The sequence below is a fragment of the Aplidium turbinatum genome, chromosome 6 (assembly GCF_918807975.1).
Source record: "Aplidium turbinatum chromosome 6, kaAplTurb1.1, whole genome shotgun sequence".
NCBI lineage: Eukaryota > Metazoa > Chordata > Ascidiacea > Aplousobranchia > Polyclinidae > Aplidium > Aplidium turbinatum.
The window spans coordinates 20,281,364-20,403,866 of NC_137477.1; the positions used below are offsets into that span (position 1 = coordinate 20,281,364).

The 122,503-nt window shown below is 38.3% G+C and overlaps 3 protein-coding genes across 3 annotated transcripts; 1 reads left to right on the top strand and 2 right to left on the bottom strand.

Annotated features, from left to right (window-relative positions):
* Nucleotides 1–34,845: 34,845 nt before the first annotated feature.
* On the bottom strand, nucleotides 34,846–45,043 carry LOC145772323 (uncharacterized). The gene is made up of 6 exons (XM_082584198.1): nucleotides 44,823–45,043; nucleotides 39,311–39,437; nucleotides 37,397–37,592; nucleotides 37,069–37,166; nucleotides 36,059–36,177; nucleotides 34,846–35,962 (listed from the first exon to the last, which is right to left on the bottom strand). Exons 1-6 carry the CDS (start codon nucleotides 45,033–45,035, stop codon nucleotides 35,531–35,533), a joined length of 1,185 nt encoding a protein of 394 aa, XP_082440324.1. The 5' UTR covers nucleotides 45,036–45,043; the 3' UTR covers nucleotides 34,846–35,530.
* An 11,789-nt stretch (nucleotides 45,044–56,832) lies between these two features.
* Nucleotides 56,833–72,709, top strand: LOC145771590 (flotillin-2-like). The gene is made up of 10 exons (XM_082583296.1): nucleotides 56,833–56,949; nucleotides 61,176–61,257; nucleotides 61,879–61,969; nucleotides 65,752–65,875; nucleotides 66,588–66,820; nucleotides 66,977–67,096; nucleotides 67,225–67,439; nucleotides 68,097–68,280; nucleotides 68,360–68,509; nucleotides 71,452–72,709. Exons 1-10 carry the CDS (start codon nucleotides 56,901–56,903, stop codon nucleotides 71,479–71,481), a joined length of 1,278 nt encoding a protein of 425 aa, XP_082439422.1. The 5' UTR covers nucleotides 56,833–56,900; the 3' UTR covers nucleotides 71,482–72,709.
* Nucleotides 72,709–121,660, bottom strand: LOC145771589 (sperm-associated antigen 17-like). The gene is made up of 42 exons (XM_082583295.1): nucleotides 121,571–121,660; nucleotides 121,130–121,270; nucleotides 116,314–116,542; nucleotides 114,918–115,046; nucleotides 114,131–114,313; nucleotides 113,074–113,261; nucleotides 112,517–112,685; nucleotides 111,959–112,128; nucleotides 108,676–108,816; nucleotides 108,189–108,382; nucleotides 107,446–107,666; nucleotides 106,957–107,037; nucleotides 106,142–106,278; nucleotides 104,692–104,846; nucleotides 104,133–104,314; nucleotides 103,619–103,855; nucleotides 103,147–103,276; nucleotides 102,773–102,876; nucleotides 102,048–102,224; nucleotides 101,046–101,201; nucleotides 100,514–100,746; nucleotides 100,184–100,328; nucleotides 98,999–99,180; nucleotides 98,473–98,629; nucleotides 97,915–98,029; nucleotides 96,305–96,446; nucleotides 95,539–95,656; nucleotides 88,952–89,079; nucleotides 88,371–88,586; nucleotides 87,702–87,817; nucleotides 87,180–87,319; nucleotides 86,666–86,786; nucleotides 86,450–86,589; nucleotides 85,880–86,040; nucleotides 85,308–85,528; nucleotides 80,259–80,497; nucleotides 78,469–78,630; nucleotides 77,809–78,002; nucleotides 77,213–77,329; nucleotides 76,125–76,265; nucleotides 74,077–74,221; nucleotides 72,709–73,298 (listed from the first exon to the last, which is right to left on the bottom strand). The coding sequence occupies exons 1-42, from the start codon at nucleotides 121,649–121,651 to the stop codon at nucleotides 73,138–73,140; spliced, it is 6,699 nt and encodes a 2,232-aa protein (XP_082439421.1). The 5' UTR covers nucleotides 121,652–121,660; the 3' UTR covers nucleotides 72,709–73,137.
* Between the last annotated feature and the right edge of the window lie 843 nt (nucleotides 121,661–122,503).

The window sequence follows — 122,503 nt, forward strand, 5'->3', positions numbered from 1 at the left end:
TACGGCAATGGACTGAAACTAAATTGCGTTTTTCTTTGTATTCGCCTTCTAAAACTGTTGTAATTTACTAGATGGATGATAAGGTTAATGTATTTCTTGAGTTTTGTACCAGTATATTGTTGGAAATCGTGGGAGAACACCAGTTAAGATTTAGGCTTGCAGGTTTTAATTTTAATATTATGTAACCATCTATTTAAAATATAATTTTTATGCGTGTTGATAACATCGGAGTTTGCTTTATTTGTTCATTTTACGTATTTTTCAAATTTTCTTTTTTACATGTGCTAGCTGAAGATGCTATTACTGTAGCGAAATCGATTCTTATTTAATAAATAACACTAAGAGGTTAGATTGTTGTGCAAATGCCAGCATTTGATGAATGCAAAATAGCAGTAGTAGCCTAATCTAGTCCATTATTTGTATGGGAATCACAGCACAAAAGTGTCTCAAATTCACATAAAATATACAAAAAGAGTAGGCTATATTTACCAACTAATACTCAACTATCAACTTGTAGAAAAAATTTTGGCTATCATCAGATCGGCCTCCAGTCAAATTTTAAGCTGCAAGTTAGCATGACCTTGCCAGATTCCAACTGTCACGATTTCTTTCTATCTCTTACCAGGAAAAAGACTTGGAAAGGTTCAATGACGTAGTTTAATGGGTCAAACAGAAAAGCAGTCAATTAAATGTCGAATAATTCTACTAGTGAAATGATAATCTGACTTCTTGAAGAACTTTAACGAACGGCTTCTCAAGTAACTCTAATTTCGAACACAATTTATATCAGCACCAATTCTCATCTACTTGTATTCAATTACTTCAAGTCTCAATCACCAATAATTTCTGCATCAACTACCAATCCACAACTCATAGCACAACTCTCATAATCAACTCATAATAATAATAATCATCATAATAATCCATTACGCAAATTACACCACTATTTATAAAAAGTTTGTTCGGTCTAGTAACTTCGAGAAGGTTACGTAGTGTTGCATCACACGAACTCATCGTCGGTCACGTACCATTGAGCGGCATAAACAAGCAAGTTTAAAGAAGTCTAAAGAATGTCACGTAGGAGTAGAGGACTGTTACATAATACAGATTTCGTAATCAGAGGTCCATTCGTAAACAACCTTGTGACATCATGACAAACGATATTGGCAATTGTGAAAACAACAGAACGTTCCAGGTACAGAATGATTTAGAATTACGTTGCAGAACAACGACTTCACAATTAGAGGTTACTACTGCTCATTGACCGATAATAACATACCGCTCAAGAATTTTATAATGAAAACAGCACATTCTGTCAAGACGCAAAGCAGCCCGACGCGAGGCCTTGCACATCGATTGTGACACCAACAAACATATTTTTTATTTTTTAGTTACACAATTTTTTTCAAAAGTGTTTTTTGCAAAGCATACTTTTGGGAAAAGCATACTTTTGCCAGATTCCAACAAACATATTTTTTTAATTTTTAGTTACACAATTTTTTTCAAAAGTGTTTTTTGCAAAGCATACTTTTAGGAAAAACTGACTTTCGGGTGGAATAAAACGGACCTTTCAAGCACCAGATGAAAACGGAATTATAAAGTCGGTTGATGTGGGCTGTGGCAGACGTTTCCACCTCGTCCAATAGCCCAACAAAGATTTCGATACCGCTCATAGCATACGTAATGATGCTACACGGAAAGCACTTCAACATGAGTATATCCAATTCAAACTCTAACGCTATTCATGACGTCATCAAGGTTGAGATTCCAGAAAGAACGAAGAAAAACGCAAATCGTAGCTAAATTAAGTCATCGGTTTGCCATTGGCTGACTTGGCGCAGAGGGTTTGGTTGGTCAATCTGCAGGGGTTGTTGGTTTTATTGTTGGTTTAAAGTTTATTCCCCTGATGACAGCAGAACCGCTGCTGGCGTAACAAAGCTTCAATGGCAACAGACGTAACGCAAATGAGTCTCAAGTACTTTTATTCGTGAGTTCGAATTGAATTTAGATTTGGAATTTGAAAAGTTATCTTATGAGTCTGAGTCTATTTTCAGTAATATTATGAGTCTGTTAAAATTGTTTTGTGCAGAGGTATATAAACCGCTTTCAGAAAAAGGAAAAAGTAAGCAGTTACGTAATTTAAAATTGGCAAATTTCAATAATGTTTACGAACTAGAGTGAACTCCTGGTGAGATTCCGTCGCAGAGGTGAACTGCAGATACAACGTTTTGTTAAAGCAGAAAAGATTGAAAGCGATGATTTGCCATTAAACAGAATCACTTGAGGAAAGCTGCCGGTGAAAGGTTATTTGAGTAAAAAATGATCCATCAAAATTATCCCGATGCACAACAAGTGAGTTTTCTTAAGAAACGCAACTATTTATTTCTTAAGAAACGCAACATTTGAATAGCATATCTTCTTCAATTCAATTCACAACAGAACATGAAAAAAACAACTCCATATCATTTTTAGACGTCTCAGTTATTCGTCACAATGCCACAAACACGTTGACCACTACAATTTTCAAAAAACCCACACACACTGACAGATATTTAAATTTTAATTCACACCATCCCAAACATCAAAAACTTATAGTCCGGGAGCGGGGATGGTTGACCCTGCATTGTTGTATTAAGTTTTTTTTACTGTTGATTTTGGTAGCCAAGGGTCTCTATTTTCAGAAACTGCTTGATGACATGTTGTCACCTTTGGGCAATTTGAGAAATTCAAGATGGCGTCCAAGATGGCCGCCATTACCTATAAATGACCATAACTCCCTATCCATTCACCTTAGGAAGGTGATTTTTGTCTCTATACCTAGGTTGTAGGGGTCAAGCTATCCATTAGAACTAAGTATTACGTTAATATCGTATTACATAATGGTAATTTCCAAGATGGCGTCCAAGATGGCCGCCATTACCTATAAATGACCATAACTTCCTATCCATTCACCTTAGGAAGGTGATTTTTGTCTCTATACCTAGGTTGTAGGGGTCAAGCTATGCATTAAAACTAATTATTATCTTAATATCGTATTACATAATGGTAATTTCCAAGATGGCCGCCATTACCTACAAATGGCCATAACTCCCTATCCATTCACCTTAGGAAGGTGATTTTTGTCTCTATACTTAAGTTGTAGGGCTAGGGGTCAAGCTATCCATAGAACTAAGTATTATCTTAATATCGTATTCCATAATGGTAATTTCCAAGATGGCCGCCATTACCTATAAATGACCATAATTCCCTATCCATTCACCTTAGGAAGGTGATTTTTGTCTCTATACCTAGGTTGTAGGGGTCAAGCTATCCATTAGAACTAAGAATTATCTTAATATCGTATTACATACATAATGGTAATTTCCAAATGGCGTCCAAGATGGCCGCCATTACCTATAAATGAGCATAGCATAACTCCTTGTAGCCTAAATCCCATGTAACTATCATATTGTAGTAGACGGGCACTAATAATTCACTATTGTCTTTTTAGGTGCTGCCCGTCAGGGCCCGAGTAACCATGAGGCACAGGCCTCAGGCCCCCTGGTTTTAGGGCCCCCCATTTTTTTTACATTAGTACCATATGCGTAGGTAGTGAAAGTTGTTGTGCCAGTGTGTCCACAGTTGTTATTTTTGAGTAACAATTTCAAATTGTGTAACGATTTTGCCGTAACAGTTGAGCACTCCTGCTCTGCATTGAAAGCGATTGCCAATAGGGGCCCCTAGACTTAGCTGTGCCTCGGGCCCCCATCAGCCTTAATCAAGCCCTGCTGCCCGTAGCCTATAATATAGTATGACGTTCACCAATAGTGAAACATGAATGGAAAACAGTGCTTTTTCGTGTCCAAATTTGGATGTGAGAATAAGGCTGAACCGTTGAAAGACACTGGTCCTGTCAGTATTCAAAACTTTATCAAGCATAGCAAAATCTATGGGGACAGGTATCATGAACTTCTTGAAGAAAAAGTTAGTGAAAATCCTGAATGCACAGTTAAATGTCACAGAAACTGTGCTTCAAAATACACTTCAAGCCTCCAGGTTCAAAGGCATAAAAGGAAGAATCCAGAAAGTTACTCGTTTTACATTCCGCCTAAGACCAGGAGACGGTCATCACTGCCAGGGTTTATCTTCAAAGTACATTGTTTGTTTTGTGGTGAAACTTGTGTGCTTGAAAAATATCCGAAACACCCTAAACGTTGGCGACCAGCATATTCATGTCGGGAAATAGGCAGCGCAGGTGGCAAGAAGTCACTCAAGCAAACTATACGTGAAGCCTGCGAACGGCATCAAGATGAGCTATCAGAAGTTGTGCGACAAAGGGTAGATAGGCCTATCACTGTAAGTGACCTTCACGCAGCTGATGCAAGGTATCATGTGGATTGCCGAAATAGCTTCTTGTCAGAAAAAATGTGGCTTCAGCTGCAACCAAGTCTGATAGCCAAACTAACATTGATTGTGCTTTTGAATGACTTGTTGTAATGATCAAAGACTCGTCCGGCTTCCTGAATTCAGTTGAGTTGCATGAAGCATAGGCTACAAAGAATTCGGGAGTGATAGTCTCACACGTCGTTTAATTGTCCCAAACCAGATTTACGCAAGGGTGATTTGCCTGCAGGTTATTGGGTGGGACAAGGTTGTGCTTGGTCATGAACTTGCGTCAGTTTCAACATCCATGTTTGATGATACTGGAGATATGAGGGTTGTGAAATCTAAATCTACCTTAAAGAAAATTCTCCAAGTTGAGGTGTCTGATAAAGTTGCTGGCAGCGCAGAAGGTTCTACTAACCTCTTCCAAAAACAAGAAGCAACTGATAGTTGATGATTTTGTCCAGGATGAGAAGTTTCATGAGGACAACACACAACATCATAAGTTAGTGGTAACAGGAGCAGATCCGGTGCCAATCAAAATCAGTGAAGGTGGAATTGTCATCTCACGGGCAGATCTGTTAACTTCACACGAAGAAGCAGATAACGTCATTGTTCAACAGGTCTTGAGTGGTGCCTCGCAAAATGCAGAAAGCAAAATCACTGTCGTTGCCGATGACACTGACATCTTTGTACTGTTGCTGCATTATCATCACATTGAAAAGCTCATCACATTGAATCACATTGAAAAACTTGAAAAGCTTGGACTTTGGTAAGTCTTTGTTAATTCTTATATTTAAAATAACATAAACTAAACACCAGCTATACTCATGGGCGACTCTAAGGCCAACGAGTTTAAATATCAAAGAACCTTGGTTGTGCAAGCATCCAGCCAGTCCTGGCTTGATGTAAGCACTTTCATCAGTTTCTTTATGCAAGATGGCTTCCTTGCAAAGTATGGAAAGGAGCTAAAAGCTGTGCGTGCCAAGAGCCTGCGGCAGCACATTTTCACCGTCACGTTCTCAGCTTCTGAGAACGAAACCAAATCCGTGCTGATGGAACAGCTGGCGCTAGACCATCAGTCACCCGTGACCTATTCACACAAGGAAGTAGGTTACGTGATCAAAGTATGGCGACCGATGCCACCATGCGACGTGATCACATTATATCCAGTGCCAGACGAGTGGCATCTGGATTTAATTAATGAGTTTGCTTGCCAAGCAAACTGGGGAAATGTTTACCAGATGGTTAAAGGTAAACACAAGCAGCACCCCACCATCTGCAACGAGTTTCTGCATGTGTACCTGCAGAACACTAAACTCGCTAACATCCCAGATAAGGTGCAGATGTTTGGTGAATGGATCTCCATCACCAAGCCTGGAGAGGGACATTTGCCACTCTGCCAAATATGCAAAGTCCGGGGCCACCTAACTTCCAAATGCCCCACGAAGCCGAAGAAGACCCAGGCCAACCCACCTCGAGACCGGGAGTCCAAGGCCGACCCACCCCGAGACCGGGCGCCTAGACAACCCAGGAAACAGGGACGCTCGAGAGAATCCATAAACAGAAGCAACGAACTCTTCTGCCAAAGATCAGAGGCCGCTTTCCTTGCAAGACAGGCCGAGAAGTCCAGACCGCGTTTTGCTGCATCCAGACCAAAAAAAACGTATGTGTCAGATTCGTCGCCAACCAGGCAGCAGCTCGCCTGTCATGTGTGCCGATCAACAGGCCGACACAAACCTGGTTGCAATGCAAGAGAAAAGTTCAGGGAAAAGAGTAGGAAGAGAAAGAACCCCCCCACGAGCGACGATGGCTTTATCACCGTGGGCAAAGGAGGGAAACACAACCCCAAAACCTCCATGCGCAGCATCTTCTCATCAGATACTGAGATAGCGGATAAGCCCATGTCCAACACAGAGTCCAAGACATCGACTCCAAAAGAACCCTTGCTAAAGCGGAGATCGATTGCCCAACCAGCATCTCCCAGGACGACGAATCCCAGAGACCACGACGCATCCCACGCCAGCTCCAAGGATGCGTCGGTCTCAGTTGACAATGACAACTCGTCAACTGACTCGGAGTCCGTTTCTTCGAGAGAGTCTACGCGGGCTGAACTGACCGGGACCTCTCCTCTCCATCGAAATGTCTTCAGTTCGGTGGATGAGCTCACGGACTCAGACGGCGTCCCATCCAACTACACGGTCTAGTCCAAAACTCTTAAACTTTAATCTGCTTTTTCTCTATCTATAATCATGTTCACAGATACGGAGAGTGACGATTCGGACGCCGGACTGGGCAACCTCAAGGTTGGCTCAATGAACATCAACGGAATATCCAAGAAATTGCGAGATGTCAAACAGTTTTTTACATCTCACAGACTCTCTGTACTGGCAATTCAGGAAACACACAGAATCCCCACCGATCAACTCGAGACGTGGGCTCAACATAACAATTACATAACATATACAAACATAGAACCTGATAGAACCCCCTTCTATGCAGGGACAATGTTCATCGTAAAGAAGGACATACACGATAGGTCCGAAATCACACATCACACAATAGTACAAAATCGAATACATCACCTCAACATCAAATGTGGTAAAAATAACATAAACATATTCAATGCATACCTTCCGCAGAGCAACGGAGAGAGAAAGTCATGCTTTGAACTGCTCTCCGAGGCTATGCTGGAATATGAACATCAACATGTGGTCTTACTTGGTGATTTTAACGTGATCCTTGATCCGTTGGACACTGCTAAGCCGCAATTTTTCTTCACTACACCGGATAAAACAGCACTTAGAACATTAATACATCATAACCAATTGACAGACATATTCAGACAAGAATATCCTTACAAAAGACTGTTCACGCGCCAAAACCACAACAGTAAGACCAGGATAGATAGAATATACATAAATGAACATGCACTTGAAAATTATCATAACATCAAACATGAATACTTCACATCATCAGACCACTGCACATTACCAATAATTCATCTAAAATATCAACAACACACCAAATGGGGTGAATATTCATACAAAATCAATAACAGCATATTAGAATATGCTCACGTCATAACAGAGCTCGAAACGGCTTGGGAAAATTGGACCATAAACGTACCACAAATAGAACCACCAGACATGCTTATAAGGTGGGATCATGGCAAGAAAATGTTGAAAAATCGACTGATTGAACTCTCGCAAGATGTCGCACTCAAGCGTAGAGAAGATTACAATCAAGCGAAAAATATGCTCCACACTCTGGACGCTCATCCAGACCACGTCCTGGAAGATCGTCGCCCGGAATTCTTGGAGAAAATCAACAACTTCTACGATTATAAAGCAGTCGGATCGCAAATCAGATCCAGAACTATCCCAACTAGCGATGAAGAACCATCTAAAAGCTTCTTCAAAGCAGAGGAACAAAATTGTAAAAGTACCTCTATCACTGAGATACACGACGCAAACAACACAACACTCACCAAGAAAGAAGACATTCTCAAAGAAGTACACAGCTTCTACCACTCCCTATGGGGTGTAAAAGACAACATAAACTCTCAAGAACAAAACAACTACTTAAACATTCTTGGAGAGGCCAAAATTGAGGAAGACGCAGCTGAACAAGCGGAACAGCTGATCAGTCTCAAAGAAGTAAAAACCGCCATCGATTCTCTTAATAAGGATTCTGCACCTGGATCAGATGGTCTCGGCTCATTATTCTACCAAAAATGCTGGCATTTCCTGAAACACGACATTCTAGAGATGCTTACAAATTGCTACTTGAGAAAAACAATGACTCCCTCAATGAGAGAAGCAAAAGTGAAGTTAATCTTTAAAAAAGGTGAAAAAGAAAAGCTCAAAAATTGGAGACCGATCTCTCTGCTCAACACAGACTACAAGATCTTGAGCAAAATCCTCTCCAACAGACTCACACCCATGATCACAAACCTGATTTGTCCGAATCAGAAATGTGGACTGCCAAACCGCAGAATAGAGCATGTTACAATGAATATACAAGCTGCCCTGGAAGCTTCTCAAACTCAACACAGGGACTTGTACGTCATGATAACTGACTTTGAAAAAGCTTTCGATAGAGTTAGTCACTCCTTCCTCTATGGAATCTTGAAGAAACTCGGAGTAAAACCAATAATGATGAATTACCTGTCATTAGTTTACCACAAAACAAAAAGCAAAATAGAAATCAATGGAGCTTTAACAAAACGAATAAACGTTAAAAGGGGCATACGACAGGGTTGTCCCCTCAGCATGCTCTATTTCATAATCTGTGCTGACGTTCTCACCCGACGCATAGAGAAAAATCATCTGATCAACGGTTTTCGCTTTTCCAGGCTGACAATCAAAATCCAGCAATATGCGGACGACACCACATTCATCACAAAAGACATTCCATCTCTCAAGGAAATCAACAAAGAACTAGCCATCTACCAGACGATGTCCGGCCAGAAAGTGAACCAGGGAAAGACCCAGATCCTGGCGTCCAAACCTGACCTGGCCCAAAGAGCTCAGCAACTCTTTCCAGAAGCTGCGATCTTGAACAACGTCAAGATCCTGGGCATCTGGCTAGGCACAAACAAAACACAACTTGACAAGATGAACTGGCAGACCGCCATCAAAAAAAACTCAAACGATCGCCAACATCCACAAACCACGAAGACTCTCCCTCTATGGAAAGATCTCGATCATCAACACTCTCTTGGTACCCGTCACTTTGCATCTCAGTAGAGTGCTGATGCCAACGAAACAACACATCAAAGAACTAAACAAAATCCTCTTCGACTTCCTCTGGTATCCTTCACCATTCGAACAGCTCCAGAGAAGCAAGACGTTTCCTCCTGTCAAAGATGGAGGCATCAACATGGTGGACATCCAATCAAAATTTCAAACAAGCCGCATCGACAGAATTCGCCACCTCTTCTCACTAGAAGACGCCACCGAAATCTGGCACGAATGGGCCATGTTCAATTTGAGTTACAGAATGAGACACATTAATCCTCATCTGTTCTCCAACAGCATTCCGCATGCCCCAATTCCAAACGAAATGTATGCGGACATCTTCAAGTCCTTTTGCAAACTCAAAGGCTTGAAACACGACTGGGAAAACACTTCCTACAAAAATATCTACATCAATCTGAAAACGCAAAATGAAAAGAAAATTGACAAGATTGATGAAAACGGAAAGAAGATTCCTTGGAATGAGATCCTCTTGAAAAACAAGGGAATCAAACTCTTCCTTCCACCTCACCTATCCTCCATGTCCTTTCGGATTGCACATGGAGGATACAAATGGGGAGATTTTAATAGATCAATACACTCCGACAGAAAAACAAACTGCAAATTCTGCAGAAAACCAGAAGACAACGTGGCCCACGTCCTCACCAAGTGCTCCTTTGCACAAGGAATATGGGAGCGCCTGAAACAACAATATCTTGGCCTAACCAAGGAAGACATAGAAATAACAAAGGACATGATCCTCCACAACCAAATCCCTGACGGACAGAAGAACAATCCGATTCTTTTGACCATGATGAATGTCGCCAAACACACCATCATCCAAAAGAAGATATCTCTGGACATAGGCGACACATATATACAGGACACAAAACGGTCCACCATTCAAGCCCTGTGGGTCATCATGACAAAAACGAAAAACATAACACAAAAGCATAACATTCCTTTGTCATCTGACATTTCTACTCCTTCTAAACCTCCTCCTACGGTCAGAAGAAAGAAGAACCAGTCGAGATCCACTCTTCAACCGCCCTCTCAGTCGTCCTTGGTGGTAGGGATGACTGATTGCAGCGGTGGATCTCACTAGAACAGTACGGTCGTAGATCATCTTTGAAGAAGATTAGACAGCCAAGGGCGTAACAACCCACCTTTAACCCGTCCCTCTCACTCATCTCCAACGGCCTGATGCCGGAAGAGTGATTGCAGCGGGAGATCTTTAACCGTCCCTCTCCGTCGTCCCACTCGCTCTGGGATGACAGGATTGCAGCGGCCAATTCCATGATGACTCTGGGGTCAGCGAAAGCTACCCTCCCTCTGGCCGCTCCTCTCTGGCATCTCCGCCAAATGAGGTGTCAGACTGCAGTGGCCCGTTTCCTCCAAACAGGTGCCCTTCTTCAAGCGGGCAACAAGAAGATACACACACATAAACAATTACAAATAAAATTAAAATTAACTCTTTGACAAAACGCGCTAGTTCTTGAGCTTGACCCGCCATCTCCTAGACTGCTCCAAGATCAGCAAGAGGAAAGTCGAGACAGGCAGATCAGCTTGAGGCAGCCACTAACCAAACATTTACATCCACAGATTACCATCTACCGCGGTGGGTCCCTTCGGTCGTAGTGAGTCCCTCGCCTCCCTGGTAGGTATCTTCCATGTAAGTATGGTGTGCCTGCTGAGTGTTTGGGTGTGTGGACGGCTCCCGGAGCGGACGCACTAATGATGAGACAGGAAACAAATCCATTCCATATGGACAATTTGTAAACCTGCAAGATGTAGTGGTATCCATCTTGAACTCTGAGCGTTGCGCGAAAGAAAGAAAAAAAAAAAAAAAAAAAAAAAAAAAAAAAAAAAAAAATCTTCTCCAGTGAGTATGTATTACAATCCCACCTATATTTTTTGTTTCTATTGATTAATCGAGCCTCTGCTCCCAGGGTTCGATCTTAGCGGTAGTCCGCTAGCCAATGGCTAGTGAAAATTTGCGCGGACTAGTAGAAATGTTGCAGTACTAGTCCGATTGGCTAGTGAAAATATTCGCCGGTGAAAAGTTTTGGTTTACAAAATGGCGATTGGCGACGTGACTCTCACTCTGAAATATTGCAGAAATTTGCTTGCCAGAGGCGAAATTGCATGAAAAGGGCTACAAAGTCGGTCAACTGAGCACGTGACTACTTTTTTCTCGCATTTTTGCTAGACACGACACGTGTGACGTAGTGAGCACGCCAGGTCGCCAGAGTTGCCAATTTTGTTTTTTTGAAGCCAGATTTTGAGAATCTGGCTGTTTTTAAACTCGCTTGGCTTTTTTTTTTTTAAATAAAAAAAGCCAGAAAAATTAGGTTTTTTTTCATGTTTCATCGATTTTTTGTCAAATTAATAAAAAGCCAACATAAGTTTGGCTTTTTTTGGCTTAATTTTATCTTTCGCGATTTTTTTGAGGAAAAAAATTCGGTCTGCGTCAATTCGAGCAGTAATTTCTACCTTATATTTGGTTGTAGTGTCCGACCGAATTTCGTTTTGAAGCCGAAACTGGAAAACTTTCTAGTTGCTTGTCTTTTTATTAACTATGTTTCTGCGTTGTCGCTGAAGTCAAAGTTCGGTGGGATAGTATTTGGTTGTGCACTTTTTATATGTGTAGCCTACGTTTATTGAATACTAATTGGCTTTTTCTTGGCTTTTTCAGCTGTTTCTTGCTGACTTTTTTTTAGGCTTTTTTTGTGACTAGATCTGGCTTTTTTTTGGTGAAGACATGTTGGCAACTCTGCAGGTCGCCAGCACGAAGCCAGCATCCCAGCAAGCAGCAGTTAGCGAAATTAACGTTTTTTTGTTGATATATCGTGATCAAATGCTGATTCAACGTTACTACAAAGTGTCCAACGCTGAGTGTTAGCTGGGTACTGGTCGGACTAGTAAAAAATCGTGCGGGCTAGTAAAAACGGGGAGCAACTAGTCCGGTGGGCTAGTGAAAAAAAAAGTTAAGATCGACCCCTGGCTCCACATTTTTATTTAAATTTTGTTTGCCACGAGAGCCAAATTATCCTTAAATAGTTGACTCTCTTCCTCGTGGTAGACCCCAATTTTATCCGCTCTGCCTACTGGCAGACCGGGTATAAGAGTCAAGTACCTGCGCCGAGGTCGCGTGAGGGAGACGTGGGCGCCGCCCGGCGGTGAATTGCTGCCGGTTCCAACGTCCACACGCAACGGGTCACCCGGCCCGTCGCAGGCCATCTTTCTGGGCAATGCAGAAAGAGCCTGTCTCCCTGGCCCGCTCCGCCATTCTAAATTTGCGGACGGGTCATGTAACGTTTTCGATCCACACTCTCCCTCCACAGGTACCTCGACTCCCCAGCCTGGCCCCCGCGACCTAAGCTGGTGGACTTACCCCTCCGGGTGCATCGTCACCCCCAAATCACGCCGCTCCCCGCCGCCGCGGGGTGTGGCAGGCCGGTTTTCTAAAGTCTTCGACCTGGCTATGTTTGTTTGTGCTCTCTCGCCGTGTCAATTATTTGTACCCGTGCGCTGTTGATGCAAATAAAACAGTTTAACACTAGTGGTGCGATACTGACGAACCCAGCCTCATGGGCGAAACACGGTGTCTATCGCTGTCGATTCTTGCTACAAATCGGCTGCCGAGAAACATATTGTTGATTGGATGGTCTGAATGGCTAGCGTGGAAGCTACACCGTTATGGTTAGCGAATCGCAACTGCTCGCTGTACTAGTGAGTGCTCAGCCTTGTGCTGATAGCCGGGAAGAACGCCCCTTTCTTCACAATATACTGTAAATATTGTACAAACTACCTACCATACTATAACAGTTAAGTTTGTTTTTATTTCTGACCTTGTCAACAAAAACAATATGGGGCCAAACAAAATACAAAAACAATGTGGGCCCAGGCAACCACAATATCACAGATTCATACTAAACAAACCATTTGCCAGTAAAAAAGGTAGGAAATGTCAGAGTGACCTATATATATAACCTACACAAGCTTTGCTAACTGGAGGCCAATGCAATTTCGATTTTGAGATCTAAACTTAATTAATTTCACGTCCCTTTGAATTGATTGCTAAATTTTGACTGTTGAATCTTAAAGATCACTGCAAAACTGCTTTTACTTTTAAAAAATGACAAATCTTTCTACCAGTGTTGAGCGGAGTGTGATTTTTGATCCTATTTCATGAAACTAGACTGCATTGCAATCCAACTCAAAAAAATTTCATTATTTTAAACTCCGAATCCACTCCTCTCCAAAATCAAATTATGAGTTATCATGATACTAGCCAATGCGTATAACACGTAATAAACCAGAAGACAGAAGTGCAAACATTTCTGTCAACTTTAGTAACACGAAAACATTTTCAGTAACACAACTAGGCATATAAGCTGTAGCTTACTGCTATTGCTGGGTCGAAACTTGTGGGGACATTTTTTTCTTCTTCAAGCAGAACTAGTGCGGGACTTATTTGAATTAACTAAAATGCAGCATGACTGAACCACACTCCGAATTCACTTCACTCCAGAACCTTTGTGAATAATGAAACTACAAATCCACACTTTTTTTAGAAAGTCATGCAAACTCCGGCTCCACTCTATCCTCACTACAGTAGCCTAGACAATTTACTGTGGTGACACTACTTACTATGTGTTTCTCGGCAGACGAGTGTAGCAAGGACTCAGCAATAGACACGTGTTTCGCCCATGAGGCTGGGCTCATCAGTACCGGACCACTAGTTCTCAATCGCTGCTTTGGCCAGTCAATTGAACTTTTACCTTTTTGGAAAGAAAACAACTAAACTAACTGTCGCCAGCCTCATAGGCGAAACACGTGTCTATTGCTGAGTTCTTGCTACACTCGACTGCCAAGAAGCACATGTTTTTGGGAAAAGTCTTAATGGCTACACCGGCATGGTTAGCAAACACACAATGCTCACTGTTCTATAGTAAGTACTGTAATCAGGTAGTGCTGACACCAGGACGATCGCTCTTAGACCAGTGCTTCCACTTCTGACAGTTGATAAATCCTCTTCAGTTTCCTTTTTTGTCCTGAAAAATCCCTTTTTTCTCAATCGGAAATCCTACAAAATTTCCTTAATGGAGGTTATTTTTGACGTTATTTAAGTTAAAAAAAAGGTGCCAATACAACTTTAAAGTTATTGTAATCTCAATTAAAGTTATTTTAATCTCGATTTTTTTCAGTAGCACCGGTATGTCAAAGCAACCAGCTAAAAAACTGCTTGTTAGATGGTCGGTTCTAGGACATTTACCGTACCACCTGAAATCCTGGACATTATTTACCAATTACCACTCTCATCTTTCCCACCCGGACTCCTAACCTATCCCTAACACCGAAAATGTGCATGTGGTAAATGTCCAGTAACAAATTATCCATCGATTAGCTAATTTATTTTTGTGTTTAGTTCGGTTTTCCTTGATGCGCTAACTTGTGCAACTCTATCTATATAGGCTAGGCTATCTTTTTTTTCTCCTTGTCAGTAACGTCTTCACAATCATTTGAGACTGATGAAAAACTTTAGGATAATAGGCTTATTTATGATACTGACTCACTCTGACTGTGCACGCTATACATGTTGTATTCATACTGAACAGCCTAGCTTGCTCTATTGATATTATGATGACACCATATCGTAAAAGGTTAGCATAGGCTGTAACTAACTTTTCTAAACCGGAAGGATACCATTAGCCTAGGCTTATCATGTACCTAACTGTACGTCGAAGCTCAGTGAACTTTGTCATTGCTACTCAAGTTCAACCATAAATCAACGGATTACCTAATTTTAACTAAAAAAATTGAGAACTAACTCACTCACTGCAGTCTGCACTCACGTCCAATTCCCACGCGAGAATGGGAGAGAGAGTAAGTGGGGGGTTCCGGATGGCGAGTGCTGGCGACGGAAACCAGCTGATCATTGTTATTCCAGTCGTTTTTAGAACTTTTCAAAGAGAATATTAATGAAATTCTCTTTAAAATTGCTAAAAACAACAATTCCCTTTTTAGACAAAATTTCCTTGTAAAATTGCTAAAAATCCCTAAAAAATCCTTCCGATCTTCATTTCCTTTTATTATCCTTCGAAGCGTTGAAAAATCCCGATTTCGGGATAAAATCCTTCAAAGTGGAAGCACTGTCTTAGACTAAAGCTACTTAGTGAGCAAATTACTACCTTACCAGTGTTGCCAGATGCTTTTTAGATTTCCTGCACAAGTGTAAACATCTAGTTCTAGTAATCTTCAGTTAGACTTCAATCTTCAATAGACAGTTAGACTTCAGGAAAAGCAGATTCCGGCATGAACAGACAAAACAAGACATTTGATATACCTAGAATCGCGAGTACCTGGAGTAAGAATTTTAAAGAATGCGTAAAATTGCAAACTTTGATGGTGTTTTTGGCAAGATGCATCACATGCCGAATACTTTTACCTTCAAATGACAGAAAAGGAATGGACTTCGATTTACTTTTGCAACAGCAAACTAGATCAGTACAAAATCAAATGTTATCTATGAAACAAACTGTCATTGAAACAAACAGATATTGGAAGACGCTATCAAAAGAACAAAAAAGGAATTTACTAAATTTTAAACAAGCTGAAAAATCGAGGCACATCGAAAGGTTTCACTGGCTTTGGAATAAGCAAAAAAAGAAACGAGAAGAATTTGGACATTTGATACATCAAAATTCCAATTCTAAAAACCAACGAGATAGAAAGAGGTACAAGATGAGAAAGATCTTCAAAAGAAAACAAGAAAGTCTTAAAAGAGCAGAAACAATGATTTTAAATAAATCAGATACCGGTATACAATTAGAAGAAACAGACAAACTCTTGCTGATGCATGGCTTAAATTTTGTCCCCACACCCAAATGGTCTCAAAAAACGGAAACTAATGAATGGTTAACTTTGCACTATTAGAAGAGTTGAGTGGTTTAACGTTTTAAAACATGGCGAACAAGAGGAGGAACAAAAAACAATCATACCGGTACCACCCAAATTAAAAGTAACAAAACACTCCCGACCGGACCCAGATCTCATTGACAAAAAAATTAAAGTTTACACTGACATGGCTACTTCAAAATTAAGAAATCTAGGAGATATGGTCACACATAATTTTATACACAAGAACAATTTGGACACAGGTCTAAAAAAAAGCTCACCAATCTGACACAAAACAATAAAATCGTCATTTGCATAGCGGACAAAGACGGGAAAATTTTGATACTAAATTACAAAGATTACCAACAAATCTTGGAACGAGAGTTGAATTCTTTTACAAAAATGGATATTACACAGAAAGGAATTGATGCACAACTGAACTTGATCCTGCAAACATGTGAAAAGGAAATAATATCACTTCACGAACTAAATGTTATTGACGACGATTTACTCTTCCATACAATTGGAAGAAAAAAATCTGCACAGGGGTCATAGCCTACACCAAAATTACAGGTAGTAAAGCAAAATATTTTTCGACCAAAGACCCGGCATTTGCCTACCCCCTGTTCAAAACACACAAACTCACACCGGACAATTTAAAAACTATTAATGTCACTGAAATTCCTGTACGATTGCTACACACAGGCATCTGGCCACATCACAACATCCCGAATCACCGCTTTAATTGAACATTTGCTTAAACCCGTCAGCATAACCTTTTGTCAAAGTGAAATAAATGAATTTTGTAAAGATAGCAAACACTACCGGTATCTAGAAACACTCATGCAACGGCAATCTGACAAACAAACCCAAATCACAGAAAAGCTCAAAAGCAATCAATTACATTTAGTCGCGGCTGATGTCAAGGCTTTATATCCTAACGTCAAAAGGTCATTAATTGAAAAGGCACTGAAATATGCTTTGGATCAACACACGACATATCCTCGAATTGCAATAGAAACACTCACAGATTTGACGTTGTATTGTCTTGACAATGTTATCACGCAAAACGGTGGAAGTTTCTATAAGCAACCAGAGGGTATAATAACAGGTGACAACCATTCTGTATCGATCGCCAACATTGCCATGCACTACGTCATCAAAACAGCTTCCAACACACTGAAACAAGCAGAAATATTCAAACGCTTTTTAGATGACATAATTTAGATATCATTTGGCCAAAAGACTACAGAATTGATAAAACATAGCTTGATTACAGCATTTCACGATCACGACTTGGAACTTACTTTCAGAGAAATCAACACCTCCCAAACCGATAAAAATGTTGAGTTTCTAGATGTTAACCACCGCATTTGCAAAACTTTGAACTTCAAATTTGTGACCACCAACTACACCAAAGAAACAGCTATAGACCGCTTGTACCTCAATGGTAAATCACATCACCCCACATCCACATTCAAGGCAATCATACATGGAGAAGCATTACGACTCAGGAGATTGAATGAAACACAACACGATTATACTGCAGCCAGGGGCGGATCCAGGCAGTAACGTTAGGGGGGGCGATGCCATTGACATTCAGGCAAGTGATCAGCCCCGCACAAACAATGACGGAGGGTCTCCCATAAAAAAATTAGGTTGAATTTGGTGCGTTCTGAGAGCATTTCGAACACAAATTATAAGAAGTTCTATAACTCAAACAATCCTCAACAATGCTGTCGTTTAACAAAGGGAGTGATGAGCTGATGTGCCCTTGCCATGTCAAGTTGAAGCCTGAACAACCTAGCCGCATTTATAGTTGAGACTGAAGGCTTCACTCTTGATTGTTTCACAGCAATTTAAAAATTGATCACTGAAAGATAATAACAGGTAATTCTGCCTTCGGAATGTCACAGCATAGGCCTAATATTGATACAGACATTGAGGTTGTTATAGATTGACTGTATAACTTCGAGGTTTTATTCCTCTGACAAGTTTTGAATTGTTATAAAGAGCTATGAGGAAAGGTTATGCATACATTCAACATAATAACCAACAAAACTGGGGGCCAGGTCAAAACACTGGGTCATGCTCCAGTCTCCGTGGAATCGTCACTATAGGCTAGGTATCGACTGTAAATTTTTATTTAGGGCCAGCGAAACACTACAATTTGTAAGTTAAAACTATAGAATGGTAGTTAAACATAGTGAAATGACGACCAAAGGATATAGTCTTCCTTAAAACGTGTCATGCACGGTCGCTGCACCAGACAAAGAAAGAAACCAACAACAACAGAAACAACTATTTCTGTGGACTTCACAAATAAAACAAAAATTGTAAGGCTACTTTGCCGGTACGGGTAATACTAACATGTGTCGACTACAACACAAGTCAAGTTTGCGGTTTCTACTGCTGGCAATCGATTTACCACGGAGTCTGTGTCAATTAAAATGTCTCGATGATGGTAGCCTACCGGTATGGTAAGGCCAATCCATTCAGTCTTTCCTCGCCGATGTTGTTCCTCAGCCAGGTTTTCAACGAATGAAGACATGAAAAACTTCTTTTGGCTGATGCTACGCTGACTGGCAAGGTTAATAGTATTTTTAGGAGAGAGTGTACGATTGTGTCCACATCTTCATCACACTGTTGTAAAGCTTCTTCCGCAGTTATCGGTAAGACTGCAGCAGTCGCCGGAACAGTTATATTTGCCCACTTCTCCTTTCATAGTTGGGTCTCTGAACATAGAGCAGTTTCCACGGATTCCACACTATATACAGTATATGACGTAACAAGTCGTTGTAGGCATTGCAAATGACTTTTGTCAATGCTATCGGGTCGATACTTGAGCAATTTCGTGGTAGCAATGATGTTAGGTGACAAAATGCTAAAGTCTCAGCTGAAAATCTTGTCACCAAGTCAAGTATGAAGGAATCCAACATTGGAATATAGATCGACCTTTTGTAGTATTGCTCTGGTGATGAAAATGGCATATTTGTCTTGTGAACTTGTGTAAGGTAACGGACTAACGGTAATGTACAAATTTGACAAAACTTGGGATGCTTTTTGGAATAAACTACAGAATTCATCATCACAATTTTTACGCCGGGTATTGAGAATGCTTTTTAAATCTCTGACAAGTGTTGTGGCTGCAGATAAATCCAGACTCTTCTGAAACAACCTGCAAAGTGGTAGACACAACCAGTGGCGTACGCAGGGGGGGGGGGGCATTGGGCCATGCCTCCCCCCCCCTTAAACATTTTTTGTAGTTAACGACGTAGATTAAGGGATTTAATATGTTTTGCATTGCTCTGTCAAAGCAATTACTGTAACAATGTTGTTTTATAGACTAAGCCAATACGAAGTACATGGGGGGAGGGGGGGTTACAACTCCACTTTGGCACGCGTGTGACGTTACGATATTGAGAATGATGCTTTCAGTCTCTTTATGCTTGGGAATGATGCTTTCAGTCTAAAAAAAACTTGCCTAATTTTAAACAAAACTGCATTAAAAGAGCGAGTTTTGCCAATATCAAACATCTCAGCCAGGAATTAACAACAAGAAAACATAGAGGCTTAGCTTTTATTTCTGAAAAATGCCAAAAAAAACATGATCTTATCCTTTTGCTATGCCACCTGACAGCGCCATTTTACAGGAATATTCATACCCACGTTTTTGTTGAAAATGCTCTCAGAATGCACCAAATTCAAAGTAATTTTTCAAAATTTTCTGGGGGAGGCCCCCCAGACCCCCCGCCGCTGGGTGTCGTCTTCAGCGAAAACGCCGTGGGGCTTCGCCCGCCGGTCGTCAAAACCCCCCCTTTCAAAATCACTGGCTACGCTACTCTCAATGGCCCCCCCCTTGAGAAAATCCTGCGTACGCCACTGGACACAACATAAACACAGATAGTTGACAAAAGAGCATGATGACGAACTCCATATTTCTTATGGATGAAATCATACTTTTAGCTTGAGAACGCACTTTTCGTTTCTAGGCTAAGAAATTTATCGCTATACTCTACAGTGCCGGCAAAAAGTTTAGAAACTTTTTAAATGTTAGTAATTTCGTTCTGTAATTAGACTCTGTGACGAAATAATAGCCTTATACTATGTTATTATTATAGCCTACCTTAGCCTAACCTAGCCTCGTCCTGTTGCAAGATAAGATAAGATAAGAGACAGTCAACCGCTTTAAGTGGACAGTTTGCTGGGTGGTTCACTAAAAGCAGAAAAGTTTTATTAGTTAATTAGCCTAACCTAATCCTTGAACATGGCGAAAGACTTATTCAGCATTGCTTTCGATATGTTGTTTTCCAAATCGTATACATATAAATGAAGAATAAAGCTACTTTCTTCGGTTTTAGGGGGGGGGCGATCGCCCCAATCGCCCCCCCCCCCTGGATCCGCCCCTGACTGCAGCACTGGAACAACTTAAAAACAAAGCTTTGAAATCAAACTTTCCCGAGAAAATTACCAAAGAAAAAATTCAACTTGCTGAAAAATGGACAGAACGACTACCTAAACCTAAACCCACAGAAAAAAATGCAACCAAAGCCAACGAGTAATCTGGCCTACATCATTTCCTAGTTTACTGAAGACCACCAACGCGGAGAAAAAACTACAACCCAATCAAATGATGACATATAAAAAGCCAAGCACGCTAGAAAATTTACTTACAAAATATAAAAAAATTACCCTGAATACAGAAACACCAACCAACGGCTTCTCCAAACCATGCGGCAAATGTGCACTGTGCGGTAACCATGGAGCGCATAACATAAGCCTATGGTAAAAGAATGCACCTCTATTAAATGTAAACTCAACAAAACTTACAGTCTCAAACAAAAATTAACTTGCCAAAATTACGGGATATACATTGCAACGTGCACCATATGTCACGAACACTATGTAGGACAAACCATGACAAAATTTTCCACACGTTGGGCCACACATAGATCTATTTGGAACAGTTTTAATCACTCTGATAAATCCGGTAACAAAGCAGCATTATTGAAACATTATGCGAAATTCCACAATATTGAACTCAAAAAGAAACCAGCTCTGGCAGACTGTTTTGTCGTTACTTTCGCCGAACAACCCAGCAAACATTGTTTAGACATCGCTGAAGATAAATGGTTACATACAATCAAAGCCACCATAAACATACAGAAATTGATTCGACCAACCACTTAAATCCCATGTCATCAGCAACCTTCGACCCCTGTGGTATAGATTCTTCAACTATGCCCATTCACACTTATTCTTTTTTGACGCTTTGTCTATGTAAGCTTATGGCAATGGACTTAAATTAAATTGCGGTTTTCTTTGTATTCGTCTTGTTGAGCTGTTGTAATTTACTAGATGGATGTCCATTCACACTTATTCTTTGTTGACGTTTTATTAATGTAAAATTACGGCAATGGACTGAAACTAAATTGCGTTTTTCTTTGTATTCGCCTTCTAAAACTGTTGTAATTTACTAGATGGATGATAAGGTTAATGTATTTCTTGAGTTTTGTACCAGTATATTGTTGGAAATCGTGGGAGAACACCAGTTAAGATTTAGGCTTGCAGGTTTTAATTTTAATATTATGTAACCATCTATTTAAAATATAATTTTTATGCGTGTTGATAACATCGGAGTTTGCTTTATTTGTTCATTTTACGTATTTTTCAAATTTTCTTTTTTACATGTGCTAGCTGAAGATGCTATTACTGTAGCGAAATCGATTCTTATTTAATAAATAACACTAAGAGGTTAGATTGTTGTGCAAATGCCAGCATTTGATGAATGCAAAATAGCAGTAGTAGCCTAATCTAGTCCATTATTTGTATGGGAATCACAGCACAAAAGTGTCTCAAATTCACATAAAATATACAAAAAGAGTAGGCTATATTTACCAACTAATACTCAACTATCAACTTGTAGAAAAAATTTTGGCTATCATCAGATCGGCCTCCAGTCAAATTTTAAGCTGCAAGTTAGCATGACCTTGCCAGATTCCAACTGTCACGATTTCTTTCTATCTCTTACCAGGAAAAAGACTTGGAAAGGTTCAATGACGTAGTTTAATGGGTCAAACAGAAAAGCAGTCAATTAAATGTCGAATAATTCTACTAGTGAAATGATAATCTGACTTCTTGAAGAACTTTAACGAACGGCTTCTCAAGTAACTCTAATTTCGAACACAATTTATATCAGCACCAATTCTCATCTACTTGTATTCAATTACTTCAAGTCTCAATCACCAATAATTTCTGCATCAACTACCAATCCACAACTCATAGCACAACTCTCATAATCAACTCATAATAATAATAATCATCATAATAATCCATTACGCAAATTACACCACTATTTATAAAAAGTTTGTTCGGTCTAGTAACTTCGAGAAGGTTACGTAGTGTTGCATCACACGAACTCATCGTCGGTCACGTACCATTGAGCGGCATAAACAAGCAAGTTTAAAGAAGTCTAAAGAATGTCACGTAGGAGTAGAGGACTGTTACATAATACAGATTTCGTAATCAGAGGTCCATTCGTAAACAACCTTGTGACATCATGACAAACGATATTGGCAATTGTGAAAACAACAGAACGTTCCAGGTACAGAATGATTTAGAATTACGTTGCAGAACAACGACTTCACAATTAGAGGTTACTACTGCTCATTGACCGATAATAACATACCGCTCAAGAATTTTATAATGAAAACAGCACATTCTGTCAAGACGCAAAGCAGCCCGACGCGAGGCCTTGCACATCGATTGTGACACCAACAAACATATTTTTTATTTTTTAGTTACACAATTTTTTTCAAAAGTGTTTTTTGCAAAGCATACTTTTGGGAAAAGCATACTTTTGCCAGATTCCAACAAACATATTTTTTTAATTTTTAGTTACACAATTTTTTTCAAAAGTGTTTTTTGCAAAGCATACTTTTAGGAAAAACTGACTTTCGGGTGGAATAAAACGGACCTTTCAAGCACCAGATGAAAACGGAATTATAAAGTCGGTTGATGTGGGCTGTGGCAGACGTTTCCACCTCGTCCAATAGCCCAACAAAGATTTCGATACCGCTCATAGCATACGTAATGATGCTACACGGAAAGCACTTCAACATGAGTATATCCAATTCAAACTCTAACGCTATTCATGACGTCATCAAGGTTGAGATTCCAGAAAGAACGAAGAAAAACGCAAATCGTAGCTAAATTAAGTCATCGGTTTGCCATTGGCTGACTTGGCGCAGAGGGTTTGGTTGGTCAATCTGCAGGGGTTGTTGGTTTTATTGTTGGTTTAAAGTTTATTCCCCTGATGACAGCAGAACCGCTGCTGGCGTAACAAAGCTTCAATGGCAACAGACGTAACGCAAATGAGTCTCAAGTACTTTTATTCGTGAGTTCGAATTGAATTTAGATTTGGAATTTGAAAAGTTATCTTATGAGTCTGAGTCTATTTTCAGTAATATTATGAGTCTGTTAAAATTGTTTTGTGCAGAGGTATATAAACCGCTTTCAGAAAAAGGAAAAAGTAAGCAGTTACGTAATTTAAAATTGGCAAATTTCAATAATGTTTACGAACTAGAGTGAACTCCTGGTGAGATTCCGTCGCAGAGGTGAACTGCAGATACAACGTTTTGTTAAAGCAGAAAAGATTGAAAGCGATGATTTGCCATTAAACAGAATCACTTGAGGAAAGCTGCCGGTGAAAGGTTATTTGAGTAAAAAATGATCCATCAAAATTATCCCGATGCACAACAAGTGAGTTTTCTTAAGAAACGCAACTATTTATTTCTTAAGAAACGCAACATTTGAATAGCATATCTTCTTCAATTCAATTCACAACAGAACATGAAAAAAACAACTCCATATCATTTTTAGACGTCTCAGTTATTCGTCACAATGCCACAAACACGTTGACCACTACAATTTTCAAAAAACCCACACACACTGACAGATATTTAAATTTTAATTCACACCATCCCAAACATCAAAAACTTATAGTCCGGGAGCGGGGATGGTTGACCCTGCATTGTTGTATTAAGTTTTTTTTACTGTTGATTTTGGTAGCCAAGGGTCTCTATTTTCAGAAACTGCTTGATGACATGTTGTCACCTTTGGGCAATTTGAGAAATTCAAGATGGCGTCCAAGATGGCCGCCATTACCTATAAATGACCATAACTCCCTATCCATTCACCTTAGGAAGGTGATTTTTGTCTCTATACCTAGGTTGTAGGGGTCAAGCTATCCATTAGAACTAAGTATTACGTTAATATCGTATTACATAATGGTAATTTCCAAGATGGCGTCCAAGATGGCCGCCATTACCTATAAATGACCATAACTTCCTATCCATTCACCTTAGGAAGGTGATTTTTGTCTCTATACCTAGGTTGTAGGGGTCAAGCTATGCATTAAAACTAATTATTATCTTAATATCGTATTACATAATGGTAATTTCCAAGATGGCCGCCATTACCTACAAATGGCCATAACTCCCTATCCATTCACCTTAGGAAGGTGATTTTTGTCTCTATACTTAAGTTGTAGGGCTAGGGGTCAAGCTATCCATAGAACTAAGTATTATCTTAATATCGTATTCCATAATGGTAATTTCCAAGATGGCCGCCATTACCTATAAATGACCATAATTCCCTATCCATTCACCTTAGGAAGGTGATTTTTGTCTCTATACCTAGGTTGTAGGGGTCAAGCTATCCATTAGAACTAAGAATTATCTTAATATCGTATTACATACATAATGGTAATTTCCAAATGGCGTCCAAGATGGCCGCCATTACCTATAAATGAGCATAGCATAACTCCTTGTAGCCTAAATCCCATGTAACTATCATATTGTAGTAGACGGGCACTAATAATTCACTATTGTCTTTTTAGGTGCTGCCCGTCAGGGCCCGAGTAACCATGAGGCACAGGCCTCAGGCCCCCTGGTTTTAGGGCCCCCCATTTTTTTTACATTAGTACCATATGCGTAGGTAGTGAAAGTTGTTGTGCCAGTGTGTCCACAGTTGTTATTTTTGAGTAACAATTTCAAATTGTGTAACGATTTTGCCGTAACAGTTGAGCACTCCTGCTCTGCATTGAAAGCGATTGCCAATAGGGGCCCCTAGACTTAGCTGTGCCTCGGGCCCCCATCAGCCTTAATCAAGCCCTGCTGCCCGTAGCCTATAATATAGTATGACGTTCACCAATAGTGAAACATGAATGGAAAACAGTGCTTTTTCGTGTCCAAATTTGGATGTGAGAATAAGGCTGAACCGTTGAAAGACACTGGTCCTGTCAGTATTCAAAACTTTATCAAGCATAGCAAAATCTATGGGGACAGGTATCATGAACTTCTTGAAGAAAAAGTTAGTGAAAATCCTGAATGCACAGTTAAATGTCACAGAAACTGTGCTTCAAAATACACTTCAAGCCTCCAGGTTCAAAGGCATAAAAGGAAGAATCCAGAAAGTTACTCGTTTTACATTCCGCCTAAGACCAGGAGACGGTCATCACTGCCAGGGTTTATCTTCAAAGTACATTGTTTGTTTTGTGGTGAAACTTGTGTGCTTGAAAAATATCCGAAACACCCTAAACGTTGGCGACCAGCATATTCATGTCGGGAAATAGGCAGCGCAGGTGGCAAGAAGTCACTCAAGCAAACTATACGTGAAGCCTGCGAACGGCATCAAGATGAGCTATCAGAAGTTGTGCGACAAAGGGTAGATAGGCCTATCACTGTAAGTGACCTTCACGCAGCTGATGCAAGGTATCATGTGGATTGCCGAAATAGCTTCTTGTCAGAAAAAATGTGGCTTCAGCTGCAACCAAGTCTGATAGCCAAACTAACATTGATTGTGCTTTTGAATGACTTGTTGTAATGATCAAAGACTCGTCCGGCTTCCTGAATTCAGTTGAGTTGCATGAAGCATAGGCTACAAAGAATTCGGGAGTGATAGTCTCACACGTCGTTTAATTGTCCCAAACCAGATTTACGCAAGGGTGATTTGCCTGCAGGTTATTGGGTGGGACAAGGTTGTGCTTGGTCATGAACTTGCGTCAGTTTCAACATCCATGTTTGATGATACTGGAGATATGAGGGTTGTGAAATCTAAATCTACCTTAAAGAAAATTCTCCAAGTTGAGGTGTCTGATAAAGTTGCTGGCAGCGCAGAAGGTTCTACTAACCTCTTCCAAAAACAAGAAGCAACTGATAGTTGATGATTTTGTCCAGGATGAGAAGTTTCATGAGGACAACACACAACATCATAAGTTAGTGGTAACAGGAGCAGATCCGGTGCCAATCAAAATCAGTGAAGGTGGAATTGTCATCTCACGGGCAGATCTGTTAACTTCACACGAAGAAGCAGATAACGTCATTGTTCAACAGGTCTTGAGTGGTGCCTCGCAAAATGCAGAAAGCAAAATCACTGTCGTTGCCGATGACACTGACATCTTTGTACTGTTGCTGCATTATCATCACATGGCAAATCTCAAGAATGTTGTATTGATGGAGTCCCCAATCAAAGGAAGCGCGGTGCTTGATATAGGAAAAAACTGTACAGAAGCATTGTCAGGTAGTCAAATGACTACTCACGGCACATGCACTTTCTGGCTGTGACATCGTCGCCTCCTATTTCAAAATTGGGAAGGCTACTGCATTCATAACACTTCGATAGATCAAACGAAATATGGTTGGGTAAAGGATGACCAAAACAAGTCCCTTCAACCAGTCACCCTACCTGATGAAGTCGAACTAGCCCCAGAGATGGTATACGACGTCTAATAAAATATGGATACCACAGTACTACTCCATGCAGTTCACGTGCTTGTAGTTGCAACTCTGCTAACATGAAATGCACAATATTTTGCGCCTGCTATAATCGGGTTGCTATAACCTGACATCATAGAATAGTATGTAAGATAATTTAGTGTTACTACGGCCATGCATTTCACACAAATTGCGGTGGGATGGCGCAACGTTGTTGGCTTTCCAATTATGCAAACCTGGTTCGACTCCCGGCTTCAGCTGGTTGTTGAAAAACACCGCTCACCTCTACCCAGGGTGTAATAAATTGGGTGGGCGTAGTTGCTGAAGTAAAGGCGGCCGAGAGAAAGGAACTGGCCACCCTACTCTCCTTAGTGCCGAAGGCTTAGTCCAATGAGAACCTTATCTTCTCATACCCGACACTTGAATCAAGTATGGGACCCCCCTTTACCTTTTACGGCCATCTTGGAAATTACCATTATGTATGTAATACGATATTAAGATAATACTTAGTTCTAATGGATAGCTTGACCCCTACAACTTAGGTATAGACAAAAATCACCTTCCTAAGGTGAATGGATAGGAAGTTATGGTCATTTATAGGTAATGGCGGCCATCTTGGACGCCATCTTGGAAATTACCATTATGTAATACGATATTAACGTAATACTTAGTTCTAATGGATAGCTTGACCCCTACAACCTAGGTATAGAGACAAAAATCACCTTCCTAAGGTGAATGGATAGGGAGTTATGGTCATTTATAGGTAATGGCGGCCATCTTGGACGCCATCTTGGAAATTACCATTATGTAATACGATATTAAGATAATACTTCGTTCTATGGATAGCTTGACCCCTACAACCTAAGTTTAGAGACAAAAATCACCTTTCTAAGGTGAATGGATAGGGAGTTATGGTCATTTATAGGTAATGGCGGCCATCTTGGACGCCATCTTGGAAATTACCATTATGTAATACGATATTAACGTAATACTTAGTTCTAATGGATAGCTTGACCCCTACAACCTAGGTATAGAGACAAAAATCACCTTCCTAAGGTGAATGGATAGGGAGTTATGGTCGTTTATAGGTAATGGCGGCCATCTTGGACGCCATCTTGAATTTCTCAAATTGCCCAAAGGTGACAACATGTCATCAAGCAGTTTTTGGAAATAGAGACCCTTGGCTACCAAAATCAACAGTAAAAAAAACTTAATACCGCAATGCAAGGTTAAGGGAAAAAATGGCGTTTGGCTCCCAGACTATCACTGTAGCTAAAACTTTGTAGCCTATGACCGCATTGACACACATGTCGCAGATCCGCATGAACGTTCACGACAGAACAAAGCATTACACAATACTTTGCGCCTCAATGGATTTCCAAGAAAGCATGCTTGCCAACGACAACCTAAAAGTTTAGTACCCCCATCTACCCAGTATAAGTCTTTTGTTTCTTTACCTTATGTTAAGGGAGTTTCTGAAAAAATTCGGCGTATCTTAAATGAAATTGGTGTAAAAGTCGCTTTGAAACCTTTCTTGACAATAAGTAAATTTTTGCCATCTTTAAAAGACCCCTTGAATCAAAGCGAAATCTCAGGTTTAGTGTACCAAGTTTCTTGTGATGATTGCAATTTAATTTATGTTGGCCAAACAAAACGAGATCTCAAATCTCGCATTAATGAACACAAAAGAGCTTTCAAATATCAACGCCCTGAACATTCCGCTCCTTGCATGCATGCCATAACTTCAGATCATAAAATAACTTGGAGCAATTCTAAAATTCTAAAAGTTGAAAGTGATTATAAAAAGCGAATGTTTTCTGAAAGTTGGTTCATCAATCAAAAGCCTCATGTAATGAATCGCAATGATGGCATCTCTTTTCCCGCTATCTACAAAAAACTATTGTAAGCAGCGTTGCCAGATGCTGAAAGCTGCTTGGCACCAAAAAGTAACTAAAGTTTCACCAGATTGCATTCAATTTCACCAGATATTTAAAATACTCTAAATAAAGCAATTTCGCCTAAAAATACAAATAGTTTTTGACTTTTTGAGACATAAGACTAAAATGAAACGAATATGCAAAACATATGTTTTGTCACACATCGCATACACGGGTTATAACTGTAGCACTAGCAGTCATAATTATCAGTATAAACATCAAAAGTTCTTAACCGAAAAAGTTGTTGTTTTTACTTTAAAAGCGGAAACTTTTACGGCCAGGGTTAAAATGCACTCCAAGATGCAATAACATCCCGATGAAAAAATTTGAAAGACTTTTGCATATCCTGCACAGGGTCAGGATATCCATGAAAATGAAACATGTGGCCACTGTGTGCTTGTGTAGCCTATGTAAGGTCACTGATGTTGATAAACTTCTAGTTTTTGGGCAAAAAACAACCTCCTTCACTAATTTTAAATATAAAACTTGTCTTTTTGGCCAGTTTTTTAGTAAAAAGAACTCTCCAAAAAGCGTTGTCTCGCCACTGCCTGCAACCATGCCAGTGGCAAAAGCTACACGATTGCTGGTACAGTGCTGCTGTCCGATTCTAAAGATTGATTGAAGAGCGCAAATTGGTCACTCTGAACTTGCAACACACTCACTCTGAACTAAACACAGCCATCAAGCATGTGCAAACCTCTTGCAAAACGTTTTCTGCACGAGCAGACATTTTTTGCTAAAAGTTTAAAAAATTTTGGAAAAACTTGAGTGGGAAATATTTCACCAGATTTCACCAAAACGTTGTTTGGTTCCAAGGTCAAAATGCGTGGTACCAAAGACCTCTAAATTTCACCAGAATTTTTTTATTTGGTATCCTATTTCCCCATCTGGCAACGCTGATTGTAAGTGCTGATTTGACGTTTTTTTAAATTGGTTTCATGCTGATTGTAAAACTGTGCAGTAGTGCGTACAAAACTCGATTCATGACTCATGCCGTTCACTCTCCTATCTTGTTGTTATTTAAGTTTCTTGTTGATCGCAATTAAGTCCCCCTTTTTTCTAACTTATTTCAAACTTTGCGCGCGATAAGTTTTTGTCCAGAAGTTGAATTTTCATTTTGCATGTTTAGTTGTTTTCAGCAATATGTCCTGTGTTTTGCCATGCTAGACAGGTAGTCACTACCTGGTCTAGCCCCCTGAAGAAGTCAGTCGTGTCTGATTGACGAAACGTCGGAATAAAAGCAGATTGTCACTGTATTCATCTGTTTAGCTTAATTTGCACCAGTAGAACATCTCATATCATTTAATTTAATGCCTGGTGAACAACCTCATTCAATTTTCAGTATTTATCTCACTGTTGGGTTCAGTGAGTTTTTAAGAAACGTAAATGTTATGTGAGAATTACATTTTGTAGAGAGCTAAAAACAATGGAAATTCATTCGGGTCCCTACAAATCAATCAATCAATGTTTTATTTGTCGGTAACAGGAACATAGGTACATGTTTGAAATATGCAATATACACAGTACAAAAGTTACACAAGTTCCCATACCGACAGGGAGACAACGAGACGACCATACGGTCTACTAGTCAATTGCCACCCTACGGAAATTACGATTTTGCCATTTAAAATAAGCTTACAAGAGAAAAAATAATAGTTGAAACGTTCCCGCGCTTCAACAACAGCATACGCACAAAAAAACATATTGATGATAACGTAGGCCAAAACACAAAATTACATGAAGCAAGCAGAGAAGAATCAAGTTTCCGAAGAAACTGGCAAGTTGGTTTCCATAACATATCACTTACGATGCCTCGGACTGACAAAGCCTTGATAGGTTATACCTGGTAGCTTGCACTTGTTTACAGCACCTCCGAATATGCTTCTTCCACTTGGTGCCGCAGCGTACACACTTCCAAAATTGACACTGCCCTCAACACAACCATGAGAATAATCACCGGTTGCCTGCTTCCAACTCCCACTGACTTTCTGCCGGTACTATCAGGCATGGCCTCAGGTAGACTTCGTAGGGAAAACCACGTAGGCTACGTAGTCTGGTCCTACAAGCTATGTCAAGGGATGACCACCTCCTCAACCAGATTGTCCTAAACTCACACTCCCAAAAGCCCCAGCGCTTGAAATATCGATGCCCATTCTCCCGACATGCTGCAGCTATCTGCAAATCGAACTTCCACATTACCGAAGTTTGGAACCGTGAATGGAGAGAAGTTAATTGCGAGACCAACCCAATTCACAGTCCTTGCCAATACCAACACCCCACCAACCTGGAGCAGAACTACCCCGGAAGGAATGGGTGAAGCTCAATCGCCTGCGGACTGAAATGGGCCGTTTCAGCAGCAACATGTTCCAGTGGGACCTCGCCGATTCACCATCTTGTGCGTGTGGTTCAGATTTTCAAACTGCACACCACATTATCTATCAATGTCCTGTATACCGACCACAAGATAGACATGTGGACCTAACAACGCTCGATGAATAGGCTGCACAATCCATTGGCTGCTGCGCCTGGATGTAACAACGTGATCTGTGGCGGCCTCAAACGCAAGAAGAGAAGTAGTTTCGCATAGTCCACTTGTAAACTTAAAGGCTTTTGACGCAGGGCCGGTTACCGAGATTGACAGAGTGAAATTTTCTGATTGCTGAAGTTTTGTTGCTGCGGAATTATTCATTCACTTGGTGCCGCTGAATGGAGAGCAGTCCTGAAATGCGTTGCTCAAGCGCACATCCCACAAGTCGAACCAGCGCCGCGTGATCTTGAGCCCGGCACGTAACCACTGAGCTATCGGGGCGGATAAAGGGCGATGGTAGTCATTTCATTGACGTGGGTTTGATTCCCACAACTGCTATAGCTCCTTTTTTTCTTTTGTAGTTACCAAACAAAGTTCAAAGTAATAATCAACTCTCCTAAAACATGTTCTTTTTAAAAGAGTCAAAACTCAAGAAATTTAAAAAAGGCGAAAATCTTCCAAGCAGTCTAAATTATCTGATATTGTTAGTTCTCCTACGTAAGGATGTTGCTTGCTTTGTATGGAAATCTCTACCAAAATCACATTAAAGAGGATTGGATTCCGTCAAGTTAACGTAAACTGGTTTCACTAGAAAAATGTTCTGACTGCACTGGGCTTGAGGACTTTGCATACGACTTGTGTGTGGAGGGCAAGTTTGAGCAATAGCTTCTTGGCAATAATTATGTGTGCTGTATATTCGAATGTGATAGCCTTTGCAGGAAAGCGAGTCAAAAGTAAAATCAGAGTGCTTAGTAAGTTTGTATTATTGTAATATATGTTTTAATACTATCGAGTTAAAAAAATTGTCAGGTATAGCAGATCAAATATATTACGTACATCAATTTAGCCTAAGCATATCCTATAATCTGGGCGTACCATATTTTCATTGCCTAAAAAGAGAACACGTTTCGCCAGCACGTACAATTTTACGCATAAAGAATTTTTTACATCTTTTTAGATACAATTATAACCCTAACTATTATATAACTAAATTAAATGATACGAGATGTTCTACTGATGCAAATTAAGCTAAACTATCACAAGATGTATACAGTGACAATCTGCTTTTATTCCGACGTTTCGTCAATCAGACACGACTGACTTCTTCAGGGGGCTAGACCAGGTAGTGGCTACCTGTCTAGCATGGCAAAACACAGGACATATTGCTGAAAACAACTAAACATGCAAAATGAAAATTCAACTTCTGGACAAAAACTTATCGCGCGCAAAGTTTGAAATAAGTTAGAAAAAAGGGGGACTTAATTGCGATCAACAAGAAACTTAAATAACAACAAGATAGGAGAGTGAACGGCATGAGTCATGAATCGAGTTTTGTACGCACTACTGCACAGTTTTACAATCAGCATGAAACCAATTTAAAAAAACGTCAAATCAGCACTTACAATAGTTTTTTGTAGATAGCGGGAAAAGAGATGCCATCATTGCGATTCATTACATGAACATTACGATTCATTACATTACATTCCAAGAAAGCATGCTTGCCAACGACAACCTAAAAGTTTAGTACCCCCATCTACCCAGTATAAGTCTTTTGTTTCTTTACCTTATGTTAAGGGAGTTTCTGAAAAAATTCGGCGTATCTTAAATGAAATTGGTGTAAAAGTCGCTTTGAAACCTTTCTTGACAATAAGTAAATTTTTGCCATCTTTAAAAGACCCCTTGAATCAAAGCGAAATCTCAGGTTTAGTGTACCAAGTTTCTTGTGATGATTGCAATTTAATTTATGTTGGCCAAACAAAACGAGATCTCAAATCTCGCATTAATGAACACAAAAGAGCTTTCAAATATCAACGCCCTGAACATTCCGCTCCTTGCATGCATGCCATAACTTCAGATCATAAAATAACTTGGAGCAATTCTAAAAGTTGAAAGTGATTATAAAAAGCGAATGTTTTCTGAAAGTTGGTTCATCAATCAAAAGCCTCATGTATTGAATCGCAATGATGGCATCTCTTTTCCCGCTATCTACAAAAAAACTATTGTAAGTGCTGATTTGACGTTTTTTTAAATTGGTTTCATGCTGATTGTAAAACTGTGCAGTAGTGCGTACAAAACTCGATTCATGACTCATGCCGTTCACTCTCCTATCTTGTTATTTAAGTTTCTTGTTGATCGCAATTAAGTCCCCCTTTTTTCTAACTTATTTCAAACTTTGCGCGCGATAAGTTTTTGTCCAGAAGTTGAATTTTCATTTTGCATGTTTAGTTGTTTTCAGCAATATGTCCTGTGTTTTGCCATGCTAGACAGGTAGTCACTACCTGGTCTAGCCCCCTGAAGAAGTCAGTCGTGTCTGATTGACGAAACGTCGGAATAAAAGCAGATTGTCACTGTATACATCTTGTGATAGTTTAGCTTAATTTGCACCAGTAGAACATCTCGTATCATTTAATTTAATGCCTGGTGAACAGCCTCATTCAATTTTCAGTATTATATAACTACTTAACTATTATAACTATAACTACTATTAACACAACTATTATAACCCTATATGCAGCAAAAAGAAGATAAATTTATTTGTCATATTTCGCCCATGAATATTTTGCAGTTCCCTTAACCATGGCCTGATTTGTTACGTTCTGCAACGCTTTTTCAGATTTTGCCAACTTTTGGTCACTGTCTGAAATGTCTGTCTGAATGAAACTTTCAAAAATTATATTTTAAGATCTTTTTTTACTCCCTTCCCCAGGTGATAATGAATTTCACCATCACAAGGATTGGAAAAACAAAGACAGCTTGACCCAGAAAACTTTAGTCACACTGCTAGCCACTAGCTAACAGTCTGCTTGAACGTTTTTAAATTTACTTTTTCTCTTTTTTTTGTGCTTCCCTAAGGCAACAAAAAGCTTTACAATATATTATTAAGTCAGAAAAAAATCTAATGTTTAGAAAATTTCAGTCAGACAGCAATGATGGAAAAAAATTACAAAATGTTAAAATAAGACAGCATTTCCAGGTAGCCTAACCTTCAACTTTTTTTTAGTAAGAAATGGTCAGCTTTCCCGAAAGTGTAGTACTAGTAGTAGTCCAGTTTTAATCCGGTGATGTCCCCGTAACCGAGGGTTGCCGGATTCACTTCCAAGTGTTTTGATCGCCTTCATACCCTGCCTCAGGCCCGGATTTAGGGGGGGGCAGAGGGGGCAGGTGCCCCGGGCCCCCCGACTTTTGAAGGGCCCCCCTACGAGGAAAAAATGTTGTGTTATGTGTTATTTTTTTCTTCCTTTCAGCCTTTGAAGTTTCTGCAAAATGCTGTGCAGTTCTGGATTGATGCTACTGTAGACGCAGAGGCAGTTTTTCGCGCCGTAGACGCGAAAATTTTTTTTGCAGGGGGGCCCCCCGATCTAAAAGTGCCCCGGGCCCCCCTTCAGCTAAATCCGGCCCTGCCCTGCCTCCACATCCACATGGAAAGTAGAGTATAAAATTACTTCCCAGAAATATTATTGAACGGGTGCACATTGCACAATCGTTAAGATGCTATATAAACGGATTTAACTAAAAAGCTGTTCCTTTCCTTGCACCACTGTGGCTGCTTCGTGGATAAAATGCATTCTATTTGTATCTAGCAATAGGCTACTTTAGGTGTTAGGCATATTGCACTTTTAGATATTATTTTCGATTCGTTTCATGTAATAAACAAGCCAAACTCGCTGGAAATCAGCAACGTATACAAGCACTGATTCCACATAAAACATATTTGGGTAAAATAATGTCTTTTGGGAAGTGTGAGCATGACGTTTGATATGTCACAATGTAGCCTACCAGACATTTAAAAATGCTTCATGATACCACAACTATGCATTTCATTGTTCCACGAAGTCTATGCAACCAAAACTGCAAGGAAAATGAAAGTAAATCCAGCTTTCCAGTAGGCCTATGTAATACAAAGATGACATGTGAATGAGAGATGCTTAGAACAGAAAACAGTTCATTAATGACTGCAACATTTTGAGCCAAACTATAAGGTCTTTCAAGTTAAGGATAACTAGTTAACTACTGTTAAGGATAATTAACTATATTAATCAAACTACTGAGCTCAATTCAGGGATTCAAGCTGTGGAACAGTCAAAAGTTCAATATAAACACGATTCAACAAAAATAAAGATTAAAAATTTCATGCAAATAGCAATATGAACAGCGCTGCATAGCATATTAAGTGATTACAATATATCAGAAATATTTACGAACTTTGTTTAAGTAGGCTAGTCTGTTCAAAACGAACTTTTACAATAGCTTTTTTAACAAAAGTTTTACGAAATAAATGTTGCATTTGACTCATGGTTTTTGAAGTAGCTTTTTCTTTATTCTTTGATATGTTGCATTGAGAGAAATTTCAAAGTCATCATTTTCAAGCAGCGAATCGTATGCCCGTAAAACCGAAGGTAACTTGGGCTCTGGATTAAGATGTTCTTTTGGAATGACAGTGATAAAGTTTTTCCTTTCTTTCTCTATCGCTATGTGGAATGCATTCGTGTCGTAAAAATTGTCGTAGCCTTTGCATTTAATATAAGCTGGTGTAGTGACTCGCAATATACAGATGCAGTCATTACAAAAATTAGTGTGTTTGTCTACTTTGGTCACTCCAACACCGTCGGGCGACACATAGTTGTCGAATCGACAAACAGAAAACTTCCTTTGCATCAAAAAAGACTGCAACCTTTCAGCAATCTTAACATCTTCTTCGATATTCATTATGCCAAAGTCGTACTGAAAAAGAAAAGGGCTTTGATCAAACTCATCCTCTGCTTCAATGTGTTTATAAAAAATAGTTCATTTTCTCTAAGTTTTCATTGCCAAAATTACCCGAATATTTTCCAATCCAGTAACAGTGTTTGTAGCGCTTACAACTGACACTCCTTCCAGTCGACCGGAAGTATTTGGAACCAACACACTTGATGTAGCTCCTGGTTCATGCACCTCACCTACGGAATAAAACGTAAGCGCTAGTGATCGAATCCAGCACTTGGGATGTTTTACCATTCAACAAACCCAGACGTTAAAATCCGTCATTTTTACATTGATTCAATGTCTGCATACGTTGGAGAGCGTGATTGAACATAATGAATCATTTGACCGAACATATGTCGGAATGGCCCGTTTCGGTGAGTCCGATCCCTATTCGGTGATTTTTTTAATTTTTTTTTTAAATTATCGGGTACCGTAGCCTAATTATCATTGCCGTTTTAGGGTTAGAGGTTAGGAACTCACCGAATAGTAGCAGACCCAACATATGTATGCCACCATTCCCAATGCCGCGGTGGCGTAATAACGTAAATAAATAAAGGCTTGCTCCGTTAGCGAATACTTTAGAGATGATATCAGATAAAAGTTTAGGCTAATTTCACAAAATGTGTTTTAAGATTATTTAATATCAAAAATAGACAAATCTGGAATGAAAACAGCATTAGAGGCAAATGATTTTTTTCCAGAAAATATGCTACGAAGCTTGTCAAACAAAACACAACTCACTCGAGGTTACAACTTGCCGTACTTGATAAATTATGCTGATACATGCATTCTTGGGAAAAAAGACTACATATACAGCTAAAAGTACAATTTGCTAAAATAGCTAATAACGTACGTTTGGCAAACATCAACCAAAACATATTGCATGTATGGGTACGGTAACACGGCAACATAGCTGCGCGATTGATAACAGCAGTTAACACGTCACAAAATAGTCATCAAACATCATGTGCAAAACCGTAGCAAGTCATTAAGAAACATTTTTCACACTACAAAGTTTTACACGATGAAACAATTACAATAGAAAAGTCAAACTCCACTTTGCACAACACAATGTTCATTATTACCTGACAATACACATGCCTCCTTTGTCATTCCAGTACTTCTTAAAGCTTCTATGAGACGGGATTTGGAGGCTTCAATATAGCCATACTTTTCTGTCCACCTAAATTCACACAAAAAATTCTTCAGAAAATTTCTCAACCAGCTATTAAAATAGATTACAACCATAAATCGGGCTTTTGACGTTCTTGTCTTTGCAAACAATACTTTCACATAGATTTTATTGGAAATACTTGAAACATGTGTGCTGCTAAACTAGCGATACAACTGTGTCTGTGTATGTCGGCATGGCTCTTCTAAGATCAGGAACAAAAAACAATTATTTTTTCTCACCAGTCAAAAAGTGAGACCAATTGCTTAGTAAGATTGAAAGGATAGCGCTTCTTTATTGAGTCTTCTTTATCGTGTAAATGCAATTTGAAAAAGAGTTTGGTGAGGTTTTCATCTGTCATTTTCAATTCTTTAAACTTAATCATCAACGTGTGTCGTTCATCCTGGAAGCCCTTCACTCTGCATTTGATTTCTTGATCTAAATTTAGTGAAAGATTCAAATGTAAATATTCGAAAGTACATTCAATATGTATATATATACTAAATCTTGAAGGTGGTTGGAAATGACAATAATACATTTTCAAAATATGCTACGGTACTTTAAAAATTAAAAACATGAAGCTATAAAGCATCCAGGGACAGACTTCCAATGTCCATGTAAAGGTTTGCAAATAATGTCAGAGCTGGTAAATAAAAAAAGAAATTAAGAAGTAGTGACTTTTCGCATCACTTAAAAGTGCAATTCAATACATATATTATTTTGAATTAAAACTATTGTTTTATGGGCAACCCACTTACTGACATTCAGCCTCAGTTTGAAATAGTAATCCTACCAATACATAAAAGAGGCAGCCTTTTTGATGCAAGGGGAAAACTTTTTATGCGAATAAGTGGAGAAGGATCACTGCTTCCCTATCAAGTCTACATGGAAGATTACTTTTTTGTACCATAAGCATTAAGCAGACTGTAAATTCAAAATATTATGCATTTTCTAAGGGGGATTTTTAGTAGAAGCATCATTTACTGAGCATTTTTTTTACCGATTATATATATACCTGTTTTTATACAATGCAGCTTCTTCACAAAGCACTTGCCGTGACACAAAAGTTACCCAACAAATTGAAACAACAAAATACAAGCTAAGTACACACGAAAAGTCTAGTGCATCATCAACGCATTCCATTGTAGCTTGATTATAATTTAAAGTACGGTAACTTTAAAGCAAAAGGTCGGCCCTGTAAGCTGTCTCTTGTCAAAAAGTCATAAGCCCTATTGATCATTGTTGTCCGCAATATTTAGTCTTTTCTCCATGATACATAAATTGATGAATATAAACAATAAACACTATTTATACAACAAAAAGTGCTCAATTTCTATTTGAATAAGGACCTTCTGATGATCCCCTTTTAGGGTGAAACAGGCTGTAGAGGTTTTAGGGAGTAATAACTATATTTTATCATATGTAATTAGTTTTTGAAATTTGTCAATGTTTTCTATCCACCCGATATAGCATTGTTTTTAAGACAATTTTTGATTAACATCCTTGATCCCATCATCAATGTTACGTTCCCTGTAGCTCCCTGTGTTGCATATATGCAACAAAGATTTATGGAAAGCACATGACTCTGGAAGAGTAGAGTGAATATTTGTGATGAAAATGAAACTAAAAAATACTTTCAAGAGACCCTTTATAGCTCAATGTTGCAAATTTGTAAACTATTGTACTGCTAATATTTGTTTTGGTTGTACAAAGTTACAACTTTTTGAAAAAAAATTCTGACCACTTGATTTTTTTTCTTGGGTGCTATGGGTTGACAAAAGTTACAGGTAACATGTAGCCCATTCTTGCATTACTGCAGTCCTAAAGCAATAGAAAATTTTTTTATTCAACTTCACAGCTTGCACACACACTTTCGGCTCCAGGCCTGAGAAACTATCACCTTCGGTCTGGAGCCGAAGTAGAATAAGAAGGCTGAAGCTGGAACCAAAGGTCGTTCCATCACTAGTAGTATGGTGTATAAGTATGAGATGTGCAATGCTGCGCTTGCAACTGTTTGTTAGAGTCGCTGGCGACTACGGTAGGCATTTAGGAGTTTGCGAATTCATGTTATACATATAATAGTTTCTACAAAATATTTAAATAAAAAAAACTAATGATTGTGAAAAAAACAAAGAAAATTTATATAAAATATGAACCTTGATATTCCAACCACCAAAGCTGTTTCATAAGACATAGATCTGCCTTGTCTAAAATCTCAGCAACTTGACGTGGAGTTGCTTTATCTTGATTGTTTTCATGCCACTTTTCCACCATATGAAGTATCTATAAATGCATAACAAAACAAAAAATCAATATTGTAGTGCTTATGCTTGCCATATACTCGAGACCAGTGGTTCTTAAACTGGGGGGGGGGTGTGCTCCTGGGGGGCACAAACATAGTAGGATGTTGCAAAAAGTATGCTACTGCTATGTTGTAAAAGCCTTAAACAGAAATGTTGTTAACACATCTTATTTGGTGCCACCATTATACCTGGTGAAGTTACCTAGTTTTGACTTCATTTCTTGAGGTTTTTATTTAGTCTATTGTTTGGTAACCATAGCTGTTTGTGACACTATTTTGTGTGAAAGTGGCTTTTCTGTATAATACTTGTCTTACAAGTGTGAACTTTGAAGACCAAGCTCGGAACAAACTTACATATATGTGAACTTGACATCTCAACTAAGCCACGAATTAAACTGCTGGCTTCGTAAAAGCAGCTATATCTTCTTCTTATTAATGCAAGGAAAACTAGATTGTGATCCACTTAAATTTTTGATTTATGTACGGTATGAATTCAGAGATGGGCGTGATCTTGATCTTGAAGATCACTTTTTTTTGTGTGATCTTGATCTTGAAGAACAATAAGATTAAGATCACTTTAAAATTGAAGTTTACTTACTAGAAAGAGGCATTTTTTTAGAACAAATGTATACTGTGCACAGTAGTTAGTGGCAACTACAGTACTAACATTAAGCCACTGTTAATATGATATGTGTCCAACAAAAGACGATTTAAAGTCTCCATCTAATCTGGTCAGTGTTGCCATGTCAAAATTGAAAAAAGTTTTTGTGTTGGTCATAATAAAGAAGTCAATTTCCGTGTACTTTATGTTGACGTATAATAAAAATGATTTAACTTTGTTCACAATTTATATGTGTGAATTTTAAAGAAATGTTTACTTTCTTTGACCCAATTTTAGATGTTTCAAAAGTCTAGAATGGCGGTGTTAAAAAATCTGGACTCTAGCCGACTTTAGTCATGTAAAGTGGTTTATTGCAGCAAATCAACCAAACCAAGACTAGTTTAGGGTCTGAGTAATACTCAGTGAGTATGGAGCGGTTTGTCTGACCGCAAACCTCTGAACTTTTTTGATAGCAGACAACAGTATCAAGGTTGCCAGATGGATAAATGGTGCAATAAACATTGACATAATACAGTGAAAGTTAAAACTACTTAGTAACACGTATAAAGACTCCCACATAAACCAGACAAAAATTTGGTAAAAAATGATGCAGTTCAAAATTTATGTTTATTTATTTATTATAAACAAAAAGTATAAAACTAAATGCAAATTTTGCAACTTCTTCAGTACTACTATAATTAACCTCGGCCTTGGGTGTGACATTGCGATTTTACGCAAACTACGTCAACAATTGATAGGCCTAATAGCAACAGTCACTAACTTATTACAATTCTTAGGCCAGCGATCGAGTAGTTAAAAGTAAAAGTTAGCAATACCAACTGTATACCTTTACCCAGGTTGCTTATAGTAATTATTTTTTGCAACATCATTGATCAAAAACTTCATTTTCTTTTTCAAGTGCACAAAAAGTGATCTTGAAAGTGATTTTGATCTTCAAGATCACGATCTTGATCTTCAAGATCACATAGTTTGGTGATCTTGATCTTCAAGATCACCTATTCTTGGTGATCTTGATCTTCAAGATCACCAATACTGGTGATTTTGCCCATCTCTGGGTATGATAAAAAATAAGATTGCTTTGTTTTAAAACCAAAACATGTAAACTTTATGCAGTTTGACTTTGCTTTATAACTTCACAAGAAAAGGGGAAAACAAAGTTTTATAAGTGACGCTAAGCAAAGAAATGCTGCCTATAATAGAGTTGTAACTTATTGCTTTCAACAACTTCAGCTTTGTTCTATTTTTTCTTTAGATCTTTTAAGGGTACGACATAGGTTGCACCCAGTTCGACAAAAGTGTTTTCTTTTAAAAACTTAAATAAAATTTCACAGCGATGATAGTGTTTTTTGCTGTTTCAACCTCTGCCTTTTACACAGTGATGTACGCACAATCGCGCATACAAAAAATATTGACGCCGTCAGCGTAAACGCAAACGTTTGAAAAAACATACGCCGTATGCATCAACGCAACTTGTAAAAAAAGTTGGCGGCGTCAACGTCAGCGCGTACACTAGCGTAAACTAATTTTGTTTGCTAGGTGCCAAGTTAAGGTTGTGGATTTTCTTCTACCGTTACAAAAAAGCTAGAAAATATGCATCTTGCTAACATTGTTTAGCATAATAACTAGGGCATAGCAGTAAGATTGCATGCAATTTTGTTTGGTAAGTAGATATTCACCAAAAAACATTTTCAAATTGCAACACAATTTCAAAAATTGAACAATTAAATTAATAATAATAAATATTTGATGTTGTAAGCACCGAGGTGCTTTTTCATCATTCTGATATACATAACGCATTTGCTGTTAATTAGGTTAACAGCTAGTTTCATAACTAATAATTCCAACCATCAATAACATTGAACTTTACATTTCCAATTAAAAAAAAATACTAAACTTTTATCCAGAAAAACATAAAATGAAGTAATAATAATTTTAATTGGTGCTTATTGTCACAAAAGTGCCATTAGAAATGTGATGTAAAAGCAGAGATGTACGTATACGCCGCAAATTTTATGCCGCATACTTGCGGCGTAGATTTTTTGTTTGCGCTAATGCTTGCGGCCACATTTTTTTGGATAGTTTGCGCTTGAGTCTACGCCGTAAAGTTTTCGCGGTTTTTTAGCGCATAGCGTCAACGCATACTTTTTATTGTATTTTTTTCTCTACAACACGCCAATACCTTCCAGCGCTGCAGTTGAAAGAATGTTTTCAATGGGCAAAGACATATTGGAACCAAAACACAGCAAAATGTCAGATGAACACTTTCAGATGCGTGTGTTTCTTCGTGGAAATTCAAAATAAAACTTGTTTGTTTCGAGTGGTTTGTACCATATGAATGCTTGGCACCTTCTTCTTCAATTGCCTTGCCTGAACCAGGCATCGACGGCCTCAGATGAATAATTAGACCAAATGTTCCTATTATATGTTGCATGGATGATTGTTTCTGTCTTGTCGTTAAATTGTTCCAGATGTGTTTGTCTTTGTCTGCCAGGTGCCCGCTTTCCAAAAATTTTACCAGTTAAAGAGAGATGCTCCAGTTTTTGCTTTCTTACTAGGCAGTGGCTATTTGACCGGCTCCGGTCTTTGAATCTGAAACACTATTTGACCGGTCATGACGTCACTGCATAAGCGCTTTTTTCTTTTTCTCTTTCAAAGCAACAGACGAGAAGCGCCGATATAAGTTCTAACTTCAACACGTTTTCTTCAACTCAGTCCGTGGCGCGTGCGATACGTCTCCGGCTGCCAATCTAGAGGGGATGAGTTCGATACCATCCGGAAGCATTATTTTTTTCATTTTTTTTATCTAAATTTTGATTGACCCGAAGCGCATTTATGTGGTCAATTTTTAATTTGAGTAGCCTACAGTCCAAGTTAGTTAATAGTTCTCAAGTATAGTTCTCAAGTTAGTTATATACAATACTTCTTTTAAAAGAAATGATAATGGTAAAACCATTTTTTAAAGAAGAATTGTATATAACTAACTTGAGAGAAAAATGTAGGGTCGTTCGGCAACACACGTTCACTTATGACAATCGGAAAATTACCAAGAGAAATTCTCAAATTCCAGCAAATTAAAAAAACTCTAACAGTATTACTCACATTTGAAAAGACATAAAAAATGGGCTGTAGGCTACAGTACTCAAATTAAAAATTGACCACAAAAATGCGCTTCGGGTCAAAATTTAGATTAAAAAATGAAAAAATAAGAATGCTTCCAGATGGTATCGAACTCATCCCCTCTAAATTGGCAGCCGGAAACGTATCGCACGCGCCACGGACTGAGTTGGAGAATACGTGTTGAAGTTAGAACTTATATCGGCGCTTTTCGTCTGTTGCTTTGAAAGAGAAAAAAAAAAAAGCGCTTATGTAGTGACGTCATGACCGGTCAAATAGTGTTTCAGATTCAAAGACCGGAGCCGGTCAAATAGCCACTGCCTTCTTACTACATGGCCGAGAAATTTATATTGTCTGGTTTTCATACTTTTTAACAGAGTTCTGGTTTGGTTCACTTGGAATGATGAAAAAGCACCTCGGTGCTTACAACATCAAATATTTATTATTATTAATTTAATTGTTCAATTTTTGAAAGGCAGTGGCTATTTGACCGGCGCCGGTCTTTGAATCTGAAACACTATTTGACCGGTCATGACGTCACTATACAGTCACTTTTTTCTTTTTCTCTTTCAAAGCAAAAGACGAGAAGCGCATATAAGTTCTAAATCCGACCATCTCACTCAACTCGTAACGTGGCGCATGCGATACGTGGCCGCCTCCGACTCTAGAGGGACTGAGTTCGATACTACCCGAAAGCGTTCTTTTTTTTTATTTATTTTTTTTTAACTGAATTTTGACACGAAGTGCATTTTTTAGTCAGTTTTTAATTATTTTTTATGTCTTTTCAAATGTGAGTAATAAAGTTAGAGTTTTTTTAATTTGCTGGAATTTGAGAATTTCTCTGGGTAATTTTCCGATTGTGGCCGTGCTAACTACTGATACGGTATATAGCCTACATAATTTTTCAATTCAGGCACGTTTTAAACTTTTCAAGGTTTTGCCACGTCTTCCCGTTCATTAACGTGCTGGGAGGTCTATATGTATCGATTTTTGTAGTTAGTATCTTTTTCGTCCCGGACGCGTTAATGACGAAAAATAAAATGATTGATTGATGTGACCGTGTTTGCCGAACGAAGCAATACAATTTTGCTCTCAACAAAATGCACTTTGGGTCAAAATTTAGTTAAAAAAAAGAACGCTTCTGGGTAGTATCGAACTCAATCCCTCTAGAATAGGAAGCGGCGACGTACCACACGCGCCACATAACGAGTTGAATAAAATGGTTGGATTCAGAACTTATATGCGCGCTTCTCATCTTTTGCTTTGAAGGAGAAAAAGAAAAAAAGTGACTGGACAATGACGTAATGACGGTCAAATAGTGTTTCAGATTCAAAGACCGGCGCCGGTCAAATAGCCACTGCCTTTTTGAAATTGTGTTGCAATTTGAAAATGTTTTTTGGTGAATATCTACTTACCAAACAAAATTGCATGCAATCTTACTGCTATGCCCTAGTTATTATGCTAAACAATGTTAGCAAGATGCATATTTTCTAGCTTTTTTGTAACGGTAGAAGAAAATCCACAACCTTAATTGATCAGTTTTTGAATTACAAATACTCTGCAATAAGCCAAACGAAAATGAGTGATTTCAAGTTAATAGATACTTAAAACATTTAACACGAGAACCTACCTTCAATGTACGATAATTTTTATAATCGTTATCAATATTTTCAATATCTGCTGTTGTCAAACAAAAGTAACATCTGGCTAATTCATCCCAGTGCTTGGATGAGCAATTCTCCAAAGCTCTACCTAACTTTCTCAAATCTTCAACATGTAATCTTTGATCTATTCTATCTTCAAGAGTACTTGGTATAGCAAAGAGTATTTCAAGGTCAGCCATTGCTTGGTCTGATCTGATTCAGAAATAAGTACGGTACCATACAGAATGCTGGGAAAGTGGGATGCGAGCAATCCTGGCAGCAAAGGAAGAAGTGATGCCAAGTTATTTTTTAAAAACCTGCAAGTCAATCTTACAAGTCCAAAGCAGATAAATCAACAGAAAAACAAGCCCAATAATTTGCAACCAATAACAATCAATATGTGGCACCCAGTTTGAAAGTTCAAATTTTAAATACAATTTTTGCAGTCTATACATTACGTTTGTTTCAAGAATGACACTTATTTACTCCATTCTACGTAATAATTATCTTAAAAAAAGAGGATGCAATGCTCACTGCAATAAAAAAATTTAATTTTAATGTTAAAAGCATGTTTAAAAAAGTTGAATTGGCAAAAGTACAAGAATAAAAAAGTGAACCGCAACTCAAAAAAAAAACAAGCCCACATTTTCGAGAAAAACCGCAATTCTGGCAACACTGAAAGGATGTTAGATTGATTGACAGTTTCGGAGCCAAGTGTTGACAATAGAGAACAGGCTTGCCAGATTGGCCCTTTTTAGAGGTAGTTGGCCCCAAAAAAAATTGTTTGGCCCCTTGACCCTTTGTTTTTAATATTTGGCTCTTTTTGGAAGCAGTTGGAACATACTATCAAACTAGCTATTTAAATATATGTCTTTCGGAAATTGAGACTGAAAAGTGTTATTACGATTTTTTAGACAGTGTTTAGCTGACAATGTTTATGCCAATGCCAAAAATTCGAGTGGAAACACTGTAGAACAGTGGTTTCCAACCTGGGGTTCGCAGACCCCTTGGGGGTCCGTGAGAAAGCATTTGGGGGTCTGTGATTACCTTGATGAATTTTGAAAAAAAAAAATGAAAAGCGACCTTTTTACTTTCATTTCTTTCTTTAAATGCAAATGTGTCAAGCTCAAGCCCGCGAGGATAAACTGTACCGGTATGCATTAAAATAAATCTGCTGCTGCCTACAGTGTGTACATTGACCTTAAACTACATCTACCACAACGCATGTCGATTACAGTCAAATCAGGATTGGCTCGTCTATTACGTTCCGTAATAGAAAGCAGAGAGAAAAATTTTGCGCACACTTGGAAACCCTGCAAATCTCATTTCAACGTTATTTTAATTTAGAACACCTGCCGAACGAAGTTGAAACATCGATTCGAAATCCTTTTCTTTTTGACTTAGTTAGCGATGACGATCTCAGTAAAGATGACCTAATTGATTTGAGATCAAAATAGTTATTACGCATTGAATTTCATTCAATAACTGTGTTTTGGTGCTCACAACTGCAAACCTACCCATTCTTGGCAAAGCAAGCGATTGTTGTTTTGTTACCATTCATAACCACTTACCTTTGCGAGGCAGGATTCTCAGCTCTTGTTACAATAAAAACTAAACATCGAAATCACTTGGACGTTGAAGATGACATGCGTGCTGCACTGTCAAAAACTCAACCTCATTTCAGTCGTTTAGTTCAGGAAAGGCAACAACAGCCTTCTCATTAAATTTGCTGACGTTGAAAAAGTTTCGGCATGGCACTTTGGGTCACCTTAATATTCAAATACTGCTGACATTTCTTGAACAATTCATTTATTTTCTTATTTGAGCAACAGTTTAACCTGATGTTTGCCGCAGGAGTCATAGCGGCAATGCAATATGACACAGTAGGCTACAGTAGTTGAGTAGCATACGGTAATTATTACAATAGTCAATAGTATGTTAATTGAGTTTCAGAAAAAATTTAGGTAGGGGTCCGCAGAATTAATAATTTGTCCAAAGGGGTTTGTGACAACAAAAAGGTTGGGAACCACTGCTGTAGAAGATGAAGATTTGGAATTGTTCTTGTAGAAAGTAGACTGTGTTGTTGTAATGTTGTAACGTTATTGACGTTGTTAACGTTATTATGTTTTATTAGAAACGTTATTAACATGGCAGTGGCTATTTGACCGGCGCCGGTCTTTGAATCTGAAACACTATTTGACCGGTCATGACGTCACAATATAGGCACTTCTTTCTTTTTCTCTTTCAAAGCAAAAGACGAGAAGAGTGCCTATATAAGTTCTAAGTTTGACTATTATGTTCAACTGATTGGGTGGCGCGTGGGATACGTTTCCGGTTAGTGTTCCAGAGGGACTGAGTTCGATACTACACGGAAGCGTTATTTTTATATTTTTAAGTTTTAACTAAATTTTCACCCGAACTGACTCAATCGTTAGGCTGCTGCATTTTTGTGGTCAATTTTTAATTTCAGAAGCCTACAGCCCAATTTTTTATGTCTTTTCAACTATGAGTAATAAAGTCAGAGTTTTTTAATTTTCTTGAATTTGAGAATTTCTCTGGATAATTTTCCGTTCGTCATAAGAGGATGTGACCGTGTTTGCCGAACGACGCAAAAATGTAATGCGTGACCGAACGACGAACTATGAGTAATAAAGTCAGAGTTTTTTAATTTTCTTGAATTTGAGAATTTCTCTGGATAATTTTCCGTTCGTCATAAAAGGATGTGAACGTGTTTGCCGAAGGACGCAAAAATGTAATGCGTCATTCGGCAAACACGGTCACATCCTCTTATGACAAACAGAAAATTAAAATTGACCACAAAAATGCAGCAGCCTAACGATTGAGTCACTTCGGGTCAAAATTTAGTTAAAACTTAAAAAAAAAAAAGACGCTTCCGCAATCCGCGTAGTATCGAACTTATTCCCTCTGGAACACCAACCGGAGACGTATCCCACGCGCCACCCAATCAGTTGAACATAATAGTCGAATTTAGAACTTATATAGGCACTCTTCTCGTCTTTTGCTTTGAAAGAGAAAAAGAAAGAAGTGCCTTTATAGTGACGTCATGACCGGTCAAATAATGTTTCAGATTCAAAGACCGGCGCCGGTCAAATAGCCACTGCCTATTAACATTATTGAACAATTTGGCTCTTTTTTACCCAGTTTGGCCCTTTTTTCGAGATTGTTTGGCTCTTTTTCTCAAAAGCTGTCTGACAACCCTGATAGATAATGCAGAATTAATTCGACGTCGTGCCTCCCTTTTGCAATCTTGGTGACAGGATTGGGCAATCGGGAGGTTGTATGGATAATATCGCAGTGAGGGTTCAATTGGCTTGGAAAAGTTTCCATGAGCTTATTCCTATCCTTATGGACAAGGATATTCCCTTCGATAGTCAAAGTCACATGCATGTACGACATCGGCAGGGGATGACATCGTCGCCACCCCCATGGAACGATGGATCAGCTTTAATGCTTCTGTGACGTGTGATAATGGAAGAGCTGAGATCCATGCTTGGCATCCATCAGCTTGGAGATGTCAAAATGAAGAAGGCTAAGTTGGTACGGAAACAATGTGTGGAATAAGTTGCGCTGTCAAAGAAAACTCAGTCTTGGGAATAACCCACAAAGGGTGGCGACAATGTCGTTCCCTGCCGATGTTGTACCCCGATGTCGTCCCCTCATACATCGGGACACGCAATCATTAACGCCACCAGAAAAAGCTTCATATGCGGCGGCTGTTGGATTTTAGCTCGATCGTCAATGGCCATGTCGTCCCCGGTGAGTGATTGTGAATAACGCTGCCGAAAAGACTTGATATTTGCTAGGAATAAGCTTTTTTTGCTGAAGTATAGGCCACAAAAGCAGAATTGCGAAAGTACGCTATTACATTTTAAATATTTTATTGTGGTGTTTATTACGTTATTCTTTCAGTTTAGTACAATTTGTGGGATTAGTTGAGGAGCAAAACAAAAAAACAATCAATTTGGTAGGCTACGGTACGGTACCATTTTTAAAAGTCTCTGATTTAATTGGATTATATTTCAAAAATAAAAATTAATTTCTAGGTAATTTTGTTTTTTTTTCAAATGTTTGCTAAAAAAGGAAAAGATAGCAAAAATTTTGTTTTGACTTGAAAAAGTTTGTTTCGAACAACCCTAATTTTTACTTACATTTAAATGGATGCCACCAATGTCATCCCCTGAATTTTGTGGCCCTCTGTATGAGGAAAGCATCATATTTCCATTCATTGTCAGTTACATAAATAATGAGAAACAAAATGATTTCATTAATTACACATGAGAACATGATTACTTTTGAGTCATTCTTACACCTTGTGCACTTGTTCAAACAAAAAAGCTTGCTAAGTGAGTTCTTGGGTGTACTACTGTACTCGCATAGTCAAGCACTGCACACTGATATATCAAACTGAAATTCACTTTGTAGCACTACTGGAAGAACTGTTACATAATCAAGCATTTCCGATAAATGATTATATATTCGAGAGTCATTCCATTATAATTCAACAGATTTTCTTCAAAAAGTCATTCCGCCCCTCTTGGAATTTTTTTGTTTTTAAATATGTTGATGTGCATGAAATTTTGAGTGCAACAAAACAAAATTATGAAAACTGATCAACCGGTTCACTAGATATGCCATTTTGAAATTTGTTGATCACTTGGTGCATAGGCGCCTAACTATTTTTTTGGCGTGGGGGCGAAAGCGTGTTTCACCAGCAGCAACGTAAATTCAGCGAAATGTCATGCAGATGGATGACGTAATTATGTCGTCACACTAGAATTGCTTTTATTGCCACACTCGGAGTTATCGCTACGTTCGACCTACCGTTAATTATTATAAACAAAACTCGACCAAAACACATGCTATGCGTCTGCGTTGGCTAGCGGTTGATGGACTGCGATTCTTTAAGCTAAGCACAACATAAAGTTTAGCAACGAACTAGATTTATTAGCATAAAACAAGAGACGAAAAGGTTTACTAAAAGGTATTGTCTGTAAATGGAATGAAAATACTAACTTGATCATACGCTTGAAAATATACCTGTTGAAAGCAAAATCATTCATTTTACATCAATTCAACAGCACGTCACCTTGAATAAATTTAAAAGTTACTGACATCCGTAAACAGCCCTTGAAAAATAGTTACGGAGAGACGTTTGATTAAGTTTTCGACTTGAGATTGCTCCCTTTTCACTACAATATCGCAACTTATCACAGACCAGCTTTCAAGTTTCAATTCGCGGTAATACGCCCGTTTTCGTGTTGCAGATGAAACAAAAGATGCGCATATTCCCCGCCTTTGATCAGGTTTCTATGGCAACGGTCGTGTGTGCGCCATGCAGTTTGCGCGAGTCCATTGTTGCGTTGATTATGCCGCGTGTGCACAATGCGGTTTGTACCAGCCCTTGTTGCGTTGGTTAGTGGTTACCTCGGGCCGAGACTTCAAGTTCATTTTCACAGCAAGCGATTCACTGCCGCGACAATTCTCTGCAGAGGTTTCGACTTTCGAAAGCGATATCGAGTCTGTTTGCATGCGCATAAAGCTAAACGCACGCTGCGTCAACGTAGCAAATTATGTTGTTTTTGGGTGCATTCAACATCTGATGATATCCATTCAATCGACGCAAAATGGTAGATTTTTGCTATGTCTCAGGCTGCAAATTCAGTCATTTTACATTGATTCAATGTCTGCAGACGTTAAATCAATGTAAAAATGACAGATTTTTTTTGTCTGGTGTGGGATTGTAGCATCACTACTCGTTCTAGTGATTATTTAGCGCGAAGCTGTTGCGGTTTGCATTTAAAAATGTTTTCCTGCTGCCGATCGCTAGTTCATCTATTGTTTTATGTATCAATGCAGCATAAAAAGTTGCTCCCACGCATAAATATGCGTGGGGGCCTGGCCCCCACGGGTTAGGCGCCTATGACTTGGTGACACTGATGAGTTCTCAAACATAAAAATTTCATTTGTTGCGCCCCCTGATGATAGAGAGGTGATCAAACATTCGATTTCACTATTTTTAAGGGTGAGGATTCCAAAAATGCAAGTGTTTTCTGTGTATTACTATCACAAAAAAAGTTATAGCCACTTTTATTGTCTTTAGGTGGTCGCAAAAAGACGCCCAAAAAGCTTTGTGGGAATCCACGTAGAGTGAAAAAATTTTTTTTATAAGATAATCAAAGATGTCTTTTATTACAAAAAAGAAAAAAATTAGAGGTGTTTTTTGTTATTTTTTTTTTAATATCATTTTAAAGTAAAGTATGGTTTTTACAGAATTTGTCCATTTCCAAGCCTTACATTGTTGCTCTTGTGTCATGTAATAATGGGCACACCAATGACATCATAATGGTTATTATTTTTTAACAATCAGCAGCTGTTAGTTGAGGTTCAAAATGGCTGCTCTTTTAAACCTGACTGCTTCCCTATTGTGTTTTCTGTCTGAGAACACCCTGTGTAGGTTAGTTAGTAGGTGTTGTGAGTAGAAGGTATTGAGATGGAGGATTGCACTGTTGGAAAAAAAGTAGTATATATATAGTACTTGTCATTTGAAATCAATATTTAATGATTCGAATATTTTTTCAGAAAGTAAGCAAAATGATGATTGCAAATTGTTGACATTGGCAGTTCCTCTTTTTCAAGTTCAATCCCAGATCTCCATAGAACTAACTTTGTTTCAGTTTCAGAAAGGTCAGACAAAGCTCTGTAGCCGTCTTTACGGCTATACCATTTCAAATGACAAGTACTACAGTACTACTTTTCTTTTCCAACAGTGCAATCCTCCATCTCAATACCTTCTACTCACAACACCCACTAACCTACACAGGGTGTTCTCAGACAGAAAACACAATAGGGAAGCAGTCAGGTTTAAAAGAGCAGCCATTTTGAACCTCAACTAACAGACTGATTGTTAAAAAATAATAACCATTACAGGCCTTAAAACTCGTGTTTTTGTCCGGCAGCCATCGTGGCCTACCGAGAGCTCCTTCTTGGCGGCCAAATCTGCATGCTTGGAGGCCAAAATAACGATAGCACAAGTAAATAGAATTAAACTTGCAACAATGCCAAAGTGATCACTTAATCTTAGTGTTATTGAAGTCTAGGCGTCCTGCTATAGAATCGTTGTAACACGCAATAACTGTTTTATCGGGATTGTATTCCGGTATTGCGGGACCATCTAACGACACTAAATTGTTTCAACTGCATACCGCCTTTCATAAAACCTGACCATTTATACCGTTATGATGTCACCATTTAGGGTGTGTGTGAACTGTGAAGTCACTAACCCACAGCCGAAACATTTCTCAACTCTGAAGACACGTGTTTTCCCCTCGGATGTCAACTAACCTTCCCAGACAACAAAATCCGTCATTTTTACATTGATTCTACGTTTGCAGTAGTTAAATCAGGGTAAAAATGACGAATTTTGTTGTCTGGGTAATTCTCCTTTTTAACAACGATTTCCGACAACATTGAATCAACATAAAAACGACAATATTGCCAGCCAATGTAAATTAGCACTTCGGATTAACACTTTGTTAAAATAAAAGCAGGGAATTACAAACAAGACTTATAGCGGGTGATCGCAGCTGGATATTTTCGATACAATAGCAAATGTTTCCGCACAATCCACGATCATTCTATTGCAAAATTAAATAATTAGCTGAAGAAATCGGCGGCCAAATTGGTCGACTGAGGAGGTAGCACCGGCGGTCATTCAAGCACTACTTAGCGGCCATGGCCGCCGGCTGCTTTAAGGCTTGCCATTATGATGTCATTGGTGTGCCTATTATTACATGACACAAGAGCAACAATGTAAGGCTTGGAAATGGACAAATTCTGTGAAAACCATATTTTACTTTAAAATGATATTAAATAAAAATAACAAAAGACACCTCTAATTTTTTTCTTTTTTGTAATAAAAGACATCTTTGATTATCTTGCAAAAAATTTTTTTTCACTCTACGTGGATTCCCACAAAGCTTTTTGGGCATCATTTTGCGACCACCTAAAAACAATAGAAGTGGCTATAACTTTTTTTGTGATAGCAATACACAGAAAACACTTGCATTTTTGGAATCCTCACCCTTAAAATTAGTGAAATCGAATGTTTGATCACCTCTCTATCATCAGGGGACGCAACAAATGACATTTTTATGTTTGAAAACTCATTAGCACCACCAAGTCATCAACAAATTTCAAAATGGTATATCTAGTGAACCGGTTGATCAATTTTTATAATTTTTTTTTCGTTGCACTCAAAATTTCATGCACATCAACATATTTAAAAACAAAAAAATTCCAAGAGGGTCGGTTTGCCTTCACTTGTTGAATTATAATGGAATGACCCATGAGTGTAATTTGACACACCGAATAGCACCTAAATAACTGGGCGCCACAATGCGCGCACCTGTTTGGTGGCACTTAACTGTCTGCACCTAAAAGACGCAGATCCCAAATTAATAACCTACTGCCCTCTGAATCCTTGTTGACGTGTCTTTTGGCTCACAGCTGTTAAAAGGTTGCCGACCGACCCCTGCATTAAACAAACGTGATTATAGTTTTTCACCAAATAAGAGCAGCAAAACGTTGGTTTTAAAAATGACAAATTTGGTACATGGCAACAAAGACAATGGTCTTCCACAGAAACAAAGTTTACAATCCTCCACTTGTCAAATTTTAAGCCATGTATAATATGTATATCTAGTTTTTACACTTCAGCATTTTTGAACTTGTAGCTGCTGGATTTTGGAATAAAAGGTAAAGGTGGTCCTAGAGCTCGACCGATATCAATTTTTCAGGCCGATACCGATATTTATGAAATTTTTAGGCCGATACCGATATATTTCAACCGATATATATCAACTACGAAAAATTTGTTTCCAACAAAGTTATTAAGCAACAAAGCAGTCCAAGAAAGTTTATGCATTGGTTGCTGTAATGGAAAAATCATTCTTAACACTAATCACAAAAAAAAAATGCAATAGGCCTAGCCTACTGTATTGTGTTCAATTCAATAATCAAAGCTCAACAGTTTTAAATTGTAGTTCAAAAAACATAATTTCTCAGCATTCAAGCCAAGAAGAGAACATCTTTTTTCGTCGTAAATCAGTCCAACACAAAAGGAGTTTCTGCTAGGATTCGCACATAGACCGGTGTCACCGCCATTAGCCCGATAGACAGAAGCACAACCAAGCAGCACCAATTAAATAGGCCATGTATGACTGGTTTTGAATGTGCTTTTGCTGGCCGACATTTATTGGACGAAAATAAGTTGATACAATATATCGGCTACTGATATTGGCTGACCGATATATCGGTCGAGCTCTAGGTGGTCCTATACTTGATGTGCCGTGTGTCAGGTATGAGAAGATCTAAGGTTCTCATTGCACTAAGCCTTTGGCACTAAGAACAGTGGAGTGGCCAGTTCCTTTTTCTCAGCCGTTTTTCCTGCAGCAATTATGCCCACTCAATTTATTACCGGTACACTCTAAGTAGTTAGGTGAAAGGTGTTTTCAACAACCAGCTGAAGCCTGAAGTCGAACCAGGTTTGCCTGATTGGAAAGCAAATGCCTTATTTGTTGCGCCATCCCACTGCCTTGAAATAAACATGGTAAATTTTAATATATTTCATTTAAAACAATGAAAACTATTAATACTACAAAAAGTGCTCAATGCCAAGCAAAAAGGCAAAGCAGAGCGAATTAAATCAAATATAGTTATTACTATCTGAAGCCTTTACAAATTGTTTCACCTAACGGATCATCAGAAGGTCTTATTCAAATAGAATATATTTAATAGAATATATATAATAAAATATATATTCAAATATATATATTTCATTTATATATATACCATTAATTTTAGATTACAGCTGAATTAGTTAAGAATTGGCATTTCTTACAAATGAATATATAACAGTTGTGGTAATGAGTGATGTTGTATGATTTGGTATGACAATGTTTCCTGCTGCCGATCACAAATACTCTTTTTTATGAAAGTTTCTGGCATAGCTAAAATATGAGCTAGTTTTGCCAATTAGCTTAAATGTCAGCTAACATTGCAGTCATAGGCGCCGACTCCAGGGGGGCGGGGGGGCAGCGCCCCCCCGTGAATTTAGCTCGGGGTGGCTGCCCCCCCGCAAATCATTTAAAAAAAAATCCTAAATCAAATGTTTCTAAGTTCAGATTTGCGTTAGTTTGACCTTTATTGCGGATCGATCTCAATTAAAGATCTACGGTACTTGTTGCAACAAGAGCGCTGCTCCTAAGATAACAAAAGAAACAGAAGTACGGTAGCTGATAAACGCCAGCATGGTGCCGTTGAAGCATAGTAACAATGATTAAAAAACGTTTTTCTTGATTTCTTCCACTTTGTTTTTTCTTGGGAGTGTCAATAACGAGGTGCTGTTTGCTCAGTTTAGTATCTACGCGTATTAAGAGCTAAAGTTCAAAGTAACCAGCATATAATTCGAAGTAGCCTACAGCCCTACACGCCTCGAAATTCGTTTTTGTTGACGGCGGATAAACGTGTCCGCCGGTCGGAGCAGCTATCTCGGCGGATAAATTAAGTCTCAAAGCGGACACACCAGTTTTAGCCGTCGATCGTCATGCTTAATCACTTTATCTTGATAATAATTCTTCGCCATTTCAGAACTATAACTACGGTTTTAGAAGGCTTTTTAAAAATTCAGTAAAGTCACTCTGAAAGGCTTTCATCAGACCAACGACTTGCGTTTGAAGAGTCAAAGCGCGGTGTAGCTGGTCAATACGTCGCATAACTGATTAACTTCCACCGAACGAGGTCGTGTGGCTTATTGCGTCACAATGCTCTGGGCAGGAGTCGAAAAATTTCCACACCAACGCTACTATTTTCTGCTGTTGCAAAGTTTCACAGGCTTTTTTCTTTAGTTTATTTTTGCGTGTCATGTGAGCAAAAGTGAATTTTTCTTGGGTCTTTTCTTTCTAACTGTAATACCCAAACGTAACAAATTTTGTTGCATCTTGATGTAATAGCCTACTCGTATAATCTAATTTAGTAACCAACCTTGCCAAGCCAGACAATGTGATGTAAAACTTGAACTAAATTTTGCGTGATTAGTGTAGAAGTACCTGTACTCCTATCGATTCTTAGCGAAGAATTCACCTTTGTTACGCTGATTCAATGTCATCAATCGTTGAAGCAATGTAAAAGTTGAAAGTTTTCCTCCTTGAATGGAAGCTAAGGGATACAGTATTCACATTTTCTAGATGCGCGCTAGAATGCACTGGAAAATATATTAGTGCAACAATTTTCCATGCTATGCAATGACGATTTCTATCGCTAGTTCCTGTGTTATTTCTTGGCGGACAAATATGACTGATCTAGAACTGCTGTGACGGCGGACATGTCCGATGTCCGCTGTGAATTTCGAGACCTGAGCCTACATTATAAAGCTTGGCGATATACAATGGCAGATAGACGCAAACAAACATCAATGCTGACAAACAAACACCAGCATTTTGAATGTAAGCAATCAGTCGGCTAGAAAATTTGCCCCCCCCCCGGCAATTTTCAAAACCCGGCGCCTATGATTGCAGTGCATAGCCTACATAGCCCCTTTCATTGTTTTGTGGTAGATATTAAAAGCTGTGCCAGAATGATAATAACAAGGAACGCAAATGAGCATTGGGTAGACCAGGTACCGTAGTAATCTTTCAAATACACAGTGCAATATCTTCTAATCTTTGAATATCAATTTTCAGATCTTTTTGTTTTGTTAGATTTTTGTATCAGTAATTTTGCTTCAAAACAACATATTTCAAAACTATTTCATTTTGAACTGTCCTAAAAACTGAGTAGACTTTAGCATAACTGTACTTCATACACTGATACAAGCTTGCTTTAAATGCTACGATTGTTTACTTGTTAGTGAAAATCTATGATCTCCATTCTCCAATCATAACCTTACATACATACAAGTTATATTGTGTTTTTGCATCAGATTAATATATAGTAGGTGACAGGTGTAGCAATTTAAAAGTTTAATATACTTTGAAGTACGTGTTGTCATGGGAAATTGTCATACTGTTGGACCAAATGAAGCTTTAGTGGTTTCTGGTACGTTAAATAGAAACTACTATTAGTCTATCTTTACAAGCATATTTTAGTGTAAAAGGTTATATATGGCACAATTTATTTAACTAAAACTTTTAACTTGGTTTTTGTGTTAATGTAACGGAAGAAAAATATCGTTTTTTACCATTCCAGGTTTTTTTGCTTCCTTTCAGTAACAAAACTTGTATAGTCAAGTGGGTTAAAAAAAACGGAATGGCTTGTTTCGGTGAGTCCGATTTGGTGAGTTCCCTATTCGGCGAGAGCCTTTTTCGGTGAGAGCCCTATTTGGTGATTTTTTTTAAAATTATCGGGTACCGTAGCTTAATTATCATTGCCGTTTTAGAGTTAGGGGTAGGAGTTAAGGGTTAGAAGTTAAGGGTTAGGGTCTTATTTCAACGTTTAGCGACGTTAAAACGATGTAAAAGCGGCAATATTAATTAGGCTACGGTACCAATAATTTTCAAAAAAAATTTCAAAAAATCACCGAATAGGGAACTTTCCGAAACAGGCTCTCACCGAATCGGACTCACCGAATCGGACTCACCGAATCGGACTCACCGAATAGTAGCAAACCCAAAAAAACAGTGGGGGTATTGGGGTAAAAAAACACTTTCCATTTTACATCTAAAATGAGTAGATATTCATTTAACTTTTTTAGTTTCTGTTTAAGTGATCTTTGGTGAATACTTTGAGGGGTACCGTAGAGGAAAAGTATTGGATTTGACAAAGAACAGATATGCTAAATAGAGTAAATATGGCCAGCAAAGGGTGCAAAAAAGGTTCGAAGGAATTTATTAAAGGTTTTTGCTCAGTTTTAGTGGTACGTAGTATGAATGTTTAAATGTTATATTGTGAGTACTAATGTTGTGAGGCTACTTGATGCAACAAAGACTGGGGCCTCCAAATGTTTGTATAGATTATTATTGAGGTGTTTTTTACCCCAATAAATTTCGTTGATTTGGGGTGAAAAAAAACAGTGCATTTTATGGAATGTTTTGGTTTGGTATTGGTGTTACATCAACTGCCAAGCAGTATATTACCAAAACATACAAAGACAAACTTCTGGATGCATCAGTGCCAATGTATGCATAATATGCATTGCATATTGCATGTGTTATGCACGATCAGTTGATGTAGTTGGAATTGGGGGTCCGAAGTTAAGATTAGTGTTGCGGGTTAGTCAATCAATAGCGCAGATTGAGAGCACAGAGTGATCCATCGATTGGTTGTGCCTAACACATACAATCCTACATATACAAAACAAACTGAACTTGTTTGATTTCCTGTCTGTTGTTTTTTAGTTGTATGTTCATTCACAAACTGCTGATTGATTTTTGGAATTCACAATCCGCGAAATTTAATCGCCCGCCCGCACGTTTAAACCAGAGCTGCAGTTAAAATTCAGGATGGTGTGCACAAGTATACTAGACACAATATTTTGTCTTGCTGACTGTATTTATTATAGAAACGAGACTTTGCGATTTCACAATGTGTATTTCAATCAAAAGTGCATGCAAAAATTAGGTGCAAAATCGTTTACATTATCATCATGGCCCATCCCATCGTTTTCGACTATGGGTTCAGCATCTCTCACAGTCCTTGATATATGAGTTACACAAAGCTTCTTTTCTCTGGATGAGAATCATTTACACTACATATGAAATCAATAGCAAAACATATGAAATCAATAAATTATGATAATAAAGAAAAGCTGCTATACTAACAAGTGTTTTTTTACCCCATGAAATTTTTTTTACCCCACAACTGGGGTAAAAAAAATTAAGTTATTTTGTGCATAATTTTAAAACCAGTTAATGGAGTTAAAAAAATTCGTTGTGGGATAATAGACATACATGCTGTCACAATCAATGTGCGAGGTCTCGCGACGGGCTGCTTTTTATCTTGACCGAACGTGCTGTTTTGATTGTAAAATTTTTATGCTATAGGTTATCATCGCAGGCCTCGAAATTCACGGCGGTCATGTCCGCCGTCACAGCATGTGATGTCCGCGGGAAGTACCATCTAGATCGGTCATATTTGTCCGCCGAGAAATATCGATAGAAATCGTCATTGCATAGCACGAACAATTGTTGCAAATATATAGTATCCGGTGCATTCTAGCGCGCATCTAGAAAAGGTAAATACTGTATCCCTTAGCTTCCATTCAAGCAGGAAAACTTTCGACATTTACGTTGCTTCAACGATTGATGACATTGAATCAGCGTAGCAAAGGTGAACTTTTCGCTAAGAATCGATGGGAGTCCCGGTACTTCTACACTTATCACGCGCAACTTAGTTCAAGTCTTACGTCACAATGTCTGGCTTTGATCTCCGAGTAATATTGATAAGGCAAGGTTGGTTATAAAATTAGATTATACGAGTAGGCTATTACAGCAAGGTGCAGCAAAATTTGTTTAGTTTTGGTATTACAGTAAGAAAGAAAGGCCCAGGGAAAATTCACTTTTGCTCACATGACGCGCAGAAATAAACCTAAAGAAAAAAGCCTAATCAAACTTTGCACAACAGAAAATAGTAGCGTTTCAGTGTAGAAGTTTTTCGACTCGTGCCCAGAGCATTGTGACGCAAGAAGCCACACGACCTCGTTCGGTGGAAGTTAATCAGTTATGCGACGTATTAAGCAGCTGCACGGCGCTTTGACTCTTCAAGCACACGTCGTTGGTCTGATGAAAGCTTTTCAGAGTCAGTGACTTCGCTGAAGTTTTAAAAAGCCTTCTAATCCTTAGCTATAGTTCTCAAATGGCGAAGGATTGTCAAGATAAAGTGATTAAGCATGACGATCGACGCTAAAACTGGTGTGTCCGCCGTGAGACTTAATTTGTCCGCCGAGATAGGTGCTCAGACCGGTCACGTTTGTCCGCCGTCAACAAAAACGAATTTCGAGGCCTGCATCGGTTATTGTCCTGTAGTAACCTTTGATTGCGACATCTCTATTATGTAATGTATTTCCAGAACATTTATTCCGAACAAACCTGGAATGTTCTTTTGTTTTCCACGATTGCCAAATGTCGTTTGTCATGACGTCATAAGGATGTTTAGTTGTTTACCAGTAGATCTTGATTGCAAAATCTTTATTATGTAACGTATTTTCTAGATCATTCTGCTGCTACGTGCAGATCTAGAAGCTTCTTTAACTTGGTTGTTTACATGTAGTGCAACGTGACAGAACAATGAGTTCTTATGATGTAACATTACGTAACCTTCTCGAAGTTACTAGACCAAACAACCTGCTATAAATAGTGGTGTAAATTGATGGATATTATTATTATGAGTTGTATGTGAGAGTTGTGTCATGAGTTGTGGATTGGTAATAGGTGCAGAGATTATTTTTGCTTAAAAGTTGAAGTAATTGAATACAAGTAGATGAGAATTGGTGCTGATATAAATTGTGTTCGAAATTAGAGCTATTTGAGAAGCCGTTCGTTAAAGTCCTTCAAGAAGTTAGATCATTTCACTAGTAAAACTATTCGACATTTAAGTGACTGCCTTTCGGTATTATCCCATTAAACTACGTCATTGAACCTTTCCAAGTCTCTTTCCTGGTAAGAGATAGAAAGAAACCGTGATACATGCTTTCTATATTGTGACCAACTTTAGTGGTCATACTTGATAAGCTAAAAAATCTAGCACAACGTTTCTGAAAAAAAAAATTTTTTTACCCCATTTGACTTAAATGGCGTTTTCACTCAACAAATAGGGTGTGCTACTATTCGGCGAGTCCAATTCGGCTAGTCCGATTCGGCGAGTGCCCTATTCGGCGAGAGCCCTTTTCGGCGAGCTCCCTATTCGGCGATTTTTCGAATTTTTTTTTTAAATTATCGGGTACCGTAGCCTAATTATCATTGCCGCATTCACATCGTTTTAACGTCGCTAAACGTTCAAATAACCCCCTAATCCTTAACCCCCTAACCCTTAACTCCCCAACCCTTAACCCCCTAACCCTTAACCCCCTAACTCCAACCCTAACCTCTAACCCCTAACCCTAAAACGGCAATGATAATTAAGCTACGGTACCCGATAATTTAAAAATAAAATTCAAAAAATCGCTGAATAGGGAACTAGCCGAAAAGGGCTCTCGCCGAATAGGGCACTCGCCGAATCGGACTAGCCGAATTGGACTCGCCGAATCGGACTCGTCGAAACGGGCCATTCCACAACAAATAAGATGACCTTGTTTTGTGAGAAAAACTTATTTGATTGTTTATTTACAGGTGGTTGTTGTGGTAATGATGGCAAAAAGTATGTTATTGGTGGTTGGTCATGGGCTTGGGCATGCGTCTCTGAAGTACAAAGGTAAAAATACTGCAAGCTAAATATAACTTGCTGAAGTGACAGAGTAGCAAAAGTGTGTAACAAATATAAATAGTAAAAATTACATTATGTGCTTTTCAAATGATTCAACCAACGTGTAAATTTAAGCATTTAGCAATTTTACAATATTGGAAAAAAGTTAATGCATCACAAACATACTGTGATAACATGTTGAAATACTATAAAATATAATTGGTCTTTGTCGAGTGTGATAGTGTAAATGTTTGCTCTTTTTTGCTATGTTTTTTTAAATTATTTTTATTACCATTCGTTGCTGGAAGACTTTTATGGTATATATACCGTACTGAAAATTTCTATAAGGAGTTGTTAGAAATATCATGTGACACTATTTTCTTATCACTGTCTTCATATGCCACCAAATTTGACATGTAATAATAACAATAATCATGTTTTTATTTGCAACCATTGGGATAAAATGTACAGTACACTGCGATCACAGATGCGATACAACAGACGACAGGAAGCGACATATAGTCTTCGAGTCCCCTTATTTTGGCTTGCCATTAAGCATCTTAATAGTAGTAGCCTATCTAAGTGCCATATGATACAACTCCCCTTAAGCCAACATCATTTTTTGTGTAGGTTGTCACTGGAGGTAATGACATTAAATCCTCGATGTCAAAGTGTTGAAACTGCTCATGGTGTCCCTCTCACAGTTACAGGGGTAGCTCAGGTATGTTGACTACTCAACTTCCATTCTGTTTCAATTAGATTTTATGCATTAAACTGCCAGTTGTTTCCACAAGAAACATATTCTCTCCTTATAACACTGACTCACTAACTTTGGTTAGCGGGTCATTCCATGTCAAGTGATCCAGACCATGTAACCCACCCTCTCAGATTTTAATGAAAATTCACACACTGATAAAACTTTTCTTTCTGATTTCAAAAAACTAATTTTTTTTTAAATCGGTCAACTAAAACAAAAGTTACGGCCACTTAAAGTTGACTGCTTTTTGTGATCGCTGAAGCGTAAAATCCATTTCGCTTTCACAAGTTTAACTATAACTATAGAACTTAATTATATAAATATGAATCTATAATGTGATCGCCCGGATCCACTTTGTGATATTATGCTCTGACTCTGGTCATCGAGCACTCTCATATATTTGTTGAGGCAAGATGTGTTGTTTGATAAAAAACAATGTGCGTGCCTTGAGGAACGGTTGTACTTGTACAGTGTGCAGGCCTCGAAATTTGTACTTTTTTCCGGCGGTCAAGCATGTCCTACCGGACTGGCCCTTTCAGCGGACATTTAATATCTCAACCGGACATATTTTTTGCATGTACATTTTGCACAAAATCGTACTACAGTATTGTGTGGTCGTGTTTGTAGAAGTAGAATTTCTACAACAGAATAGCTCTGCAATGGTTGATGGCTTAATTAACCGACCCTGAAGTATACTGGAGCAGGTTAAGCGTGAATGAGGTCGCCACATTCGCCTAAGCACGTGCGGAACCCAGCTGAGATTTGCTTCTCTGTGACGTTTCTTTTTAACAAACGATCAATGTAACGCAATAATCCTCATTGTTAAAATTAGAATACATATCCTGCCGAAAAGTTCAGACAACTTTATTTCAAGGCAACATTGCAATTTGCAAGGCATTGAAATGATGCAAAAATGAATACTTTTGCCATCAGCTCGTTAACCACGCCACTCTAATGTGATCTTTAAAGCAATTACCTGTACTATTATTGTTTCAGCTCCGTATTTGTTCGCGTAAAACAAACAATTGTAACAATTCAAATTTAAAATATATTTTTGCTGCATTAGCTCTATTTTTGTCAAGAATTTTGCAGCGGTCATTTGTGATTGACCAATGAGTCGGCTTCGGCAGACATTTGAGGTCATTCCGAAGGTCATGACCGCCGGATATTTCAAGGCCTGAATAATCTGTTAATTTTCATTGTTTGATTTATATGTGTGGGGTAGACTAAAAGACTATGGTATATGTACTTTGGTATTTTGTGGTATGTCAGTATATACGTGTATAAGCAAGATTCACGGCTGTACATATATAATTATATATACCATGGTGAATCTTGCTTCAACAAATATATGAGAGTGCTCGATGACCAGAGTCAGAGCATAATATCACAAAGTGGATCCGATCACATTATAGATTCATATTTATATAATTAAGTTCTCCTTCTTTTAGCATTTCTTTTGATGAGCCCCTAAGGGTGAAACCAACAGTAGAGAACTTAATAAAATATGAATCTAAAAATGTGATCTGTTTCACTTTGTGATGTATATATTATATAATATATAATTCAGTCAAATATTATATAATATATATTATATAATATATAATATATCTGGTATGATTGCCAATACGGTAGATTCAGAGTGCTCAATGACAATATTATATAATATATAATATATCTGGTATGATTGCCAATACGGTAGATTCAGAGTGCTCAATGATATAATCAGAGCGAAATACTGTATAGTTCAGCAAACAAGTCAGTTACATCATATGTATGTATATAGCGGACCATCAATGGCAGGTAGTGTATGTATGCAGTATGCACACATGCAACTTATAATATATGCATATCGCATATGTGCAGTATGTGTCTTCATATATAATGCCTGCATTATTGCTAGATGTTCTGACTGAGTCTCTTTCCATATTTCTTAATCTGTATATATATTTAATTGTTATTTCAATGTCCAATTACCCGATTCCAACCCTTAGATAACCATTTGTGAACTCTTATGTTATTATTCAGTGTATTGTTGTATGGTATTTTTGATGTGTTAGTTTTGTTGTGGAAAAATAGGTCAAGAAAAAGTATGTACCCGAAGGGACAAAATGTTGTTCTGGAATTTAGAATTTATCATTGTTGCTCAGATGGATCTATAGCTTAAAATGTTTAAGTAGCAGGACCCATATTAGTTTAAAAACATAAATTTTTGGCACAATCTTGTTGTTGGCTCCTCTCCCTCAAAGTCATTGAGGAGGAGCTATTCCAAGTTGTTTAGTGGTCAAGCCATGGCCTCCCCCACACAGCCACAAGCTTGGTCGCTTTTGTGGGATTTGTCCATAGGGTGGTTGTGTCCAGGGAAGTTGGGAGCTTGGAGCATTCAAATGGGTGTCTTGGAGGTGTGGAGGGGGGTTTTGCATTGTTTGGTACAACCTTCTTCAATTAAATATTTAATGAGCCTATTTTAAATTATAAATATACAAAACATCATCAGGGGAACTTGGCATAGCACACTTGCAATTAAAAATAGTACTGATGTTCAGACACAAGCTTTTGTTTTCACTTTGTGAGGTGAAATACTCAATAAGCCATTAATTTTATTTCTGATCAATTCTCCTTGAAAATACCTTTAAAATGATGCATTGCATGTGATTGAAACTAGTGAGCACCATGAGTTATTTATGATCAAAAATTATGTTCCGCATGATTGAGCACAATTGGGGCTACGAATAAACATGAGGTTAAAGGTCAAAGGTGATGGTCAAGAGCTTTAGTTTTGAGTGATATGGCTTAAGAAGTATATGTCCTACAATACCTGAAAATATCAATCAGTACAATTTCTTACGAGCTGAGAAATATCTTCCTATAGTTAAACTTGTGAAAGCGAAATGGATTTTACGCTTCAGCGATCACAAAAAGCAGTCAACTTTAAGTGGCCGTAACTTTTGTTTTAGTTGACCGATTTAAAAAAGAATTAGTTTTTTGAAATCAGAAAGAAAAGTTTTATCAGTGTGTGAATTTTCATTAAAATCTGAGAGGGTGTGTTACAAAATCCCATTTTTCTGGATCACTTGACATGGAATGACCCTAGCATTATATCTTATCCAGTATCCACATAATTGGAATGATAGCTTTTGTCTTGCTTATATTTGTCATTTTGCAGTAAGCCAACAAAGGGTAAACAAATTTAATGAATTAATCTCTCCAGGAAATTTATATAGTGCCTGGCAGCTAGATGCTTTGTTTATTTATTTTTTAATATTACAACAATTTGCAATGGTATTCGTTTTAATGTTTGAGTTGCAGCCGACTTAGGTGACATTTTTACGGGTCTGCTACTATTCGATGAGTTCCTAACCTCTAACCCTAACCCCAAATCCCTAACCCTAAAACGGCAATGATAATTAGGCTACGGTACCCGATAATTTAAAAAAAAAATTAAAAAAATCCCCCGTTAAGGGATCGGACTCACCGAATCGGACTCACCGTCGAAACGGACTCACCGAAACGGGCCATTTCGCATTTTTACTGCCGTTCTTGTAAGCGATATGTATTGTAACCGTTCTGGTAAGCGATATGTATTGTAACCGTTCTGGTAAGCGATATGTATTACTGTCGTTAGGACTAACGACATTTGTACTTCATCAACAACGTTCAACAACCGGAACTTTTATGAAATATGCTTTACCAAAGTTTGCCATGCAAGCCACTGCAACAAAGAATGGTAGCAATTTGTCTTGTAGGTCAAAGTCATGACAGACAAGGAACTTCTTGCCTCGGCTTGTGAACAGTTTCTCGGCAAAAATGTGAGAGACATTGAAACCATTCTTCTGCAAACACTTGAAGGTCATCTCAGATCTATTTTAGGTGAGTTTTGTGTTTGTTGCTGGAGTGTTTGGATATCTGATTTTATATTATCATGAGAGGTTTTTCAAATGCTTGACTTAGGGTTATATGTTCAACCAAAACGTTTATAAATTTGGTTTCTTGTTGTCATGTTAATTGCTGTGTTGTTGTTTTGGTTTCGTTTGCTAATGAGAGGTACATATCAACGGATCATAAAGTTATTTGAGTTGCTACGATCACGGAAAGATTGATCAATTGAATCAATACAAATACTAATTACTGTATGACTTGCAGACTGCAGGCAATACAAAGATGTTTAAATATTTTATACGTAGTACTAGTGCGACAACGATGTGTTTAACTCAAAAGCAGAAAACGATCAAATGTATGAAATACGTTTGAAAAACTTCTACAGCTTGTTTCACTTTAAAATAGAATCTTTCAAAAGTTCTTTACTTTAGTAAATTACATTTATCTTATTTTTAAAACTGTGTTTGAGAACTTTGGAGATGTGTCAATTCTAAGTTTGTTAAAGCCTGATTAATGTTTATTTTTCTAGTCTTGGGCTTCGTATGGTCAGTTTGATTATGAAACGGGCTGTTAGGGTTTCTGTACGTAGGTTATTTCTGCATGCTGTAAGACAAATATTAGCTGCGATCAGACAACAATTAACTTTCCATCTAATTTGATATTTTTATTATTAATCCGCCAATTCTTTCGTGTGTTATTTTAGGAACGCTGTCAGTTGAACAAATCTACCAAGATCGTGAAACTTTTGCCTCCCTGGTGCGGGAAGTTGCAGCTCCGGATGTTGGAAGGATGGGAATAGAGATTCTTAGTTTTGTTATTAAGGATGTGGTCGACCACGTGGATTATCTCAGCTCAATTGGTCGGGCACAGAGCGCCATCGTAAAGAAGGACGCAGCCATTGGAGTTGCTGAAGCCGAAAGGGATTCTGGGATCGTGGTAGGTTCTCTGGCTGCTGTAAAGCTTGAAAGATCATATTTTGATGTCGTTTCCACCTCACTTCAACGTCTAGGAATCCTTGAAAACGTCAAATTCAAACTTACTTTCTTCCTATCCACATTGTAGAGATGACTGAGGATTTGATTCATTCTCCAGGAAGCAAGATGCGACAAGGCACTGATGGATGTGAAGTTCGCTTCTGAGACAAAAGTCGCCGATTCTGAGCGTGAGTTCAAAATGAACCAGGCGGCCTATCAGAAAGAAGTCAATACTGCGGTGAGCGCATTGTTTCCTTGAAGAAACTTCTTTGTGATGTTGTTGCAGCCTTACACCCATTCACAAAGTGAATTGTTTCTACACACACTTGTACACACTAACTAACCAGTGATCAAAATATTTGCTAGAACGCCCAAGCTGAACTTGCTTACAAACTCCAAGCGGCAAAGGAGGAGCAGAAGATCCGAAGTGAAGAGATTGAGATAGATGTTGTGCAGAGGCGGAAACAGATCGATGTGGAAGGAAAGGAGATTGAACGCAAAGATCGCGAACTGGAAGCCACTGTCAGGAAGCCCACCGAAGCGGAGGCGTACAAAGTCAAGACTCTTGCTCAAGGGAAACGGTAAGTTACTCATGGTTATTGTCGATGCTTATGTTTTATACCAGGCAGCGATAGTGCTTTCTGTATGAATGGCGCTTTTCTGCTTACTCGCAGTAGTTTCATAAAACTTCAGATTGTGGTTTGAAATGTTCAGTTGATTTAACGATAAAAACTCCAACATTGACTAAGTTTTTCAAACAAGATTGTTCCTGACTGTTTATTTTTAATACAGTTAGTGCTATTTAATATGTAATGCAATAATTTTGTTGTTATTAATTTACACAAGCCAATGACGACACAACAAAGATTTATATAAAAACCACTACAAAAACAATCATCTTCTTTTGCAGCTTTGACTCCATTAATAATTTAACGAATAATTGATTTTTAACGTTTGCGGTGGCGCCTGCGTCCATTGCAGCAAGCCGTTATTTATTTCATGAACAAGTTAGATGCCCGATTTTTACCAAAATTAAGTGGCATATAGTGTGTCAGGGTTGCAATTCCAAACCGCAGCACGCTCAAATAATTTCTTTTTAGTGTATTTGCTATTGTTGCTTCTTTTAACATTAACTTGCAAAATAGCTCTACACACTTTATTCTTTCTTTTCGTTGGTAGCCTAATTCCTAATGCAACAACTTTACTTTTCACTTTCTCTAATTGTGGCGTGTTTTAAGGACGAAGACCGTGCAGGCCGCTCGTGCAGACGCTGAACGTATTAAACTGGTTGGATCCGCCGAGGCTAGCTCCATTGAAGCTATTGGCAAAGCTGAAGCGGAAAGTATGAGGCAGAAAGCGTCCGCCTATAAACAATATGGTGACGCTGCCTTGATGTCACTAGTCTTGGAGTCGTTGCCAAAGGTAAAGCTTTTACTAAGTGCTGAAACTCAGTGGTCATAAAAGCGAGTGTGGATAGTAAATTCAACCTTTTTTTTTGTAGCTTGCTGCCGAGGTTGCGGCTCCCTTGTCCCGCGTAGATGAAATAGTTATGCTCGGAGGAGGAGATGGAAGGACAACATCAGAAGTCACCAAGCTACTAGCGGAGATGCCTCCTGCAGTGCAAGCTATCACTGGAGTTGACCTTTCGAAGGTATACCTTAGTTAGAAAGTAAAGTTTTGATGAGAGTTGTTTTGTTCCAGTCACCAAACTTTTTTTTTCGGAGATGTTAGTTTAAGGTCAAAGTTTCTGAAAGTTATTGCAATTTGACATCTTTTACTTAGAAATGTTAAAAGTACAACTTTTGTGACACTCTGTGGAATATATATTAGAGTGTTTCATTTTTTCACCATTTTTGAAATTCAAAATGCCTGGGGTCCCATCTGGTGGTATTTGGGGTAAAAAGTTTACACCCCAAATTTTTTCAATTATGACGTCATATTGAGTTGGTCCACGAGGTTTGAAATTTTTGGGCCTCAAAATCTCGAAATTTGGCCGTATCTCCAGAACCACTCGTCATAGATCGACAAAATTAGTGTCAAAGTGCGCAGAAGGGTCGGTTTCCTATACCTGATGTAGAGAATATTAAGGTCTATCTGCTTCAGAAAAAAAGTTATTTAAAAAAATCTGATTTTCGGTCTATTTGCTCCTGATGAACAAAGATCAGGTGATCAAGATAAAGTTTTTCTGTTTTTTTTTCACTCTTGGAAGCTGCTATTGCGTAATAAAAGTCCTTGTTCGTTTTGCAAGAGATGAAACGGTAATAATTGAAGGTATTACTATTATAATGTAGGCCTAACCGTTGAGGAAGAGGTATGCTGTTCGCCTGCTTTAGATTTTTATCAATCTGTGTCATTATGGCAAAAGGTCAAGTATTAGTAAGTCGATGCAAAACTTCAAGGAATTGGAGAGAAATGTGCTTCTCCTTAATTCAGATATAGTCAGTCACTATTTTTACTTGAGGAAGAAAGTACTAGCCGAAACTAATCCAAAGTGTTTGAAGAAAATACCCCATTCGAAAGATGAACTGCTGAAAGATGCAGTTGGCATATGGAACAAAGCTGGTCTTCCAGTGCTTAGCAAACAGAGAATTGAAGCGAAGTTAAAAGACGTGATAGAGAAGTACAATACAGCAAGAAAGAAGGAAATGAAACACAGAGGTACCGGTAATGAGGTTAATCAAGAATGGTAACAGAACTTGTTCGATATTATGTGCATGCAAGTGTTCAATCTCCGAAAATCCGGTTGTTTTTCAAAAGAAACTCTCTTGCAGCTGTGAACTCGAAAACCGAGTCCAGGAGAAAGAAATCGCTTTCTTGAACCATCAGAAAAAAAATTGAAAAATGTTTATCGGTGGCATAGATGTCAACCATGTAGAAAAGGCTTTGGAATGGGAAAATCATAAAAGGAGGTGGGAAACAAGCGGTGAAGACAAACGAGCACTTCCGGCATACAATCTGGTTAAGCATCGGCACTACTATGTTCGAAACACAGAAAAAGAAATGAAGCAGTTAGATACTTACACCGTAACGAAAGCGAATCTGATAGGGATATGAATTGGGAAGATGATAAGGAATACGAGCCTCTGAAACCAGCTGTTGGGGGAAAATGTACAAAAAAGTACATTCTTTTTCAATAAATGATAGAAGTTGTGTACCTGCTGATCGTAGGATGAATTCGGTACGCCAGCAGTCAGATCTTATGAGGTCGGTTCTTGGAAAAGATCAAATAGCTGCATCACCTTCGACAGTATACCGCCAATAACAAAAGAACAAGAGAAAAGTCTATGATGCAAAGTGAGACCTTCTCAACTCAGCTTCTGCCATGCAGTTATGTTATTTTGGGCGCGTTGTCGATAAAATAGATCGATACGTTTTCTTGGGTCAACTTGTTGATGATAATCGCATGAAGCACGAAAGTGTGCTTGCTGTTAAATCTTTTCCCAAAAGTGTGTCGGTCACTGCAGAACTGATTTTTGACACTATCATCCAGGAGGCTTGCAGAGTTCATCTATCTCAAGTATATTCAGTCATGGCTGATACGACTGCTCTCAACACAGGAAAAAAAAGTCCGGAGTCAATACTCGACTGGTCAATTATTTTAATGATGAAGTTGGTCATGATATTCATACCCTTGATAGCATGTTCCACATAAACAAAATATATCTTCCCCATGTTATTTCTTTTGTGGACGGCGCCAAGAAGGGTCCTGGAGCAATGCAAGATGGGGTGTTGCTTAACCAGATAGTAAGACTAGACAAGCCAAGTGCTTGAACCTTAACATCAACTGACAAGTTGAACGTTCCTTCAATTATCACCGTTTCATCTCTTGCAAAACGAACAAGGACTTCTATTACGCAATAGCAGCTTCCAAGAGTGGAAAAAAAAAAGAAAAACTTTATCTTGATCACCTGATCTTTGTTCATCACGAGAAAATAGACCAAAAATCAGATTTTTTTAAATAACTTTTTTTCTAAAGCAGATAGCCCTTAATATTCTCTACATCATGTAAAGGAAATCGACCCTTCTGCGTACTTTGACACTAATTTTGTCGATCTATGACGAGTGGTTCTGGATATACGGCCAAATTTCGAGATTGTGAGGCCCAAAAATTTCAAACCTCGTGGACCAACTCAATATGACGTCATAATTGAAAAAAATTTGGGGTGTAAACTTTTTACCCCAAATACCACCAGATGGGACCCCAGGCATTTTGAGTTTCAAAAATGGTGAAAAAATGAAACACCCTAATATATTTCGTTCTTAGGCAGAGATGAGCAATTTTCCCTTTTACTATCCTGTTTAAACTCAATTATTATCTGGCAACATTGGCGTACCTATCGATAACACGAGCGTCTAGGGAAAAGTAGACAGCACTCACAAAACTGTTATTGAGTTAGCCAGTGTTTTAATCTAGTAGCTCATTAGTCAGGACAATTCATATCTGCGTGTTCCTGCACTGATTTTTCAGTTAAAGCTGAAAATATTTTCAGCCCTTTCTATTCTTGAGAACTATTGTTGATAAAACAAAAATATAATACCTGGCTGGAATGACTAACCAGTGTTCGATATCTACTTATCAAATCTACATTTTAGGTCCTCAAACAAGTGCCAGGAGCACGATAAGTACCAAGAAGAGTCAAATACTTGCATGGCCCCTTCTTCTTCGCTGTTGTACGAAAGAGTGGTTTGTAAAATGTGTTGCAAAGTACGTTTACATTTGACGTTACGGTTACTTTATACTAATATTGCATTTTTTATTATTTATAAAGTTAGAAGTTTACACATTTGCTGCAGCCAAAGATACGACAAACGTTATTTTTAATGGCTGCGATATTTACTTTATATTGCGCGATAACATATATTTAATTAACAGTGTTAGCGACTGTATCACTTGAAAACTCTTAACTTTGCACTCGACCGTTTATTATGTTCGCGTTGAAGTCAGTAAATGTAACGGTACAATATTATTTGCTTTTCGATAGCTTGTTGCTCTGTTAGACACCTATTCTTCAATTTTAGTGTTGTACAATGTACATGTTTTGTTTTTAATCTCATTTCACTGATGTGTTGTCTGGCATGTTATTAACAGTTTTACGTTTGTAATTTTGCACAGTTACGGTGCTACCTTGTTACACGGTGCTTAAAAAATTATATTTCCAGTTGTTTTGAAAGTATGTCGTCTACAATACATCTACCCCCACTTATCTAAAGAGATTTCGTTCCAAGTTCTATTTTAGCGAAACCGATAAACGAGACATTTCAGCCGCAAAAAGAGCACTCTCCCTGCCAGCAAAACCGTTTTTTTGCATTAATTCAATGTAAAAACAACAGATTTTTCTGTCTAGGCTGTCATACCAATGCAGTGGTTTTAGAAATGACCTCACTAGTTGATACGTCGCGCAACATTATGTTATCACGTTTAAAGATATCGTTTGATCTGCCTGAGATGATTATTAATCTACTAATTACTACCTCTAAATCCACCGTAAGGCATAGATAGAATGTTTTTGTGAAAGAGCAAAAAGACAAAAAAAGCACTTAGCACTCCACCCCCACCTACATTCTATGTGAACAGCCCCTTAACGAAAACAATTAGCCTACCATATTACTCAAGGATTTGTTATGTGTTGTTCGAACAGCAGTCGCTTGCACCACTTGTTATAAACTTATAACTACTGGAATATATTAATAAAAAGCTAATTCTAAATATACTGACGTGAATTATCGGCTAGTGTCTATGTTAGGTAGCAAACAGGCTACATTAATAATGAAAGGTGACTTTATAAAACTTTCGATCTAGAACTATTGATTTGGTGAGAGAGTTGCAATTGACATCGAAGCATCTTTTAGTGGATATAAAAACTTATTTATTATTATAACTTTACACTTACCAGAACACGAACAACAATGTAAATTTCAAACATAAATACAACGCACCAAGAAAAATCAATACAACTCCTAATTGCAAAAAGGCATTGTGAATACTATGGTAGTTTTGTAGCGTATGCCACGCTAAAACACAAATAAATCTTTATAAATTGGCCTTGAAAATAATCAACACATGTTTCAGCATATGCAGTTCAGCGACTCTAGTAAAACATTTCAGTACAGCTTCGTGTTCCAAATATATTTGGATTTGCTTGTTGCAGCTCTGTTCTATTTTGTGCACTGCTATAAACATGAACACCAAACCAGAACTTGGAAACCAAAAATGTTTGGTATGAACATTTGTGTTTGGTTTGCAAGCAGTGAATAGATAGCGCCGCTAGAGTAAGATCATCAGTATGTACAAACATCTCTTCTCGCGGGCGACATCTTGTGAGGTCGAAGAATCGCATCACGTGATGGAGGCTTCCTTGACGTCATCCTGACGCCGGGTGCTTTCCCTCCGGCTGGCATGAGATCGCTTCTGTGATCGAAGTTGTATGCTGGCAGAACAAGTGCTGGCAAACTCATTGTTAAGAAAACCCTGTATGCTAATTCACCAACGCTGACCAATGACCATGCGGGTGCAAAATGTTACTTTAATCGCAGTCTTAACATGAATTTTACGAGAATTCAACCAGAGCTTAACCTATTGCAAGAAAACAGCAAAACAAATAGGTTATGACTACAGTCTACATATACCGTATTCATAAATGATAGATAAGGTGACTTGTTCACAGAGCAAACCACTTTCTTGGGCGTACCACAAAGTACCGAATGAATAAAACGAAGTGGAGCATGGTCAGTAGCCACCCCATCATTAGAGGAGCAGCACGGAAAACTTTATCAGTAACTTGGTTCCGTCTAAACAAAATGACAACCAAAAGAAAGTCACAATGTCTAATTGACAACAAAATGTGACGTCGCTCTGTGAAAACCTAAATGTGTATCCTTCATCACAGGATGTTCGATATGGTGAAGGTAGCCTGTCAAGCATGAGACACTCTACTTACAGTATATCAGGTTCTTATAGCCTACTAAGCCTTCAGATAGAGGCCTTTATAATACTACGCTACAAGTTTTGAAAACTACCTTTGCGTTAGTTGGACTGCATGAATTTAAAAAATATGGCTTTAACTGCTCAGCTTTCGTCATTGTAAGCGTCAAAACTTAGTAGGTTATGAGTAAGCTACAGATAGGAGCATCGGAAATTCTGCTCACGGGCCGCAGCCCGCATCCCTGACTTAAACCGAAATAAAACATAAAGTGAATGCAACTGTTATTAAAGGATATTAGCTGAGACAGGCAGGTGAAAAATATCGCTTTCGGTGATGACTTCAAGATGGTGGTTGATGTTACCAACGCCGGATTCGCCCTCCACGCCAACAGCCATCGCGTAAATCTCCAACTCAAATTTGGTCTCCATCCCAGCTGCTACCTGCGATGTAGGATTCAGTTGGTTAAACGAAAACCATTCATTGACATTGAGAAACTTGATATCGTTGTAGATTTCAATTTTGGCGATGTTTTCTATCCACCCGATCTATTATTGTTTTAAAATATTGAATATTTTTGATTGACTTCCTTGATCCCATTTTCAATCTTACATTTAATGCCAATGCTACCTGCTACCAGAGATGGCAATGATTTAGATCCTGAAGATCACTTTTATTTTAGTGATCTTGATCTAAGATCACATTTTTTGTGTGACCTTGATCTTGAAGAACAATAAGATCAAGATCACTTCAAAATTGAAGTTTACTTACTAGATAAAGACATTTTTTTTTTATTTCCAAGCATCGACAGAACTTAATTCAAGATTAGCTTTTTCTAAACGTTCAAGACGAAATCTTTTCTTTTTGGGATGCACAAATGATTTTGATGTTTCAGCTATTTTAGAATTTTCGGGAGTCAGTTGATCGGCTTGCTGTCGCAGAGAATTTAAACGTCAATCCACTAGTGTACGGAACATTTAGTCTTGGTCGCATGAGCTTTGCTCCAGAACTGCACCACAAGATAACCACTCTCTGCCTCGTATAAATGTTTTTCCTTGTCATCTGTCGCTTCTTTTATCTCTTCATTCTCAAACGTAGTCTCTTGTCCTATTTGTATCTTTCCTTGGTTTTCCCCTTCGTTCCCCCATCACTTCCGGCTGCTCTTCAATCACACACCTTACAACGATGGGAATTGGGCTTTCATGCCAAACACCGATATCGTATTATTACGTCATAAATGGTAGAATGCTATTTTTGGGCCAATCGCTCTCGAGATACGGCCAAAATTGCATATATCCGCTAGATGACACCTCAAGACGACGTCATAATGAAAAAATAACTTTATTTTTAAATTCAACGTTGAAAATCCTTTTAGAATATTACCCAAGCTTATTTTTCCTGAAAAGTCGCCCAAAAATGGGACACCCTAGTAACTACCCTTGGTCTTGGGTGTAATGTTGCGATTCTATGCAAGCTATATTGATAGGCCTAATAGCAACAGTCACTAACTATTGCAGTTCTTAGGCCAGCGATCGAGCAGTTAAAAGCAAGAGTAGCAACTACCTAACTACTTTTAATCAGGTTGCTCATAGCAAAATTTTCTTTTTGCAACATCATTAATCAAAAACTTCATTTTTTCAAGTAGGCTACACAAAAAGTGATCTTGATCTTCAAAATCACGTTGTTTTGGTGATCTGATCTTGATCTTCAAGATCACCAAAACCGGTAATCTTGCCCATATCTGCCTGCAACATGTGTCATCGTCATCTTACATTACCAATTCAACAGACAAAAGTGGATTTATCCAAGGTCATGAACTTGATCACAGCCACACACACTTCGGGAACGTTCAAATATTACGTAACGCTTTTTTTCCGAATTTTTGACCCCCCCCTCCCCCATGTAACGACAACGTAACGCTTTTTTCAATCCCCCCCTCCCCCATGTAACGCTTTTTCACTACGAATTCAGCACAAAAAACTACCATTCCGTACTCGAAAGCGTTACGTAATGCTTTGCTTGAACCCCCTCCCCCCCCGATGTGACGCTAACGTAACGCTTTGCATAAACCCCCCCCCTCCCCCTCGAAGGCGTTACGTAATATTTGAACGTTCCCTTCCGGGTCGGTTGACAAAAGTGGCCGGATGAGTTTGACCGGAGCCGAAGGTTGTTGTTCCATCCCTAGTTTGAATCTATATTCTTGAACTGAGCAAATTTCCCAACAAGCAACCGCAAGTAAGCCTAGAATTTGGTCAATAGCTTTTCTTGATGTTTTGATTTAATTAAACTTACGAACTCTGGTACATTAACAAGTTTTCAGGCATTATACTAGCTCGCACTACTCACGGGTCCTGGATTGTAAGTGACCTTGAGTCCTGTGCTTGGTGGAGGCTGCTTTACTTTGAAGCGACACAAATCCACTCCCACGTTGCGCATGCGCACACTGAATGAGTAAGTAGACCCTTCACGTAACACGCCAAATCTAACCTGAAAGTTTGAGAACGATCTTAATCCTTTGGGTAGTAGTGATTGAATGCGCTTGGTGCTGCGTTGCCAGTTTCATGTTTTAGACTTTAGAGCAAGAATCTCAAACACGCGGCCCGCGAGGACTTTTGGTGGGGCCCGCGATGCATTTTTAAACTTTGAAATATTTAACAATTACAGTACCGGTACATATTTTTTCTATACATTTAGAAAGATAAAGTGCACTGTAAAATTGCTCAAAAAATCTAAAAATACCCATCAAACTTTACACGACTTTTTAGCATTAGCCTACTGTCGCGCAATTTTATTGCGTGCGATAAAATCGTATTGTTACATCTCAATCACATTGCATAGTCACTTATTGTGTCGTTATCGCAATAGTAACCGTGGTATTTACTGAAGTCAGTTCTGCAAGGGTTTAGTTTTTTCCGCGCTTTTGAAAGTTGATGTAAGCAAGATTTTTACTCTGCAGGTCCGTCGTTTCGTTGGGTTCTTTTTTCGTTTGCGTTCGTAGGCTACGGTGTTTTTCCACCTCTTTGTTCTTACCACCCTTTCTCGCAATCTAAAGTTCTTGGTCTGTTCTTATTACCTTTTTATTGCGTTTTAACTGAGTTATTTTGTTTATTGACTTCGTACTGTATATTGCGGCCCTCGGGTTAATTTACAAATGTTCATTTGGCCGTCAGAGCAATTTGAGTTTGAGGCCCTTGTTTTAGAATCTACGATATTATAAACTGATAGGCAGTGCGAAGAACTCTCTTTTTGGCGTAGGTTGTCGCATTGCTTCTTTTGCGTTTCATCGGGGAAGCTTTTGCACTTTATGACTTTCGATAAGATTTTGCTGTTTCGCTGAGATCATATGCCCAACACCAAAACGATATGTCATACTAGTTTTTATCATCAGGCACCAATATTTCCTGACTGAAAAAGTCTTACAATCAAGGACATACCTCTGGTGGAAGAAGTTGAAATCCTCTTTCAATTGGATGATGATGACTCTGCAAGCGACCTCCTGCCACGGAAGAGGTGCGGACTTTTCTTCGTACTCCATCTTCAATTTGCATGAACTGGGGAGACAACATTCAAAACAAAAAAGCTGTTTATTTTATTATAATGTAGAGTGTAGACATTTGTGACAAATACGACAGGCTTTCATTATCAATTATTTCGAAAATCAAAGAAAAGTTTATTATATAGCCTCCGCAATTTCCTAATCATTAAAACAGGCTTCCTTAAAGTCTATTTGGCAACACTGTTAATCGATTTCAATCGAAGTTTCAAGTCAAAAATGCATTTGCTGAGAAGCTTTTTCGAGGACATGTTAGAGAATAAACTGAGCCTTCCTTTGAGCTAGGCTTCTTAAAACACTGAGGGCGAAAGTAAAGCTGACAGTTCCATACTCTCGACAACCTATGACCTGGATAGAGTGATTTAACTTGGGACGACTATCGAACTAGGATCGTTTGGATGAAGCTGGAAGTCGCACTGGTCCAGCGATTGTACCAAAATACAACAACCGTAGCATGAACCAAAAACATTAGGGTACCTTTTCATTGGGGACAGCGCCCGGCTTATCGCTGAGTATTGAAGTAGGAAGGCGAACTTTGTTTTTGCGGGGCTTCCCCGTCACATCGTAAAGAAGACTGCGCGTCAGAATGAAGCCTGAACGCGAGCTGTCCAGATCTATCATGCTGGTCAAGTGGTCCGCATCACTGAGGGTCATTCCGACCAGGTTTGATCCTGAGTAGTGAAGACATACGTTTAAAATTGAAGTTTTGACGTTGGATAAATATTAAATTATTTTGGTTAACTAGCTGCGGTATTTTTCTACTAGTCGGTAGCCTACACTTTCGCCTGTTGGGTTTTCAACACAAAAACCGATAAAATCTTATAAAACCAAATTTCATTGGAGACTGAATATTTGCATTATATGTTAAGATGATTTTTGTGGTTCAATTAACCAATGAGGTTTTGTTCCCTCATGGGCCTGCGAATGCGGCGCTGAGAAATAAACTGCTGACCATGTCACTCTTGAATGACCCATCTGCAAATCATCAAATGGAATGGTAGAGCAGCACAGGACAAAACTACCCTGATTTGGCTTTTCATCACCTGCCTTTGAATTCAACAATCTGTCTCATACAAAAGAAAAATTTGAAATCGTTCAGGACGGAAGTGGATTTATTAAGCGAACCTATTATACAACCTGATCTTATGCTGCTTTGTTCCTGAGTGGCTTCAACCGCACTAGGAGTTGATTCATTTGGTTCTGGTTTGGGGAACGCACCTTCATTTGAACCTGTATTGGTAGAACGACGCCTGGATAGAGACTCACGCGCTTCGCTCAAAGAAGTAAAGTTAGGAAACCCTGAACGAATAAAGAGGGTCTACTATAGCGTGCAACGGTTTGCAAGGCTTGGTGAATGATTTTCAGAAAGTTCACTACAACCCTTGTTTCATAGCCTACATTGAAATATTTTAATTGAAAACAAATGGGATATGTAACGTCTGGATAAAGATAAAGTGCCTTGTATGAGTTGTAAGTCTGTCCATCAGTGGCCGATCCATCGAAAGGAAGAAATGTATAAACTATCTAGGTGTAACTTTGGATGAGCGATTGACATGGGATAGTCATATTGTTAATCTTAGAAAGCAGCTTGCAAAGGTCTGCGGCATAGCATTTAAGCTGAGATACATTGCCCCTTTGACAATATTACAAACTTTATATTATGCTTTGTTTCAATCCAAGATCCAATACTCGATTATAAATTGGGGAATAGCAAACTCTACATTGCTTGCTCCACTACAAGTGTTACAAAACAAGTTCATTCGATCCTGCTTATTTTTGCCGAGGTCAACAAATACAACTGTTCTTTATCACCAATTTAATGTGCTCAGAATTGACAATATTATTAAATTAGAGACTTCAAAATTTATGTACAAATATGTGCACAAAATGCTGCCCCGGGCCTTTGCTGGCTGCTTTATTTTTGTAAATGAAATTCACCATCATAAAACCCGTCAGAACCAAAAGAATGATTTATATTTGCCTTCTACAACATCAAACTCTGGTAAGAAGATGCTATGATTTAATGGAGTGAAACTATGGAATCAAGTACCAAAAGAAATAAAAGAAAAGTCTTACAATGTTTTTAAATTTAAATATAAATGTTTATTAAAGAATTTGTGCAATGATCACATCTGAAACGTATCATCCGCTTATTTTTCTACACAGTTTTTTTTATGTTGCCCTGTGTTATTCCATTGTTAATGTTTACAAATTAAAGTGCTGGTATTGTGCTATATATATATTATACCGTATGTGTTAATGTTCTTAATTTTGGGTCTTTTGTTTAAATGTTTGGGTGGCAGCTGACTTTGGTGACCTTTTGGTCTTTCGCTGCCATCCTTGTTGTGCGAATTATTTGTGTTTATTGTGTTTTTGCTTTTTGTGTCTTTCTTTTTCGCCAACAAAAACAAAAAATAAACTGAACTGAACTGTAAGCGTGAGAATGGAAAGTCGGCCGAAGTAGCCTACATAATGTACTGACGAAGCCACACCATGTGTAGCAAAAGTTTTATAATAAACCCGTTTTAATCAATTTTGTGTTGTAACACTCTTTTGCTGTTTTTTACAGTATAAGTAACCTGCATAAGCTGGAGATTTCTGCAAAGCCGAATGTGTTTGCTGGTGGAAAGGCAATAGCCTGCAATGGTAACAAGGACTAAATGCAAACCTTCAAAGTTTTAATAAGTAAGACATGTATTTGATAATATCAAGCAAATCACATGAATGAAAAGGATTCCAGCAATACTAGCAAAAGCAGAGAAAAATGAAGGGAGTTCAAATGGGAGGCCACAGCTGATCAAACATAATATATCTGTTGAAGAAGAAGCATGTTTACAAAGAGTAGATCTATATTTTCGCAAAAAAACATTATCTGGTTTCTACAAGTCTGTTCACTTGATCTCGCCACAAAAAAGGTATATACTTGCCTTGCAATATTGGTAGTGACTTTGCACCGTGTCTCAACTCTCTTTCCTTTATGCTACTTGCTCGAGTCCTTTTCTTGGCATCATCAACCCGAGTGTCAGGGCTTTCTTCTGCCATACTCTGTAACTCTCTGGCATGTCTTTGGAGCCACGCCCTCCCCTGTTCACTTGTGAAGTAAGGCGGGGCGATAAGATTTCTCAACGACTTTCTTAGTTCGATCGTCTCTTGTTGCACAGAGTGACTGAAATCGCAAGATAAATAGTTCTTTTGTTATGATCAATCTTTAAGATATTTGCTTATTTTCTGAAGATGCAGAAGCACGTATTAGATATTTTTTACATCATTTCCAATTCAGGTGTAAATAGATATCTTAATCGTGTTTTCGTATTGGCAACTAATAGCCACTGAGTTGAGAGTAAGACTTCGAAGGTCAGGAACTCGATATTATCTTTCTGTTTAGACTAACTCACTTGTCTCACTCTCAACTCAGGATATTCAAATACTAACAGTGGTCGGATTCACATACTTTTGTGAAGTTTAATTTTCTACTGCAGTTGCTGTTGAGACCAAGGACAGGCTGAGAGTTGAAGTTGCACAATTTCTGGAGTAAAACCTCCCATTGAGTATCTAGTTGCTGATAAACAATTTCAAGTCCGGTATGCATATTTACAAAAGGTTCCCTATTTTGTGCCTATCTCGAAAACTGACCAATCAGAAGCCGTATCGCTTTCTTACGTCAACTCATTTGCAAAGTTTCTTTGCGTGATTGCGTCGAGTTTGTAGGTTTTCTCCAGGATTGCCAGTTCTGCGGTTTTCCCCTGGAGTTAGGCTAGTTTTATTTCAAAGTCGCGGAAAAATGTTAGCAGTGGCGTTTTTTTTGTTTTGTTTTATATTCACAAAAAAGCTTTGACTATATTCTGGACTTGTTTCATCACTTTCGACGACTGGGCTACTTTTCAGTAGCAGTTGGGCTATAAATTTTAAAAACATCTGGCAACCTTAGTTTGCTCGCTGTTCGTGTCTGCTCTGCTGTCTGGCAGGCTAATCGCTAGGCTAGTACTGTGGCAGGCTATATCTCGTAATATTTTTGTATATATCAAATAATCACTGAATATACAATGTGCAGTAATGAACCGTGATGATTATCCAATTCTTACAATACATTTTATCTGCAATTTTAGATTTGGACTATCGGACAAAAAGAAAGCATTTCACCCTTACATCTCATTCCTATATATGTTGCAAACATTTCACTGAAGTTGAAATCTTGACATTATAAGTTACAAATTTTGACTCATAACTTTCTGCGTTTGCAACCCAAATGCAAAATACAAAGCATATTAGAAATCAAACCGTTGGCGTTAAGTAAGGATATCTTTGTTTTTCTAATGAAATAAAAGAAAAATGTGGAAGACTCAACGACAAAATAAAAGACAAAAAATGGACAACAAATGTATTAGGCAAATAATAGATCAATAGCCGCCTCAAAATTGAATTTTTCGAGCTTTCGTTGAAGCAAAATCAGCGATAATATCTTCAAAATCAAGTTTTTGAACGTAATCTCTTTCTATAGAAAGAATCGATAGAGCTGATAGCCGATCATCATTCATGGTAGAACGTAAATACGGCTTTATCATTTTGAGCTTTGAGAATCTCCTCTAGATTTATGACGTAATAAATGTTACGGTACTAAAAATTGAACAACAGGCGAAGTACAGGCTACAGCTATCCAACATCACGCAAGAAGCAACTCGAGCTTTTTAGCTGTTGTTATATCCTTAAATTTTTTAAGGTGTACTAGCTGTCTCTTTGTAAATCATTTTCTTGTTTTACTTTTTATTTATTTTTGCATTACTTCATTTCTCGTGCTGTGTGCACTGTGCAGCCTCATTTTGCCGCCCCTGGAGCAGAGCCAGAACCGCCAAGTGGCTGCTACGCCACTGCAGAGAAGTGCGTTGCATGGAACTTGTCTAGAGGATCAGTGTTCATACCTTTAAACAGGTTATATTGATCTATGGTCACAAAGAGCACGCTCTGCAGGAGCTCGTTGATAGGCTACCAATAATCTTACCACCTGGCATGAATCAAATGTAAACAGCTGCTCTTCATCCTGCTTAAACATGTCCTGCATATGATTGGAATATGATTGTCATCTTTAAGGATACTTTATTGGTAAGATGAAAACATAAACGTTATGCATAAAACTCATTTACTACAATTTACTTCTTTAAGAAGATACATCAGATGGTGTAACATGACAGAGCACAATACCATGCAATAGTGACAATCAAGGAAGCAAGTAAATGATAAGATTGATGATACAAGCAATTTGAACAACGTAATTAATGCTTCCAACACTTTGATCAAATTTACCCAAGTCAAATATTCTATAGTGTAAATATCTACTTTATATCGCCATTTAGATTACACTATGTTTCGTGATATACACAAGTAGACGTAAATATACTTAATCAATGACTAAGACAGTTAATCATGCAAACAGCTATAGGCCTATCCCTTCGTAGATAGGGTGATTACTTATTAAAAGTCAGCATTTTGTGTCTGCTTCGTAAATATGACCTGTATTTAATAAAATATATCACATGTTAAAAAAAAGAAATAAAAAATAAGCAAATACTTCTTCAAGATATGGCCATCAAAAATAGTCCGGAATGACCAGGAGATTATGTAGTACAACACACTGATAAACAATCTACCCTGCCACAATAAGGTATTGCTAATCAATGAAAATTTGATCTTATTCAATAAGAATACAACAGCAACTTCACCAATACTCACTTCATACGATTGGTTGTAAATAAATGTGAAGTTAGCATACAGTGGCGCCGGCAGGGGGGGGGGGGAGGCAGGCGGGGCAGCTAACCCCCAATGTTTTTGGGCATCATCTTTTTAATTTTTTTTTTTATTAAAACATATTAATATTATTTTTTTAATATTTAGATCCCAACCTCAAGTAAGTCAACTCAAGTTGCAAGGGGTTGGGGGGGGGGGGGGGGGGGTAAAAGCTCTCTCTTTAAAAAAAAGTATGGAAAACCTTGATGACTAAATTGTACAGTAGATAAAAAGATTTTCTACAGAAGCAAAGATATAAACTTTTTAAAGTTTTAACTAACGTCACATTAACATAGGTGAAATGATGGTTGGTTATCAATGTTGCGCGAACTCTGGAACCGCACCCATGGTCTGAATGCATGCAGTAAATGTCTGTGAAGTGAGCCCAGAAAGGTTTCTTTTTTTCCAAAGTATAAATAGATCTCTAGCTTTTCCCAAGAAGGTCAAACTCGGTTGTTGTTTGATTCTATCAGCTTCAATTGGAGAACACATCTCATCTCTTTTTCAAAAAGCTGAAAAAATACAGTGCACATTAGCAATTTCTGAGTAGTGTACACCCATTGGTACACAACATACAATTTAGACCTACTATCCTTGCCAAAATGAACCTTTTTTGCCTCGAATTAAAGTCAGAAGACGGTAAATAAATGAGCAAAACTTATTTGCTGGGCCGTAATAAGTACTGTTGTCCCTCTACACAATTTCAATCCAATTAATTAAATTTAACAATCAAACTAAAGCCATTCTTTTGATCTTATTCTTACCTTTTGTAGGTGTTGTAACAGACATGATTTTCCACACATTTGCAATTAAATTTATGAAACAGGCAGCATCTTTTTTTCATTTCTTCATCTTTCGGAAATTAAAACATTGGTACTTTCACTGCAGTCTTGCAAGACTTGTACCCACTTTTACAGCTTGTTACACAACACACAAACCCCATTTCACAAATATAGATTATTAAAGCACTGAATTAATCACAATAAAACCTAAATGAAAGATCCGATTAAAACCTTGGATTGCTACTAAAATTTAACATATGTATGTATATACTTTTGTTTATAAATAACTTTCTGGACTACTAACAAGCTAGCCTTTTAGTTAGCCAATATTGATTTACTTCCTATTATAGCCTAGGCCTACAGCTATAACCGTACAGAACCACTTTAGGGGGCAAAATGTGTGCAATTTTAATAAAACATTGCTTAATTCAGTGGCATATTCTCCATACATGCACTGCATGCCTTACAATTCTGATGAAATCAGAAATCTTTCAAGGACAACGAATTTATGCGTAGAAATAGAAAATGTTAATAGCAGAACCTCCTCGCTCTCTTAATATCAATATTCGAAACAGCTGTTCATTTTTAAACTTTGCTGACCCTGGCAACCAGCCTAGACTATCTGTGGTTTTATTAGCCAGCTTGGAGAAAGACATTAATTGCACAGACTTTCTCAAGTTTGCAACGTTCCAACCGCTTTACCAATTGCACAGGTGGTAGGCTACCTGAGAAGCCATGATGCCAGCAATTGCCTAGGTTAGGCTACCAAAAAAAATTAACATTGCCAATTTGTCAGGCTCAATTTCACTTGCACCAGTAGGCTACCTAGGCTACAGTTAACTGACTAACTTGCTATAACTGCTACATCGAGTGCCAAGAAAATTACACTAACTCATTTTCCATTGATAATTATTTTATGCGCGCTTTCATTCATTTCATTAACTGACTAACTTGCGAACTTTAACCTACCAGCCTGCTCCTGTACCAGACATTAAGACAACTAGCAGAAGACCAAAGAAAGAAAACGTAAATGACGCAATGACGTAAGAAAGCGATACGGCTTCTGATTGGTCAGTTTTCGAGATAGGCACAAAATAGGGAACCTTTTGTAAATATGCGTCCGGTATCTCACTAACATGTAGGCCTACTACGTCAATAAAAACGCAATAACAAAAATCTTTTTAGTGTTACGCTTGTTCAAAATTGGAGGGAAGCGTAAAGCCTGTAATAATAAATTATTAAAGGGTGGCTTGTCAAAAAAAAAGGTTAAGAACCACTGCTTTAGCGTAATAATTGGAATAAAATCAAATCCACGTGATCAGTAGCTTAATTGAGGCGGTTCACTTCACGGCATCAGTTATACACAAACTAGAGAGGCCTACCAAGGCGAAAAAACAAAACTTGAAAAATATTTACCGTTTTTCGCGGTTTGTGTCCGATATTCTGGCTTTTTTCGGAGGGGGAGGAACAAATTGTACAGCAGGGGGTGGCGCCAAGGCTACTTCATACTTCATCCTGATCGAATCCAAGTTTGATTCATCAACTACATCGCTTGACAAGAACTTGGAGGAGCTGGAATAGTCTTGCAAGGTGCTGGGTGGAAGAGGTATCGATACATCTGAAGACCTCGGGGTGCCCTGGAAAAGATTCAATGCTTGGGATGACAACTCGTCATTTTCCTGATACTGCGATAGATGGTTTTCATATCAGCCATATTACGCATCACTTATGATTGTGAATCCAACTGGGGGTGTTTTTTGCGTTTTTAAACTTTGTATCCAACTAACTATGCTTCTATCGTGTGTCATTGTTTTAGCCTCATAATAAACTCAGTCGTTGCTACTGAAGAAACTTCGAAATAAAGTCAGTCATTTTTAACATCTTGTAGCCCAGCTAGTTATCAGAAGAGCGCAAGGAGTTTCGTAAAGAAAATACACAAAGTGCACGGGCTAACTTAGCTATTTATCTATTAAGGTTTTATTACAAACTTCTTCGTCAAACTCCAGGACAAGTTGCAGCAAATCTCTCGCTTTCAGTTGCTCTTCGGTGGAACGGGATTCGTTTATCTTCATCGCTTCTCGAAGTAGTTCCTGCTCGCACACAGAGCATCCATACTCGATCACTTTTGTGGCAAGATGCTGTCGAACGTCTGGACAGAACGCAACAAACACAAATAATTGACATTCTGGCAGTGAAATGTTTCGAGCTGAAGACAGCTGTTTCGGCCTAAAATTATGGCGTTGATTGTAAGGTGCCAATTAAAGCTATTAATTAATTGTCTTGTTTATATTTTTTGAAGCAAAACAATTAACGCTGCAGCCAAAAAAGTTAGTAGAGAAGAGTTCTAACTCTACCTGGCTGGCTATTAGCACAAAGTTAAGCAGTGATAAAAAAGTAGTGGTATTTTGCAACATTCTTCTATTTTATCCAACCGTGCATGGAACCTGCATTCAACAGACTAACGACACTTAGTTTACAAGTGTTTCTAGCTTCCACAAACTTGCATTGTCAAGTTACATGCACGAAAATAGTTTCTCATTTTCAGCTACAAACCGTACTTTGTGTTATGGGTTGGCGTTGGACCAACTGCCGAACCTCTAAGGCAGCGGGGCTAGGTAGGGGAGGTGGGGGTGGCGGGGGTACCTCCGTAACCAAAATTTTGCCAGCCGCAGTTCTCGGACTACGCTTTATATCTTCTCTGAAATGATAATATAGAACAGACGTAAAGTTGCGGAAGAATTTTAAACTGTCTAAAAAGCGAAAGAAGTTGATACCTTGATAGGAGATATTGCAGGTCTTTAGTCTTGAGGTTTATTGGAATGATGTCTTTTTCCTTTTTTTGAAGAATCCAGGCATCTCCACTGTTTCCGAAATGAGGTCGCATCACTGTGATACCTGAAATTGAAACCAGGAAAAAAAATTAATATAATTCATTGTGTTAACCTATGGCTTTATAATAATAGACAAGCAACAGCGATCCTCCGGGTATGAATTGAGCGAGCAAGTGGTTGGCTCTAAAACTCTTATATTTTATACAGAAAAAAATTGAAAACGCTAGTCTGCTGCATGACATGCTGACTATTTCGATTAGTTTTGGAACATGCATCACAGCGTTACTTTGTTTCAAATGGTTTGTTTTGTTTGAAAGTTCAGAGAAATTTATTAACCTGAAAAAAGACAACTAAGAAAAGTTATTAAAAACTACCACCATCAGTTTTTTTGACAGGTTGATGAAAAAGGTGTGAAATAAAATTTGTGTGATATGATGATGACGTGGCATTACGTCACCTGCGACTTTGTCGTCTTCCGGCATTGGTTCCCGAATGACGGCGGAGCTGGGATCTAACTGAGCATCACTGATATATTCCTGGACGTCTTTATAACGTAACAGTTCGGTCCCAGTGCCATCGTCGTTGATGACAAACAATCTAATTACAGGAAATCGGTCATTTTTTTACATTGATTCCATGCGTGCAGACGTCTGGGAAATTACAGGAAAACACCTGATCGGAAATATTGTAAGAGTTTGTCAATGCAATGGTTTTAGCCGACGTGGTGCCATTCTGCAACTGCTTATGTAGCGACAGTACTCTTTCCTGTATTCATGATGTAATTTACAAGCGTATTATTACTGCGATTTATCCTCGTCGTTACTGCATTACAAAAACTCTAAACGTTCAATCCATTTTGTTCATTTTTGGGAAAACTAACTTCACTACTTCATCAATTTATCAGTCACAGGAAAACTGAAAATAGACTCTTTGCAGTGCTTTTTATGATCTTATCAAAGCAAATACAACCAGAACACACCTTGGAGGATGGTGCTGTACGGGGTCAGGTTTGTATTGCTTAAATTCACTTTCTATTTCCTCGGTGTTGATCAGATTGTTGGTTGTAATAATGCTGATGTCGCCGCTCGTTTTCACCTGATCAAAATGATATGGCTTCACAAGAAAGCACCCAAACAAAATCAACTACTTTTACATTAATTCAACGTCGTTGAATCAATGTAGAAAAATGGTTTATTTGCTGTCTGAGTAGAAACGCATCAAAAACAAGGTTATCGTACTTTAATCTTGGTTTCAAATGATATCATTAAAAAGTCGTGTAATTATTTTATTTTTCTTACATTTCGTCAATTCGACCTGATTAACTTCTTTGAGAAACTATATCAGACTGATGAATTTTAAAGTCGTTTTTCTTTGTCAAAGCAGCATCTTAACTACATCATTAACTACAGCAACCATCCAACTTATTCATCAGATTCAGAGTCACGGCTTTAAAACGTGCTGCAAGCAATATCTCACGCATCGGTACGCCCGAGGTCCAAACAAAATAATTTTCGGGCCAGTAAACTGAAGAAGAAAAAAGGCGTTCGGCAATCGGCAGTGCTATGCCCATTTTTATTAAAACAGAAGTCTTTCGTCTACAACTGTTTGAATGAAGATTTGTAGCAAAACACAAAGAGCTGATGCTAACCTGAAAAACGTTCCCCTCTTGGTCTATGGCCTCACAACATACATCAGAGTTTTGTCGCATCTGATAGGCCCCTAATGGTTCCACGGCAAGAGGAGGTATGCCTTCTTCCTCCACTCCTTCGGGTGAAGAAAAAAGAAAATCATTGTTTGGTTGAGGGACATATGTGACGTTTCCGTCGTTTGCGATCTCCACTCTGCCGCCATTCCACAGAGACAACTAGAAAAATCCGGATAAAACTGGATGAATTAACAGTTGCAATGACGTTTCTAGTGACGCAAGAAATTTTCCAATGGTGTGTGCCGCTTAGCTACCCAGACAGAAAATTAGGCGTTTTTACATTGACTCAACGCCTACAGATATAAAAAAACGACTTATTTGCTGTCTGGTTAGATGTGAATTGATAGGATAAATAGGATATTATGAAAAAACATACCACCCGTATGTGTCACCGTTTTGGATCAAACACTGAAACCGCGAAAGGGAAGGTAACTTGAAAGCAGAACTTAATAAGAAACATACACGAAAGTTTAAATCTCATCATTTCGCAAACTAAGACGTTGAAAAATCGTAGAAAGACTTACCTGATAATTTCCATCAATGAGTGTTGTCAATGTCGAACCGCTGCCGAATAATGTGACGCAAGAAGAATCCACCTGGTTGAAGGTGACCGTGGCAAACCCTGGACATTCCACACGGACAAAGCAAACCACTGTTGGCAGAAGGAAAGAAATAATCAGTTAAACTGCGCCACTAATAGTCCGGCAGCCCGTGACGTTTTTGTAACATCATAAGGTACAAAAGGTTTGAGTGTTTTATCAACCTTGCCCCACTGTGGGATGTTCAGAAACCCACATCCGAGGTTTCACTGCTGGGGCGTTTGGGGGCTACGGCCCGGTGAAAAACCCATTTTGGGGGTCAAAAAACATCATAAGGTACAAGAACAAAACCTACGCCAGAGTTTATGCCTTCACTTGTAGACTTTGGAACAAGTCGATCTGGGTGCCCCAGGTGGGGCATTCCCGAATAAGGGGCCCCCAAAGTTGGGGCAAAATACGTAAAAATAACATCATAAGGTACAAAGATGGAACTTCTTTCATCAGTTGGGGCATGTTCCACTGAGTTCGAAACAACTTTTCTTATGGCCCCAAGGTGGGGCTTAACCTCATTTTGGGGGTATAACCCCTAAAATTCACAAAATTAACATCATAAGGTACATGGATGAAACCAAGTGTAGGTGATAGTACCTCACTTACGGACTTCAGAACATTAAAATTTGGTCGCCCCAGGTGGGGCATTCCCGAATAAGGGGCCCCCAAAGTTGGGGCAAAATACGTAAAAATAACATCATAAGGTACAAAGATGGAACTTGTATCATCAGTTAGGGCATGTTCCACTGAGTTCGAAACAACTTTTCTTATGGCCCCAAGGTGGGGCTTAACCTCATTTTGGGGGTATAACCCCTAAAATTCACAAAATTAACATCATAAGGTACATGGATGAAACCAAGTGTAGGTGATAGTACCTCACTTACGGACTTCAGAACATTCAAATTTGGTCGCCCCTGGTGGAGCATTCCCGAATAAGGGGCTCCCAAAGTTGGATCAAAATACGTAGACTACCGGTAAAAATAACATGATAAGGTGCAAAGATGGAACTTCTTTCATCAGTTAGGGCATGTTCCACGTCTGAGTTCGAAACAACTTTTCTTATGGCTCCAAGGTGGGGCTTAACCTCATGTTGGGGTATAACCCCTAAAATTCACAAAATTAACATCATAAGGTATAAAACCAAGTGTCTCTCGTGTATATTTCAAAACGTCTGCAAATATTTTGGAAAATCAATGAAGCATGTAAGATATAATATCTACACAGCATAACATTTGCTTATTAGGTTAAAATTTATCACTATGAAAAGAGATATTCTACGCAGGGGTGGATTGGCGGCTAATCATTAGCCTACTGGGAATTCTAGAACGTTCCCTGTTGGCCGGTCAGAGGGTCACTGTCCTGTTTTATGTACAAAAGAAAATTTTATTTGAAATATAATAGTCGTAGCGCTATATCTTTATTCTTTGTTTGAATAACACTGACAATGATTCAAGTTACAAATCGAAGCTTGCTATACAAATACGTGCAATGTCTAACTTTATAGCCTACATCATATTACCGGTGAAAGACTTTTTCTGAAATGAAATAAATTGTTTGTGAAACGAGTATTTTTATGCTAAATCTATTTTGATAGAAGTGGACTGTTATTATTTTTAAATTCCCGGGCTAATTCAATTTGCTAATCCGCCCCTGATTGTACGTAGGCCTACCTACATTTAAGTTTCTCTCAGACTAAACACTGAACAGAAACAAATCACACTATGTGGTCTTATTTAAACAACTGAGAGGACTTCTCGAATAACATGTGACTTCTGCTGAAAGGAATGGAAAAATTGCTCGCTACAAAATAACGACACCTGGAACGGCGTGTGAAAGAAACGTTAAATTATACACTAGTAGAACGAAAAGATGCACATTGAGCTATTTAAAAACGTATGGCCTGTTCATCAAGTCAAAGGGCTTCTTGAAAAAGCATGCCTCCTGCATAATCTCTCTCGGGTAGGCTATGCACCATTGGCCCCGGTTTGCAGCCATGTAAAAATATCAATCTTAACACTTTGTTCTATGTGGTTTCGTAAGTTCTGGTGGAAACCGTAAAATTAATACAAGTTCAAATCATACTCTATCCCCATGTTTACAAGAATAAAGGTAAAAAGTTGCTTATGTAGGCTATAGCCTACAGTTTATTTATGCTTGAGGTGGAGAAAGGCAAAAACATCTATTCATTAAAGGTTTGCAGGTTCGTCGTCAGAAAAGTCGCATTCATCCGTTTCTGTTGTTTCATGATCTGATTCTGTTCCGTGTTGGTCCAAACCCTTCTCACTTTGCAGAACGTTGTCCAGCGTGGACGGAACTGGATCTCCATGAAACCAAACCAGTGAATTTACCATCTTCCAAACGCCAGCCGCTTTCAACTGGTGTCTGGAAAAAGCTTCCTTTTTCAGCAGCATGATTCCAAATGCCACTAATGTAATTCGCTCTGAGTATTTTCTGATGGAGCACAGTTTTGCTCAGGGGAAAGTTGCTTCCATCTGAACCTTTCCGTCGTCGCAATGGATTGGAACCTTTCGGTTTGTATGTCTCAATGAATTTTTTAAATCGTAATTCATTAACGCAATGACCACTTTTACATCCACACATCTGGCACACAAATTTTTCAATGCCTTTTTCAATGTTTTCATCAAGATTTTTCGAATACCCCAAAGCAGCAAAGGCATGTTGAGCATGCACATTTTTCTCCAATGTATTAAGGGGTCGAGCCTTCCCTTTACCCGAAAAAGCAGCTGTATGATCACAGCCTGTAAAGCAATGAAAACCGGGAAGCGACCGAAGCATGTCTGGAGATAAAGTACTGCCAAGCTTTGATACATCAATATATCTCAGAGTGTTGTTTGCCTTTACACCACCTTCCATCCATATGTTACGTCTTTTTGTACAAACGACAAATTTCCCAACAATATAATCAGAACATTCGTGTCATTAGAGCGGACTACCACATTTTTCACATCTTGGCATGCGGTGACGATGTGGTATATATTAGGCGCGTATCTGCTTTTTCGTGGTAGCATAACAAGGACTCCTCTTCACCACACAACATTTTTTCGCCATCTTTTCGATAAACATAACATTTTTCATCAAGTGTAGCATAAAAGAACCTTAAGTCAAGAAAGCTGGAATACTCATCTGATTTTCAAGAATTAACAAGAAAATGCACCAATGCTTGCCTGAAGTTGTCATTCCTCATGCGGCTGCAAAATTAACAGGTTGTTTTATGGCCTCTCCTTCGATGACGTATTGCTGATCGCGGAAGCCATGAATTGCTCGGCGATCTCGCTCGGCATCTTTCATGGACAGTTCGATACAGTTCTATCGAAAACAACGGCGATACAGTTCTATCGATACAGTTTCATGGACAGGCGATACAGTTCTATCGAAAACAACGTGTATTGTTTTCCCACTGTGTCTGCACAATTTCTTCAAAGTCGTCTTTGCAACACCTCCGAACGTCATCGGCAAATCTCCAAGAGTGTGAAGAAGAAACATACTATCGATTTCAAGAGCCTTCAAAAGCATTGACTTTTGGGTTGATTTCATCGTTGCATCCATATGGCACAAATACAGTGGTACTGGTGTGAGGGGGTAAGACAGCATCAATTCCACGTCTACCTTGTGATCTACTGCTGAACATAGAAGCCTTTCCATCAAATTGCGTTCCATTCTCAACTTAGAAAATTTGCCTTCGCGGGTTATGCTTTTCACAACGGCAGTTTTAGAAGCAAAGTTGCAGATTTTGTTTCTACGTGTTGGCTTGTTGAAGGTGCCAGCGTCCTGGTGGCATTGACTTATAAATTTGTTTCTATCCTCAGTTCCTTTTTGAAAAACATTCAAAAGAAAATTTGAAGTGGCAGGAGCGACTGCTTTTCCTGTGCTAAAATTGAATAGAAAGGATACATCGAAGCTTGCATTAAATGGATTAACTGTACTGCTTATTTTTTTTGCATTAGTTTATCCAAATGTTTGCGGTCTCTATCGGTGCTTGAAAGACGAAGGTCAAATGATGCTTCCTCTGCTGATGTCATCCCCAGATCTTCATAGAAGTTGTAAAGGATCGATCGGCGCATAAAGTGGGTAAGTGCCCATCTCTGTCTGGCACCAATTGAATTGGTGAAAGACGAAATCCCAGTGAGTCGATTGGCAGATTCTGCATTGATTGTTTGCTCCAAGTTTGATCAACATCACATCCGCACAAGTTTATTTGAGTTCTTTTTACGGACAAGATGCCTTGTTCAAACAGATCACTTATTCCAGGGTGAGTTGCTTCCATTTTTAGCATGTTATCCTGCAGTCGCAAAATCCATCTTGCATAATTTGCTTGGTTGAAAATGAAGAACACGCTTGACATCTCTCCTATGCAGTGCACAAACAACTGATGATTTGCAGAATGAATACTCCGAGCAAAGAGTAGGTACGTCTTGACAAGTTTTAAGTATCCATACCAGTACTGGGCAGTCTTGCCATTTTCTCCTGTTTCGGTTTTTCTTGAAAATTCTTGGTAGGAACTCAAAACGTCTTTAACATCGTCATCCAAAAAGCCAATCGTTGACTGGGATGGACGAATACATAAACGACGTAGTTCTTCGTCCAGATTTTCAGGAGCAGGGCATTGTAACAAGAATTGATTAAAATGCAAGATTTCTAATGCTGTTCCGAAAAGAACGTGTATTCGTTTGCACCTATTGTAATGAGTACCAAGCAGAAATCCGTTAAGGGATCCTTCGGCAAGAATACCAGCTTCTGTACCATGTATGAATACCATGTATGGACCACCTGAACCATCCAAGTACTTACCCATAGCTTTAAAGAACGCCATGGAAATGTGGAAACCACCCAGTAATATGAACAAGCGGTCACATTTTGGACTTTCTTGCTCTTGAATGATGAGGGAATGTTTTGCAATAGCCAGATCGTATGTAACACACATGTACTCTTGCTAACACATGTACGTATGCTACTGTACACTACAGTCTTCAACCGGTGAAATATTAAATTATAGTTGCTTAAGGAGTTATGACTTTCGCACCCGGTATCAGTCTTTGTGCTAGGAAAAATGCTCAGGTGAAGCAAAAAAAAATTTGACGTTTTGCAAACACTTGGTTCCATCCAAATAGGCTACAACCTTGAATTTGGGGTTGTATATCCTAAAATGAGGTTAAGCCCCACCTTGGAGCCACAAGAAAAGTTTTTTCGAACTCGGTGGAACGCGTCCCAACTGATGATAAAAGTTCCATTTTTGTAGCCTACCTTATGATGTTATTTTTACGTATTTTGTCCCAGCGTTGGGGCTCCTTATTCGGGAATGCCCCACCTGGGGCGACCAAATTTTAATGTTCTGATATCTGTAAGTGAGGTACTATCACCTACACTTGGTTTCATCCATGTACCTTATGATGTTAATTTTGTGAATTTTAGGGGTTATACCCCCAAAATGAGGTTAAGCCCCACCTTGGGGCCATAAGAAAAGTTGTTTCGAACTCAGTGGAACATGCCCTAACTGATGATACAAGTTCCATCTTTGCACCTTATGATGTTATTTTTACGTATTTTGCCCCAACTTTGGGGGCCCCTTATTCGGGAATGCCCCACCTGGGGCGACCAAATTTTAATGTTCTGAAGTCCGTAAGTGAGGTACTATCACCTACACTTGGTTTCATCCATGTACCTTATGATGTTAATTTTGTGAATTTTAGGGGTTATACCCCCAAAATGAGGTCAAGCCCCACCTTGGGGCCATAAGAAAAGTTGTTTTGAACTCAGTGGAACATGCCCCAACTGATGAAAGAAGTTCCATCTTTGTACCTTATGATGTTATTTTTACGTATTTTGCCCCAACTTTGGGGGCCCCTTATTCGGGAATGCCCCACCTGGGGCACCCAGATCGACTTGTTCCAAAGTCTACAAGTGAAGGCATAAACTCTGGCGTAGGTTTTGTTCTTGTACCTTATGATGTTTTTTTGACCCCCAAAATGGGTTTTTCACCGGACCGTAGCCCCCAAACGCCCCAGCAGTGAAACCTCGGATGTGGGTTTCTGAACATCCCACAGTGGGGCAAGGTTGATAAAACACTCAAACCTTTTGTACCTTATGATGTTACAAAAACGTCACGGGCTGCCGGACTATAAGTAATACCAAGTGACCTCACAAAGCAATGCTTTAACAACAAATAAACAATGTATAGTAAACTTTAAATAAATAATTCACTTGTTCGAACTAAACCAAAAAATGTTTACAGGCAATTCTCCGATCAAGCATGGCTGCTGTGTCATATCAAAGTTTCGGAGTAAAAATTTCACACCAGTAGCAACAATGCGACGATTAACGTGGGTGGGTGCTTGTGATCAGCCTCATTCGCCACTTACTACAGACCAGTGCCACAAACCGAGCATCCACAATGAGTCGACTGATGTTGGTGCATGTTTCGGATTATTGCCCGAGCACAACCGACCCGAATGGTTAACGATGATGAAATTGTATGTGAAACAGGTCAAAGACACGTTACGAACGTTGATTTTGCAGGTCTTCGAAATATCTGGTTATCCTGGTGCCGTCTGCATGGTCGCACACTGAGCTTCCATCTGGTCGGTCCACTCGTACTACTTTGTCCTCCCGAGAGTACATCACCTGATTGCAAAAGAACGCATGTTAATGTCATGATGTTATCATCACTACGATTGGATGCACCAACAGTGGGCATTCATTGAGCAAATTAAGAGATTAAGCAGCTTTGAAATTCCTCTTTGGAGAGAAATCCTCCGCCTTTGGGAACCACTGGACTAACAGCTAATAACTCAGCTAAGTCACAGTCTCACTCGCTTTTAAAAGTGAAGTTTTTAGCGGAAGTTTTACGTATAAACAAAAAAGTGGATTAAACGTAATTAAATTTTTTTAGCAGATGCAATGATACATCAGGACTCGAAGTTAACATTATGTTTTAAGTTATTTATTTTCTAAAAAAAATGGTAGTTTTTATAGAATATTCATGAATTATTAACAGTTACGAGCCGTCTTGCAACGTTCGAAATGACGTGGGTTCGACTCCGCTCCAAAACACACGGCTGTGTCTTGGCAAAAACACTTACTGGCATGCCAAAATAAGACCAGCTAACTCGAAGACTAATATGTCACTTCGTTGCTTCCTGTCGCATCGCATTAGTGATCTCAGTGTGTTGTCGCAACGGCGCCAAATAAAACATGATTATTATAATAGTCTTCAATGGCAATGCGACTCTTCACTGACCAGAGTGGACACATCTATTTGCCTGTGCCTACCTCTCCGGTGACAGGATCAGTTGCTGTGTAGCAGAGCAGCGGCTCCTCAGAAATCACTGACCCGTCCATCTTGGTGAGCGCGACCTCACCAGACATGTAAGTTGTCAGCCAAGCCCCTGCTCGGTCGTTCACAGCTTCCAACCTGTATTCACAACAACCAGAGATGAACAAGGCTTGGCTTATATAGTTAAGTGAGAACAGCTGATTGGTATTCCGCTACTACGCAGTCTGTTGTGTGGCGCATCTAATACTATTATAGTAATATACATTATACAATATACATCGTAGGCATCCTATTATGTTGTTACTAAACAAAAAACAGTGATAATTAGGGCAACCAATTTTTTGACCTAAAAACTTGAAATTTTGACTTTATAATTTACAAATTTTGACCTAATTTTGACAAATAACTTTATGCGTTTGCAACCCAAATGCGAAATACAAAGCACATTAAAAATCCAACCGTTAGGTAAGGATATCGTCTTATTCTAATAAAATAAAAGAAAAATGTGGAAGACTCAACGACACCACAGGTAATGAAAGTCACTCGAAAAACTGCAAAAGATAAATATGGAGAGTCTTCAAATATCCCGAAATTACTGAGAGGGTTCTGCAGTATTATACTTCTAGCTAAAGACAAATTTGAGAACACCAGGAAACTAAAACTCAATGCTATAATGGTTTGAGCATTTACCTAACTAAGAACAAAGACCACGTTACCTGCCTTCCACGCCTAGCCTACTTAATATTCAATCGTCAGTAGTGGGCGAAACAAGATTATTACCTCAGAAATTGCAACAAATGGATTATTACGTCACAAATTGCAACAAAAAATCAGTATCTGTGTAGCTTTAATAAAATATCAATAGAGAGAAGAAAACTACCTACGTTAAAAGAAAATTTTAACCTAACCATGAAATTTGACTTTTTTTTACTTAATAACTTTGAAACCTCTCTTCGTGTTAGCTTGAAATTTAGTTTATGGACGGTTTTATAAACTTTGAACAAGGCAGAAAATTTTTAACTTTATTGATATTTGGTTGCCCTAGGGATAATTAAAAATAGAGTGACAAATCAAATAACCAACGGTTCTGCAATGCTGAATGATCTGCTAAGAAGTCACATTTATAAGGAGTGTTCTCAGAGACGCAAGTCCTTTTTTGTGACCGTTTTTTAACAAAAACATACTTTTCTTTGATAAAAAAAACTAACTTCCAAAAAATGCAAGGTTTTGTTTTAAATAAGCAAAAGTTGTTCTTGTAAATCATCTGTGGAAACGTTTTGCTGAAACAATGTACTTTTGTAGCTTTAAAAAAGGAAGACGTTTACAAGATAACTTGCATCAGGAGATTCAACAGCAGACTCTTTAACTAGTTTTAAAAACGGTTAACTCAAGATTATGATTCATAAAAGTTAATTAAAATTGGACTAAAAGAGTTCTTTTAATATCTCCGTACAGCAAATCAACTTTCATTGACTCAACGAACAATTGAATATCATACCAAAAAAAAAAAAGGATTTCTCAAATGAATTTCAACCGGCTCATCTTGACAAGGAGTTGAACTTTTTTTAAATACCGTACTTGGAATGAAGAGGAATATTATTCTTACCTTGCAGCTACATCAGCCTCAAATCCAAAGCTCATTTTCAATGATGCGGATGCTGGGGATTGTTCGGTGGATGCTGGATCTGCCTTCCCTCCGTTTCCTCCACGACCTTTATTCCCTAAAAATACTTTCCGAGTTTTATTTTGCTCCGATGAGGAGCAAACAGCTTATTAAAAACTTGGCACAGAAAACTGGTAGATTCAAAAAATTAAAATCACAAAATAGTTGTAGGCAGAAACACCGTTTCTTTTGATTCTATTTTTGTGGTATAGATTCTAAAGTCTAAACACTGGTCAAGACAATGCCTTGACTTTATCGGTTACCGAAAATGAAGTTTAAAGCAACGTCACAACAGATATCAACCCGGTGTAATATTGTGCATAGAAGCAACCGATAAAAAATAATGAACAGTTACTTTTCTTAATAAAGAGGTTTTTTTATGTTTCATGTCTAAAGTCTGAGGAGCAGATAGTTTGCTTTTGAATGAAAAGACCCCGCTTTCGATGATTGCTCAAAAGCTCATGCAAAACATCATACGAAAAGCACGAATCCTCGTTGTACCTTTTTTCCCTCCACTTGTTTTGTTTTCTTCACCTGCTCCCTGACGATCGCTCCCTCGTCTAGACATGAAACTCCGCAAAACCACTAGAGTTTTTGGGTCGGTAATGACAGGACCGCTCCCGGCGTTGAAACAGACCATTCCATCCCCGTACAAAACCTAACAAAAAAATTTTCCATTTGAATTAGCAAAGATTGAGGAAAAAGTCGATGAAAAAAAATAATTGCCCCTAACAGTGGTGTTAACAGAAGTACAAGTTACTTTTCAGAAATGAATCGTTTTTAAAAACTTCTTAAAATAGAATATGGTCCAAGGTGTTAAAAGTTGCGTCTAGCACATTTATGGTGCAAAAGTATTTATGTGAGTGCGTCATTCGTTTGACTAAACTTGAGCAAATATAATTTCACAACAGATCGAACTTTATGGCCGTAACCCTAAAGGCCACATACCAAGCTTCCAGCATCACCCAATGATAAAATCTTTTCTGCAGCAGTGCTACACTATAAACAATATAAAGTTTATGAATACCTTTGTACTTCCGTCTTGCATTAGTTTGATAACTCTTCCATCAGCCAGTATCAACCTGGATACTTCCTCCATGGCTGGCTTTGCTCGCGGCCTGTCCGCATCCTGCTTGTCCAATGGTTGACAACGGTAGCACTGGCGCACCATAAGTTTAAACTCGATGTCATCTGTATCGAGGTTGTGTTCTGAGGGAAAATATGAAACGTATTTGCACCACACTGTTCGTAAAGAGTGGTTAGGGGAAAAAGTACGACAAACAAACAAAAAAGTCTAAACAAAACCGAAAATCTCTTTTTCCACAAAAGCTAAGTGGTGAACAACTGGTAAAAGTAATGATCCTTTAGGCGCCACTATTTCTGGTGTAACCTGGTTCGACTCCAGAACGGATCGTTACAGACACTTTTGACAACAAAGCTGATTGTACTCATTTTTAGAAATTTAAAAGGCTTTGATGCTGTACGGTAAACGTTTACGTTGGTTGTTTGAATGACAGATAGAAGACTTTTCTCGAAAAGCTTTCGACCCGTTTAAAAGCACCTTGGTGTTCATTTATATCCAAGACAACCAAATATATTTTGTTGAAAAACAGCTGTGGGGTTTCTCTAAGCTTCGATTGGACATCAGTAGAAATCAAGCGACAACCTTAGATGGAGAACTGTCGCGCATACTGCCTCAAGCTTGGTCCATCTACTGTAGAGCAATATTCCATGGTTGCGCGAAGACGTTACAATATGTATGCTGCATTGTGGCATGCACAGACAACATTTAACGAACGCCGAGATTAAACCTAAATGGTGGCATGGCGTGCAGACCATAGGACAAGTATCGGTTAAAAGACACGTGTCTGAAGTCATGCAGTTTTTTCAGTGCAACAAAATTAAATCAGCGCAGTGAGCGATGCAGGTATAAGTTCGCATTGCCTTAATTTTAGAGAACTTACAGTATATCAGCATGACAACTACAGCATCACAATCTTTTTCACACAGCCTAAATTGAAGCTTGAAAAATGTAGCCTACTCTTTTCTTTGAAGGTGCAAATGTGCATTATTAATTGTTGACAAAAAAAAAGCAAAAAAACAGGTAGATTAATTTGTTTGCAACAAATCAAAGTTCAAAATGTTAAAAAAATATCAGATTTCAGACTGATTTGCTGTCTGGGTATTTCCTCAGCAATACACAGTTACACACCTGCTGATGTCATGTCAATTTCGTAGTTAACAGACAGGCCATCAGGACATGACGTGAAGAGACGCGGAAACTTCGAAATTGTTCGCTTACGTTTCTCAAGCTCTTCAGCTTCGCGTGTTTCGAGAAGTTTTCGCTCGAGTTCTTCCTGGTAGGTTTAAATAAAAATCTTTAACCTTTTTAGTTAGGCTTCACTGGAAGTATCATAGATAAACTATGTCAAGTTTCAAATCAGAATTGGATAATTGAAAGTCGAATGCCTGGCCGTGCCACGACCATCTCTAGACAACTAGTTTAACTTTATCTCATTGAGACAAATTCAAATGAAATTACTTGGAGTCTGAGCTGTTCTTGCTTTTGGGCTTCGAGATCTTTCTCGGTATCTTTTGCCCTTCTGCTTCCTTTTGGACTTTTGGCTCGAGGACTTTTAGACCGAGGACTTTTGTTTTTTGGAGATTTTTTTCCTCCTTTCTTTACGAGAGTCTGTGTCCCGGTGGGAAGAACAATCGGACTCGATGCGGCTGGAATATCACTCAGCATCTTTGCTATCACTTCTTTGGCCTTGACTGGAAGAACAATACAAAGAATGGAAAATAGATTTCAACAAGATGGTTAATGTAATTTTTAAAGTATCATGATGGCATTGTGGTTTACGTTATGTTAGATTGAAAGAAAGTTTACTTCACAGTGTAAATTCTAACGATCTCATCCTGAAAGAAAGTTTCTTATCGTTTGTTTCTTGTTTTGGTGACGTAACTATTAAGTAGGCGTGTAAAGTCCAGCAGCATGTTTTAAAAACCAAGCAGCAGTTAAAGACTTCAAACTTCTCAACCTGCTTTAAAACTTGACAAAACACCAAACATACCAGCTGAAGCACAGATACCGTCAGGTCCGTGACAGCTTAAAGACAACGTCATTCCATCGCACAGAGTGGCCGACCAAGAAGAGAACATACTGTAGTAATCTTGGTCGTATTTTCCATTCCGGCCCAGTACTTCAGTGCTGCTGGGACGTCTTACATCTGCGTGATTAAGAAAGTTCCTGTCAAATCTACATACATTTGCTTGCCTTGTTTAGAAGAATGATTTTTTAAGTTATGTTACATTGTTTCACCGATTTTTGCTTGTATGCATCGAGACTACCCCAGACAGCAAAATCTGTCATTTTTACATTCATTCAACGTCTGCAGTCTGCAGACGTTGAATCAATGTAAAAATGACAGATTTTGCTGTCTGGGACATTGTGATGATAACAGTAGCCTGAGCAGTATGAGCATTGAGTAGGGTATAGCCACATCAGATTGATAATGGAAACATATTGGACGATCCAACGACTTGGTTAAATACCTCACCAATAATACCTTCGGCTGTACAAGCAGGAATATGGCAAGATCAAAAAACACCTGGAGTATGCATTTGAAAGCTAGAAAGAAAAGGAACTGCAGGGAAGCTTGATGCATGCAACAGCTTACTAGAAATCATTTTGACCGGACCCAGATCAGTTTAAATGTTTTTCAAGGATGTTCCATACAAACTATCAGGATGAAGTTACAAAACAGGTGTTAACTTTCAGAGAATAAACGCTTTCTTAGTCAACCTAAACATCTCACAATATTTTAAATACAAAATAGGTTAGAAAAATAGTTATTCAACTGATTGTAAACTTTGCATGCATTATAAAAAACAGCTCGCGGTGGTCTAAACTAAGATTCTAACACAGGGCGCAAAAACTAATTACATTTTAGAAGCACATAAGCATTTTTCGGAACACACACATAATGCTTTGCGTGCACTTTTTTGGTCAGGAAACGCTGCAGTATTTTGTACTCTTGCTCTCACATATTATTATTTACATCAATAAAACCCACTTTTCTCTGACGCCTCTATGTCTCCCTTTTCCACGTTGTCGGTGGATCTTTTTTGCAACTGAGGAACAACCAAAAGGTCAAGTATTTCGGCATCTGCTTCAGGATTGGATGGGTCAAGCACGTGCGTCACAAAGATGTTGCCATCTTTGTAAAGAGTCGTTTTCACTGACGTTTGGCCTAAAAAAAAATATTCGAGCACAAAAAGTGTGTTTATGCTTTTGGCTTCTCCTCTATCGGCACCGGCAACTGACGACCAACACAGAAATGAAAAGAAAACAGGAATAGGATAAAACAAAACAATAAATTTCTGAAGCGGTGTCGAACCAACATCCTCTCGAACGTCGCGTAAACGTTCGCACCACTCGGCCATGCAGCCAACAATGCAAGGAACAATGAAGTTTTTAAGGTGCACAACCAAGACTGTGGAGTCCGGCAAAAATGTGCGGCTCCAACTTCTCGGTTTATAACTGGCCGACTCCGGCTTCAATGTTGCCAGATTTTTGAAGGTTGCCAGATTATTTTAAATTTTTGCTTTTTTTCAATTTCTGAGCCGAAGTCGGCCTTGTTTTAACGATCCCGGACACGCCAAAATTCCTCCCATGACCCATTCCACAGCCCTGTGCACAACATTCTAGTGTCTTCACATATCAGCGGATCGGGATATTGGAGACTAACATTCCAAGCATATTCCAAGACTAACATTCCATACTGTGTCAGTGCCCAACCTTGTTTGTAGTCGGTGGTTTCTACTTTGATAGTCCCGCCATCGCAGGGATAAAGATATGACGTTTTTCCGGTCACGTGAATAATGTCGTTCCCAATGTCATATCTTCTCAAACATGAAACACAGACACAACAAATTACATTTCAAAATTTTCAATTTGTCGTATCCAAGCTTATTCCCGGTGGTTAAGTAACGAGTAGGCAATGCCGTGCCCACCTTTAAGTGTCCTTCTAAAGACACAGCCGCATGCTCTTGAGCGGTGTCGAACCGACGTCCTTTAGCAACGCCTCTCACCACTCGGCTATGCAGCCGACAGCCGTTTTCAAAACAATAGGCACTATCAAAGCTACGTGCAATTTTAGACACAAAACCCACCCAATAAAAGGAAGTTGAGTTATTTTCGGTGGCTCTGGCTCCACGGGCTTTTCTGGTACGCCTACTTCCTCTTGACTGAATAACTTTTTTGATTGACGGCCGCCCGCCTTTGCTAGTTTACCAGTTGTACCTAACGAAACCGAAACTTTAACCTACATTTTTAAAAACTTATCAGGTTTGAAGTAAATGATATCCAAACACATATTTTCTTTTTGTCGGTTAACCGACTTACGTGGTTGACAAAATATCAACATCCAGATATATCTGTTGTCAGAAAAGCAAAGTTACTGGTATATGAAAAAATCTTAATAATCAATCAGTTTTCAACGCTAATCTCTTTACAACCATGTAAAATAAAATGATGACAAACAACGGATTGATCAAACTGAAAGCAACCACCAATACACATATATCAATCACAGAAAAATAACGTTTAAAACTGAACAGTCTACTAGTGAAGGTATAAACTTACTTGGCGATTTCGTGTCCAATTTGCCCGAAGGTTTGGCTGTAATCGACTTAACTCCTTTTACCTTCATAGCCGATCGTTTTGCCTCCTTGGCACGTTTTATTCGATCCTCTTCTTCCTTCTGCTTGACCTTGAGTTCATTATCGCCCTTTATTGAACCGGCTCTTATGAAAGGGGTGCTAAAGATATTAGCAACCGGCGCTGTTTTGCTAGCTGACTTTGAGGGACTCTGGCGACGACCTATGACGAATTATGACGACCTATGATGTCATACTGTTTCTGTTCTTTGTGGCTTGGAATGCAACATTTTCTTTAAATGTAATACGGGCTACATGAAGAAATACAGTCTATAAAAAATCAATAAGTGCTTTTGGTGCCGAATTTACGTGGCATTGTTCCAGCGTAAAAAGATTGAACTTCCACAAGATCTATATTACCTTGCAGCATATGTTGCTTTTAAAATGTTTACGGGTAATGAATCCAACGTACTATTAAGTTAGTATTGAATAAAATTTACTGTGCTTCGTTTTAGACTTCTTTTTTGCAGAATGTCGGCCATGGGCGTGTTCCGTTGAAGCCAAAGCCTCTTGGGCCAGCTTAACCTTCTCTAATTCTTTTACGAGCAGCTCGGCCTGATACTTTTGTTCTTCGACCTTTGTCCATTCGCTAATTGACTTAGCTACATGCTCCAAGTAATTTCTGAAAGCATGTTTTAACTAGAATTTCAAACTTAAGTAAAACTATGAATCTAAAAGCTACTAACCAATTTGATCTAAGCTGTTCTTTCCTTCATAAGAAACGAAAAATGGCCGAAACATTTTTAAGTTATTGGTATGATGGGCTCAGAATCAAACCCAGACCCGCCAGACACAGCAGCAAAGACAGTTACCAGATATCGAGCTGGTTCAACACTTTTGTACAACTATAATAAAGAAAAGTGTAAAAACGAAGTTATAATGCAGAATAGCACAAGGTATCCGTAAATTATGTAAAATAACGAATATACAGTTGCATGTTATCTGAGAACACATTATAATATAGATCAATGGGCAACTTAGTCTTCTTCTGAAGATCACCTGAAGCCCACGTCAGAGTGCACAGAAGTGGACCAGTCTTTTAGGCATTTCAGCTCGTCCGACATAGGATGATGGAAAATAACCAGTCTTGAGTTATCTCGCTTGCTGTGGTAAGTATCCAGGCATGGAAACGTTAGCCTCGCCTCCTCCATCATCTGTATGGAAGCAAATATAAAATTGTATCCATTCGATTGCATTTCTCTGTTTCAGCAGTTTGAAAATCATACAAGAACGACAATAGTTTGAGGCACGCAAGATACCACAACAGGCCACTGTAGCTCCTGCTGGTTGAGTGACACGTGGGTTGCGTTTCTTTTTCATTTTTCACAAAAACATAGAAGCTTTGCGAAGAACCTGTTGGTTTTGCCAAGGGGGGGGGTTTCAACCCCCCCCCCTTTGGCACGCGTGTGACGTCACGATATTGAGGATGATGCTTTCAGTCTCTTTATGTCTCTAAAACAAAGTTTCCCTAATTTTAAATGAAACTGCATTAAAAGAGCGAGTTTTGCCAATACCAAACATTCAAACATCTCTGCCAGGAATTAGCAACAACAAAAAAATAGAGACTTAGCTTTATTTCCAAAAAATGCCGAAAAACCGAAGAAAACATGATCTTATCCTTTTGCATTGCCACCGGACAGCACCATTTTACAGGAGTATTCATACCCACATTTTTGTTGAAAATGCTCTCAGAATGCACCAAATTCAAAGTAATACAGTACACAGCCGTCCTTTCAAAGAATAGAATTGCTATGATTCAGGAATCATAGTTAAACTTTCTGAAGAAGAGTTCTGGTTTTGATTGGGAAGGCGCCACCACAAACATTGCAAGCTCTACACACGACAATATAACGCAACACAACGGCAGATTTACGTGTCGATGACGTACAGCAGGAATGTGGTGAGGCATCTTACAAAAATTGATTGCTAGATTGAATTCCGAGAGGCGGCCAGCAGCCGCGGTATATGTTCAAAGCAAGAATATTCCAGAATCCGACTCGACGCCAGTAAAGCGAAGCGCGTGACGTCAGAGAGAAAGCTCTCGGGCGCAACAGTGTCCTGGCTAGTGCTACTGTGCTAGATTTTGGTTATATTTCAGGTTGGGTCACATCAAGGATTTTAAAAGTCATACCGATTGTATTTTCGCTTGTGTAATAAATTGAGCGAGTCGGAGCAATAATATCGGCCTATCGTAAATATCACAGCAGACTACAGCCGCTAAAAAAGTGACAATAACATTTTATTCGATGTCCCCGAGGCCACTGCATTATATAAGGATTTCAAATGAGGCTCATACATTGGTCGAAAAAATTCGAGATTGGTTTTATCTTTTAAATAAAATGCAATTGCCTTAACCTTGTTCTGTTAATGATATTATTCGCTTGAAGCATCGTAGTAGGATAGCCCATACTCTACCAAAGTTATGATGTCTAATTTCTACGCAAGTTACTTGTATCAAAATTGGATACTTGAACGTTTCAGTGAACACGTAGTCATCAAGAAGTCTTTTTGGAGAAGTATAAATGTCAACAGCCTTCGCTAGTTTTTTTGTGTTCTCTTGCTCTACCGCTTTACCGGGGACGTTCTCTGTAAAAACCATGCACATTGAACACGCAAAAAATTAAGTAGCGGTAAGAAAATCCTTGTGCTTATCTGCCTACTGTCGTGTATGCTACTGAAAAATATTCTATAACAAAATGTTACACTGCTCGAAATAATTTTTTGTACGCATTATGATTCCGAGGTTGCGTTTGCTAGAATTTAGTGAATTGGCGAGCAGGTTGTGCGTGAGATGCGTAAAGTCCGTAAGAGTATTTGTAATCTGTAGGTGCCTGCAGCAGATGGGGTGTTTTGACCGGTATATGGTTTAACATAGGACAATTTTTCCTAGGAACCAAGTGACTGCAGTCATTCTGACCCTTCTTGCACTCAACCAGAGAGTTGATTCTTGCTTTAAACTTTGATTGGTAATTACAGAAGAAAATAGAGTAATGAGTGGGAATCGAAACCATGTTATCGAAATGACCACTTCCCTAACCCTTCAACCGTAAGGCCACGTTGATGACGGCGAAACTGCAATCAGCTGATTTAAACCTTTCTTTGTGATTGGTTAATAAACCTTATCTGCTACAGCGACCTACAATTTACAAATATGCCTTCCGTAAACGCGATATGCACAATTGCACATGCAGTGCAGCGGGTTACATCTCTGTCGCACCTTAGTGGTAACAAAACATAAGCCAAACAACAAAATTAACAATTTACCCTCGCACTGTATGAGCATTAAGTAGCCGTCTATCAAAGCTTTCTTAGCAGCCAAAGTGTAAGGATCGTCCCATAAATTATCTGCAAAAATCACAGGCTGAAGACACTAAACCAGGAACAAACGTAAACGACAAAACCTAACAACACTGATGGTATGAGATGGAGATCAAATGTTCTCACAGTCGAGAAAAACCTCAACAGTCTGGAGTTATAATAAAACAACTCAAGCACGAAAGAAGCACATCGTTTCAATTCTGTATGTTTGCAGTGCAGCCATCTTCGTATAAATCAAAAGAACATAAAGTGGTGGAGTAGCGGATTTATTTGTATTTAGAGATTTTGTGGCATAAACGTTTCTTCTAACTTAAACAAGATTAGATGAATGTCAAAAAGGTACTATTTGAATAAACATCCCATTGTTCCAACTATCTCAATCAAACAAAAGTTTCTTCAAACAGTCTTGGGTAAAAAATAAGCGTTCTATCTCACCAGAAAATTCCAATGAATTCTTCAGTATGGAGCCATCATCGACAGCTGATAAAGTCATGCTTTCAAATTGAAATAGCTGCAAGGATTGCTTGACAATGCTTTCCGTGATTGCTTCCATGTCCTCAGTCGGTTTTAGTGTGGTGACGTACCTGTGTAGCTCATGAAGACGAGAGGCCCTTTCAAATGTAACACTCGTAGGAGGTTTGGGTATATTCAATAAGCTGCAATTATAGTTATAATATTGTCTTATTATAGTGTAGGCCTAGTGTATATATTCAGTATATGTATATTCAACAAAGAAACATTGGTTGCTGCAGTGCAGGTAAACTCAGCAGAAAGTATTTTATCATAGATGATGTCCCAAACAAACAATATGCGAGAAACTTAGATAATATAGTAATGAGGAGTGCAACTGCTTCCTAGAAGTTTTTTTTATTCTTTTCTTGGCATCCAACCAGCAGCTTTGAAACAAGTTTAACCACTTGCGCCATGACATCCATTGATTGTAAGGCTGCATTTTGAATAAGTTTTTCTTTTTTTGATAGTCATGCGCTGTGTTTTTATCGAATTCAACTTTATACGTGTCGCTTTACTTTTATTGACAACAGAATTCAGTAAGCCTTGTAGATTGTTTGCAGATTATGTTATCATGTCTGTGTCATCAGCGCATGTCAAGTTTGTTATACTTTGGTTCCCAAACTAGATAACGTTGATATTACTACTTGACGGTGCCAAAATTATACCTTGCCGAAGGAAGTCTGTACAGTAAAGCCATCTCTGCATCTTTCGGGCAGAAACAATCGCTTTCCTTCAAGTGGTTGGTTCTGACCGTCATGTCGTCGCCGTACCGCAGGAGCACAGGTCCAGATGAGTGAGTGTTTTTCATCTTCATCCCCTCTCTTTTTTGTTTCAGCTGGGAAAAGTCATCCGAAAGAATCTGAAAAAAGTGGTTTCAAATTACCGTCACAAGCCAGGTCACTCGTCGTAGAAGTTGCGCCATTCACAAATTGCACCCATTAAATGATTAATGATGATTTTTTCCTAGGCAGACGGAGGACCTACTCAATTTTTAGGACGTTTAGAAATTGGAGTGAAATGCAGTAGGATTTTTTCACAATAAATCCCCTTAATACTGCACATATTATCGTCCAGTTAACTGAACTGTAGGTTCCAAGAAATTTACTATTTAAACGTGCAAAATACACGCATCACACGTCAGCTTGTTCGTACTTCTTCTTCCTTCTCTGTCAAGTAAAGACCTTGTAGACAATCAGCAATACACTCGGCTAGAGCAATGTGGATCCCGTCTGTGCGTTCCAAGGTCTGCTCTCTTTCGCTAGGAAGAATCTTGTCTTTCTCAGTGGCGTCAATCTAAATAGAAGATTTTACAAAGTTACAAATCTACAGCAAAAAAGAATTCGAACCACGAATCAAAGATAATTACTACTTGTTCAATGTTCAGGTACCTGTTTTTTTTTTTTTCGCTGAGAGTTTTCGGTCATTTGTCCGAAATGACTTGAAAAAATTCGGCCATTTTTTATTTATTTCGGTCATTTTTAGTCATTTTTGGTCATATTCAGTCAATTGACTATATATTTTTTCGGACATTTTGACCGAATTGACTATATTTTTTTTCGGACATTTTGCTAAAAAATCGGTCAATGACCGATAAATGACCGAAAAAAAAACAACAGCTAGACAGAGATTTCTGTAAACAGGTAAGCGTCTATATTTCATCATGTCTCTTTTTGAGCTTGAGAAGCTATAAGCAAATTAGCCAGATTGTTCATTACTGCTTCTCATCTTTGAAGGGTTTTAGATAAAAACAAAGACACGTTCGCCTTCGTATGTCTAAATTCTATGAAATCTGAGACAAGACTTCTAACACCAAATCATGATGTTATGATTATTAATTATTATTTATGATTATTTATTATGATCAAATTATGATGAGACACGTTAATGATAGGCTACAATTGTTGATGATATGATGTGGTGTTTTATCCTCAATGCCACGCACACAAGAAAATATGTCACTCTCTGTTGGAATGTGGTTGAGATGATAATGCTGATATATGATATTGATGCATTGATGTTGATGCATTGATATTGATGTTAATGCATTATGTTGATGCATGATGTTGGTGTATAGTATTGATGCACTGATGTTGATGCATTGATGTTGATGCATCATGTTGATGCATTGATGTTGATACATCATGTTGATGCATTGATGTTAATGCATTATGTTGATGCATTGATGTTGATACATTGATATTGATGCATCATGTTGATGCATTGATGTTGATGCATGGTGTTGATGCATTGATGTTGATGCATCATGTTGATGCATTAATGTTGATGAATGATGTTGATGCATTGATGTCGATGAATGATGTTGATGAATGATGTTGATAAATGATGTTGATGAATGATGTTGATGCATTGATGTTGATGAATGATGTCGATAAATGATGTTGATGAATGATGTTGATGAATGATGTTGATGAATGATGTTGATGCATTGATGTCGATGAATGCTGTTGACGAATGATGTTGATGCATGATGTTGATGCACTGATGTTGATGCATTATGATGAGGAACGCTTTTTCACTGCTTTGGATTTTGATCGAGCCACTTTGTACCACACATTCCGACCACTGTTGCCTTTAATTAACTTAGAGTTATTGCACAACCTAAAACACAAGGTTAACAACGCCTTACGAAAGCAACTGCACAGCCAGGGGCGGATTCAGGGGGGGGGGGGCGATTGCCCCTCCTAAAACCGAAGAAAGAAGCTTTATTTTTCATTTTTATGTATATGATTTGGAAAACAACATATCGAAAGCAATGCTGAATAAGTCTTTCGCCATGTTCAAAGATTAGGTTAGGCTGAGGTAGACTATAATAATAACATATAGTAGCCTATAAGACTATTATTTCGTCACAGAGTCTAATTTCCGAACGAAACTACTAAAATTTAAAAAGTTTCTAAACTTTTTGCCGGCACTGTAGAGCATAGCGATAAATCCCTTAGCCTTGATAAGTTGGTTGACAGAGCAATGCATCCAGGTGCCTCTGCTTAACCATGCACTTAATTTGTCTATGTCCAAGACGTCATGCTTCAGTGTCCGTAATACAATTGAAACAATTAGAGAAGTCGTGTCCTTCTTTAACGCTTCTCCAAAGCGAAATCATGTTCTTTTAAATGTAGTTCAAGCTCAATCGCGGAGCATGTGCGAACCAGGTGGGTTGAAAGAACAGAATCATCGACCAGTTGCAGAAGATAATTGAAGCCCTTGAATACATTTCGAACTGAAACGAAAAGTGGTTCTCAAGCTAAAAGAATGATTTCATCTATACGAAATGTGGAGTTCATCATCACACTCTTTTGTCAACTATCTGTGTTTACCGTATGTTGTGTCTACCACTTAGCAGGTTGTTTCAGAAAAAGGGTCTGGATTTATCTGCAGCTACAACACTTGTCAGAGATAAAGCATTCTCAAAGCCCGGCGTGAAAGTTGTGATGATGAATTCTGTAGTTTATTCCAAAAAGAATCCCAAGTTTTGTTAAATTTTAACATTACCGTTACCTTACCTCGAATTAATCAACGACAAGTTCACAGGACAAATGTTCCATCTTTTTCATCACCAGAGCAATACTACAAAAGGTCGATCTATATTCGTGGTACTAAAGGTCGATTCCAATGTTGGATTCCTTCATACTGTACTTGACTTGGAAACAAGTTTTGCAGCTGACACTTTAGCATCTTGTCACCTAACATCATTGCTACCACGAAATTGCTCAAGTATCGACCCGATAACTTTGACAGAAGTCATTTGCAACGCCTACAACGGCTTGTTACGTCATATATATGGTGTGGAATCTGCTCCATGTTCAGAGATCCAACTATGGAAGGAGAAGTGGGCAGATATAACTGTTCCGGCGACTGTTGCAGTCTTACCGATGACTGCGGAAAAAGCTTTACAACAGTGTGCAACAGTGTGATGAAAATGTGTACACAATCGTAGCCTACACTCTCTTCTAAAATTACAATTAACCTTGCCAGTCAGCGTAGTATCATACCGAAAGAAGCTTTTCATCTCGTCGGTCGTTGAAAACCTGGCTGTGGAACAACATCGGCGAGGAAAGACTGAAATGGATTTGCCTTTTTCTAGGAGAGACCCCCGTCGTTGTTTGTGCCGGGCTGATCACTTGCCTGAATGTCTATGACATCGCCCCCCCCCCCCCCTAACATTAATACCTGGATCCGCCCCTGTGCACAGCTAAAAGGAAAACCAGTCTGAAACTACAACTTAGGATGCCTACATAGGCCAAAGTCTATGTGGTTTATCTGCAAGAGAGAATTCATTGAAGGCAAACAAAGTAATCAGCGCTTCGGGACAAAACGTCGGAAATCGAGTAGCACACAGTTACAACAGATAAGAAAAATTTCTATGGAAAGTGTATCATGGCCATTGGCCAAGGTAAAAACCCAGAAGGAAGTCTACCTGTTCCAGCATGCAATGCACAATCAGGTTAACGCTAACTGATTCCATAGGAACACAATTCATCAACTCCTGGTAGTACCGAGTGTCGACCATCAGCACACCAGGAGGTACAAAGGAAAGCACTGCACTTGCACCCTCTGAAGCCGTTTTTGCTTTTTCTCCTCGCTTTCCTAAATAATGCAATGAAGAAAATTGTAATAGAAATACAAGTCAATTTTATACATAATTATGAAGACACATCCGCAAAGCTCCTGGAAAATGATCACTGTTGCTGCCTTTTGTTTGTTGTTATGTATTGAGTTTGTGCAACAGGTTGTAACTTCTGCCATTTTTTGTAATCTGTAATCAAGTTTGAATGTGCTCTGAGTTTATTCAGCATATGGTGTCCTTTCATACTTTTTACAGACTTGTAATGGTTTCTCCAGACTTGAAATAAAAACAAATCTAACAAAAGCACGCCTTCGATCAACCGTGAATCAATCCACAAGCAATTAACAATACGAAATACGGGACCAGCAACGACTTGAAAACATCACATCTTACCGAAGGCATTTTTACCTTGCCCAGTAGGTATTTTGCTGTCGATGTAAGGATTATCGAGTTTGCCAAGCTCAGGCACATGCCAAAGTTCGACGTTTTTCAGATAGTTTAAATACTGTCTTTCCCAGTCCAATGTATCATAGATGTTACTCGAAACATCGTCAAAAATAGCAGCGCCGTAACTTTGCTGAGGAAATAAAGCATGGTAGTAAAATAATGCAGGAAAAAACTTCCAAAAATCAATTGGTCTAAGAATTACGTTTTCCAATTTATACAAAACTTTTGAAATTTTCTCTGAAAAGTTTAAGAAAAAAAAAACTAATAAAAATTTAACAATACACTTATTCAACTATTAACAAAAGTAAGGCAATGAAACAAAAGTTTTCATTGAATTTCAAAATTGTAGGGATTGCATTAGCTTTTAATTACTAAAGATAAAAAGAGCATCTTAAACATCAGTAAGGGGCTAAGGGCCCATTAGAAGTGATGCAAAAATAAAAATTCTGCGATTTGATTTCACGTAAAATCGGCATAGAGACTTGTAGTTTGAAAGTATACACACTAACAAAAGTTACCAGGTTATCGTGATCCTCCCAGTTTGCGGGGTATATCAGTTCCTTGACAGTGTACTCGTTGATAATCACATCTTGCAGCTTTGAGTTAGGGGGAGCATTAGCAAGCACGGCGGGCAAAAGCTTCCAGAACAAAGCCAGCTTTTTCACCTCGAGTTCACGTTGACAATGAATTTGCGACAAAGCTTCCTCTATATAGAAAAAGTGTTTGGTGAATTTGAAAAATGGTGAATTTTCAATTTTAAACCTTCTGCATTTCTCCGACATGAATCACGCTTGGTCGAGTGGTTAACGTTCAAATGACGTCGGTTCGACGTCACACAAAGCAAACGGCGGCGTCATGAACATTTGATGACATGTTGGAAGGTGTATGCGAAGGTTATCATGTTTGCCTCGCTTTCAATTTAAGCAAACTCTTCAATCACCGGTCATATGCTTCGCTACATATCATGCTTAATTTACAAACAATGTTGATAAAAATCAAAATAAAAAGTGAGAAAAATCTCAGTTATTATTAATTGACGAAATAAAAGATTAATTGTAATTTAACACTGAGAATCAAAACAGCTTTCAATGAAGAAAATGATTGGAACGGAAAAAAAAAACATGGTTAAAATATTTGCTGAATTATGAATTCACTTTCTAGCATATTAGGCTTCATCTTTTTTATACCACTTGGTATGAGTGTAAAGCCATTATTAAGGGGTCTGCTACTATTCGGTGAGTCCGATTCGGTGAGTCCGATTCGGTGAGTCTGATTCGGTGAGTTCCTAACCTCTAACCCTAACTCCTAACCCCTAACCCTAAAACGGCAATGATAATTAGGCCACGGTACCCGATAATTAAAAAAAAAAAAATTGAAAAAATCCCCCGTTAAGGGATCGGACTCACCGAATCGGACTCACCGAATCGGGCCATTCCGAATTATTTGGCTGGTAAGCCACAGATGAATGTATATAAAACTGCACATTCAGCAATGACGTTCTATCAATACGATCTCCGATTAATGAGAGCGAGTGAGCTGTTGTGTTGACACGCAAAGTGATAATTTAGCACTAACCATCATGGTCTTCCGACCCTACTTTCGCATCAAATATCTTGGCTAGAAAATCATAACTTTCCGAGGCGATCTTGATGACTCCATTGATGTGAATCCCCATCTCTTCCAGCAGCACGAGCAACTGGGCCTTCTTGAACCCGCATATCAGTATGTAATGCTGTGGACTGTCATCTGGTTCATCATCTGAAATGAAACGCAGCTCTTACTGAGGGCTAAGCTAATCTTCAACGCTAGTTAGCAGGAAAAAATGACGCTTTGGATCGGCATCCGCAAAAAATATTCACACATAATGGCCCAATGGTCGAAAAAGTATGGGGAAATCTGGCCTACAAGAAACCCTAAATTGACAAAATCTTTTAATCGCGTTGTTAGAGCCACTGGTGACGGTTGTTTTTTTTGACGATATGGGAACGTTCAAATATTACGTAACTCCTTTGAGGGGGAGGGGGGGTTATGCAAAGCGTTACGTTAGCGTCACATCGGGGGGAGGGGGTTCAAGCAAAACGTTACGTAACGCTTTCGAGTACGGAATGGTAGTTTTTTGTGCTGAATTCGTAGTGAAAAAGAATTACATGGGGGAGGGGGGGATTGAAAAAAACGTTACGTTGGCGTTACATGGGGGGGGGATGGGGGTCAAAAATTCGGAAAAAAAGCGTTACATAATATTTGAACGTTCCTTATTACTGACACTATATGTTAATCCTATTAACCATTACTTTTTCTAGTTCTACTACTCATAGCTTACAAATAGTTATAAAAGACATGATAGCCATAAATTCCAACAAACCAATATATTTATTTTTTCCATCATCCGCTCCGCGCTTTTTCAATGTACTCCAGTCTTTCTTTGGTGTGTGTGAATCTGGTGTCTTCTTTCCTTTCTTCCCTGGTGAGTGACTTCTTCCTCTCTTCTTTGCTGCAAAAAGGAAAAATCATATCAACAACCTTTTCAAAACCGTTCTTGTGGTGTCAAAATGTCAAAACTTGTCCTTTGTTGTTTGTTTTACAGTATCATGCAGTATATAAAAGGTAGGGTGCGTGGTTTTACATCTATTGTGCTATTTTAAAAAGTCAGGTTGCGGTGCTACTGTTTTCGTGTCTTCGTAAAGAGTGTCCAACTATCCAACCAGTGCTGCTTTATTGTGGCACTTTGCAACTAACAGTTGACAAGCTGTAACTGGGCGACCTGTAGTGGGCGACCTGTCGTCAGCATCTCTGTGCGGCACCACACCATCAATGAAATGTCCAATAAGATAACTACAGAGAGAACTCTTCAACATGAAATCTCTACACTTCACATTTTCAACTATTTGTGCTGAAACCACATGCAAACTAAATTTTATTGAAAAAGGGCATAAACATAATAACACATGTCTGTTCTCTGGTCTCTGAAACAGCAGATATGAATTTTGTGCTTTGTTAGGTCAAAATAAAAACCTAGTCCCACTAAAAATATCACTATTTTTTAATGGTTAGCATTCAAGACTGCACTTCAATGTGTCACTACAATGTCGGCACACTATATATCTTACTTTGCCTGAAAACTGCACTTTACATTTCTGCGCTGAAACAATCCACAATTTAGAGCCTTTTGTAGTAAAGTTTTTGTATACACAATTTGCCTAAACACTATAGCGTACGTGAACATCAAGTCTTGTGTAACATCATAACATTTGATGCATTACTTCGTAAATATGTTTTTTTCTTTTGTTGGAAGATGCGAAGTATCGTCTAACTCTATTGTTGCCTCCCTGATGAGGTCTGATTGCCATCGTATATCAAATTACCGTCTTCATTATAATAATTCTATGTATATATGCTATTATCTAGTTTTGATGGCTGCCATGTCATCTGATTGTTTTTATCGTTCTCAATACTTTCAGTTCTTCTAACTTGTAACGCTACCGTACCGTTGTCTGTAAACTTGTAACAGTAGATAGGCCTAGCCTATTTATTGAGATTTTGTGCATTTGCAGTTTGTGTATTATTTTGTTATTTTTTGATGTTATTTCGTTGTTGTTGTTCATTATTTGTGCATTTGCAGTTTGTGTATTATTTTGTTGTTTTGTTTTGGATATGGACAGCTTTGTCTGATGCAAATAAATTATTATTATTGTAGCCTTGTGCTGATAGCCGGGAAGAACGCCCCTTTCTTCACATTGTAGGTTATATTAACAATTCACCTGATCCTTTTTTGTGCTTTCCTTTCTCATCTTTAGGTTTTAAATCATTTTCTTTCCTTCTTATTGCCTCATCTTTTATGTGTAATAATCCGAATTTTATCAGCTTGGCCAACAAAGGCAAAGGAATTTCTTGCTCTGCACTCATGAAGCTATAAACTGTTTCAGTTATTTCAGAAAATAATGGTAATTTTGCTGGTTTTTTGCTTTTTGGATGTCCAAGCGTGGACACCTAAAATAAAATTATGACAAATAAAAATAAAGACTAAGATATTGCGACCCTTGTATTTCAAACTATGGTAAGCTAAAAAAAATGTTTTCATTGTATTCACAATAAATATTGAAATGACATCAGTTTTTTCAACATCAAATACGGAAGCTTGCTATACATACACCGGTTTTATTTTAGGCTATTATGTTAGGGCTTAGAATGCTAACATATTTTCAGGTAGGGTCAAAACTGCAAGTAGAAAAGAGTGCAAGTGATGGACAAAAAAACATAACATTAAAAAAACGAGAATTTCATTTGTTGATTTACAAGGTTTAAACAAATACAACGCATTAAAACTAAATACCAAAAGTCTATGATTGATTGTTCAGTGTTGTATATTACTAAAACAGTATTTTATCAAGTATGTCAAGTGTGTAACTACTCAGACAGTTGCTTTTGAGTGCATGCATCAGCATTTGGGTAAGGATGTACGGAAACTGCAATATTAAGTTACAGCCGGAACTGAAATTGTAAAAAAAAGTTTCGGCCAGAACAGGAATTTTTATATATAAAATAAATTTGAATGAAAAAAAAATCAAATACATAAAAATCTGAAGCAATCAACAAGAGAGAAAGAGGTGCTGCAATGGTGGGGATCTAATAAATGTGAACAACTGAACATCTCAACTTTAGCACTTTGGCTAAAAACTTGTTAACAACTCCCGCATCTTCAATGCATTTTGAACTAGGTTCTTTTCAGAAACAGCAAGTGTTTTTGAAGAAAAACGTTCAAGGTTATTGCCCAATACCCACTAGGGTGCGGCTGATGCCCCGTAAAATTTAAAACTTGATTGTAGCAACCCTAACTTTTTTTTGGAAGTGAGGCTTGGTCTACAAAGCTTAAATATGAAGTTTCAGGAAACTTGAATAAGGTCTAGGGGGTCCAGATTGCAATCAAACTTTTATAGGATTATCGATTTTCCCAAATTTCAATTTTGACATTAAATTGAGTGATTTATGTTTAAAAAAAAATTTGAGTGGTTTTTATATGTTCATTGTTCATGTGATACCAGCTAATTTTTGTAAATTATTGCAAATTATAGTTTTTATGCTGTGAACAGCAGCTTAGGTTTCACTTAGAACCAGTGTGTCAATTTAGGGGTAATTTTGCATACTTCGAGCAATGGAATTTCTGAAATTTTTGCAGAATTATGGCAACCTTTCTAAGTTTAGACAAAATCTGTGAAGCATACTTTGCAAAAAATTTCAAAAACGGTGTCTTCAGATTGCAAATTCTTTGTATGGACATACCGTAACTGACACTTCAAAATCAGTGTTTTATACTTTTAATGCCATTTACCACAGCGCTGTGTAGGCTTTAATCATACTAAATTTAATATAAGCACTCCTTTGTTGCTTTTGAGTTAAAATATAGATATTACGAAGTGACATTCTAACATTTGTGTTTCAGTACTCTATGATTCTTAATTGCATATCATTTCACTACAGGTTTTCACCTTAAAAAGAATTACTTCACCCACATGGTGCCTACACGCAGCCTAAAGTAAGGGGCGACCTATATCTTCTTGAAGTTGTATACAAGCAACAGTTGTAATGCCTTGTATTACAGCTTGTTGTGTCAAAAACAAGAGACGTAACAAAATCTTTGCAATGCCAATCTTCAAGCAACTGCATAGTAACTTTGGACACAAGTGCTCCAATTGTTTCTGTTGAATGGGTTGGAATTATTGGAACACCCAACAATTTAATGCCACCGATGCCAGATATCAAAACTCGGAGCCTTTCATCTTGCTTTTTACTTGCTTGTTAAAGTCTCCAGAAGTTTTCCATCCCAATGTAAAGCACCAACAGCAAACAGCAGGTGGTGACCACGCGGAGAGAATTTTTTCTGAAATATGTTGCGCTGTTTCAACTTTGTATCTGTGTGAATGAGATGGATGGAGATTTAGCTTCAAAGCATCTCCAGAACAGGCTTGAACTATATGATGGAGAGTAAGAGATAAGGCAGTTGGTGTAATGCTGTTTCTGATTGCTGCAGAGACTAATCCTGGAGATTTCATTATGTCATGAGGAATGAACATGGCTGTTCCTGTTTTTGATCTTTCATGAGAGCGTTTTTCCTCTATCTCACAAATCATTGAAGATGTGCATGGCTCATTGTCCACGTCACCCTCAGCTTCTAAATCAATAGCATTATTTATGCCGTTAACTCAGGTCTCCTCCTTTGCTACTCGTCTATCTTGCTGTTGTCGCCTGGTACTGATCTTTTTAACTTTTGCTTCTAACACTTTATCTTTTCCAGCCATACTTGCTTCCCGGTTGCCTTGTATACTGATAAGGAATAGAATGTCTTCTTCATTGCTATTTTTTTCATTACATTGCGTGGCCAGAAAGGAAAGGTTTTGCTAAGCTTTTTCTGAAATTCCTGTATATTCTTTAGTGGTTTGCCTTTGTCTCTCTTAATCTTCATTTGAAACTCTTGCTTGTAAAAAGAAATTATATTTTCTGACATTTTTTGCTTTGCAACTGTAGAAATGTTAGCTCACAAGCAAAACGTAAAAACTTGCTCAACTGTACTGTAATTACCTGCCTTCCTGATAAAATTGTTTGAATTAATTTGAAAATCACTTGCTTTTAGGTTGGTAACTTGCTACGTTTGATACCTTGATCTGCTTTTGTGGTAACCGTAGCAAGTAGAACATACCAAGGGTCATGTTGTGCATGAGAAGACATAGCCTAGCAAACTTTTTTTCTTTTAAATAGCCTACCAACTGAATACAAACTACACGTATTGATTCTGATCTGCAATTGATAAATACGATTCTATGAATGTTTCACCACATAGCATACTAAATGTTTAAGGTAATTCACCATACCTAAGTTGTCACAATTAACATGGTTAGGAGCCTTGTCTTGATATTGGAGAAGTGCTCTGTAACGACTCCTTACATTTAACCTTATTCTGAAACTGGGAACAATGCCTTAGAAATTATCTGCACTTACTAGACTGAAACTGGAGGTATTTGACAGAGCTAAACAGTCACATAGGCATGTTTTCACTTTCAGAGATTCTAAAGGTAAAGCTTACAAGTAGTGACCAGGAAGATTTCAGTCACTCACATTTAATAAAAGTTGTGTATTGTACTGGTTAGGCTAATACACAGACTACATGTTGTTCTACTGCTTAATACTTGCATTCTCCAGCAATTACATCAAGCATATTTTGCAATAGGTTGTCACATTACGTCTCAAAATAGTGTTTGGCTGTCAGCTTGCAAAACCATACTTGTTAAAAAATAGTATGGAACATTATAATAGCCTACTGTGTGAAACATTGCGACTGTGGAGCCTAGATGACCTTAAATACAGAATTTACCATGATAAATGAAGAACTATGTAGCACTGTAAAACTACCCGATTATGGTAATTAAGTACCAAATTTCTCAATTTTCAATTCAAATCTGGACCCCCTAAACATTTATAGATCGGTCTTAAACTTCATGAATATTGTTTTTGTACCAAGTGTCACCTATAAAAAAAAGTTAGGGTGTTTTGCTTCAGGTCGGGGCATCAGCCGCACCCTAATACCCACTGCCCAGTACGCTACGGAAAAACTAACATTTTTGGCCACAATCTGAAATTTAAGTAAAACAATTACCTCTGAACCAGTACAAAGTAATGTTTAGACTGATATTATCCATAATATCGATAGCTCAGTTGGTTAGCATGCGATTTCTTGAACAAAGAAGCTTCAAGATCAAGTGACATTAGTTTGACTCTCGGAGTGTGCGCTTGAGCAACGCATTGTAAAGCCTGCTCTCCATTCAGCAGCACCAAATGATTGAAATAATTCTCTGCAACAACACCTCAACATTCGGAAACTTCACTCTGTCAATCTCGGTAACTGGCCCTACGTCAAAAGCCTCTATGAGTATGCGACAGTGCAACACTACCAGGAATAACCTATCAAGGTTTTGTCAGTTCGAGGATAAAGATGCCAACTTAACCAATGTGTACTGTTTCAATATTACCAATGATTGTTCTGTTGTTTAGTATTTTGTTTCATCATTTATATCATCTGTATTGCATGTTATGATTTACAAATACTGTATTATACATAAATTTGCCTATTTAATTATGGTAGCCTACCTAAAAATTCAAGCAGTGCAATGGAAACAAGTTTGAAAATACTCAATACTCACTCACTATGCAAAATAGGCCGACATACAAAGCATAAACACATACAACAATTAAAAAAACTATTGGAGTCACAGTTTATTGCTATCTTGGCCAGAATTTTAGTTGTTCTGGCTGGAATAAATTTCCGGTACATCCCTATTTGAGTAGCCTATAGCAAAGAAAATGCAATAGCAAATGACAATAAGATCAGTTTTCAACAGTTATGATGCAAGGAATGCTGCTAATACAATACAAAGTCCCAGTAAGCTAATTCTTTACATGCCTAATATAGACACCAACAACTAAACTAGTTTGAGGTTGAATACCGTACTGGTTAACATATGGAACAAAACATGTTTAATGCCATCCTGGCTTTCAATATGTTATTTATAACCTTTATAACCTTACCATTTCCATGAGGTCACTTTTATGTAAACTGCTGAATAAACGTCGTTGTGGTATGTTAACCACAGTAGACAGAGCTTTGATATGATAATCATCGAGAACATCATTTTCAACGACAAACTGGATGTTAGCTTTCCAACTTTCCTACGTATGACAGTACAATAACAACACAATTAGAAAAATGACAAAAATTTAAAAGTAAATTCTGTAAGCTTGGACACAGGCTACCAGTAATCGCAAAATTTTAAATCCAAATAACCTATATAAAAGCAAGCATTTTTAAACTGAGTGTTGATTCAGTTGAATGTGACAATGTTGAAAATTAATTGCAATCAAACCTTTATTTTTCGGAAGCATTTTATGGAACACATTTGAAATATTCTGTACATATATTGGTTTTTAAACACAGGTTACTCAATTACTTATAGCATCTAGGCTACTTACATCATCCAATGGACAATTCATCAAAGCTGGCTCCCAACGAGGCTGAGAAGATGTTGACAAGTTTCTTTGCTTTTTAGACATTGTGTTGCCAGTTTATTAATGCTTATATGAACATTATCATACAAGTATATCATAATATGATCTCTCATTTGTTTCATAATAGGATGGTTCGGAGCTGGTATACAAGTCCCCCCCCCCCCCCTTGGTAACTCACGACAAAGAGGAATTGACCAAAACATGTAGATTAAAGTGTGTGAACAGTAAAGCAAAGGTAAAGTAGTTTTACCCTATATGTTTGGTCGAGTCCTGTCTTTGTCATGAGTTACCAGGGGGGGGGGGGGGGACTTGTATACCAGCTCTGGATGGTTCTCAAGGTTGATATGGTACAGCCTAATAAGTAGGCTGTTTTTTGATAAGCATTCATTTTTTGTAGAACCACCAAAACACTTTTATGCACAATAACTAATAACCAAGCAATCTACTTTTACTTTTCAGTTTATTGATAAATTAGGGCTATTATATGTCCTCTTTTTTTTATAAAAAAAAAATGATTTGTCCTCTGAAAGACACTCAAAAATGCTTAAATGTAAACTTTTTTTGCATTCTTAATTTTCTTATACTTTTAACAAAAATTTATGTTGTGTGATTTTACAGCCACGCTTGTATTTGATTTTCATAAATTTGCTACACCAATGTGGGCCTAATATGCTAATTTAGAAATTGTCCGGAAATGTTGAACTATTGTTTTTTGAAACCGTGAAATTTTTTAGTGCACTGTTAAAAGTGGCATAGTTCCATATCTGCATTACAGCTTATACTGCAAATTGTAAAACAGATTTTTTTGTGATGCAGCCACAATGATGCAAGGAAAGAGACAACCTTTAATTGAGTCGGTTGCAAGCACCTTAATGTTGTGTAGGCTATAATTTCAAT

What these genes read in the sequence shown, in the direction of transcription:
- LOC145772323 (XM_082584198.1), bottom strand. Translation starts at nt 45,035, where the DNA reads ATGGCTGACCTTGAAATACTCTTTGCTATACCAAGTACTCTTGAAGAT. An exon ending in AAAATTATCGTACATTGAAG is followed by an intron (nt 39,438 to 44,822) that starts GTAGGTTCTCGT and finishes ATGCATTTATAG; the next exon opens with ATACTTCATATGGTGGAAAA. An exon ending in CTGGATTGGAAAATATTCGG is followed by an intron (nt 35,963 to 36,058) that starts GTAATTTTGGCA and finishes TTTCTTTTTCAG; the next exon opens with TACGACTTTGGCATAATGAA.
- LOC145771589 (XM_082583295.1), bottom strand. Translation starts at nt 121,651, where the DNA reads ATGTCTAAAAAGCAAAGAAACTTGTCAACATCTTCTCAGCCTCGTTGG. An exon ending in GGGAGGATCACGATAACCTG is followed by an intron (nt 112,686 to 113,073) that starts GTAACTTTTGTT and finishes TTATTTCCTCAG; the next exon opens with CAAAGTTACGGCGCTGCTAT. An exon ending in TCATTGATGGAAATTATCAG is followed by an intron (nt 88,587 to 88,951) that starts GTAAGTCTTTCT and finishes GGATTTTTCTAG; the next exon opens with TTGTCTCTGTGGAATGGCGG.
- LOC145771590 (XM_082583296.1), top strand. Translation starts at nt 56,901, where the DNA reads ATGGGAAATTGTCATACTGTTGGACCAAATGAAGCTTTAGTGGTTTCT. An exon ending in AGAAAGAAGTCAATACTGCG is followed by an intron (nt 67,097 to 67,224) that starts GTGAGCGCATTG and finishes AATATTTGCTAG; the next exon opens with AACGCCCAAGCTGAACTTGC. An exon ending in CTGGAGTTGACCTTTCGAAG is followed by an intron (nt 68,510 to 71,451) that starts GTATACCTTAGT and finishes TCTACATTTTAG; the next exon opens with GTCCTCAAACAAGTGCCAGG.